The sequence below is a fragment of the Danio rerio genome, chromosome 21, assembly GCF_049306965.1.
Source record: "Danio rerio strain Tuebingen ecotype United States chromosome 21, GRCz12tu, whole genome shotgun sequence".
NCBI classification, from domain to species: Eukaryota; Metazoa; Chordata; class Actinopteri; order Cypriniformes; family Danionidae; genus Danio; species Danio rerio.
Window position 1 is genome coordinate 14,217,947 of NC_133196.1, and position 144,179 is coordinate 14,362,125.

A 144,179-nucleotide genomic window follows, 5' to 3' on the forward strand; every position below is an offset into this window, starting at 1 on the left:
ACAGTGGCCAGACGGACAGACAGACAAACAGACAGACAGACCAATAGAATGTTTAAACAATGGACGGACAGACAGTCAGACAAATGGATAGAATGTTTAAACAATGGATGGACAGACGGTCGGACAGACAGACAGATGGATAGAATGTTTAAACCACAGACGGATGGACAGACGGATAGAACATTTAAACAGTGATTGATGGACAGACGGATGGACAGATGGATGGATGGATGGATGTAATGTTTAAACAATGGACGCGCAGACAGACATATAGACACACAGACAGACAGAATGTTTAATCAATGGACAGATAGACAGACTAACAGACATACAGACAGATAAAAGGATGGAATGTTTAAACGATTAGACATACAGACAGTGGACAGAATGTTTAAACCACAGATAGATGGACAGACAGACAGACAGACGAACAGAATGCTTAAACAATGGAGGAACAGACACAGATGGATAGAATGTTTAAACAACTGAAGGACAGATGGACTGACTGACAGATGGATGGAATGTTGCAACAACCGATAGATGGACAGACAGAGTAACAGACAGACAGATGGGATAGAATATTTAAACCACATACGGACAGACAGACAGACAGACAGACAGACAGAAAAACAAACAGATGGATAGAATGTTGCAACAACAGATAGATGGACAGACAGACAGACAGATAGACAGATCGATAGAATGTTTAATCAAATGGACAGACTAACAGACAAGCAGACAGACAGATGGATAAAATGTTTAAATAACCGACTAACAGACAGGCAGATGGATAGAATGCTTAAACAATGAACAGACAGAGTAACAGACAGACAGGCACACAGACAGATGGATAGAATGTTTTAACCACAGATGGATGGACGGACAGACATGTACACACACAGACAGTAAGAATGTTTAAACAATAGACAGAGACTAACAGAAAGACAGATGGCAATGTTTAAACCACAGACAAATGGACAGACAGACAGACCGACTGATGGATAGAATGTTTAAATAACTGATGGACAGACAGGCAGAAGGATAGAATGCTTAAACAATGGACAGACAGAGTAACATAGAAAGGCACACAGACAGATGAATAGAATGTTTAAACCACAGACAGATGGACAGACACACACACAGACAGATAAATGGATAGAATGGTTAAATAATGGACAGATAGACAGACTAACAGACATATGGGCAGATAAAGGGAAAGAATGTTTAAATAATGGACAAACAGACAGAGACAGACAGACGGGGATGGATAGAGTGTTTAAACAATGGACGGATGGACTTACAGACAGAAAGACAGACAAGCAGCAAGTTAAGAATTTTAAAACAACAGACTGATGTACGGACGTACAGATAGATGGAAGGAAAGAATGTCAAAACAAAGGACAGACAGAGAGAGACAGACTGGTAAATATAACATTAAAACAACAGAAGCGCCGACAGACAGTTCTGCATCTATATTTCTAAAGCTTTTTATTATTATTTGCCATACTTTAGGTGTCTTCTGCTGTCCTTGAAAGGCCTTTATGAACACAACAATACACAATCAAACTCATCCCTGCTGCAGACACAAATGCCGCTGTGGAATTTAAACAGCTCAGCTGGTAGTCGTCTGAGTTATTTCATTTTATTTTAGACAAAATACAGTCTCTCCGTCCACGCAGTCAATCTAAATTCTGCACTGGCTGCACAGGAGGCATGTTGATTAGATTAATATATATCTGAGCAAATAAACAACTTCTACCTTCAGGGCTTATGGTCGGTATTCCTTCAGAACTCCCCCGAAATCAAAGCACTAGATATCCACAGCTGCCAAAATGGCATAAAAATCAGCCTCGGTATAAACACATCAGCCGTTTCAGGCAACGGCAGCACAGATGTACAGTAAAAGGAAATCTCAGGTGATAAAAAAATAATTTGGAAATAGACAGTAAATTTCTCTCTAAACTGGAATTGGACTCAAAGGGCTCGGTGTCCGCGGCCTGTCATGTTGTATAGCGATGTCTTTGAAGTTGCCCATCAGTGGCGCGAGCAGAACCCACTTCTGAGGCCGGCTTCCCTTTCAAGTGTTCATCAAGTGTCTGGGTGTTGGTACATCTGCTGTGAAGCAGATAACCGGTGTGCTGTCACAGAATTCTATTAAATCCAACAATATTTTCTATGCTAAGACCATATTCATTAAAAGAGTTGGAGATTACCTGCACAATCGAGGTACGTTCAGAATATTACTGGTAACCAGAGCTATATTGAATATTCATGATAAATATTTGCAATGATTCTACTATAAGATTAAGAAGCATAATGAACACGGCACAATTTCAATGTGACCTTTATTCGGCCATTAAGTTTCCTATAGACCATGTAATTGTTTTGGGATTTGTCATTGTCTTGCTACTTGAGAGCTTTAGAGGGTGTTTTTCGGACTGTTTATAACTGTTATAACAAATGTATACATGCATTTTCAAGAATCAGTCAGAAAGAAAGCTGCTTTATATGACTTTGAACATGGACTGATGTAAAAATTTCCAAAACTGCTGATTTACTAGGTTTTTCCAGGTAAATTCATAACTTCATTCATTCATTCAATTTCTTTTTGACTTAGTACCTTTATTAATTTGGGGTTGCCACAGCGGAATGAACCACCAACTTATCCAGCATATGTTTTACACAGCCAATGCCTTCCAGCTGCAACCCATCACTGGGAAACATCCATACACACTCATTCACACACATACACTATAATTTAGCCTACCCAATTCACCTATAACACATGTCACATGAACATGGGGTAGAACATCTCCACACAGAAATGCCAACTGATGCAGCTGAGGCTTGAACCAGTGACCTTCTTGCTGTGCATTACCTACTGCACCACCTTTGACACCCCTAAATTCATAACTTTTTGATTCAATAGTTAATTCATATGGATTTGTATGATATCATTCATACATTTTAGAATCATTTGCTCATCCCCCAAAGAGGTTGGGTAAGGGGTAGTGTTTGGGGGCACATCTCCTTTTAAAAAATTTATTTTTTAATATGAATGTGAAGCTTTGAACATACCTTAATCATATGAACAGTGGTGGAAAGAGAGCTGAAATAATGAATTTAATAATATTTAAATAACAGTACTATTACAAATGTACAAAAGCAGGGCAGAAACTACACAAACCCTGATAACCTGTTCTGAAATGCCTTTCATGTCTGGGATGGTAAATGTATGGCTTTTGATCAAATATTATACAGGTAAATTCATTTTTACTAAACAATGAAATGTACAGAGACACCATTTATAACAAGCAGTACACTATACTGCACATAAAAGTTTTGATTTCATGATGACTTTGAAGCTTATGTATTGCACTTTGAGGTCTGACTATCAAAGTATGAGTGTCACAGTATGGCTGATAATATTTTGTTGTTCTGGAGAAAGTCTTATTTGTTTTATTTTGGCTAGAATAAAAGCGGTTTTAAATTTTTAAAAAACATTTTTAGGTAAAAATTATTAGACCCTTTAAGCGATTTTTTTCGATAGTCTAAAGAAAAATGTCACTTTTAGCTGTATAGAATTATCTTGAAAAATATCTTGTCAAATATTATTTACTGTCATCATGGCAAAATTAAAAGAAACTGATAATTAGAAATTAGTTATTAAAACTGTTAAGTTTAGAAATATGTTTCTCTCTGTTAAACAGAAATGAAAATAAACAGAAAATAAAAAGTGGCTAATAATTCAGGGGTCTAATAATTCTGACTTCAACTTTTTTTAAAAAATGAAGTATTCTATAGTGCATTTAGTTTTTGTTTTAGGCCATATGGTAATTGCATTCCTTACATTAAGTATCCTTCAGCTTTTCAACAGTGGCATGCAGTCTAAAAGGTTTCTATCTAACAATTTTGCATCTTCTTGGACACCTTTATTGCTTTCATATTACAATAGACATGTTTGTTGCGTTTATAAAGCCTTGAAGCTGGCCAGTCTGATGGGATTTTTCTATGCGCAATTTGATTGGACGTTAATCTAGAGACTGGTTATTCTACTTAGCCGATATAAAAATAGAATAGCCATAGAAAACAAAAAATAAACATAGTTGTGGCGGCAGGTTGAAAGAAACTAGCACAGAAAAAACGTACCAATCCAGACCTAAAATACATTCAAGTAAAAGTAAAAAAAATGTATAAACTACTTTAAAAAACTACTCAAATCAAAACTGCAATTTGAGTGTTTGTCGATTGTTAGTTTACACCACGTTGTACAAATTAGATACTTTTCAACCAATATGAAAAATAGTGATCTTTTCTTGTGTAGATAAGACTGGATTTTCACACCCAAACATCTCTACGACTCAGAAAATTTCCAGTGAGCAACAGTTTTAAAAGGTCTTCTTGTGCCAAATATCAGAAAAGAATGACAGAAAGACAACAGTAGCTAAACTAACAACTTTACAAATGAGGTTTGATAATGACACTATAATTTCTGAATGGACAACACATTAAACCTTGAAGCAGATGAGCCAACACAATCTCATGGCAATTCGTAACTTTTTGATTTAGTGGCTAATTCGTATGAATTCGTACAATCTAATTCGTACAATTTAGTACAATTTGCTCATCCCCCAATGACAGTTGGGTTTAGGAATGGGGTGAGGTGCCACACCTCCTTTTTAAAATTGTACAATTTCGTACGACTGAACTCGTACGAATTCGTACGAATTAGCCACTAAACTGGCAAAACGTAAAATACTTACGTTTTATCGTGAGATCAGGCTGGCTAAATAAAGGCTAAATAAGTGAGATAAACCACACTGGTGAACTGAAGTTACGGTTCACACATTCTCACTAATATTGGACTATATAAGATCGTAAAAGAGATTTTCTGGTCTTAGTTATAAAAATTTGGTGAATACAAGAAAGCATTGCACTTTCCTGCCTAATGCTAACGCTAATGGTATAATTGAAGATTTCCACATGGATGTGCAGCTGACAAATCTGCAACCGCTATTTCATGTCAACATGAGCCAAAATCTCTAATGAAAAAAATACAGAATTGCACTGCACAAATGACACAGTAGATGACACACACACAGACACAAACACACACACACACACACACACACACACACACACACACACACACACACACACACACACACACACACACACACACACACACACACACACACACACACACACACAGAGGTGTGCAACAGTGCTCAATCCAGGTCCTTCTGTTTGCCAAATATTTAGCTCTTGACAGGCTATTACTGCCTCCCACACAGTATAATCACACAAAGTGATTCCAAAGGGGAAAGAGTGAGGAGGTCCAGTATCTCACAAAAAATAAAGACAACAATATCTTTTAATTAAATTCACATCATTTCACAAAAACACGTTACTGTACCATTTTGTGAGTCCTACTGACATACTCTCTGGCGCAAAGCGAGCTGAACAATAAGCTCATTTGAACTTCAATGTATTTCTTTTAAATAATCAGATCAAACTACAGATAATCAGTTCCACACTACCTGGTAACTGAAAAACTGTTTAATCTGACACTTAGATTATTTCTTTGAAGCATCATTAAACCTGGTCTTTCAATTTAAAAGTGATGGAAGAATTTTAGTTGTAAAATTGCTCTTTTTTTATTCTTAAAGATATAGTTCACTTAAAACAAATGCAATTATTTTATTATTTAAAATTATTTCTGTAATTCCAAACCAAACAAAACATTTTCCCACCAAAGGTCAAGAGACAAAATTCTCAAGACCCCAGTGACCTTTTCCATTTTAAACCAACATACAGTACAAGCATCATAAAGGTGGTCCAAAACAATTTGTGCACTATAATACAAGCTTAAACGTTTCCTATTTCAGAAATATAAATATAAGACGTTGGTCACTCAAAACAGATTGAAAAACTTGTTTAATCGTTATTTTTAGATGCCATTCAGCAGGTTATTGACTGACTGACTGCTAGCGCAGTTCATCTGCCTTTCCAAACAAGATGACCACTAAAACCACTCAAAGTGTCAATCCACCTCCAATTGAACTCTGGGGTAGTTTGACTAAAGTAACTAGCTTGATCTAAACAAACTAAACAGAATTCAGATTTTTAAAACTTATTACAGGTTAAGAACAAAAATTGGAGTACATTTTTATGTGTGTGTTTGATCTTGCATGTTTATAAAGGACAAAAATGTGTATAAAGACAACAGAAATGTGGTTTATTACGACACCACTTTTGTTCTAATAAAACAAAAGGCTTAACATACATACATTCCAAGTTCTTGCCAACTGCAGAAGGGTGGGGGTGAAATCCCAGGTGGGGAATTTTTGGGGGTGGGGTTAGAAAATCTTGACGTAATAATGTCCTTACTCGGAGTTGCATATTATATAAAATCAATGTACAGTAAGCAAAAATGTTGTTTCAATGAAGAGTTATATTTAGATCCCATTAACGTTCACAATGGATGATTACTAGACTAATAAGTCCGCAAATTCAAGCAATATTTAATTTATTTATTTATTTATTTATTTATTTATTTTTTAAAGATAGAATGAAGTTTGTGTAAACAAAAATAATACTTGGGTATATGAAGAGTTCAGATGCAAAAACCTCTAAATCAATCAGACCTCTTTTCTTGTAAATAAGCATTTTCCATCAGGCTCCTCTGATAAGGTTCAGAAGTTTCGTTTTATATGTAATGATATGGCTATTAGCTGGTAAATAAAATACCTTTTTTCAAAAATGTCACTTTAAATAATTATTTGTCTTTTTAACAAGGTAATTTTTCTTTTGCGTCAAAACCAGCTAAGCGTCTGCTTTTTATGCAAAACCCTCTAAATCCACCTATTGGAACAAGACAGTGTAATAAGCTGGAAATGAAGATGCCATTATAAATTATTTTACCAAGCATAAAATACTCTACACAAACCACCTGAAATTAAAAATATAGAAATCTGCCAAGTAAGTGGCGGTTCAGTCCGCTGTGATAAACCAGAGACAAAGCAGAAGGAAAATGAATGAATGAAATCTGTATAAGTGCATTAATCAATAACAATAGAATTGACCTTAGTTAAATCTTAACAATCTGTTTGCATTTCTGATATTTAGGATTTAGATTCAATGCAAGTAGAACAATGTAAACATTGCAAACATTGTAAGCTAAGCTTGTTAGATTCAAATAATGTAGTGTAAAAACATTGTGAATCATCAATATCTGTGCATTGTCCATTAATATAACAAGCTTATCAGACGTATGGGTATTATAAAGTAATATAAATAATATATAAATTTATCCATTATATTCATTTTTAAAAATAGCTTAAATTAGCAAATAAAACACAAGGTAGATCTACTGGGCCAAAAGGGGATACCTCTCAAAAAATAATATAAAGACTCTCATGTATCAGTTTGTTTTAGATTAAACTACAATGATTTAACCAGCGTTGATTCGGTTGTACATAGAGAATAACGTTTATTCTGAAATTACCACTTTTGATGAATACACTGGCATCATATTTTATTGGTGCACAGCCAATTTTTTACTTGTGCATATGCCCCAGATTGGGATCTAGCGATGCTCCTGTGCCACTTCATGGTCACTGATATTGGAGCCTATAACAGGCTTTTTTAACGCCACAAAATGTTTAAGCATTGCACTTGGAAGCAAAGAATTTATGAATTGCGTGACTTAATATAACCCATGGCTGTAACAGACGGAAGTCAAGCAGCCTTGCCTCACGAGTGTAGAATGTGCTATTACTTACAGCCAATCAAACTGTTTGGTGTTTCGTTATGATTGGTCGGAGCTTTCAAGGCCCCTTTTTCAACAGAGAACCCACCTTACTGTTTTTATCAAATCACAAATCGTACAAAAGAAAATAAAAACTTATTTGTATTCTGATGTCTTTTTGATTGGGTGGCCAAGACAGACATTTAGGTGGGCTAAAGCCAGCCCAGCTTACAAATTAAACACTGTTGAAATTCTAAATTTGCCAGACATTTTTCTGTTTTTAACAGTAGGGCTTAGGGGGGAAAAATACAGTTTTGACAATATGAAAATCATTACATCTCTGGAGAGTCGCTGTAAACCGCATTTGCCAGTTGGTGAGATCTACACAACAGTTTTTTTTTTTTTGTTTATTTGTTTGTTTGTTTGTTTTACTGTATTCTTTCTTTAAATACACACTGTGTATCCATTAATTATCAGTTTTCTGTGTTTTGTGATAATGTTTTCAGTTTTTGATTTATGTTTTTGAATTGCATGGGACCTTGATTTCTTTTTCCTTTTAACTTTTAACCTTGAAAACTGTGAATAAGCAACTTTTATTCTTATTTTATCATACTTATTTAATAGTTAAAAGTGATATATTGTCTAGATGGGTGCTGTATATTACAATACGAAAACCTTATAATAAACCGTCAGTACATTTTCTGTAAATTTTACAAACATATTCCTCTCTACATTATTTCTTATACATTATATTATTTCAAACTACTAAAATGTCAATAAAAGTCACTTTGTTAAACTGCAGAGTTGAGTTTTCAACATCAAAAGTCGACAGAGCAGAGATCAATGTCCCATAATGTAATTCACAACCGTAAATAAACAGAAAAACACTGTTAATAACCAGATATGTTTTTGCAGGGCAGTTCAAGCACAGTCCGGGTCAGATGAGGCAGTCTTACAGTAATGATGATGTAGATTTTACCACTATGATGAAGATCAGAGGCAGGCCGTGTAAAGCCGACCCCCGCTCTCGTGATTGATGGACCAGGTGGCGAGTCAAGGGGCTAAACACCACTAAAAATGCATAGGCACTACACCCCACGCCCACCTCTCAGCAGTCATTCAGCGAGGCATACATCACCTTAATGAAAATGAGATGCTAATGCACTAATTAAAGAGCGGAGTGTGAGCCGACCCACTCTCAGGAGTTTCACTGGCTTTGGCTTGCCATTGTGCCTCAGTTCTAGTCTGAAAAAACCCAGATGACTTCTGCAGGAGAACAGCCATGAGAAGAGGAGAGGCATTCAACCTCTGATTCAACTAAAGTGACTTTTAATGGAGTGAGGGGTCGTTATGGGTCTCAAAGTGATGAAGTTAGAAAAAAGATAATACATATAACTACAGGGTGATGCAAATGTTTGAAACTAACTTTCTAGTAAAAAAAATAATAATAACTGCAAAGTTTTTTTAGAGAATGTATTATTAGAAACAAAACAATACAGTTAAAAATGAGGAGAGGGGTCTGGATGCAGACCTGGTGCAGCGCAATCTGAGCTGCATCCAATGCTTTTTAATGTGCTCAACTAGCCCCACCCCTAACCCTACACGTCACAGTGACAACACTAACCCTATCAAGTGCATTGTCTGACATTGCATCACTGAGTGATGCAATCTCAGCGTGCATCATAAAGGCTGCATCCAGATACTATTGAAAATGAGTGGGAATAATATGCTTATATTTAGAAAACAATTGATAAAACTTAATTTATATTTTATTGATTTTTTCGCTATTTTAGTTTACAAAAACCAAATCAAATAAAACAAAAAACACATTAAAATTTGAAAACACTTAAATTACTTCTATTTCTAAAAATTATTTCCATTAATTAAATATGGAGAAATAATTGAATATATATATATATATATATATATATATATATATATATATATATATATATATATATATATATATAAATAAATACAGTTAGATCCATAAATATTTATATTTATATATTTATATAAATATTTTTAATAAAGATATTGACACAATTCTAACATTTTTTGCTCTATAGACCAACACAATCGATGAAATGAAAAAGATGTACTTTAACTGCAGACTGTCAGCTTTAATTTGAGGGTATTTACATCCAAATCAGGTTAACAGTGTAGGAATTACAACAGATTGCATATGTGCCTCCAACTTGTTAAGGGACCAAAAGTAATTGAACAATTGCATAATCACTTACCACCGAATCTGAACACATTTTTGCAAGTATAATATTGCCGTCTATGCACTTTAGGCTAACAGATGACTTTACATGTCCACGTTCTTGCACAGTAAGCCTGACTGGAAAATCCTTCCACAAAGCTTTATTTTTATTTTGGAGGCAATTAAATTATTGGTGGGGACATTTTAATAATCTGTGGATATTGGGGTGGGGGATTGGGGGGGGTGGGGGGGGGGGGTGGGGGGGCTCGTCCCCTCCGCCCTGGCTAATTCTACACCCTTAGAACATTTTTGAAAAGAGGGTTCACCACAAGATGTAAACCATTTGGAGAGCCTCAAAAACAAGAAGGCCAAGTTAGAGTTCTAAAAAGCCTTTACAGTGCTGTGAAGCCAATCAGATTCAAGAACCAGTCAGAACTGATGTATAAATATACAGTACAACATTATATTTATATATCTATAAACTATAACTTTGATACTTTTAAACATTTTTTAAATCTAGCTGCATTTTTTTTTCAGTTCTTGTAATATAGTTCAGATATATTCTCTCTGCCCCACACATAGTCCAAGGGGACAGTTATGTATCACAGGTATCACATTTTTCTTGTCTCAAAGGTTTGCCTGAAAATTGGAATGCAAATCATCTCTCATCTGCTCCTTAAGTGTCCGAATGAAAAGAACCACTCCAAGTTCTTCTCCAAGTCATAATCAGGTTCTGTTATAGGTTTACTCTCCGCTAAACATTATTGCTTTCTCTCATCTCCACCTGACCACAGAAGGTCAATGGTGTGCGAATAAGTGCGATTAATATGAAGCTTGCAAATGAGTCTGCTTTTAGACTAGAGAACAAAACCGAAGAGAGCTTCAGCTGATGCATACTGATGTTACATGAATATGATGACTGACGTTAGCAATATGAGAACATTTGTTATAATATATCTTGACCTATGCAAATGGACTCCTGCAGGGACAGGGCACTGTGGGGGTCAAGGCATAATGGAGAACCTCTGATGTGGAATCATGATTGGAAGATTTAGTGCGACTAAAGTTCTTGGCAGAAGTTTCTGAAGTTCCCAAGGCATGTATGACATTTAATACCACATCTATATTTAAATTTATTTGCATTTATTCATTTGGCGGATGCTTTTATCCATAGCGACTTACAAGTGAAACCAATGAGACGTGCCCTGCTGATGCTGCAATGGTTCACTTTCTCAACTTATGCTCTCTATATGAATGCTGTAGGATATTTATTTGAATCTTTAAAGGTGATGTGTGTAATTATTCATTAAAATACCTTCTTGTGTCCCAGTTAAACTTGCAGAGAGCACTGCATTGGCTGTGCTATAAACTGATTTTTTTTTTTTTATCAAAAAGTGTAAACACACCGGTCAGATCAAAATATTCCAGAATCTTCGAGCATCCCAACCAACCAATACTGAATATTTTGAAGTGGGGTAGGAATATGTTTCTCCAACCAACAGAAACTAGAAAAACATCTTGAGAACAGTTGTAAACAAAACTATAAATTGACTAAATGAAAACTGACAAAATAATACACAATTAAGAGGTTTAGTTTAGTTTTTGACTCATATTTGGGGGCTTTTCCACTTCATCCAGTAACTAGTACCTGGAGGTTTGCATTACCACGGTACCGCAGGACCCAACCAGATAAGTTTCCAAATAAACTGCGGTAGCAGTCGGTAACTCTGGTGAAAACTGAAGGGGAGCATGCCGTCTAACAATAAAGCACTCACGAGTCCCACGTTATGGGCCAGTGCTTTCTACACAAGCTTTCTATTCACACAGTCTGAGCTCGCATCATCTACATAACGGTTCCCAGAGCAGGCTTTACCATGGCAGAGCAAAGTGAAGACGCATGGTCGTTAAAGGATGTTCAGCTTGCATATAAAATGGTCAGTTTACTGTAAGAAAACCGGCATCAGGCAAGTCTGATGTATGGGAGTCTTTTTCATGCGTCATAGACACAAATCGACAAAAAAAATATGCTTTGCGTAATGTCATAACATCTCAAAGTTTTACCCTTTAGCAGTCAAAGGGGTCGCACGCCAGATGTGTCACTCGGCATCATGCATGTCACGCATTGCCATACATTTTAGATTTCTAAACATAGATTTCTATCAGGGTACACACATCAATGCTGCAAGTCGGCAGTTGTCTGTGGCCCCCATCTATGACTCCTGACACTCTTCATATTTCTGCCATGCCACAGAGCGCCATCTGAAAAGTTTCCTTTTAAATAACATGCGAATGTGCGCGTCTGGCGAATGTTACTTCCAACGGTCATAGCGCCGCATACAGTGTGCGACCAGCTTCAGAAGATGGAACCTCAGGTTTAAGGCGGCATTGATGTCTCATCACAAAGGGGCACAAAGAGGCATGTAGCCTACAGTTCTTGCACAACCTACAGGTGTATTTGTTATATCTCTCTTTTGGTTGTACCCAATTTAAATGTGAGGTTTTAGAAACCAGATCTAAATTTAGCCAGGGACAGTTGGGTCAGGTAGAAAAGTATTCTAAGCAGGCAGCGGGTGAACAAAGACTAAATATACAGCGGGATTTTTCAGGTGCAGAATAAAACCTGGTGAGAGCAGGACAAAAAATCTGTCCTGCACAGACCTCTACCTGTTACAATTTTTAGTGCAACCTCAGGTGGGTTCCAAACTTCCAATCAATTCATAACATTACCAAAATGGCATGTATACCCACTGCTGATCACCAATTGGTCCATGTTGTCACTACTAGTGTCAATGAATTTCCAATGTTTGAACAAATTGCTTTAGTTTTGTGGTCAATAGAATTCAGACCAATATTTTTTTTCCATGTGTGCTGTATGCCTCCACCTCAGGGTTAAAAAAAATCTTTTTTTTCTTTTCTGTTTGTTAGATTAGTATATCTGACGATTCCAAAATAACTGAATGCACTGTAACACATGACTAGCACATACTGAAAACCAGGAGGACTTACTAAAGAAAGTTGGTAAAACTGGTTCAATAAGCACTAAGCAGCCTAATAAACAGTTCTAGTCCAGCGCTAAGTAACAGAGGTGTTGAACAGAGGTAATGATGGAACAGGGTAACTAGGATCTTTATTTGGGGGAGGATAATACGATGTCAATTGAGGGGAACCCAAAGCAATGACCTGTAAAAAAGGGCTGCCAAGTCCCAAGCAATGCCCTTGCTAACAACAATAAACTAACCTGATCCACTCTACCATGGTTGATCAAACCTGGTCATTTTGGCAGGCTAGAATTGGACAGATTTTTAGAAATGTTGTATCGGATTCTCTTTGTTGGAGAACTAAAATGAAGACCTTGTTTTGACCAATCGCCTTTGTCTTCTCCCTCAAGTGTTCCCCTACATGAGAGCCTGGGGAATAACAGCGTTGGCTTTTCCTCTTGGACCAGAATGTGCTCCTGCAAGGACCCCCTACATATTCATGATATCTGTGTGCACGCGAGAGAGACAGTTTTCATCCTGTAGAGAGCCTCCACTTCAGTGATCAAGAGCGGGGAAGAAAGAAACAAAAGGAGGGAGGGAGACAGATAGGAATGGTGAGAAACAAGGAGAAAGGGAGAGAGAAAAAAGCGAAACTCAGGGAGAGAGAGCAGCCATCCAATTCATCACCGAACCCTCAACATGACTGCCGGGCCGTGAGATTGGGAATAAAGACGCTCGCCAGTCTGCATCCAACACAGACGGCAGCGCTTCAAAAGCATTCAGCTTCACACTCCTACATACACACGACTGCAAACATTCCCCACCAGGAAAAAAAAAAGACTTTCAAACAAACACTGAAACTGGAAAGACAGAGATTTCAACAAACACAGAAAGCTCAGTGAAGTGTGTAGCCCCACCCTTTTCCCACTACCATCTGCAAACCACTGCTTTGCGACTTGACATTGCTTTGTCTCTTACAATAAAACAGGCAAAAGCCCCTTTTGCTAATTAGATTTCTTGAAATAATTATAGTGGGTAATGAAAATGACCCAGAGGACCTTGGTCATATGAGACAGAGGTGATGCTTTGATTGCATTCATCCACACCATTAATTGCAGTCAGATTTGCCGATGCTTCCGAGCGTGATTTCATTCGGAGCAAGATTTTCACCTCAATTCTGTATGATCGGAAAGGGCGATTGCCAAAATTCTCTCTCTCTCTCTCTTTCTCTCCATCTCTCGGTGTCTGATTCTGTCTGATTTGCATGCTAGTTGGAGAGTGTGCACACGGATCAATCCCATGTCTGCTTATTTAGCCGAATCAATAGGTGCACGTGGACCAGGTGTGGGGTTAGAATGCCGCCGGACGTGCCAGACTGATGCACTTTTCATGCCAAAACAAGGCGATTAGATATTTAGCCGCACATGTGCCAAAGCTATTGAGAATGTGTTCTGGCTTTTCACTCCAGCAGTAGCCCCACCATTGAACTTTCATCGAATCCAAGGTCAGAGACATGCAAAATGAGGGTTAACCATAGGAATTCTGCTTTTTGAAGACATCTATACCCAGGTAGCAAAGAATTCTGGCCCAGGTTTGGCATAATGCTGGCACAGTAGGCATTCTTCCAGCACTGGCATAAAGCATGTGGGCCAAACATGGCCCAGGTTTGGCAGAGGTGGCACCGTGTTTAAGGCTGCGCAAAAGATTTAGGCCAGATTTGAAATGTAGAATTTGGCACAGATGTTAAAAACTAATATGTGGGCCATGTAAATTTGGCCTGTCTTAAACCACATTTTAAATACATAAAAATTATTGTTGAGTAAAGAAAAAAAAAAAAGACTAATCAAGACTGTTTAGGAAAAAGCATGCCCATAATGTGCCTAATGAGCATTGCTTCGGGGGTTTATCAATTTCATTGCAATCGTGACAGACCAACATATCTTGCCCAGTTTAGGCCCAGTTATGAGTTATTATCTTGGCTAAGACTTGACCCAGATATGGTCCATGTTTGGCCCTTGTCTGGAAGCCAGACTTGGTCCAGTCATATACCGTAATTCACTGCGGCATGTGTCAAGCAAAATCTGTTTGGGCCAGAGCTGAGCCAGTGAAATTTTGCTATGTGGGTAGTTCTTAAAATGCTTGGCTGATGTTGTACAGATGCTACATTTTAGGGCATTACAAACCAGTTGCTAGGATCAAGGTCTAGCACTATTGACACTAATGAAGTCCCTCTGTAATTAGCTTAATTAATGTTGTCTTATCAACTAGCCACCAGGAACAGTTACCTGAGAAATAATACCCTGTGATTCTCTGATTGTCACGGTCGGTGAGTGGAAAAAGCAGCGAGGTGCCAATTGCAGATGATAAAGGATTTATTGTAGAATACAAATAAAACAAAAAGGCAAAACAAACAACCCCGAGGGGGAAAACTCTATTAAAACAAACGAACAAACAAACTTGACTGGACTGGCAGGACAAAGCAGGGCTGGACACAACAGGACAGGGAACTATCGATGACGAACTGGCACAAAACAGAAAACATGAGGGGATTATAAAGCAAAAGTAAATTGACACAAACAGGTGAACTTGACAAACTAATGAGTTAACAAGGAGGTTGGGACTAGACAATAGACGGGAGAGCGCATGACACAGAGACAAGACAAGCCATGCACTTACATAAAACAGGACAAGAACATGCAGCCAATGAGAGAACTCATTAACCGCATGTTCATGACAACACAAGCACAACACTGAAGCACACGACAAAAGCACGTGACCACAATGTAAACACATAGCCACGTGCTTTGACAACAGACGCAAGACACGAGCAAGCGATGAATGAAAACAGTCACCGTGCGCTCACACACGCAGTGTGCATGATTCATCCCAGCGCTGACCAAAACCGAAACCAACTAGACTGAGATGCTGGGAATGAAACACCACGCTGCAGACAGACAAAAACACAAACACGAGTACAAAAGCGTGCGCGTCCGAGGCACGCAAAGCGCACACACAGAAACAGAAACAAGTGCTCGACCCAAGAAAACTCGAGCCGAGCACAACAGGACTAGACATGACTAGTGTCCGGATTCTGCCACCAAAACAAGAATTTACAAGACCAGAGTGGCAGAACCCTGACACTGATAACCAGTCTCCCATATTGTCCGTTTGGCTGGATTTAAAGAGGTTTTGAGCACAATTCAGCTTGTTCAGGCTGCAAGGACGATCTAGGTACAGTAAATGCCAGTTTGGATAGGAGACCATCTGATCAAGCTGGTAAACCAGCTAAAGGCCTATATAATGTATTGTTACCTCTGTATACAAAAACTGTGCAAATTGGTTTACTTATTTTTAAAGGGATAGTTCACCCCAACATATAAATGTACTCACTATTTATACAGTTTCAAGTGGTTCCAAACCCTTATGAGTATCTTTCTTCTGATGAACAAAAAATAAGATATTTTGAAGCAAGCTGAAACCATGAAACCTTTAACCATGTTTCTTCTATAATAGGAAAAACAAAAACAGGTTTCCAGATATCTTAAAAAAAAAAAACTTATAAAGGCTCGAATAAAGTAAAAACAGGTGTCAAACTCAGTTCCAGGAGGGCCGCAGCTTTCCACAGTTTAGCTTTAACCTTAATTAAACATGCCTGATTAAACTTATAGTGTCCTATAGGCTTGTTTGAAACCTACAGTTAAGTGTGTTGAAGCAGGGTTGGAGCTAAACTCTGCAGGGTTGAAGCCCTCCGGGAACTGAGTTTGACACCCCTGAAGTAAAGGGTGAGAAAATTATGAAATAACTTTTGGGTAAACCATCCCTTTGCATGTCTCTTCCTTAAATGTACAGCAGGTTCTAATGATGTGGAGTCTGACAAACAAAAACCTGAAACTTACCGTTAAAATGCAATATAAAAGTCTGTAACCTTCAAAAGAAACTTCATGTGAAGATCAACAATTTGTGTTATGTTATTTTTTATTTGATTTTGGTGTATTGTTTTTGAAAGTCAACTGTTTTGACCTGATGTCCATTAACATAGACAAAGAATAAGATTAACAATACTATGGAAGTCAATGGTGGCAGATTTACAGATTTCTTCAAAATATCTTCTTTTGTGTTCAACAGAAGAAAGAAAGTCAAACACTTTTGGTACAAAAGGATGAGTAAACAATGACAGAATTTCAGTTTTGAATGAACAATCCTCTCAATCCTCTTCATTTAATTAATAGGGTGTTCTTTAGTGCATTGGAGGCCAGCTAGGGTGCAGGTAAACCTCACTCCTCTGACCTCTAAAGGTAGTGACAGACACTAGAGCCCATAATCTTTAGCCTCCTTGGTAGAGCAACTGACTCCTATGTGGTAAGTCGTTGGTTTGATCCCAGCTCGGAGCGGATTGGGTGGTGTAGAACTAGCGTGGTTACAGTGGTGCCGTGACCCGGATGGGAGTGCGGTTTAAGGGAGTGAGTTTAACGGAGACCAGCTAATGAAGTGCTGTGCAAGAAAACCTTTCTCCTCCGATCACTAAAGGTGCTCTTTAACCTCCTTGTTAGAGCCACTGACTCCCATGCGGAATGTCAACTGTTTGATTCCAGCTCAGAGTGGGTTGGGTGCAACCTTCCGCATAGGAGTTGGTTGCTTTAACTATCTAGCATTTGTAACTAGAGCACCTTTAGACGTCAAAGAAGTTAGGTTTACCTGCGCAGTAATCACTAACTGGCTTTGTTACATTAGCAAAGGTAGCACTAACAGCGATTAGTAACCGGATTTTGTTCTGTTTTATATGTATCCTCACATTTAAATCAACATTTTGTAAACAAACTAGACTCAATATGTGAATCCTGGTGCACTGAAGTGACAGTAATAAAGTTCTTATGATTGTTTTTAAGGAATGAGTTAAGGCACAGACCACACTTCTTACTGCCGTTCAGAACTTTCCTGTCTTTTTCTCTTTCACACACAAACATGCACAAGAACTCACTTACAGATCTGCGATGCCCTTGCAGAGGTCAGCGCTGAGAGAGCTACTCCTCAGGAAAGGGCCAGCAGGTTGGGTTTTAGCGGTCTGATCTGTGCTTATTTAGAGGCTGTGAATAATGCATGAGACGTCGGTGTGCATGGCTCTGCAGGGATAAAGTGGCTCTCAGCCCGATATCCCAGCATTCCCAGGCCCTCCCAGTCTGCACCGCAGGTGAGCTTCAGCCGGCGCTCCGGAGGTAACTTTCATGCTCTGCTGGGCAAACATTTTCCAGGTCACATTTTCAATTACTCTGAGAGCCGTGCCGACTCGCATCCCTCAGGCTCCCTATCACACACGCACACACACACGCAGCCGACGCCCACTCTAAACAAGCTTTGCTTCAAGAGGAAATGAGGAGCGCGAGAGGACAGGGATGCGGGGCTCCCGTTGTGTGACACCTCTGACAAACAACGGGTTTGTTCCGAGTGTCTGCCAGCGTTCTGCCAGCTTTCAGTCAGTGCCAAACATGCGGAGGGGAAAAAAAAAAACAATCGTGTCAGTGAAATCTGTCAAAAACATCAGGCTTCACAGAGCAAATGAACAGACTGCGATCAAGAGTTTACCAAAACAATCTGCAACCTTTTCAACGACCTCAAAGACATATCCACAAGTCTTGAATTTCAAGGCATAGTTTGGATGAAAATGAACATTTGTCATAATTTGCTCAACATCATACTGTATGTCATTCCAAATGTAAAAATAAAACCAATCTTATATTGTGTGGATATATTTGTAGGAGCAGCCAAAATACATTGTATGAGTCAAAACGGTCAATTTTTTTTTATGCCATAAGGTATTTGAATATGAAGTAGAGATCATCTTTCATGAAGACATTTTTTAATGTATTTAAATTTAAAATGCACCTATGACAAAAATCAACTCTTGTAAGCTGTTCTGTGTTCTGTGGACAGAACTGTGTGTATGCATATTGTGTCCACTGTCATACTGGAGTGATATAAACACAAGCCTCTTTTTTTTATTTCCTGACGTTAAAAATAGGATCCAAATCCCAAGTGATTTTAAGGCAAGTGACGTAGGAACGCAGTTTTCCCTGCACATCAAATTGATTGACAGGCTCCATGTTTCTATAATAAAATGTATACACGTCCACAGAGCATTTTCTTGCAAATAAACTGGGATTAAAATATCTGTTCCTCTCTGTGAAATTTGAAAAGGCCGTTGGATGGGGGGGGGATTGTCGCAGTGAAAATAAAGAGGGTTGGTGAGTCATGAAAGAAAGTGAAAGTGAACAGCAGATGGGGGAGAAGGGCAGTTGAGAAGGGGGATTGGTAAACTGAGGTGCCAGATCAGATTTCAGAGGTGCCAGATCCAGCATGTTCCAGCACAAATTAAGCACAGGTGTAAACGCTCTGTCACCTTAGAGTTATGAGGTTCTATCTGACATTTTTGTCAAAATTGAGTTATCGACATACTTATTATGGGATGTTTTTTTATAAGTTGTTTACATTTTAAGACTTTATATTTGAAAAAAAAAAAACATTACACACATACTGTTTGCTATAGAGTGCAAAAACTTTGAAGCTCGATATCTCAAAATCCTTTAGAAAGCAGATAGAAACTTATAATTCCAAGGTGACGATATATGTGTGCGTGTGTGTGTGTGTGCGTGTACTGCAAAGGACATCTGTGTGTGACTCATTGTTTCAGAAAGGCTTGAATAAACTCCACCACAAATACATGAAATAAACTTACTTGGTAATTTTGACTAATGAGCTGTATTTCAGCTTCATCTGAGTTTGTCTCTATCACAGACTGCTATTTATCTGATATAATGCATGAGAAGCAGACATGCATGTGAGAGCAGGGGGTGGGGAAAAGCAGCTCATTTGCATTTAAAGGCACAGGTTGCAAAAACAGCTACACTACTCAGTCACCAAAATGGGCAAATTCCGGAGGCTATAATACATTTTTTGATGGGTATTTTGAGCTGCAACTTTACACATTCTGGAGACACCAACAGTTTCTTACATCTTGTAAAAGAGGTAAAATAGATGCCCTTTAAGTTAAAACTCAAAAAGCAACTTTAAAGGCAATTTTCTTTGTATGTAAATTTTTAACCTTTAAATTCCAATTTTTTTATTTAAATATTTGTTTCTTGGCCAAATATTGTCATATCCTAAAAAACTATAACTCAAAGGAAATTGTATTTATTCAGCTCAAAAACACAGTATAAAGGGTAATAAGAAAGCTTATAGGATGACTGGCTAAATCATCAGGAAACCATATTTATGCATTGTGCATGTCAGAAGATAAATTTGACATAATATATGACATAAAACTGTGTTCAGAATCATTTCATTCAGACCAAAACAAAACTGTTCATGTAAACAAAAAAGTGTCACATAATCTTTCGAAAAGCATTCTAAAAAGCTGACTAAAGAAAGTAAGTCATAGAGGTTTGATAAGGCAAAAAGGTGAGTAAATGAGGACAGAATTTATTTTAGGAGCAAACTATTTCTTTAAATGTAAGACTGTCTGTTCTCCAGATCTGCCTTTGTCTCTCTTTTCTGAACATGGCGTGTGCTCCTGCTCTATCCTCCTTCACTCTGTTCTTTCTGACAGGATGTTGTCACAGAGGAGGATGTCGAATGTCAGCGTACGGACAGACTTCGACTGCTCAACCTGAACACAGTCTTTCATTAAAGCTAGCATCTCAGCTTCACCATCACGTCATCTTCACACCCACTCCATCAGCGGTTCTCACACTCATTCCTAGTAATCCCTTCCTCTTTTTTCTCACTAATTAGTTGCCTCGTGTACTGTATTTGTATGCTGTGCTTCAGGAAAAAAAAATTTCAGTAATTCTTCATAATCAAAATATAAAGTTGCTACTTTTGTCATTTGTTAGTAAAGTTTTGTAATTTGGTTATTCTTTTGTTCATTTTTATTTAGCAAAATGAGTAGACAGACAGACAGACAGATAAATAAACATAGATATATGAGCAGACAGACAGACAGACAGAAAAAAAAACTAATTTAGACTAATTTATGATGCATGCATCAGAAATAAATAAGCCTTTTATTGATATATGTTTTTAAGGATAGAAAATTTATCTAAAAAAAATGTTTTTGTTATTTTAAATTGATTAAAAAATTTTAAATGTGGCATAACTTAACATTTTTTAGTCAGTTAGATTGAAGTAAGTTGAGACATATACAAATGTTGATTTGGTTCAATAAAAAAATTCGGTAACACTTTATAATAACTACACAGTATAAATCATTTATTAAGCATTAGCATCTAGTGAATTCATCATCTGTTAAGCATCAACTCTTCATTAATAAGCATTAGTAAGCAGTTTATAACTGCAGCTAATGCTCTATTCTTGACTTACAAACATATAAAATGTGTTTAATAATCGTATTTTCATACTTTGTTAACGATTTATTATTCATTACTAAATGAAGTATTACATTATTTACAAACCATTTGTATTTAAGAGTAGTTGAGGTTTTTAGGATCATTAGGAATGAGTTAGTAAATGATTAATAAACTATTGAAATCAACATTTATATATCTTATTATATTAATGGTTACAAAGTATGTTAATAAATGCTTTATTAACTCAACTCCATCTAGTTTTGTGACCTAATCTAAAGTGAGGACTATTTATGCTTTATAAATCCCTTATAAATGACAAATAAAGGCTCAGTTAAATTATAAACAAAAAGAATGACATTATTAATTTCTATTCATTTATTCGTCCTTCATAATGTCCAATTCATTTATTTCAAATAAAAAATAAATCTTTGCAACCTAATCTAAAATAAAATCACTGTAGAGTTTAAACATTGCATCTTATTATTTTGTAAATTACTATGTTGTTGTTGTTGTTTTATTCAGTTGGATGTTGTATTTTGACACTCCAGCTATTCAGCAATGTTTAAACTTTATCAAAATTGTACTTTTTAGAAAACATTGCAAAGATGTTTTGTTCTTTTAATTCTGAGCCTTTAATTGTCATTTATAAGGGATTTATAAAGCATGAATAGTCCTCACTTTAGATTAGGTCACAAAACTGTATGAAGTTGAGTTAATAAAGCATTTATTAACACATTAGTTAACTATTAATATATGCATGATTAATAAGATAGATAAATGTTGATTTCAATAGTTTATTAATCATTTACTAACACATTCTGAATCTTCCTAAAACCCTCAACTACAAATGGTTTGTAAATAATGCAATACTTAATTTAGTAATGAAAAATAAATCATTAACTAAGTATGAAAATACAAATATTTAACATTACACAGATGCTTATAAGTCAAGAATAGAGCATTTGTAGCTGCAGTTATAAACTGCTTATTTACGCTTATTAATGTAGAGTTAATGCTTAACTGATAATGAATTCACTATTTGCTAATGCTTAATAAATGATTTATAGTGTGTAGTTATTATAAAGTGTTACCAAAAAAATCCTTAAAGTAGGACATCATTTGGCCAAGATTCAACAAATATTATTGAAAAACCACCTTTAATCTTCTAAGGCTTATATAGTGACCATATACATGTACAGCACGTTTTAGCTCTTAAGTGGCTATATAAAATACTTTGAATGTTTTATATTTTGTTACAAACATACAGTGTCATCCTGCAACTGTTTTGCAGCATATGAAATGTCCCAAACACTATTTTTAACTGTCCAAAATGGGGGGAAATGTTGTTTTTACTCTCTGACAGTCAAAACATGTTCAAAAATATATTTGTTATATATGCATTAAAAACAGTCAGGAAAAAGTGTTTTATGTAAATTCCGACCACGAGTCCACATATATGGACACAATTTTTCTCTAAAAGTACATCATATCAAAAGATTATACTTGGGTTTTTATTCTAATTAGGTTTCAAAAAGCCCAAATAGCATAGATAAATAAAAAATACATGGAAAAAAAATATCTCAGTCCTTAAGAGGTTAAAGTTGTTCAAATTAAGTTTTAGAAATGTAAACTACTGATTAAAAATTATGTTTTGGTATTTTTAACCGTAGGAATATTGCTAAATGTCATGATTTTTATTTAATATTCTCCAGATTTTTGGGAGCATTGTTGTTCTCGGCCTTGTCTGTATCACATGTAACTCGATCATGTCGAGCAATAGGAGAGAGAAATAACACCATGTTTCAGCTATGAGCTTAATGCTGCTTATGTAGCTAATAGTCCACAAAAGGCAGCATGGCATGCCCGGGCTGGCACTTTAAATTATTCATTCTGTGCTGTGGCACGAGTGCAGGCGAAAGCGGCAGCGCTCAGCTGATGCACTGCCGCTCATAATCTCTTGTTGTCCACGGGAGCAGTGACGAGAACTGGATTTGAGCAGCGACGTTGACTTCCCAGCAGGATGACGGACTGAAGGCTCGAACGCAGAAGGAGGAAGACTGAACTCGCTAACTCAATTTGTGAGAGGAGGATGGGAAGGCCGTTTCAGAACAGAGGGCGAAAATGAAGACTTTGTGCCTTCAGGGCGTAGCATACTTGAGTGAAATGGATTTTGGGTAGGCAGGTGAGTGGGAAGTAAAAGTACAGTGGATGAAGAGAAAGTGAGGTTATGAAGGGGGCTAAATCTAAGGGTCAAGTGCTCTGCTGGTTGAAATGACCATTTTAGCCCCCTGCTGGTAAAACTACACTATGCATCTTGAAGTGGAGAAAAAGCTCTATATAATAGTGATTTATAGTAAATACTGCAGTGTTTTTGAGCCTTACTATAGAAACGAACTGTTGTGGTTATTCTGTAATTGCTATAGTATCACAACAACTATCGTAACATAAACTAATTACCAAATACTGATGTTTTCTATAACTATAGGGTGTACTATACTACAATACACCACTGTATACTGTAGTAGAAACTATAGTTACAGTATTTATCACAGTTTATCAGTATGTTATAGTTAAATATTCTAATATAAAGAGTGAGACACTTTACTATATTATGGTTCAAAAACACTAGTATTTAGTATAGATTGCTGTATTATATACTACAGTACACCAAAGTTTACTGTAGTAGAAACTATAGTTACAGTATTTATCACAGTTTATCAGTACGTTATAGTTAAATATTCTAATATAAAGAGTAAGACACTTTACTACAGTATGGTTCAAAAACACTAGTATTTAGTATAGATTGCTGTATTATATAATACAGTACACCACAGTTTACTGTAGTAGAAACTATAGTTACAGTATTTATCACAGTACATCAGTATGTTGTAGTTAAATATTCTAATATAAAGAGTAAGACACTTTACTATAGTATGGTTCAAAAACACTATAGTATTTAGTATAGATTGCTGTATTATATACTACAGTACACCACAGTTTACTGTGGTAAAAACTATATTACATTACAGTATATCAGTAAGCTATATTAATTACTACAGTTTGCTGCAGCATTCATTGACAAAGTGTTGAATATATTCAAATATATACAGTAAATTACACTTTAGTATGGCTCGAAAACAGTAGTTTTCACTATAAATTACTATAGTATATACTACTATAGACCACGATTTGCTATAGTAAAAACACAGTATTTATTACAGTATTTCAGCATGTTATATTTAATACTAGTTTGCTGCAGCATTCATTAACAAAGAGTTGTAAATATTCAAATATATACAGTAAAATGCACTTTATTATAATATTTACAATGAATTATAGTTTACACTAAAATACACCCCAGTTTACTGTAGTAAAATAGTAAAAACTATAGTCCTGTGTTTACTATAGTATATCTGTGTGTTATATTTAATACTACAGTTTGCTGCAACTTTCATTAACAAAGTGTTGTAAATATTCAAATATATACAGTATAATACACTTTACTATAGTATGGTTCAAAAACACTATAGTAGTTACTATAAATTACTGTAGAATATATTACAATAGACCACAGTTTACTGTAGTAAAAACTATAGTCCAGTATTTACTATAGTATATCAGTGTGTTATATTTAATACTACAGTTTGTTGCAACATTCATTAACAAAGTGTTGTAAATATTCAAATATATACAGTATAATACTCTTTACTATAGTATGGTTAAAAGCACTATGGTATTTACTATAAATTACTGTAGTATATATATTACAATACACTACAGTTTACTGTAGTAAAAAACAATAGTACATTACAGTATATTACTATGTTATATTTATTACTACAGTTTGCTGCAGTATTCATTAACTAAGAGTTGTAAATATTTAAATATATACAGCAAAATACACTTTACTATAGTATGGTTTAAAAACAATATAGTATTTATTATAAATGACTATAGTATACACTACAATACACCACAGTATGCTGTAGTAAAAACTATAGTCCAGTATTTACTATAGTATATCAGTGTGTTATATTTAATACTACAATTGGTTTCAGCATTTTTAACAAAGTGTTGTAAATATTCAGATATACACAGTAAAATACACTTTACTATAGTATACAGTAGTTAATAACAATATAGTATTTATTATAAATGATTATAGTATATATCACAATACACACCAGTTTACTGTACTTAAAACTATAGTCCAGTATTTACTATAGTATATCAGTGTGTTATATTTAATACTACAGTTTGCTGCAGCATTCAATAACAAAGAGTTGTAAATATTCAACTGTATACAGTAAAATACACTTTAATATAGTATGGTTAAAAACAGTATGGTATTTATTATAAATTACTGTAGTATTTTTTTCATCTGCGTCTCCATTGACAAATTTAAACTGTCATTCAGAGTAACAGTAGCTTTTATACCAAAAACTCTTGTCATCCATATTTATATATTTAGAGAGTCATTTAAATATATTAATATTTTACTATATTACATTATTTTTATTTAATTTTTATTATATAATAATATACTTCCTAAACTACCAGGTTAAAACATTGGTTTTAATCATTTAAAATGTCACACAATGTATCATACAGGCCAGATGTCTTTTTATATATAAACATATATCTGTTTTGTTGAATGATGAACTGATGGCACATTTTTCTTACATGCTTCCAGGGCACCCTGCCATTGGGATAAATGGAAAAGCTAATGGCTCCTGCTATTATAGAGCTCCTTGGGATAAACAACCTTTATAAATGAGCTTCAACAAATCCAAAAAGATCCATGATAGAAATATGTTGTCCGATGCAAGGCATGACACATCTTTTCGCAGTCTTTGATAGATCACATTGGTGGGGCAGTGGACTAAAAATGAGGGTCAAGAATGGCCAAAAATACAAGATAAACAAAATCTCGCAAATAAATAAGAAAAAGAAAAAAATGTGTTCCCAAATCCACCAACACCCCAAACCTTTCGTTCAGAATTGGAGGAAACGGCAGAAGTGTGATGTATGCTTCTCCTGTTTTTCCTCACCTCCTGCGCTCAGTATTTCTGTTTATCACTCCTGCTCAGACACAGTAAACAACACCATAAAGCAAATAACGAGAAAAAACAAAGAGCTTTCATGCGGTCCAGCTACCACCTCCGCTCCCTGGTATACGCTTATGGTTAACTTTCTTCTCAGACTTTCAAAACTTAACAAGAATGGTATGGATTTAAGCGTGATGACCATCTACGGCTCACCCACTCAGACGCTTCTGTATATACACACACACACAGACACAGTTACAGGCTGACAGCAGCTCTAGGAACAGTGGGGACAGGTGTCTGGGCCTTCGGGAGCCAGACACACACAGGTGTTAATTAGACAGACAAAAGTGTGTGCGGAGGGCACCAGGTCTGACGGAGCAACCTCAGGTCTACTGTTGCCAAGATATAAAAGAGTTTCAATGTCTGCCAGAATTTTCCATCTCTCGATCCGTCGCAGGCCTGCAGACAAGACAAGAAGTTGATTGAGCGAATGCTAATAAGCTATCAGGTGCTGTTCTACTCCATTTTAAGCAAGTCAATCTATTTGATGGCCGTCTTGGTGTTGCCCCAGGGCAGCTCCTTTCTACTTGATTGGGGAAAGACCTAAATCTCTGACGCTGCCAAGCGTATATTTAAATAACATAATAAATGCAGCTACTTTAGCTCTGAACGTCCTTGCAGTTTCTCAGAATAAGAAACTGATGCTGATGCTTTTTCCAATAAAAGTCTGGTTTAGAGTTCAGTGTATTAAACTATATGTATAGAAGTGCCTGCTGCACAGTTATGTGTCAGTTAAGCATTGAAACATGATGCTGGATTTTAAGGACTTTCTAAACTCTCTGTTTAGCATCTAGGCTTTTTGATGCTGACTTTTTACCGTATAACTAACAATTTATTAGTCAATACATTCAGAAAATTGTTTTTGCTGCTGTTCAAACAACTTATTTTGAAATTACAAAATGGGAAGGACAACCTAAATGTTTTTACGAATTTAAGTGGATTCAACATAATACAATTAAGTTAACTTAAGTATTGGGATGACATTGTCACAAATCATCTGCGATCTAATCCTGGCAGATCGCTGGTAAACATGCAGATCACAATAAGCACTACAAATTACATGGACTACAAGCTTCAGTCATGCACCGCTCACACTCACCTGTTCCAGAGTCCACTGAGTGCACACACTCACAGCCAGAGGATCATTATAGACTGATTACAAGCACCATAAAGAAAAAAAATAATTTTTTTATATACTCTAGTAGCCTATAACCTATAAAAAAGGTCAATATTGCTTTGTTGTCGCTCACCTCGTGCATTGAACAGCAAGTAACAAAGAGAGAAGAAATGAATTAAAATAATATAGACTAGAATTAAAATAATATAGCCCATTTTGCAACTTTCTTTTATATTATTCTAGGCCTAAATAAAAATAGTGCCTGATCGTTTCTCAGAGTTTCTTCACTGGTAATGTCTTTAAATAAGTAATTATTTAGGTCTATTTAATTATTCATTTTTTTATTTATGTACATTAATTGAGACATAGAAAGAGATAGTAAAAATATAATCAACAACGAAAATGTAAATAAAAAAGCTTACTTATTGACTGTCTTAGTCCTATCACAATAAAATAACAAACACTGTACATCTCTCTGTATTTAGGCTAAAACAATGCTTTATTTATTTATTTATTTATTTATTTATTTATTTATTTATTTATTTATTTATGTATTTATGCCGACTTATTTTCTATGTATGTATGTATTTTTATTTTACTTTTCAAAATGAATCCTCTTTTCACTTAAGTTTACAATGATAAAGATTGTGAACAAGTTTTTAATAATTAAAGGAGGAATTGTATTGCTTTGTTTCATTTTTATATGGGCCTGTTTCCCTGTACACACCACACACGCACACTTTGCTGCTGAGTCTTGTTTATCTGTACTATTAACATTACGGCACGTTTCCTTGCATTGCTTTATGTGTTTGAACTTTGTTTTGTTTTGTTTGTTTTACGTTGTCTGCTGCCTGCCTGTTCTGATCATTCACCTGTTATTTGACTACAACTTTGGAGTCTTTGTATGTACATGATTGCACTTGTGTTGATCTTTCTTTGCCCGATCATGCTTGTTAATAAACCCTTAACGTTTATGAGGACATGTCTTGTCTATTAAATTAAATCTCTTAATAATCATACTTTACAGGGTTTTCTGACAATCAAATTTTGACATAGGTTTCCAGTAAGCATTGGGTTAGGGAATATAGGTTAAGGCTATACAATAAGCATTTTTACAGTATACAATACATTATGCCTATGGAAAGACTTCGTAAACCACATATACTAACAAGAGTGTGTGCTTGTGTATGAATGTGATTTAGTATAAGTGCATGTATAAAAAAAATGCTAAGCTAACTTTTACTTTGAGTTGTTATGGCATTTAAGAAATGCTTATAGGTTGAGTTCTTTCATTGTTTTTTAGTTGTTCTTTCCTGATTTGCTAGTCTTGGCTTAACCTGGGGCTGGTCTGACTTGGTTTATAGGCCACCAAGTTAGCTTTGATTGGATAAAGTTGTAAAGGTTAATCTTTTCAGGAAGCCCAGAATTTAGCTACCCAGCCATTGTTATTATAGTCTAAACCAATTTAACCAAACTGCTGCCAGCAGTCTGCCCTTTACTATCTTCTAAAAAATGGTCAAAATCAATCTAAAACATGCCAACTGACTGCAAGACAATGTATGACAACTCCTTTTCGCACTTGACTTTAGTTCACTAATGATGTCTTTTTACAAAGTAACAAGAAAACAAGCAGCAAAGGTCGTCAAACATGAAAATGCGTGAAACATCTGTCGTCATGGTGTCCCTGCTATTATATACAAAACTAATTTACATCTACCAAACTCATGCTGAGACAGTAAAGTTTAGTACACCCACGTCCAACAAATCATTTTTTTTTCTTTCTCTGATGTTTCCAAGTCACTGCTCAGACTTTATGCTCTAAGCTTAAATATATCCTGCTTTATTCTTTATCTAGCAACAATGAAAAAAATACCCTTCCAACACAAGTACTAAAAAAATCATACTTAAATAAAAGTACCATTACTTGCCTAAAAATGTACTGCAAGTAGAGTAAAAGAATCTGTTGTAAATATTACTTAAAGTATGAGTAAAAGGTAGACCTTTCAAAAGTACTCAAGAGTAGTGAGTATTACGCTGTAAAAAGCTGATGGGTTCACATGTAATTTGTGAATGTGTGTAAACGTAACATTCTGTAGTGCATTTAGTGATTGCCCAGCAGGAACACAACGTCATAAGACGTTAATAGTAAGTTACTTTTAGGTCATGACGTCAGGTGACCAAAATTTCAAGCCAGCGTTTAAGGACAATGTTATTTTGATGTTCAATAACGACGTTGATAGTTGGTAAACATTTTAAGTTTCTAAAGCTTTCTTTTTCCATTATGTAGTTAATAACAAAAGATATATTACGTGACCTCACAATGTTTCCTTGTCACTTCTTGTGTTTGTTTGGTTGTGAGACGAAGTTTGGACAAAGTTGTCTGTGATTCTTCCTATTTTAAAGTCATGCAGTGTGAACTTTCCTGACGCCGATCCATCCTACAGTGTAAACACAACACCGACAGAGCACTAACCCAGATTGTCATGCAGTGTGAAAAGATCCGTGACACATCTACTTTGAAAATCATGCAGTCTGAACTCGGCATAAGGCAAGCTAAAGTGGCCATAGTGTATGTGTGTAAATGCAAGAGTGTACGGGTGTTTCCGAGTGTTGGGTTGCAGCTGGAAGGGCATCCGCTGAGTAAGACAAGTGTTGGATAAGTTGGAGGTTCATTCTACTGTAGCAACCCCTGATTAATAAAGGACTACGTTGAAAAAAATGAATGAATGAATGAATGAATGAATGAATGAATGAATGAATGAATGAATGAATGAGTGAATGAATGAATGAATGATCCTTAAGGTAAACTTAATTTCCTTGACTCTCATGTTGAGGCTTTTATTTTTCAACTAGTTTATTAATTGCGAAACTGAAATGCTGTCTTTAACCTTAAAAGCCTTACCAATTGAGTTCAACCTGAAGAAACATGTCAAGATCTCCCCACGTGAATTCATTCCCAAGCAGGTAATACAGACTCCCTAAATGCCGATAATGGTAAATAAGTGTGCTGAAAGTTACGGCAGCAGCTGTGGCGATCGGTTCCTCCTGTAGAGCGGCTCGAGAGAGAGGAAATTCACCAGAGAGTAATTGGAGCATGAATTCGCTCATTTACTTTGACTTAACGAAGCAGGGCCGTGTACAGCAGCACAGCGCCGGTCCTCTGATAATAAATAATGACCTGTCAATTATTCACAAGACTTTCAGAGGGATCTGCGGTGCATTACCAAGACTCTGTGTCCTGCAGAGATACACACAAACACACACACACACTTTGTTCTGCCTCTCACTTACATGTAGACATGAATGCACACACCCTCACATCGGCTCTCGTTCTTCATCTTTTCTGCTATCCCAGGCACGGATACACAAACTAAAAATAGTTCCCCTTTCTCTGACAATGCCACATCCGAAAAATCCACATCCTCGCTCACATCAGTGTGTACAGATGGAGCTGTGCTTCCTAATTGAAGGTGTTAAGTGGACAGCTTCTTGCCGGAGGACACGTTTAATTAGACAGTGGATGCCAGGGGAGACATGGAGGCAGACAGAGACAGTAAAACGAGGATGCAGAGGGACACTTAAACGTCGCTCGCGTCTCACTCCGTGACCAGACACAGGCTGTTCACTCTCATGTACACAATTATGTCTGCACTCTGTTGACGGGACTCTCATTCAACACTCTGCCCCTTCATGATTGAGGACCACGTCTGCTTGTTCGTGCTCTTGTGCTCCGGCAAGGCCTAAAATACCTGTCTATTGCATTTCCATTCCTTTCAGGGTCGGTTGCTGGTCTAGTTCATGACCTCTCAGAATATCCCTTCAGTGAAGGATAACCAGGGTCGGATGTCAGGATAAACACAACAAAACCACACTTAAAAGTCTACAGTAAGATGAATCAAATGCAAATGCTGTTACAATGATTGCTGTGCACATGCTGTATAGAGATCCATTACAGTCATTGTACAAAATAAACCTGATTTAACACCCGCAAGTGGGACTTGTGTGATTGAAGTATCCTTGTTTATAGTTGTGTACATTATGCTTATTTCATTGGTCATGAATTTTGTAGGGCGTCATGGTGGTACAATGGGTAGCACAATTACCTCACAGTAAGAAGGTTGCTGGTTCGAGCTCCAGCTGGTTCATTTGGCATTTCTGTGCGGAGACTGTGTTCTCCCCATGTTTGAGTGGGTTTCCTCCGGGTGCTCTGGTTTCCCCCTGCAAGTCCAAAGACATGCACTATAGGTGAATTGGGTAAGGTAAATTGTCCATAGTGTATGTGTGTGAATGGGAGTGTGTGGGTGTTTCCCAGTGATGGGTTGCAGCTGGAAGCTCATCCACTGCGTTAAACATATGCTGGATAAGTTGGTAGTTCATTCCGCTGTGGTGATCCCAGATTAATAAAGAAACTAAGCCAAAAAGAAAACAACGAATACAAAGTGTACCACTTTCTGCTTCTTGAGTTTGATCACAGAGAGTTGTAACAGATCTTTTAATCTCAGGTTCTTTGTAAATCCTGTCTGGTGGACATGTTTATTTGCACTAAAACTGACACATGGTAATACGCACCAGTTAATCAATATTGGTGGTGAGGAACACCGCACTGCTGCGTATTTGTGCAGTGGGCCTCAAAATCACACTGGGATTTGGATCCTATTTTAACGTCAAGAAATTAAAAAAAAAAAGATTTGTCTTTATATCTCTCCAATAGGACTACACACAGTTCTGTCCAAACAGCTTCCAAAAGTTGATTTTGCATGATAGGTGCCCTTTAATATGCTGATGGATTGCAAGCACTGACAGAAAAACCACATGAGCTTGACATTAATGTGCAAACACATGTGGAGTATGTGGAAGATGTGAAACATGAACATTTTCATGTTAATGAAATGTGGACAGGAGTGGAAACGTGAAGGGTTTTGCATGAAAATGTTCCAAAACAACATATATTTTATACTTATCTTGTGTTCCACATAATTCACAGCTGTGAACTGCATGCAAAGCTTAAATTAGCATGTTAATCGGTAATCAAAAATATTAAAAAAAAAAAAACGTATACAGTTGAAGACAAAATTACCATCCCTCCTGTGAAATTTTCATTCTTTTCAAATATTTCCCACGTGCCGTTTAATGGAGAGATTCTTTTTACAACACAATTTTAAACAATAGTTTTAATAGCTAATTTCTAATAACTATTTTCTTTTGTCTTTGCCATGATGACAGTACACAATATTTTTCTGTTTGTTTAGCAAGATACTAGTATCCAGTTTAAAGTACAATAAAAGCCTAAACTCAGTTAATAGGAATACCTATGCAAGTAAGGCTAATTAAGCCAGTCATTGGACAACAGTGCTTTGTTCTGTAACCAAAAAAAGAAAAAAAATCTATATTATTGGGGTTAATTATAGGGGGCAATTTTTTTTAATTATCTATTTACTTTAACTCCAGCCAACTTATATATATATATATATATATATATATATATATATATATATATATATATATATATATATATATATATATATATATATATATATATATATATATAAAATTTTTTTTTTTTTTTTTTTTTTAAGAAAATGACAACTTTCTCCTGAAGCAAGACATCACACAAAATATCATGAAAATGCACTGTTAAATATCATTGGAAATAATAAATAAAAAAAATAGCAGAATAAAACTGCCCACAAAAAAAGTCTGACAATTGTATAATTATGTAAACAGTGAGTATAGAAAATATTTTGTAAATATGTAAAGATGTAAATATAGTGGAGAAAATAAGTATTGAACATGTCACCGTTTTTCTCAGAAAACATATTTAATTTTCACCACATGTTGGTAACAGCCAAATAAATCCATATATGCAAAGAAAACAATATAAATTAGTTTACAAATTAATTTATCTATAATAAAATGAAATGACACAGGGAAGAGGCATGGAACACATGAAGAAAGGCAGCTGTGGAATGGCAGTGAATGTCCAGACAGCAGCTGAAATCTCTCAGTACTCTAGTTATTCAGCAACTCTGCCCTTCATCATTGTAAATTAATATTAGCTGCTTCAGTTCAACACTGACATTACCAAGATGATTATGAAACCAGAGCAGACAATTTAGCATGTCAATGATCCAAAACACAGCCAAGGAAACTCTCAAATGGTTTTAGAGAAAGAAAATAATCAAGATTTTTACACTGTTGAAGTCAGTGAAAAACCTCAAACCTAAGCAATTGATGTGACTTCATTCTCACATGAGAGGCATCTTTAAGCTGCCATCACCAAAAAAAGCCTTTTTTATAAAGTATTAAATACGTTTCAGTAGTTCAGTACTTTCTCCTTGTGCTGTTCCATTGTTAATACACATAACAATATATATATATATATATATATATATATATATATATATATATATATATATATATATATATATATATATATATATATATATATACATACATACATACATATATAGGTTTGCATTGTTTGGGTTTTTACCAAAATCTAGTTCAATTCCAGAATACTTTTTCCCCCACAATACATGTTATTAATGTTACGGCTAGATATACAAAAATACAGCTATGTTAAAATAGCTCAAGTTAGATGCTTTTACGTACGATTGATGCTGTTATATTATTGACAGACAGGCACAAACAGGATCATGCTGATGCTCAGATTGATGCCCCCTGCATGACTGACTTTATTAGAAGATGGCAGAGCAGACGGTGAGATATTTAGCCAGGCCCATGTCTCCAGAGTCTGTGTTTTAATCAGGATAGGTCACGTTTGTCATCGTCTGCTCATCAAAGCAGCATGGCAGGGTGCCCTGACGGAATATAAAAGTTTTCTGTTTATCTTACTGTCTGACAGATTAAAACAAAGACAAAAGAGAAAGCAAGTTCTCCTTTGACAAGTGGTTCGAATTCTTTGACTTGTGCTCCTGATGATAATCCTCCATCGCGGAGCTAATGTGTGAAATTCGCTGCCGTGAAAGCTATTATTTTCCACAAACGTTATCTACCTTTGAGCGCAACGGTGGTCTCAGCAAGTCAGTATTTTTTCCTTCTTTTTTTTTCATGGACGATTGGAATCAGAGATGGGGAGACAGCTGTTTGCTCCGATCTGTCGGCCACTGGGATAAATTTTCACATTCCTCTTAACCATAAAATTGAAGCTATCAAGGCTTCATTGGCCTCCCATTACACTTCAACCTGCAGGAGTTTTATCGTATGTCAGCATCGCTCCTTCCCATCACTGTCTTCACCTCTCCTCCTCTCCTCTCTCTTCACATCTGCATATGTCTTGGTTTTAACTGGATGGGATCTTATCTTTTGACAGGATCCCAACTAGTTTGACTCAAATCAAGAATTCAAATATTTGAACTCAAAATAAATCTGTCAACTGTGAATCTCTCTAAGCCCTGATAAGCCCCAAATGATAGGGGAAAACTCGATAAGTCTTAATAAATATGACTCAATTATGTCATTCACATAAACTTCAGATTGAGGACTTATCCGGAGCAGACTTCTGGCCTGTGGTGAAATTTAAAAGATCTTTGGACTATTATTTCAAAAGCTAAATCTGAGGATATTCTCTAAGAAGTGCATAAACCTCATGATTCTCCATTAGACGTCAATCAACTTTTTTATTTACAAAGATAACCTGCTTAGTTTAGTTTTTGCCACTGAGCTTTACACAGACAGACAGACTTACAGAAAGAGATACCGACAGACAGAGAGAATAATGAATAACAAAAGACAGACATACAGATAGGAAAGATGGAATGACAGACAGAATGACAAATGACAGAAAGACGGACGGACGGACAGACAGACAGACAGACAGACGAATGGACGGACGGAGAGATAGACAGACAGACGGATGGACGGATTGATAGATAGACAGACATATAGAAAGACAGACAGACAGGCAGACAGACAGAGAGACGGAAAGACGGACGGATGATAGATAGACAGATGGATGGACAGATGGACTGATTGACAGACAGACAGACATATAGATGTATGTATGGATGGATGGAAGGACGAACAGAGAGACAGACGGATGGACGGACGGATAGATAGACAGACATATAGAAAGACAGACAGACAGGCAGGCAGACAGACAGACAGACAGACAGAGAGACGGACAGACGGACGGATGATAGATAGACGGATGGATGGACAGATGGACTGATTGACAGACAGACAGACAGACATATAGATGTATGTATAGATGGATGGATGGATGGATGGATGGATGGATGGATGGATGGATGGATGGATGGATGGATGGATGGATGGATGGACGGACGGACGGACGGACAGACAGACAGACAGACATAGGACTTACGGATGGATCAATAGACATAGGACGGACAGACAGACAGACAGACAGACAGACAGACAGACAGACAGACAGACAGACAGACAGACAGACAGACAGATAGATAGATAGATAGATAGATAGATAGATAGATAGATAGATAGATAGATAGATAGATAGATAGATAGATAGATAGATAGATAGATAGATAGATAGATAGATAGATAGACAGATAGATAAAAAATGGAAAAAGAATGAAGATTTTACGTATTGTCAGATGACTGAGAGCACAGTGACAAGTTTGTCCTCTCTGGCATCACTGTGGCACAGAGGACACACTGACTGACGGCTCACTTTAACCCTCAAACATACCAGGATCAAGGAGAGCCACCCTTGATGTTTCATCCGCTCACTCCCCCCTCTCCTCATAAAACATAATCATGCATCCATTCCTGAGGACCGGGAATTTTTAATGACATCTGCTTCTGGAGCAAAATGCCAGGGGTAAAGACGAATCCAACAAAGGCTGCAAATAAATCTAATTAGAGAAAAATATGCTTGTGTGCCTGTAGGTCGAGGATTAGCCAGATGTTGTTATGTAATCTATACTCATCAGAAACTACATTTTGACTTCTGTTGCTAAGAATCGCGGATCCTACGGTAAACCTGGGGGTTTATCTTGTGACGGATGGCAATCTGTTTCTCCCTCTCTTTATCCCCCCCCACCCTGCTCTTCTCTCCCGTTCTTCCTGTTTTGCATATTTTTGGTTAAAGGCGCTCGTTTGAGAAGGTCAATGGGAGAGTGATGCTGGTTAGAACACTGTCACTCAAAAAAAAATAACTTTCATCTCCTAGAGGAAATGTGTCACTACCGCAGTCCTTCACAGATTCATATAGCCCTCAGTTCTAGATGTCATTTACAAGGAGTGCATTTAATCACAGTCATGAAAGCTTAATTTTTACATTTTCTGAAGTAAATACGAAGGGTGCTTTCTGAAAGTCACAACCACTGGGTTGGTGGTGGTTACCAAGGCCATAGCTAGTCCTAGAAATTTTTTTACTTAACTTTTAACAAGTCACCTAGAGGTTTGAATCCATTCAGCTAATCTTCACACTTTTTACTTAGCTTAGCAAAAATCATTGAATCAGATTAGACCAGTGGTAGGGAACCTATGGCTCGCAAGCCACAAGTGGCTCTTTGACCTAAAATAGCAGTTTTCTTTGCAGTTTTAAAAAATTTAACCAAAAGTTTACTATTGAAACTACAATTACAGTTCCTTTTTAGTGTAATTTTTTTTTACACCTAATGAATACGAAGTCAGTTTATAAAAAAAAAAGGACATTTCAACTAATCTGAGTGTACTGCACTATGAATAAATTTGAATTCCCCAATAAAAGGGGAAACAACTTACATTTCTATAGTAACCTCGTGCATGTAAATTCAAAAAACATTCAAAAATGGTGATGGCGTAAAAAAAATTGTTTTTATTAATTGTCCTTTTTTAATTTATAGACTAATATTTCTTTATTTTTGAGTTATGCATCTATATGAAGATTTTTTTTTATCTGTATTATTTACAGCAGTATCAGTGGCTCTTAAAAAAAATGCCTTTGCAAAATAATTCAGGAATGCTTTGCTGAAAAAGGTTCCCGAACCCTGGATTAGACCATCATTATATCAGTCAAAAAAAAAAAAAAAAAAAAAAAAAAGGTTGACACTTAAGCAAAGTTTCTTGATTGTTAAACCAAAAACAAAAATATAGTTCCTAATCATATTGTCCTAGAAAATAACAATTACTCTCAGTGCTAGTTATTGAAAAATAGTAAGTAGTTACAGTTACTTCATTCGAAAAGTAACTTACTTTACCAATTACTTACACCAAAAAGTAATGCATTACTATTAAAAGCAATTTTTGAGTTACTTTTCCAAAGAACATTTTTAATGCTCTTATTAAAGCCCTAGATAATGTCACTTCAGTACTGCATGGACTACAATGTTGATCAACTTCAGTTTAAATTAAATTGCATGCTCACAACTAAAACACAAGACAGACTTAAATGAAAAACAATTTTTTAACACTAATTTATTTAAGTCCGACCAGCAGCACAAAAATGAAAACATCACAAGGTGATAAACCAGATGCATAATATATTCAGAAAAACTAAAGTTACAGCAGCATCATAAAAGTTTGTATTTAACCCTTAAACATGTTCCTTCACAGCTTGAGATTGAAAACTAGCAACAATATACAAACCTCACTCCCATCTCGGACGAGCCCCCACATGTAGCCCACCAGTCCTACTGCACCCATCTCGTTCTGATCTGGGATCGAACCAGCGATTCTTTGTATGGCAGTCGGTTGCTCTAATAAGGTGCTTAAAACCATGGCTTTAACATCTGACCACCTTTTGAGGTCAGAGGAGTGAGGTTTAACTGTATAGCACATAGTTAGCTAGTCTCTGTTACACTCAGCCCCTTAAACCTCACTCCCATCCCGGACGAACCCCCGTATGTAACCCCACTACCCAGTGGGGCTGGTGGGTAAGGGAGGTTTATCTGCACTTCACTAGCTGCCCTCTGTTGCATTAACATAGTAGTTGGGTTAAGTACTTGAGTAGGATTTGGGGACGTAGAATATGATGTGGTAGAATTATACATTATAAATACAAATAAACAACCTACTGCATATCTTACTAATAAGTAATAAGGCACTAGTTAATAGTGAGAAGTACTTAAACTAAAGTGTTACCGATATATATATATATATATATATATATATATATATATATATATATATATATATATATATATATATATATATATATATTTTTTTTTTTTTTTTTTTTTTTTTTTTTTTTTTTTTTTTTTGTGTACCAATATAAACATATTCAAAGGAAAGTTGTTGATTACATCAATGGCCACTAAATATTTTACGTTTATAGCAAAAAAAATTCTTTATACATTTTGAAAGTGCAGCAAGACAAGTTTGATTATGTAATTAATGGTTCGCTACAAAAGAGAAAGAGCAAAAAAGCTCTTTTGCAACTCTTTAAATCATTAAATTCTCTGTATAGCATCATGGTTGAGTAGTTTTTCTCTAAGAATTTACTGTTAAAGGGACAGTTCACCATAAGTTTTTAAAGAACTTACTTTAAAAAAACCTATGGCATTCATGGCAACTTTTCAATTTTTCCACTTTAGAAAGCATCAGTGATTGTAATCAGTCATGTTTACTTTATCAGTTTAATGTCAGTGAAATAAACCTAATGCTGGGTCCAATAAACTCCAGCTATAAAAATACTGGAAATGATTTCATCCTTTGTATTAGCAGCAGAAAATCATATCTTAAGGTGGGAATAATAATAATAATAAATTCTCAGGCTTTTTCGCTCTCATTTATGTTCCGTTTTATGTTGAACTGCTGCTAATGAGCGATAGAGAGACTTTGAAGAGATCCATTACCATTTAAAAGTCATGAAAACAGAAACCCCTAAATAGAGCTCGAGTTTAAATGAAAATAGGAAAGCTTTTAAATTACTGGGACAACATGTGTGAAGATGTCCACCTGACACGTTTGATCGTGTGCCCGTCGTTGTCCGCGCTGCATCTTTGAAGACTTGGCGCGGTTTTGGATTTAGAAGTTTGAAATATCCCTTTGAGTTTTGGTTCTTAAATTTTGCATGCTTTAATCTTCCATTATTTAAACATTAATGAAATATTCGCCCTGCTTAAAAGATTAACATCATCTGCAATTGCTATGTACATTTAATGAGATGTCACTTAAATCGCCTTTCTCTTTTGAGTAATTGTCTTTTAATCATTCAACAAAATGATTGGAAATACCTCTTTCAAAGGATTAGTCCACAGGGAAAATGGGAAATCATTTACTCGCCGTCATGTTGTTCCAAGTGTAACAGGATTGTTTCGGGTATGTTGATTTCACTGTATTTTCCTCCTGTATACTTACTGTTCATATAAAATTGTTTTGTGTTCACAATATAAATGTAAAAAGAGTCTGTAAAGTGACAGTGGTTTCACCTCTTCCCCTTAACGTCAAGGTGGTATAGTCCAAGCAGCCATACCTGTTGCACTATTGCTTGAGCGGTCTTTTCCACCTTTACCTTGAACTAAGGAGGTATGCTCTACCTGTTCCAGATAGAATTTGGTGCTGGCCATAATTAACACACACACACAAGTGCTGATTTAAGTTGCATTTTAATCATTTGTTATTTTTATTGATGTAAAAACAGTTTGTTATATTGTAGAATGTTATTATTGTTGACAGTGTACATTTAATGTAATGAGCTGAAGCTGCCGATCTCATAATAACATTCTCTGTGCTGACTCAAAATGGTGTCCTCTCGTCATTCACTACACAATGCAGAGCAAAAGAGAGTACGGTTACACAAGCCTGTATGGATTTCTATTTCTGTGCAATACAAAAGAATACGTTTTTCAATACACTAAGAAATTACAAAATCTGTTACTGTTTTGGTACCTTTAAGGTGCACGTTTGAACTTTTATTGTACCATAAGGAACACATTTGAGTTTTTTAGGTATTAATATGTACCTGGAATGACTTGTTAAAAACAAAATGTACCTTTTGAAAACGTACCACCCCAGTGACAGATTTTGCAACATTATTTCTGAGAGTGTACTGAAATTAATAATAATGAAAATTATTTACTTTAGTCAACCCAGGCTCATTCTGAAAATGTATCTCTATATACATTTATGGAGATCATCAAATATGTCCCAGGACATAAGTTTTGACTGACTGAATGAATGACCGGACTCGAACCCCGTCGTCATGGTCATTTCCCTTCTGCGTCTCAAGTCCACAAACGTACATGGCAAGTTAATGGGACAAACTGGTAACAGCCGGAAAACCGTCCGTATGGAGGTAAGCAGTCAGCTGGTAAGTGTGAAAAGGAACGGTGTCATACCACCCTGTAGCGTTCATTTAAAAAATGAAATGCAGCTATATATACTTCTGGCTACATAATTCATGATCTACCAGCCTGATCTCACAAGGAAACATAAGTATTTTACGTTTTATCAGTTTAGTGGCTTATTCAGATGAATTTGTATGAGTTCAGTCATAAGAAAATTTACCATTTTTAAAAAGGAGGCGTGGCACCCAACCCCACCCCTAACCCCAATCGTCATTGGATGATGAGCAAATTGTACTAAATTATACGAATTAGATTGTACGGATTCATACGAATTAGCCACTAAATCAAAAAGTCATGAATTGCCGTAAGATCGCATTGGATCTGCACAAATGTTTATAGAGCTAAGTTTTCAGAATTAGCCTATGATGACTTTAGTGACATTGTTAACCTCTTGAAAGTGAATTACAAACCAAACCTGTTTCATAAATTATTATTAAAAAATAATAGGGCCAAAGAAAACTTAAAATTTAGCATACAATTGCCATTGTAGATCTTAAAGTGTCTCTTTCATGTATCTTCTGGTGTAATTTTTCATACAGTGCACAATCTATCTGTTTGTGAATGTTAAATGCCTGCAAAGTTTCGTGTGAGATAAATGACAATCATCATCATCCCAAAGGAAACAATTAATTGTGAACTGCCTGAAACAGGTTTTCAGTAATTTGCATATGCTTCCAAAGGATGAGGTCTAGAATATGGTAAAGCAGATGGCATAGTTGTATTTTTATCCTTGCTTATAAACTGTAAATGTTTGTGTAAATTAACTTTTTGAAAAATTGTGGAAACTGACAATTAAATTTTACTTTCCAAAAATTTGCCCCAAACAAAACAAATTCACTGTGTTAATTTTAGCTGATGGTCTGAAGTTAAAAATAAAAATATATATTCACCAAACATATTAAGTTATGTCAGAAGTAAAATATTTGTGTTTGGAGAACAAACCTTAAAGCAAAAAAACACATGTGCAGGAGAAAGCCATTGGCCAGATTTAGAACATATTCAAATTCCTATGGACCAATACCAGAAATCGAATAGCATTTGCCTGCAAAACCAAAGGCGGCATTTTCAGGACTGCATTTCTATGATGACATTTCTAGGACCCTACTTTTATAGTGACAATGCCACGTAATGAAATTAAGATATTGTAATGTGTTTGGATTTCCTTTATGTATGATAACCTACCAATCAGATAAGGTTGCGATGTACTTTTTTTGTTGAATAGATTAACTTTTCTCGTCATAGCAACTTATATCATTTAAACTAACTAAAAATATTGATTAACATTAAAATATGTAGCATAAAAACATTTGTCGTCAGGACTTTTTGGCATATAATTTTTTATAATGTGGGCTATCTGACCAATCACAGCATAGTAGGCTCTCAAAAAGGCGGGGCTTAGAGAGAACAGATCCTTGAACCAACTGTTTCAGACACTGTGAAAAAAGAGCTGATGCTGCTGTGTATATTATAAGAAAACTTGAAGTGTTTTTGGCCCTGAAGGAAAATAAACGTACTGTAGAAAACCTCCAAAACAAAAAAACAAAACAAAACAAAAAGATTTGCATGGGAAAGTTTTCTGGTTTTGCCTTTTAGTTTAGTCTCTATATGATTCTTTTTTTAAATCATTCCATAATTTGGAAAACATGACAAACCACCAAACTATTTTTAATATTTATTATATAATACAATGTTGTATTAATGAGCAAATGTTATATGAACACATCCATTTCTTCTGAATATATAGTTAATTATAATTATTCACCCTTCAGTGAATTTATATATATAGTAACGTTTAACAGAGCAAGGAATTTTCATAGTATTTCCTATATTTATTTCTTTAATTTAAACTAGAATAAATAAAATCAAAAGGTCAATATGCTAAGCATTATTTTTATTTGATTGTCTACAGAACAAACCACTGTTATAGAATGATTTGCCAAACTACTCTAATTTGACTCCTAACAATTTAGATGTGTTGAGAGAAAATAAATGAAAGGCGCACAATTGTTCTTATTAGTGTTAATAAGGTGCGCTCAATTGTAATATATGGGGGGGAAAAAACAGCCAATAAAGTGCAGCTATACTCATTGTGTCATCTCTGGTGACATTTAAAGCATAAACCATAAATCTTTTTAGATTAAGTGCTTTTCCAACCTTTTTAAATGCAGCTGGTCTCAAAAGAGAAAGGTCTTGACCTAACTGAATGAATAAATGAATGAATGACTGAATGAATTTTTTTATTTATTTAACAGAGACAGTACACAAAACTTGTATTAACCTCAAAAAAGGAAAGATGCATTGTGCCAGGTTGTAGCAGGATTGCTTATTTCCACCAGCAGTCCCTGGACAGGTAAAATATAAATAATAATATCCAATTAATTAAAAAGTTAGTTTAAAGCATACAGGCATAATCACAAATAAACTAAAACACTGACAAATTAAAAACATCTCACTCAGTGTGTACAAATTTGATTTGACAAAACCACTTCCTAGTCAGGCGTGAAAACATCTTATAATTTGTACATGTGATTATTTCTGTTGGGAGAGAATTCCATAGATTTGTGGCTTTAAAAAATAAAAGAAGACTGACCAAAAGAGGTATTTTGTCAAGGTACAATACATTCCCCTCCTACCATACACTCTCAGAAATAAAGGTACACGATCTGTCTCTGGGGTGGTACCTAAAAAGTCCATATATTAATACCTCCAGGGTACATATTAGTACCAAAAAAGTACAAAAGTGTTCCTCTTAATATTTTTAGATACCATATACTTTTGAGGTACCAATATGGACCCTTCAGGTACAAATGTGTAGCTTTTGAAAAGGTAACACCCCAGTGACAGCTTGCGTACCTTTATTTTTTTAAAGAGTAGAATGTGTCGTTCGCGATGTTTTCTCCAATTTGGAATTTTTACAAAATTTTAATGATGGAGCAGAAAGGTTGAGAGTAATTTTAAAAACAAAACAAATATTGGAATATATTTTAATATTATCAAAACTTAAGTGGCTATTTTTTAAGATATTGCTGTGATGGTACAACCAAGGCTTTTATCATGAATTTTTAGTAATCTCTTGTATAATGATTCCAACGGTGTTAAAGATGATTTACATGCCTGAGACCAGCTAATTATACAGTACAACAAGTGTGGAACAATCATAGTATTTAAATACATACCAGAGACCTCATAAGTCAGAGAATCTCTGATATGTTTAAAATTCTCTAATGTTAATTGTTAATGTTAAACTCTAATGTTAATTTATGCAGGAGTAAACTAGAATTATATAATTAAACAATAAAACAATGCTAATAAAGCAAACATTTTGCCTTGTCATTTAAAGAGTTCAGTCTGACCTTTTTATGGCCTTGTCTAAAAAATTGAGACCATAGGGAACTCAATATAGCATTGAGATCAAGAATCTTCAGGACAAGCCATACCCACATATTATAAATTTTAAGTAAATTTTACTTTAAAGAATGAGGAAAAGGCACAAATCTAAAAAGTCTTGTTAAAATTGTGCAAGATAATACATTCAGCACTTAAATGTAAAATAGTAATAGTAATTTTTCTCAGTGTATTTAACCTAGTTAATCCTTTAAAAGGATTAACACTTTGAGCTAAATTCTAGTATCTTGAAAAATATCTAGTAAAATAATATGTATTGTCATCATGACAAAAACAAACAAAAATTATTAGTAATTAGTTATTAAAACTTTTATGTTTAGAAATGTGTTGAAAAAACATGGGGGCTAATAATTCAGGAGAGCTAGTAATTCTGACTTCAACTCTAGATGTGAATAAAACTGTTGAGTTGTATGCAAGTACTGCTGAAAAGAGGTTTATAGCTCAGCGCTGGAGAGAAAACTCATTTTGAGAAAAGAGCCTTTAAAAATATGTACTGTAATTGAAAATTTTAAAGACACAAATGGATTAAGTGCAACAAAAGAAACACTTAAAACTGTAGTTCTTGACATCGGCCTGAAAAACATACTGAAAAAGCCCAAAATTGGTGCATGAAAACAGTGTTTTTGCCTGCAGTGTCTTATCCTAAAATAGCATAACAGGAGCACTTTAACACTCCAATATACTTTATAACAACCTGAAGGTAGGTTAACAATGACAAACTTTTCATTTTGTGTGATCTTTCTCTCTCTTTCTTTAAGCTCTTTTCACAGCTGATCCATATACACTTATAAATTATAGCCATCGCTGACCATAAGCAAAAGCAGTGTTTTTTCATTTGATGGTTTTTAATACAGATCCGACTCTATAAACCAAAGTCACCAGGATTACAGACCCCAGAGATTCCCAGAATAAGAAGAGAACAAAAGCTATACATTTTAAACAGACGGGTGTAAACAGGAGGCGTATGAATTATCTCTAATTGTAGAGAGAGGAACATCATATAGATGAATGCATTTCCTGGCTGAAGTGTCAGACGGCGCCAGTGGTCATCAGCTGTGCCGTGCCGACACCACTCAATAAAAGCAGCCCGTCTTATATTTACATTCAAATATGCTTAGATCAAAATGGACCCGAGGGAGACACGCGCCGTCAGATTGAAGAAGTTTCAATTCTCACTTTGCCTCGGTCGCTCTCCTCGGGCTGTCTTCCTCCATCACTCCGTTTCTCCCTTCCCACTTCCAATCTTTTTGTCTTTTCATCTCTGTCTCCACATTCCCTCATTCATTTACACTTACACTCTTTCAAAATATCTTTGTGTGATTCATTCTTCACTGTTTAATAAAAGATGAGAAAGTTGGCTGGTTGACAGGTAATGTAAGTAAACCAAATCTTTTAAAATTAGGTTTGAGTTTTGTTATAATTCAAGATATACAGTTGAATACAAAATTATCCCTTTTATAATTTTCCAAAGCGCTGTTTAATAGAAAGATAACTAATTTCAAATAACTAATTTATTTTGGCCCTCAGCTAGTTCTCTGCAACTCTCAAATGCTAAGCAGGGCTGCGCCCGGTCAGTACCTGGATGGGAGACCACATGGGAAAGCTAGGATGCTGCCGGAAGTGGTGCTAGTGACGCCAGTAGGGGGTGCTCAACCTGCAGTCTGTGTGGGTCCTAATGCCCCAGTATAGTGAAGGCGACTCCATAGTGCTCAGTTAGCGCCGTCCATCGGATGAGACGTTAAACTGAGGTCCCGACTCTCTGTGGTCGTGAAAAAAGGGTAGTTTCTTTGAAAAAAAAAAAAAAAAAAAAAAAAAAAAAAAAAAAGAGTAGGGGTTAAACCCTGGCATCCTGATCATCTTTGCCCACTGGCCTCTGTCCATCATGGCCTTCTAACCATCCCCATATCATAACTGGTGCAATATTGCTGCTGTCGCATCATCCAAGTGGATGCTGCACACTGGTGGGGGATGAGGATATATCCCAACATGTTAAAGCACTTTGAGTGTCTAGAATAGCGCTATATAAATGTAAGAAACTATTATTACTATTATTATTAAGATACTATTCCAGCCTACGTTTTATCAGTTTAGTAGTTAATCTGTACGAATGTGTAGTTCAGTCGTACAAAATGTACAATTTTAAAAAAAGGGGGCATGGCACCCAGCTCAACCCCCTAAAACCTAACTGCCATTGGTGGATGAGCAAATCATAGTAAATTGTACGAATGAGATCGTACAAATTCATACGAATTAGCCACTAATTAAAAAAAATATATGAACTGCCGTAATATTGTGTTGCATATTCAGCTTAATTAGAGGCTATTTAGAGGCTAAACAATGTTAATTGACTAGGCAAGTTGGGTTAATAAGTCAAGTCATTGAACATTAGTGGTTTGCCAAAAGAATAAATAGCCAAAATATTAATCATTCCTAGGGGGGCTATTAACATTGACTTTATGAATTAAAAACAATACAGTAACAATGCCTTTATTCCAGCTAAAAGAAATAGGACTTTCTCTAGAGAAAAAATATAATTTTGGGAAATACTGTAAAAATGTCATCGCTCTGGTAAACATTACTTGGGAAATATTTGAAACGGAACAAAAAATTCACATAAGGGCTAATAAAGTTGCACTTAACTATATGATTTAGTATACAGATAAAACCAAAATATATATATACACCAGTATATCTGAATATATAATATGAATAAATATACTCTACAATGGCTTAGTGCTTATTTAAATAAGTGCACTAAAACAATTAAAACTAAATTTAAAATGAATTTAAAATAAAATTAAAATGTTTTAACATTAAAAAACAAATCCATATCAAAATATTATAAAAACAATACATTTTCTTATTACATATATGCATATATACACAGGCTCATTGGGAAAATGTGTCCAGGGATACATTTTCTGAAAACAGAGAAATATGTGGTCAGGGGTGCATAATGGCTGAAATTTGCATGTAATACAAATGCTAACCTTTTCACTCATCATAGCACACTTGCTGCTGATGATGTGACAATAAAAGAGATTTGATTTGAATGCTATGGGCGAAACCACTAACCGTTTACCTCCATATGTATGGCTTTTCCAGCATGACTGGTGTGCTCGGCTCACCATGTACAATGTTGGATTTGGGAGGTGTAGCGGAGTGGAACAGCGGTTTGAGTCCAGTGAATGATGGAACCAGATCAATTAAAACCTAAAAACAGCGTTAAATCATGGTAAAAGTACACGGCTGTGATGGCTATTCTCTTTTATTTTGCTTTTAAAAACACTAACGGTTGGGTTTTGGGAAGGGGTTGGGTCGGTCAGTGAATATCAAGCTGAAATATTATGCACAGCCACAAGATGACCAGCTTCTCTTTCATGGATGCATAAGAGAAAGACATTGAGATTGACAGAAACATTCACAGCAGCCTCTGGTGGATTTAGGATATATAGCACAAATGAGGAAAAGTGCCCAAGTAATGTGTTTAAGATTGTCTAAAATGTACAGTACGCAGCGACCTCTGAACACAACTGCAAGATGGCGTAGCCCAAGGTTCCTTGCTACAAAAAAATATGCTTATATGTCCAATCAGTCTGGCTTCAAATATAAACCCTGCTGATGGTAAAATAACATTGGCACAGACACTGAAGACTTTTTTTCCCTAAAACAAGCTTATAAATAGTTTGGTTGTATAAATTAACATACAGATCACTCAAAAAAATGAAACATTTACTCACCATTTACTTAGTGGCTCCAAACCTTTACAAGTTTCTATTTTTGTTGACCACAAAAGAAAAGTCATGTTGAAAACTGGTAACTGCTGAATTTAAGAAGAAAAAAAAACTCATAAAAAAACTCATAAAGGTTTGTGACAAGCGAAGGATGAGTAAACGATAAAGAATTTTCAGTTTTGGGTGATTTATCTGTGTTAATATTGATTATGTAATGTTTAGTAATTTTTTTTTTAAATCTTTCTAATTTATTTTCATACTACCATGTTGTCCATATAGGTCACAAACAGGGCTTGGCATGAACTTTTTTGATCACCAGCCACTGTGACTAGTAGTTTTCCATTACTAGCCACTCACCATTTTCACTAGCCACAATTTTGTTGTTGGAAAAATATATTTTATATGCATAAATTCAACTTTGACATGCTAAAAGTACTTGATTTAGATTTTGTGTTATGTCCACATGTCTAATCGTTATTAAAGTTTTTTTTGTGTTGTGTATGAGCTTGCTCAATGTGCATGAGCAAATGGGTCAGGGTTTCATAGTGTCGCATTGCAATTCATTTTATTTCACATGACTTTTTAGGGCTAAACACTAAGTATTTATCTTTTTTTTTTCTTTGGACACACCAAACTATTTAATTGCCACAAAAATACGTCAAAACAAGCAAAATATAACATTTTGTTTAACAAAAATGTTTGTTAATTAAAAAAAATATATCCTCATGCATCTAAAACTATACACGGCAGTCTAACCAGGCTAAAGGTCCCAGGACACCAGTTAACTAAAGATAAATGGAGAGTTAATCTATTAAAGCAATGTTGTGGTAAGGGGTGATAATCAAAACATATTAACAAAATTAACTGTAAGCGACAAAAGAAAGCGGGTAAAAACCCTTCTGTGCGCGTTAATGAAATGATAATCGCGCACCTACGATTAAAATTAGGCACATTAATCTGTTTAAAGAATGCTTAAAGTGAAAGTGGCAACTCCTGCTGCTTACAAACAAAATCTCAAGCTCCTGAAAGTAACAGGACTATGCATGAATGAGCACCACTTTTTTCCAGTCTAAAAGAAACGATTGCATCAGCTGCATTTCCAGACATGGCTGCTATGCACGAGAAAAAGGGACACGGATCGAGATTTCAAGCACTCCTGCGCATCACATCAGCAATACGCGCAATGTTGTCGTCAGTAAGCAAGTATCGCCTGTGTCTCACCGTGTGCATGATCATACTCTCAAGCGGTATTCACCTGCTTTTTTCTGCTCGCGCAAACACTCATCAGTCATGCTGCTTCTCAATACTAAGATCACATTTGCGCGCATATTGACAAAAGGTACTAAACTAAAGTTCTAATCTTTAGTGACAAGGCAGCTCTGGCAGTTTAAAAATTATTTTCAACCAGCCACAGGTGAAATCTACCCACATTTGCTTGGTTCGCAGGTGTTAATGTCAAGCCCTGAACAAGTCAACTTGAAATCAAAGACATTTTCTTTTGTCTGTTAATCTGTTAATCTCTCTTAAAACTAACTAAAACACCTGAACATGACTTTTCCAATACAATTTGTAACTTTTTTAATTTAGTGACATATTTCTGTTTATTTATATGATCACAATCGTACACTGCACAATTAGCTCATCCCCAAATGAGGGGATGACCACATCTCCTTTTAAAAATTGTAAATTTTCATCTGAATTAAATTTATATATGAATTAGCCACTTTTTAGACAATATCTAAAATAGTTTTAATTCCTCATGAGATCAGGTTGGATTGTTTCAAACTCCAGACAGGATCATTACATCTTAGCCTCTCTCTCACTCCCTATTTCATTCTTTCATTTTCTCCAACTACTCGTCCAAACATCCTCCAAGAAAAGGCATTTTCCAGTCACAGGTCAGCAATAGCAAAATATTTGGCGCCTTCCTTCAGCCCTGCATTCAAACACCGTCTCCAGCAGCTGTCATGTAAAAATCAATAATTTACACCATAGAGGATCTAGTGAGAATGGTGTTCCTGTCAGAAGTGTGCGCTTTGACAGATGGACACGCGGGTTTATCGGGAGAACCGGCCTCACCGTTATCAATTCCTTTAGCAATTAACGGCTGAAGCGAGAGCTTGGCATGCTGGATCTGCACTGATAAGGACTGATCCCAGGCCTGTCTCATTAAACAGGAGATTGTCAAAACACCGGCCCTGTCTTGGCTCGCTCTTATTTGCATGCTTGATTGAAAACGACAGGTAAAGTTTGCTCGGGAATGACTTGGACAGTACTCACATTATTATTATTGCTTCTAATATTGATGTTATGGTGGATTTGAAATATGCAATATTTTTGTCTAGTCATTGAGTCAGAGTAAACAGTTTATACTTCAACATTTGAGTCACTGACAAAAAAAAATATAATGAAGAAACATGTTTGCTAACCAATCAATGTGTGGATTTTTAACGACATCCATGTTGTCATCAAAAAGGGGAACAAACAAATGAAATAAAGAAAGAGGAATGTAAACAAACAATGGCTACTTGAGTTTTGTCGCCATATCTTATGTAATGTGAGGCAAGCAACAGTCAACATAGGAACAGATGTATATGGGCAATCCAGAGTCGTGGTCAATAAACAGGCAGATGGTCAAAAGAAAGAAAGCAGGCAATGTAAACAAACAAAGCAGGGTTCAAAAACACGAAAGGCAAGGCAAACGCATTGTAATATTCACAAATAATCAAGACTCAGTAACTTCTGTGTGTTTGTGTGCTGACTTTATAGTCCATGTGTTCAGTTCATGACTGGCTTCAGCTGTGAGTGTTTGCAATCAGACAGGATATAGGGCAGGTGTGTAAGTGGTGCATGACTGGATCTTGTAGTTCTTTTGCTGGCAAATTTGACATTCTCCAGCGATCTGCATGGGCTAGATAGCTGGTGACTGTGACATCTTAAAACCTTTCAAACTTTTCCTCAATTCCTTTATCACTTATGATCTAAAATATCGTTGTCTCTTATTTTGTAATACACCCAATATCCAATCGAATCCACTGTACATCCATTGTTACTTACAAATTACCACAAAACCATACTTCAAACGAAAATATTATTCAAGAAATCATGTTAATCTTAGAAGTAATACTGAATTTTATGTCTTAGATTAAGGCACAAGTAATAGCCTATTGCTAATAGTCATGCTAATATTAGCTGCGCGATTAGAGTAAAATAGCATACTCATATGAAGACTGATACTGACTTACACTGAGATATATTTGTTTTAAAAAAATGTAAAAATTTACATTACGATTAGATTGTGTTTGTTGACATTGGTTAACTACATTAGCTGCATAAACAATTAAAATGTGTCTAAAGCAATATTGTTAAATGTTGAATCGATGTGTGTGTCTAAATATTAGTTAATGTTTTTATATGACATGAAAAGACATTAATAAATACTGTTACAAATGTGCTGCTCATTGGTGCTAGTTAACAAATGAATCAACATGAACTAATGGACTCTGCTGAAAAGTTTGAATGTTTTTGAATTGTTTTTGAAAGTATTATATTCTATCCAAAACTTTTCAAATAATTTAAAATATAAAATATAAATAACAGATTTAGAAAAAAAAATACATTGCAAAATCTGGTGCATAGCTATGCAGTAATAAAAATTAATTAGCCCTTGTGTGAAATTGTAATTATTTTTCAAATATTTTCTATGTAATGTTTAACAAATGAACACAATCTGTCATGTGCTCTAGCATATGCACATGTCTAAGCTCCAGGCAGTCAGTGGGTGCTTTGAGCACAAAACCCCAGAGAGCAGTGCACGTCGGACAGTTTATCAAGGATGTGCTGCTGGATTTCATCTCACTATAGAAGTTTAAAGTGATATTTAATTAATCTTGTCTCTATTAAACGACTCTTCTGTTTTTTGAATCTATCAGATAACATGTCGCAGCATCAGTACACTTCTTCAGGTTTTCGCTTTCACGCTTGTACTTAGTAATTTTAGCGAAAATTTCAGATACTGTTGGTTGGTTGCTGTTGGTTGTGCACCTTTTTTACCGACCAAGTTTGTCAACACCATTATAACGACACAGATCACTCTGCCTATTCATGCCGCGGAAAAAGTGATTGACAGGTGATAATTTGTGTGTAACTTATCGTTATTTATTTATGATTTGATTTTGGGTAAAACAAGGACAATGCTGGTCAGGTAGTTGAAACGGTAGGCTACAAATAATCAATTATGAATTAATTAATTATTCATAAATAATTAATTTACTGCCACCTACGACGACGATGCCATCGTCCATCTCGATGTTTCACATTAGATATCGTATGATGCCAAATTGGTCAACAACGCCCAACCCTGGTATGTCCTATTAAATATTTATGCTTTTATTTTATCTTATTTAACTTACTTTGGCTTGTTAGATCACACTCTTCTTACCAGATAAATAAGATTTAACCCCAGATGCCAGATCTTGTCAGAAAATGGCTGTTTCTCTGGGTATCCAGCGGAGCTGCCCAATACCCAAACCTGTTAACTAGTATTCAACTGTGTTAACAGTCTCCTTTTAATATAGGAGTTGACTGGGAAAGGGAGCAGAAGCAGGAAACGAAGTAATGATGATAAAGAAAGAGCAGAGTTTATTGAATAATCTTAGTTGCATATGATTCAATGCAGGATAAATCCAACAAGTGTTATTATACCACAAGCAACAGCAATGGAAAATTACTGCTTCACAACATTGTCCAGAGACAATACAGACCTTAAAATGGAGGCATTCTCATATTTCTTACTCATGAAAGCAAGTGTAGCTTGAATCCAAACAGTCATAAGATTATAACAATAATAAAGCAATAATTATAGGAAAATAATAATAATAAAATTCTAATTAAATAATAAAATATTAACTAATGATCCATAAAATTATGTAATGATAATTATATAAATGACTATTGATCATACGATTAAATCAAATAGTTAAATGAAGAATAAATGAGTATTAACAAATGAAAATAAAACAACATGAAAGGTAATAAATAATAAATAATAAAAAATCTGTTAAGTTAGACTATTACATTAGATCTTTAAACTTTAAGCTGAATATCTTGCAAAATTATTATTGAAATATTTTGTACTGTCATTAGGGCTAGACTGATAAACGATAATATATTGAATTGCAAAACATTTATGTCAATAACAAGGATAAGCACTGGACTTTTTTACTCTATATTGATCTAAGAGCCAATCACAGATGGTAACAGAAATGTGCAATAATGGGAATCTAAAAGTGTGTTGATATTAGATGTACCAAATTCTCGGCCATCGAAAATGTATTGGCCGAAAATATGATATTTGTTATTATGCCATTTAATGGACCCTTTCCTTTCTGTGGCTTCAGTCATTGCTTATGAACTCTTTTAAATCTGGAAGCATTAACAACTTATATTGAAATGTATATTGTCATTGCTCAACGTGGGAAATAATTATCGAGATTGAATTTTTGCCATATAGCTCAGCCCTAACTGTCATTATGCCAATGGCAAATGAAATTAGTCCTTAAAACTATTATGTTGGAAAATGTGTTGAAAAGAACTCTGTTAAATAAAATAATGACATGGTTAATATGTTTGTTTTCAACTGCATATCATTTATAAATCAATGTATTTTTTTCATCAAACCTTTCATGTGCATTAAAACCCCCTGAACATTGTTTCTTAGCTTTAATAATGTGAATACTATTCCAAGTATTTCTTGCCAATTCGCTTAGTATTTTTGTTGTTCTTTCATCTGAATTGCAAATTCAATTAAACCATCTCTGGATTACTGCAAGTTTCATTTTTGCATGCAGTCCAAGGTCTGTTTAGCAGGATAAGAGCAGAGTCAGAGGCTGCATGAAATCCACAGAGCAATGGCCTTGTGCGCTCTTTACACACCAATTCCTTCCAGAACTTTTATATTCTGTCCTGAACAATCCACACCAACTCAGTCACCCAGTGTCGCTCTTTACACTGAACATAATGAACTGCACACCGTATCTTGTATGTATTTTGCTGGACAACTCCCTTAGAATCCCAATGTGACAATGCACAGTATAATTGGACAGTTGTGAAGCGGATTAATATTCCAGCCACAAAGCGGATCGTGTTTCCAACATTACCATTAGTGGGGGGAAAAAACAAAACATAGATATATAAATAAATAAAAAAAAACAGAACACATCCACCCATTTCCAAAATGGCCCATGCACACAGCTCTGGATGATCATATAATTTGGCGACTTAATTGGAAATATAAATCCCAATGCACACAACATTAGAGAGAGCTTTAATCCACACCTCTGCGCTTGATGCATGATGACACTTCGCAAATGTGCAGGGTCAGCCATGTCACTTTTAAATATCACAACGTCCTGAGGGGCCCAATTGGAACCGGGAGACAGCAAACATATTAAAATCCTGCTACAGCCTCCTGTCTCCAAACAATTACTCTCCCTCTCTCTCTAGCACTCTCTCTCTCTCTCTCTCTCTCTAGCTCACTTGCTGTCTTTATATCATTCCCACACCCTATCTTTTTTCCCTATCTCTCTCTTCACCTCTGGTGTTTTGGTGTATTTACTGTATCTCAAAGTCACTAGCTGCCTTTCATTTTAGTTTTAATAAATTTGCAACAATTTCAAAAAATCTTTTTTCACATTGTCATTATGGGGTATTGGGTGTAGAAGGTTGAAGAAATAAATTAATTTAATCCATTTTGGAATAAGGCTGTAACATAAAAAAATGTGAAAAAAGTGAAGTGCTATGAATACTTTCTGGATACACTGTATATACGTATACGTTCAGGAAAATACAATTGAACCTTTAAGGGTACAAGTGGCCCGTCATTGGGGCCCAAAACTTTAAATTCTCCATTTGTACCATTCAAGGGGCAATTTTGTACCTCTCAAGAAACAAAATTGTAGACGATGAAAGTACAAAAATGTATTATATAGCATTTTCAGGGTACTGACCCAGCCTTTTTGATCCTTTGGTCACTGCATGCATAAATAAAATAAATAGTTTGGCATACAGATGCCTATTTTTATTTAGAAATGAGAAATATTTCATTACATCTCACAACTGAATGCGTCAAGAAATAAAATAAAAGTCATTTAATACTGTAAAGTGAACAATTTAGATAACGAGTAAAAATTGTTCACTCACTGTACAGTAAATAATCTACACTAATAGAAAGACCACAAGAATACTGTTTAAGATGGCTACATCAAGTACTGCACATTATAAAGCCCAACTTATTTGTATTCAGCCAGAATACTTAGTCAAAATAAATAATTTGCCATCAATGTTTTCTCTGTATTTCAGAACGAAGACAAAAAGTTTCTCTATAAATTGCTGCTAAAAATTGGGCTATGAAGGTACAAAAAAATGTACCTTTCAAATCTAAATCTGAATGTTTGTACCTTTTTAGCCCATTTGGGTACAAAATTTTGCCCTAAAGAACTATTTTGGGACATTTAAAGGTACGATTATATATTTTGTTCCCCTATAGCAGAGGTGTTGAAACTCAGTCCTGGAGGGCCGATGTCCTGCTGAGTTAAGCTCCAACTTGCTTCAACACACCTGCCAGGAAGTTTCTAGTTTATCTAGTAAGAGCTTGATTAGCTGGTTTGGGTTGGGTTGGAGCTAAACTCTCCAGGACTGAGTTTGGACACCCCTGCAATATAGGAACAAATTCACACCCTTACTGTACCTTTTTGTCTGACAGTGTATAACTGAATTAAAACTCTTTTGAAGCATGCAAGGCAAATACTTACAAAATGTTAAAACGGACTATATAAAAATGAAAAGCCAAATACAAAAAATAGAAAAGTGCAAAAATAGTAAAACAAATATTAGGTTAAGTAGTTAAATGACTAAAACATAAAATATAAGCCAAATAAAATGAAAAAATAGGTTAAAGTTATACTATTTAATAAAGCCTAAACAAAAAAAAATATGAATTTTAATATGTGGATGAATTTTTAAAAAAATTATTAAATAAAAAGGTGAAAAAACAAATTAGCCAGAATGCTTTATTGGATATTAGAAGTCAAAAAGACACAAATGCATAACTGATTAAAAAAAAAAATTTAAATGTTGAAAATGCATTCATTTAATCAACATGTACAAATGTTTTCTTGGAATCTAATTAATATAAAATAAGTTAACTTTATTAAAATACATAAAAAAATATTAAATCAAAATGTAACAAAGATGTGCAGAATTATTCAAACTAAATATACTAATAACAAATATAATTAATATGAAAGTTCATGCATAACAGAAGTTCAGGTAAAAAAAAATAAATTAGCCAGAATGCTTTACTGGAAATATCCTATAACATTTATTTTCTTTCAGCTTAGTCCCTTTATTCATCAGGTGTCACTACAGCAGAATGAACCCTCAACTTATCAACATGTTTTACACAGCAGATTCCCTTCCAGTTGCAACCTGGTGCTGGGAAACACCCAATACACTCTCATTTACACACATATACTTCAGCTAATTTAGTTTATTCAATTTATGCAACAGTGCTAACTACTGAGCCACCGTGCCACCCTTCCTAAGACATTTATATCTTATTTAATATCTTATTTATATTTTTCTTTGGCTGCAACAAAAAAAGGTTTTATTATTAGTTTATGTTAGTAGTATATGCATAACTGCTAAGGTTATTTTTTAAGTATAGAATTAGGTCTTTGAGGTTAACAAACATACATTATCACTTTTTAAAAAATTGTTGCCATTTTCCTTTTAATTGAAGAAAATACAACTAATGGCAAAAAATTAATTGTGTAATAATAATAAAAAACTAATAATAAATGGCCAAATGGTGCACAGAAGCATTTTTAAACTGACATTTGACTGCAGTCACAAGCTGCTGCACTCTCTGCTGAACAGCTGTTCCATTGTCCCGTTTTACATTAATATGTTTTTGCTTCCTTGTCATCTAAGCTGGCGAATTACAATGTTGGACCATAATGGCATTTAATCTGGATGAAGGCCTTTTTTTTTAAAGCGCAGGAGAATCTATCTGATGTGCCACCAGCCCTGTGTACATTTCCACACCTCCACACACGTAATGCCTTATCAATAAACCACCCAGGCGTTGGCTGTTTTTATAATGGACTTGCGATTGCACGCTTTGGGTCCTAATTATCAAGGCAAACAGAGCTTGGCAGTCTTTCAAATGGAGGGGAGAAAAAGAGAAGGTTACTGGGAGGGTGGGGGATAAAGAGAGAATAGAGGGAGTGAAACAGACTCGAATTAGAAAAAAAAAGGCTTTTTAATACCGGCCCTTCATTAATAACACAAGAGGATTCTTTGTTTGGCAAACACCCAAGGAGATTTTTTTTGTTTTTTAAGGAATTTGGAGGAAAAAAGACAAACAAAAATGCACATATACATACAATTTGCTGTGTTTATTTACTGAAATAAATACTAGAGGCAGGACAACACAATGTATTGCTCTTTAACTAGTCGTTTTTTAATGTTGCATAACATATCTATACATTTGCAGTATTGAGTAAAGTTACTTTTGAAAGAAATATTGAGTTACTCTCCTAAAAAAGTAACTAAGTTAGTAACGAATAGTACTTAGATACTTTTTCATGGAAAGTAATGAGTTACATTACTTGAGTTACTTTTGCATTACTTTTCCTCACCTGGTTGAGAAGATTTGCTTTAAACAGTCATCTATATAACCTAAACCTTTTACAAAATGTAGAATAAAATACTTTCTGAGCCCAGAGCTATACATGCTGTATATACAGAATAATGAAAGTATTTAACGTAATGTGTTTGCTACTTCTTGTGTTATTAGTTAAGTAAACTCACTGTTCATTGAGATGAAGGTTGCAATAAAGCCTAAGAGTATTATCGAGAACTGAGCTGTCGTGAAACAGTTTGCGTCTTCAGTATGTACTTAATTACTTACTTTTTAATATACTGGATACCCCCTCTGACTCAAAATAATCCACTTTCATGAGTTATTCAGTTACTAGTACAGTACAGCCACTCATCTGCTGTGAAAAACAAAACCTGATGATGATGAGTGTGAGCCGACTGTCTGTTCTCTCGCAGCACACACTCTCATTGGTGTGTGATTCAACCTAAGATAATTTTTATTCCACAATATATATAATTTTAAAAGCCAATTAAGCAGGGTAAAAAGTAACTCGTGTTACATTTTTTTAAAAGTAACTCAAATAATATTACTCAAGTTTAAAAGTAATACATTACTTTAATCGTTACTTTAATAAAGTAATATTATTAGGTAAAGTGCTTTACCTCCAACAATGCCTATATGTATGGATTTTCCACCTTGGTAAACTTACTCGATAGCTCACCTACAACCTGTTCTATAAAACAAGTTTAACAAACTCCATGTTGCAGAGTAGGTTTTGCATTAACAAATCCAAACAAATGCAACCTGGTTACAATAAGGACCTGCACATTATCACAAAAATGGATTAGCTGACTAGCCAGTTAAATTTCAGTTTAGTTTGCAGAAATCTTGGGTTTTATGTAACATGAAGGCTCCTTGACTTTAATCACACTTAATTACCATTAAGTGTTATGGAGAAGCTGATCTGAGTTACCTTCAGAGTACCTAAAATCCAGAATGGGTGCAAATTAAACTTTGTGCTTGTTATTTTATTTTTAAGATCTGAGAACTATCTGCTTCTGCATTCAGCAGTATGGCAATAAATGTCATGTAAAATGGTGTTCAAACTCGCATCTGTAGCATTTAACACTGATTAAAGCACATAATTGCTATCTGATATGATAATTGTCGTATTAGTTTATGCAGTTGTATTTCACAATGTTGCATAAATAGAAACCATTTCTAAAATAGAAACACCAGTCGCAGATGGTAAGGACAAAAACAAATTTTAACATGAAAAAGATGTGGCATCAAATGTAGTTAGGACACGGTGCAACACGTCACATAGACAATCACAGAAAACATAAAAGAGTCAATTTGAGTTATTTCTCCAGAGAGAGATGAAGAGATATCATTATAAGAAATGTGATGAATTCAAACACATTTACATGACAGAAATAAACAAGGCAACTTAAAGAATATATTATTTTATCGGTAAAAATTAATCAACTAATTTTGATAATGTAGGTTCTCAAATAGTTCAAAAGTTCAAAAAGTTTTAAACTGTTAATTTAAGCAAATGTATATGTAACTATTTAGATGTCAATTTTAATTTAAGGCTGTTACTTATATTGTGCATGTTTAATATTCAGATATAATATAAATTAAACTATAATTAATATACTATAAATAAATGATTGACAACAAGACAATTTTTGGTAACAATACAAATGTTACCATCATGACAAAATACCTTCTTTTGAGCCAAAAAGCTCAGAGTTTGCTCAAACTAAACGCAAAATTACCTGAGGAAAAACCCAAACTGGCTTTGTGCAAAAGGGCTCTGGAATAATGTTGAACTAGTAAAACTAGTGCTCAGGTACTCAGGTGAAACGCTTTGAAAAGAGAGCATAAAGTCTTGCATAAACAAGATAATTTGGCTTGTTTTTCTCTAGCAATTGCATTTTTATTATTCAGTTTGTTTTAGAAAAGATTTACTACATTATTTTGAATTATGACAAACCTTTTAGCACTGAACTTTTTCTTTGAAACTGCCAGAGTATGTGCAAGAAGCAATATAAACTTTTTTAAATGCCTAAATATGCTACATGGACATATTTTCATGAGCCTCTTAGGATACGCAAAGTGACATTATCATCACTTTTAATGTAGAAACAAGCTTCAGAAAATAATATGGAAACATTATACATATATTTATATGTATAATGTCATATATTTATATATTATATGTCATGATCCACAGAGATCTGATTGCATGTCTGATGTATGTGGATTAACATCAAAGATGCTGAAAATAGACACCATTTCCCATTTGTCTTATGATAATTTTTGCAGCAATAAAGTAAAGCTGGTAATAACCTACATTTTTTGTGCATCATGAAATTGTGGCAAAATACGGTTTTAACTTTAAAATTTAGCACAGAAGACACACAGCATTATGCTAGAAAAAAAGACTGGACCTTTTAATACCATAAATCAGAGCCTTAGTCCAGATCTGGATCCTCCTGACATGCTTGATCTTGTGTCTTTCAACTAATTCACTCTCAAAGGAAACGTTGGCATCGCTTCAGCTTAGTGCTGCAAGCTGCAAATGCCGTTAAAGACCATCGGAGCGTGTTTACCTTTGAAGATACGTTGACGCTTAAACCTGGGGGGGCCTGGTGTCAGAACATGTTACTTTGTGTTTAGCTCTCACCTGATGACTCGACCTTATTTACCCTTCATTCAGAGATGATGTACAAACATTTGTGAAGGTACATTACAGGCTCAGCGCAGAAAGGCACTGGATCCTGTTCACCAAAACAAAATGAAGATCAAGCCACCAGTTCAAGGAAACCTGAAATAGTTCATTTTGTTTGAAAGTAGGATAGAAAAAAAATATATAGCCTTATTGAAAAGCATATTAGTACTTGTTTCTCTTTAAAATCAGTTAAAGGGATAGTACACCAAAACTAAATCTCAAAATTTCATCATTCACTCATGGTTTTTTAATATTTATGAATTTCTTTATTTTGTTGCATACAAAGCAAGACAGATAAAAGTCCTGTTGCATCTTAAAGGGATAGTTTAAGTTATTTACTCATTCTTCACTTTTTCAAAACCTATTTGAGTTCCTTTTTTCAGTTGAACACAAAAGAAGAAAAAGAAATTTTGTAAAATGCTGGTTTCTGGCACCATTCATTTCCATAGTAGGCAAAAACTTGAAATCAATGGATGGCAGCTACAAGCATTTTTTCAAAAATATGTCGTGTTAAAGAAAGAAACTCGGATATGTTTTTAAAAAGTGAGAAATGAGTAAATGGTTACTCAAACTATTCCTTTAAGATATAACAGGACTTTTATTTTGACTATGACTCAATTTGAGATGATAAACATTCTTTGAAATAAAAAAAATGGGATGATTGGTGACTTTAGGTCATATCAGTTAGCTACAATGCTAATGGATTTGTAAATATAGATTTTTTTGGATTAAAAAATATTTAGATTTTATATATTAGAACTAAAAGGACTAAGTCGACAAGAAAATGAATGAATAAATGAATATTAGAACTAATTTATATGTGTAATTTATCAAAAACATAAAAAAGAAGAAAACAAGCAAGCAAGACAAAGTACAAAACAGAACAAAATTATGTAATGGCAAAACATCTAAGCAAAGCAATGCCCAATCACACTCAAAACCAAAATAAAATGCAAGAATGCACAGCAAAATTCAATAATCAAAGCAAGCCACAGAAAAACCAAAGAAAAACACAAAACAAAAACTAAAGAAAATCAAGCAAAGCAATTTCAAAGAAAGACCAGACCAGCTGAGTAAAACAAGCAAAGCAAAGCCAAATAACAATTTAAGCAAACACAAAATAAAACAAGCAAAGCCAAACAAAACTTAAAGTAAAATACAAAAAGCAAAACATGCAAACTAAGCAGAACAAAGCTAAAGAAGATTCGAACCACAACAAATATACCAACCAAAAAAGCCAAACAAATATCTATGCCTCACAACACAAAAACACAAAGCAAAAACTAACAAAATCAGAAGAAATCAAAGCTAAGCAAGGCAAAGTTAACAAAGCAACATTAACAGGCGACATTAAATAAAAGCTACAGAAAACTAAGCAGATAAGCCACCCAAACATCAAAGCAAGCAAGCCAGACTGAAATATAAGCAGCTTACAAAACACATGCACACATACACAAAATAAATAAATGAATTGATAATATCAAATCTCATACTCACGTTTTTCAGGCTAGATTACAGTCAAAAATGTCAATAGTCTCCACACTAGTGTTTGTTTGTTTCACAAGGCCTCTGCTTTTCAATAGAGCTCTCCGGCAGTCTCTAGTGGTGAATTGTGGGATTCTTCAAAATATAGCAAATAATAATTTGTCTTTTAAAAGCCCCAAAATAAAAATACTACAGCTAATGGCTCCATTTTCCACTAGTCTTCTCCTCCAGATAGTTTCACACACAAAAAAAAAACAACAGCATCCAAGTCTGAGAGAAAAATGAGTGATTCACACAAACAGAGAGGGAGTGAAAGAGCCCAGAGGAGAAACCCCGAGGACAAACTACTATATTCTAGAGTCTGGCAGAGGAAGGGAAAAAGATGGATTTGAAAGTAGGCTTCCCTACAAAGCCAGCAGCTAAGAGAGGAATGAAAGACACAGCCTCTTCTAATAAAGTTTGCCTGCCAGGACAGGTAACAGGAGCGAACTCATTTTCAAGAGGAACATCAGAGCTGAAGAATGAGACTGTATTTTGAAATGCATGTACATGGTTACACAGTATTGCAATTCCTGGGATCACAGAACTACTCTAAAGATGCTAATGAAAAAGAAACTGATAGGACACGACCATCGCCAAGATCAATTTTGAATGTGCGCATTTACTTACAAAGAATTTATGTCTGCAATAATAGCATTTTTTTTTTTTTTTTTTTTTTGCAGTTTAAATATAATTATGTGACTTAAAGTTAATATGAAGTCGATCCTATTTACAATTTCACTGAGGATGGATGGATGGATGGACGAAGTCAAACTGATCTTATTTACAATTTTACTGTTGATGGTTGGTTAGTTGATTTTGTCGGTTGATTGGTTGGTTGGTTGGTCGGTTTTGTTGGTTGGTTGGTTGGTTGGTTTTGTCGGTCGGTTGGTTGGTTGGTTGGTTGGTTGGTTGGTTTTGTCAGTCGGTTGGTTGGTTGGTTGGTTGGTTGGTTTTGTCGGTCGGTTGGTTGGTTTGTTGGTTGGTTTTGTCGGTTGATTGGTTGGTTGGTTGGTCGGTTTTGTTGGTTGGTTGGTTGGTTGGTTGGTTTTGTCAGTCGGTTGGTTGGTTGGTTGGTTTTGTCGGTCAGTTGGTTTGTCGCTTGGTTGGCTGGCTGGTTGGTTGGCTGGCTGGCCGGCCAGTCGGTCGCTTAGTTGATTGATTGATTGGATGGTTTTGTTGGTTGGTTGGTTTTGTCGGTCGATTTGTTGGTCAATTGGTTGGCTGGCTCGTTGGCTGGCTGGCTGGCTGGCTGGCTGACTGGCCGGTCAGTCGGTGGCTCGGTTGGTTGGTTGGTTGATTGGTTAAATGGTTTTGTTGGTTTGTTGGTTTGTTGGTTGGTTGGTTGGTTGGTTGGTTGGTTGGCTGTTTGGTTGGTTGGTTGGTTGGTTGGTTGGTTGGTTGGTTGGTTGGTTGGTTGGTTGGTTGATTGGTTGGTTGGTGAGTGAGTGAGCGAGCAAGCGAGCGAGCGGGCGGGTTGGTTGGTTGGTTGGTGAGTGAGTGAGTGAGTGAGTGAGTGAGTGAGTGAGTGAGTGAGTGAGTGAGTGAGTGAGTGAGTGGGTGAGTGGGTGGGTGGTTGGGTTGGTAGGTTGGTTGGTTGGTTGGTTGGTTGGTTGGTTGGTTGGTTGGTTGGTTTTGTTGGTTTTGTTGGTTTTGTTGATTCGTTGGTTGAATGGATGGATGGATGGATGGATGGATGGATGGATGGATGGATGGATGGATGGATGGATGGATGGATGTTTTTTTGGTTGGTTGGTTTTTATCGGTTGGTTGGTTGGTTGGTTGGTTGGTTGGTTGGTTGGTTGGTTGGTTGGTCGGTCGGTCGGTCAGCTGGTTGGTTGGTTGATTGGTTGGTTGGTTGATTAGCTGGTTGGTTGGTTAGTGGGTGGGTGGGTAGGTTGGTTTTGATGATTGGTTGGTTAGATGGATGGGTGGATGGATGGATAGATGGATGGATGGATGGATGGATGGATGGATAGATGGTTTTGTTAGTTGATTGGTTGGTTGGTTGGTTGGTTTTCAAACCCTACATGCAATAAAAATTTAAAAATAAGTTTTACTCTGTTTTTTACTATTGACATCAAATCGTCACCTTGAAATTTTAAGGTTCTATCTGCGCTCTGAATGATTTTGAGATATTGAACCTTAAAGTTTTTGCATTCCATAGCAAACAGTATGTGTGTAACATTTGTTTTTTTAAATAAAAAGTCTTAAAATGGAAAAATGAAATGTAAACTTATAAAAAAAACATCCCGTAATGGAAATAAGTAGTCACTTAATAAGAATATGTCAATAACTCAGTTTTGACAAATATGTCAGATAGAACCTTATAATTCTAAGGTGATGAAATACATTAATGTTGTTTCATTTAAAATGTAATCTCCTTTGTATACAGGCATTATATAAACATATTTTACTGCCACTGACAAGTTTTTCAGCATTTTTGATCCAATATTTTACCACTATTGGGACAATTTCCCATTGTTTATGACACACTGATTTCTTTCAGATCCAAAAAAACAAATGAAGATGAAACAGATGATTAAAGCATTGCTTTGCATGTTAGCTAAAATTAATATCAAATATTCAACATATATATATAACATATAAACTAAAGATGATTTTATATACATGATTGTTTTGGTATTTTACTGATTCCTACAGAAGTCATTCAAAATATGGTTCTATTTTGTTGTTTTATGAATGTCAGATACAGCTGTGCTAACTGATTTTGTGGTTGAACAAAAAGTTCATAAATAAGTAAAATACAATTCACGACGCTTGTTGTAACATTTTGTCAATTTAAGCTTTCTTCCAAAATAAAGCAAGCAAAAAAAATTTCTAACCGCATTTTAAACTTTTAATTTGAGTCCAATGGTGCACTATAGGTTTGAAAATGCACTTCATGCCGACACAACCTACTCATTTGCGTATAAACCTGCGGGATGTGTTTTCGGGCGTAGCTGGTAGATGGGGGGACGTGGGTGGACAGGTCCCGTTAATGGAAACTTAATGTGAGCCGTGTAAAGGTACGGCCTGGGTGGCGTCCTCAGCTCCAGCCATGTGACAGAAGGCGCAGAGAAGTGACACATAGCAGCAGGGAAGGATGGGGCGACAGGGAGTGAGGCGCTAAAAAAAAAAAAAAAAAGAATGAAAAAAAGTCAACATGACACCTTTGACAGTGACCATGGAGCCCGGCCCAATCGTGACGCACTTTGTTTGTTTTGTGCAAGCCGTGGCAGGAGGAGCAGACTGTTCCTCACCACAGCCAAGATCTGAGGGTGTGTGTGATGTGTGTTTGTATATACTAACTATAAACTATTTCTCTATATTTTCTAGTATGTTAATGCTATAAATGACAATAATCCATATGTATATACACTGAGAGCCAAAAAAAAAAAAAGAATTATTATCAGACCCTTTATTATTTTTTATTTTTAGAATTAACCATAAAATCAGGTATTGAGATTACACATGTAGTGTAATATCCGTTTCATTCATACTGGGCACTAGAGGCCACCATCGTTAATAAACTCCACATGCGCAACACAGAAAAACATTACCTATCACTGAAAAACTGAGTAAAAAAGAGATAAGATAAAAATGTACGATGAAACCAGCCTGATCTTAAGAAGAAATGTATCTATTTTGAGTATTGCGTATTTTCTTACAACATCGTTCAATTTTGTTCGAATGAAAACATACAATTTTTAAAGGAAGCCATGCCCCAATCTGCACCTCTAAATTTAATCTTCATTGGGGGTGAGAAAACTATATTAAAAAGTGCTATATGTAAGTTTTTGTCTCTTCTAAAGCATAAGAATACTATAATATGTTTGCAGATATTTAAGAAACATGCTAAGTGAACATTCTTGTTTATCTGAAAAACAATGCTAAAGTCAGTTATTCTGCTTTAAAAATGTGTTTTCCGTGCCGGAATGCTGTCTTTGTTTTGGTTCTTTTAATCCACCTAATGCCAGTTTAGCCAATTATATTTTAGCACCCCTGGTTGCCTTAATGAAAAAACGCGTATTTCATTCATTCATTCATTCATTCATTCAGAAAGGCTCTCAAAGCATCCGCTCATGACCGGATGCGACCTATAGGGTGAACAGTAGCAGACTCTGAAATGAGAAGCAGATTTAGGGTTCCACAGGAGGTTTTTAATTAACAAATAATATAAATAGTATGCATGTAAACATTAGGTGAGCAGGTGTGGGGGAAAAGGAATTTATTTTTATCACAATTGTGTCTTTATTTTTTTATTAGAAAAAATGTTTAGACTAACAACAGATTAATCCATCTTTTTCTTTTGTATGATATATCATCCATATATTAACCAAGCATGCTTTGTCTTTCTTTCTGTGTTGCATAATTCTTAGAAGGAGCTGCTGACAAGAAGGAAATAGCAGAATAAGACACTATCTGTATTTTGTACTGTCTGGAACCAGCACCTAAGCTTTTTCAACACAATCTCACGGCAATTCGTAACTTTTTCATTGAGTGGCTAATTCGTATGAATTCGTACAATCTAATTCGTACAATTTAGTACAATTTGCTTATCCCCCAATGACGGTTGGGGTTAGGGGTGGGGTCAGGTGCCACGCCTCCTTTTTAAAATCGTACCATTTCGTACGACTGAACTTGTACGAATTCGTACGAATTAGCCACTAAACTGGCAAAACGTAAAATACTTACGTTTTCTCGTGAGATCAGGCTGGCTTTTCACTCATCATAACACACGTGCTGCTGATGATGTGACAATGAAAGTGATTTGATATGATTTGAAGACTAAATATAGTGCGGGGGCCTTGCTCCAGACTTCTGTCTAATAAGAAGTTTAGACATGTCACAAGCAGCTGGATCCTTGTAGAAGCTGTGAAATATATTATACTTAACTGTTCTGTTTGCAGAGGGTTGCAGAAGGAGGAAGTATGTTTGGGTACAACAGCCAAAGGACTGCAGAATGACTGATAAGTGACGTTACACCAAAACTCTACTTATTAATATCAGTTGTGTATATATGCTGGAGTCAGGGAAATGCAAGTTGGTTGCGAACCTCCTAAATGTAATTCTTGTATTGCATTGGAGTAATGTAATCCAGAGCTCTTTCCTCGAATTATTCATTTGTATCTAATAAATTACTAATATTTTTGTCATTGAAGAAAACTCTCTCCTGACCTTTTTTTTTTGAACATGCATGGAATTGGCTAGATATTCCAACACAGGTTACATAGTTACCACAGCATAGTTACCATGCTGTGTATCTCAAATGATAAGATATTGCCCATCCCTAGTGTGTGTGTCTGTTTATGTGTTTGTGTGTGTGTGTGTGTGTGTGTGTGTGTGTGTGTGTGTGTGCGTGTGTGTGTGTGTGTGTGTGTGTGTGTTTCTCCATCGCTTTCAAATGAGGTGGAGGTAGATAAAAGCAGAGGAAAGGGAGCATAAACACAAGGAACTCTGGGAAGGGAGAAAAAAACAGGCTCACACCTCTGTTAATTAAGAAACAGAGAGACTCAACCGATGAGAAGATCCAAGACAACAACATTGTGCCAGCCATTGGGTGACAAACATCTGAGGAGCTATTTTCAGGATGGATCAGAGTGGTGTTCCCTGCGAGCCGAGCCGAACGAGGGCCCACGACACTTGCAATTAAAGTTTCCTCAGAAGACGGAGAAACTTTTGTCTGCTTTGTGAGAGGCTCTCTCTTAAGTTTGTAGAAAGGGGTCCTTTTTATTTTACTTGCCTTTCATCTGTGTATCTCGCAATGGCTAATGGGCGACCAAAAGAGCACCAAAATGTTTCAAAATGCATCTTGATAAGGCTCAATTATAATGATAGAAGGTTGTGTGGTGCACATGTAGCTGGGCCTAATTATTGATTTTTTTTCCTTCTATCTCTCTCTCGCTCTTTCTCTCTCAACATGTTCCTTTTAATTCATTTTGACTGCAAATATATAACTTGTACATTTCCTGAAGAATATACTCCTTGTAGACACATATTTCTCTGAATCAGTGTTGGGAGTTGGGATTTTAGTTTTTTAGCACATTGCTTTGTGGTTGGTACAGTATAGTGTGGCTGGGTGGTTGTTTATTTTAGATAGTACAGCTGGGTACTTAGTCCTAATATAACCTTTCTAAAACTTAAGCTTAAACTGGATTGGGCTTGTTGAGTAGACTTCCAACCTGACCAAGCTGGATTTTACAAGTAGGTATTGCTGCTTGCTACAGTTTTCAAAAAGTTGGACGTACTTATTTCAAAAGTAGGCTGTTTTAGGGTTTAGGGTTATGGTAGGTGTAGACAATAAAACACAACAGGTTACTGTGAGGTTGGGTTTAGCGTTGGGGTAGGTGTAGACGTTATTAAACCCAACAGGTTACTCTGAGGTTGGGTTTAGCATTGGGGTAGGTGTAGACGTTAATAAAACACAACAGGTTACTCTGAGGTTGGGTTTAGCATTGGGGTAGGTGTAGATGTTAATAAAACACAACAGGTTACTGTGAAGTTGGGTTTAGCGTTGGGGTGGGTGTAGACGTTAATAAAACACAACAGGTTACTCTGAGGTTGGGTTTAGCATTGGGGTAGGTGCAGATGTTACTAAAACACAACAGGATACTGTGAGGTTGTTTAGGGTTGGGGTAGGTATAGACCTTAATAAAACCCAACATGTTACTGTGATGTTGGGTTTAGGGTTGGGGTAAGTGCAGAAGTTAATAAAACACAACATGATACTTTGAGGTTGGGTTTAGTGTTGGGGTAGGTGTAGACTTTAATAAAACACAATAGGTCACTGTGAGTTTGGATTTAGTGTTGGGGTAGGTGTACACATTCATAGGTTGAACTCTGTGTCATGTAAAAGACATTAAATATATGAAAACTCCGGGTGTACAGCCCACTTGGAGCTAGCTCCATCCTCCCTTTATACCCTTCTCGGATTTTAAGCTCGTTAAAAACAAACTCGACTGACCAATCTGGGAGCAGTATTGTTTGTATTGTTGACTAAAACAAGAGTGGGTTACACTGATAAGGATTCACTCAAGCAAATTTTACAGCCAATCAAGTTTATCATTATTATTACTATTATCACTATTATTATTATTAAAAGAAAACAAATTCAATTAAATTCTGAACCAAATAAGTCTGCTTATAATCAATTATGATGCAAGTATATTTTTAAATGGGGCGACACGGGTGCTCTGTTTTCCCCCACAAGTCCAAAGACATGCAAATTGGGTAAGCTAAATTGTCTGTAGTGTATGTGTGTGATTGGAAGCATATGCGTGTTTCCCAGTGATGGGTTGCAGCTGGAAAGGCATCCGCTGCAAAAAACATATGCTGGATAAGTTGGCGGTTCGTTCCACTGTGGCTTCCCCAGATTAATAAAGGGATCAAGCCAAAAAGAAAATGTATAAATGAATAAATAAAAACTAAGGTGGCACAATGTGTGGGTTTCCTCCGGGTGCTCCAGGTTTCCCCCACAGTACAAAGGCATGTAATATGGGTTAATTGGATAAACTAAATTGTCCAAAGTGTGTGAATGGGAGAGTATGTGGGTGTTTTCCAGCACTAAGAGTTTGACTTCACTGCTGGGTTGTGGCTTGACGTAGAAGGGCATCCATTGAGTGAAACACATGCCAGAGTAATTGAATTGAATTTGAAATCATTCATTCATTTATTCATTTTCTTGTCAGCTTAGTACCTTTATTAATCCGGGGTTGCCACAGCGGAATGAACTGACAACTTATCCAGCAAGTTTTTATGCAGCGGATGCCCTTCCAGCCGCAACCCATCTCTGGGAAACATCCACACACACATTCACCTGTACCACATGTCTTTGGACTGTGGGGGAAACCGGAGCACTCGGAGGAAACCCAAGTGAACACAGGGAGAACATGCCATCTCCACACAGAAATGCTAACTGAGCTGAGGCTCGACCCAGCGACCCAGTGATCTTCTTGCTGTGAGGCGACAGCACTACCTACTGCACCACTGCTTCTCCCTGAATTTGAATTAAAAATATGAAATTAAAATCTCCAAAGTGAACTAAATAAATAAAACTAAATTAAAAATAAATTAATTATATAAAATAATTATAATATTAATAATAATAAGATAACCAAAAGCTTTTCCCAGAACTGGGTTGCAGCTGGAAGGGTATCTTCATTGTAAAACATATGCTGGATACGTTGGCGGTTCATTCTGCTGTGGCAACCCCTGATTAGGGGGAATAAGCCGAAAAGAAGATGAATGAATGAATGAATGAATGAATGAATGAATGAATGAATGAATGAATAACCAAAGCTCAGAGCAAAAAATAACATGGGACACCAACAAACCAGCTTAAGTTGTAATTAATACATCAAAATAAAAGTTTAATTCAAAAGATTCAACTACATACTGTATAAAGAATAAAAAAAATTTTTAAAAAGCCTGGGCCAATTGGCTAAATGTTGCCACAAAACCTCTCTAAAACCATCAAATCACATCAGCCTCACTAGGTTGGGAAACCAGCTTAGGCTGGTTTTAGCTGTTTTTTTTTTTTTTTTTTGTTACGCAGGGAAGCACATCAACTCTACAGTGGATGAAACAAAACTGGGGCAGTGAATCTTGTGGGTAATGATGATAAGTCCGATGAGTTATAATGATGTGTTTGCTGAAAGATAAACCTCCTTCAAGTTATCAACAAAGCATTTAGCCTGTGTGTGCGTATGCATGCGCGCCTGTTTGCTACAGAAGAGAAACAGCGCGGATGGGGTACGAGTAAAGATAGAAGACTAAAAATGATATCAGTGAACGTCTCCAGGGGACACACAATGCCACCCTGATGGAGGGTGACAGCTTCCTGTTTTTAATTGCCATGGATGCTGTTGCTTAGCACCTGCGGGGACAGGAATGAGGCTGATACAGATAGTCTCTAATGAGTATTAATCTAATCATGCACAGACACAAATACAGCCAACACTCGTAATCACGTAACCCCTCCGAACTTCTCATACCCTGACATTTAGGTAGGGGGTTATTAACGGATCTAAAAATAATAATAATAATTATCACATATAATCACACCAACCAAAAAATATAAATAAATAAATAAATAAATAAATGAATAAATAAATAAATAAAAGTGTCACTTTGAAACAAAAAATGAGACAATATTTACCTAACACTGTTCAAAAAACACTGCCGTTTCATCTAAGCAAGACGACTAAATGTTTCACTGTTGCTGAGCAACACGGTCAGCGAGTGAAAACGTTGTTGAGTTTGCAAGTCATCGTCGAATCATAATCCAAAACATAAGTCACCCAAATGCCACCGTCAAATCCAGCAGTGGGATATCTAATCAAAGGTGGAGACGTATAGCCTCCCATATTAAAAAATAAACAGCAATCGATATGAGGTATTTGGTGTCTGCGACGGCCTTGCAGGTCTTTTCACATTCGCCGTTACTCTAGCAGGAGTCTGGCAGACTGTAAATATCCTTTCACAGCCACAATGATCTAACAGAGCAGCTATCTCCAGCTTTGAGCGCACTAGTGCATGCTGGGGTTTTTATTTCTTTATAAGTCTCATTTACTAGCGTTGGTTTATTCATAACTTTCACTCTCTTGATTTTTATGAGAGGACAAAAAGCCAAACAACCAGGAGGAATAGCACCCTGAATACCCGCCGTGTGTTATTGAATTGTAAATAAAGCAGGAAAAGGCAGATCTTTCTGAAGCATGAGGGTGAGGAGAGCACCGGCGAATGGGAGCTCCATTATCGACCTGTCAGGATTGTTTGGTGTATGTGTGTGTGTGTTTTTTTTTTTTTTTTTTAACTTCACACTGTTAATTCATTTACAATGCAGATTGAGAGTCTGGTCATTAAGGTGCTGGCGATACATGAGTAATGCACCGCATCTGTACCTGTTCCCGTGTCACAGGACTTTGGAAACAAGCCGTCTAATTATGGCGATTAGTATTTTGGAAGCATTACCGAGCCCACGGTCCGGCCTTCACAAATGAAGACTGGGATTATCCAAACAAATAGGATGTCTGCCATGTTGTTTTACATGCCGATGCTGTTGGAATTACAATAAATGGCTCTGCTATGTGGTTACAATTGGTTTTAGAAACATTTAAGCATTGAAAAGATCTCTGATTTTAGGTCAAATCATAATTAGTGCATCACTGGATATTAAATTAATAGGGGCGTGTGGCAAAGAAATGGCATCAAAATAAATAAAAATGCCTTGTGGATACAAAAAAAAATATGGAAATAATATATGGCCCTCAACTAATGATCTTTATCTCAGTGGTTTACCATATAAAAATGATTACAAAATAGGTTTTTTAGAATTAATCAATTCAATTCATTTTTATTTCTATAGTGCTTTTACAGACTGTCAAAGCAGCTTAACGTAGAAGTTCTAGTAAACTGAAACTGTCAGTCCAGTTTTCAGAGTTGAAGTTCAGTTTAGTTCAATTCAGTGTGGTTTAATTTTCCCGTCTGGAAGTCCAAACACTGAAGAGCAAATCCATCCATGTGCAGCTCCACAAATCCCAAACCAAGCAAGCCAGTGGCGAAAGTGCCAAAGAATAAAACTTCACCAAGTGACGAAAGTGAAGGAAAAAAAAACCTTGAGAGATATATTCAATATTTAATAAATCAGAAATGTTAGTAAAAACCTATTCAAAACCTTTGAGCTTAGCAAAGTCTTTCAAATGAGCAAGCTTGCTAAAAACTCTTCCATTGGTTAAAAAATTAAATCCTGCCCCAAACATTGGCTGCAATGTTTTGTACAAATTGTATATGGATGTATGTACATAATGTATGTATGTATGTATGTATGTATGTATGTATGTATGTATGTATGTATGCATGTACAGTATGTATGTATGCATGTACAGTATGTACAGTATGTACAGTATGTTTGTATGTATGTATGTATGTACAGTATGTATGTATGTATTTGTTTGTTTGTAAATCTAAAGACATTCATGATGGGTAAAAATCTAAATAATTTGAATTATGAAATAAATCCTGAAATGAGTATGGTTTCTGCTTAATTTATTAGGCGGGCTCAACAATGAGCATTAAATCAGCATATCAGTATGATTTCTGAATTGACTGGAATAAATTACATTTTAAAATATATCAAAAGAATAAATATTTCTAAATAGCTTTGGTGCACATAAGATTTAAATTAAAGCTGCAAGCAGCGATGAAAGGGATTTCGCACCCGGGCTCACTGCCGCCCAGTGGCCTTGGGATGACAGAGAACAATGGACAACAATAATTTTAGCTCATGAATACAAAAAAACTGAAAAAAATCACTGATTTATGCCAAACTTCCTTCTGTCAACAGGTGGCGCTATGACTGTAAATCAATATTGAAATCTTCTGTCAACAGGTGGCGCTATGACTGTAAATCAATATTGAAATCTTCTGTCAACAGGTGGCGCTATGACTGTAAATCAATATTGAAATCTTCTGTCAGCAGGTGGCGCTATAACTAACTCAATATTGAAATCGTTCTTCTGTCAGTAGGTGGCGCTATGACTGTAACTCAATATTGAAATGTAGATGTGTTCAGGAGAGGAATTTCATCAAACGTCAATTTTCAGGCATATCAGACATTGTGTGGCTGAGTTATGAGTACTTCCTCTTCCTTGACGAAACACTGTCAGTTCACCACAGAGACATCCTTCGACAAAAACTCTAGATCTTCACAATATAACATCAATAGAGCCTTCAGTTAACAACAGCCAAATTTGGTGCCGATATGATGAAATCTGTAGGAGTTTGTTACAGTGTAAAACATGAAATTTATTGTTGCCAGCAGGTGGCGCTATGACTAAATCTAAATATTGGCATGCAAACGTGTTTAGGTCAGGACTGTTCTCAAACATGTGGATTTTCAGGCAATGTAATAAATGTTAGTGTACAGTAACTTGTAGCTGTTTATTACCCTAGAAAAACTGATTTTAACACAGACAAAACTCACATGGAAAAAATACTATAGTAATTTATAGTAAATACTATAGTGTTTTGAACCATAGTAAACTGTATTATGTTGTATATATTATAGTAAGTACAACACTTTGTTAATGAATGCTACAAGTGAATTGATAAACTGTAATAAATACTTTGGTGTAATTTTGTACTATAGTAAACTGTGGTATTGTAGTGAAAGTCTATAGTTTTAAAATCATTTTAATTTATTTATATTGCTATAGTTGTATTACTGCAGCAACTATAGAATTAGCATAACAGATTAATGCAAGTACTCGGTTTAAAAACACTATAGTATTTACAATAACTTACTATAGTATTTTCTTTCATGAAGAAAAGCACTTACATGAAGTATGTTTGCATTGTTTTAATCATGCAATGGGATTCTAACCAGCACCAGCCCTGATTTCCATGCAGCCAGCAATCTTGATCCACGGACGCTCCTATTAGCGCTAACAACTTGGCAGTTAGCAACTGCATCGTCACTTGTTTATTGCCTCTCATTTTACTTCATTTCCAAATGTGCCATTTGCCTCATATTAACCAGAAGCCCACCTCCATTCCCGTGGCATGAAAGCTGACTTTTTCATCCTTAAGCCCCACTCTCACAAGGGAGTGGCTAATTGGTAAAAAGCACCACTACAGAAGCTAATCTTAGCAGTGTTTAGTGCAAAACAAAAGCGCCCATTAGAGCATGATTGGTTAAAATAATAGTCGCCCAAAGTGCCCGGCTTGCTTAACAGGTGAATTTATATTGATTGTCCAACCTCAATATCCTGCAGTGAAAAGAAAGAAGTAAACAATAATTGCTAGCGCTTCTTTAGCGTTCGTCACGCAGGCAATTATTAAATAGCACTTTAGCCATTCGCTTAGAAGGAAAATAGCACTTAGGACATCTGCTTGGTCACCGCAATGGCCTCTATACGGTTGGGATTATCTCTCCGATGAGCCTTGTCTATGCGTGTAGTTTCATTCCGTGGTCATTTCGGTGATGTGGACCATCCATTTGCCTCTTTTCATTTCCATAATTGTTTTCAGAGTGCGAGCCTCTATGCGGAGGACTAGGTGTGGACTAATGGACGCTAGATTGGATTCTGCCTTTATACATGGTGAAATGATTTCTTCTTCATTCTCTGTGCTGGATCACGTCTCTCTTTTGGACTCATGAATAATGGATGGGTTTAAAGCGTTGCCCTACCCAGGCTCTCTCTTATTGAAATCTGTGCTCAGAGAGGTGCTTATTTACTGAGACTGATCCCACATCATTTGAGTCAGTTTCTATGCTCCTCTGCTCTGGCTTTTTCTCACGCTCGGTTCTCTCGCTCTCCTCCATCTCTTTCTGTGACTCTCTTTCAGTTTATGACCCCATTCATAGCCATACAGTCTCCTCGTAGGCCTCTCTTGCTTAACCCTCTCTTAATAAATAGCTGCAAGTCTTTCAAACTTGTCCCTACCTTGGTAGCACTACTGCATCCATTCAAAAGAGATTTGTGGCTTTTAGTACATTTCAGTTAGATACATTCAAATAGTTACATGCCTGTTCTTTTGTGAAAAATTATTATTCTTATTATTTTTTGTAAATATAAGATATATATAAAGCACAATAGGAAATATTATCACATTAATAGATGCAAACAGAAGTGTTTGCTGTTAGCAAAGTTTGCAAAAATTAATTTTAAACAGTATAACATTTTAAATATATTAATAAATGTATAAAATGTAAACTGTTTTTGACTGTATATGTAACGAAGGCTAGTTAGCACAATGCGAGTGACAGACACTAGAGTGACAGACACTAGAGGCTGTTGTCTTTAGCCTCCTTGTTAGACCAACAGACTTTATTGCAAAGTAACGGTGCATTATGACCGGTGGGTTACACACGGGGGCTCATCCAGGATGGGAGTGAAGTTTAGGGAGTGAGTGTAACGGAGGCCAGCTAGCGAAGAGTTCTGCAAGTAAACTTCACTCCTCTGACCTCAAAAGGTGCTTTAGCGACAGACGCTAGAGGTCATGGTCTTTAGCCTCCTTGTTAGATCAACTGACTCCTATGCAAAGAATCGCCATTTCAATCCCAGCTCAGACCGGGTTGGGTGCAGTATGACCGGGGAGTTACAAACGGGGGCTTGTTCGGAATGGAAGTGAGGTTTAGGGAGTGAATGTATTGGGAGGCCAGATAATGAAGGGTTCTGCAGGTAAACCTCACTCCTCTGATCTTTAACTGTGCGTTCACATCGTAGCGGGAAGATCGTCAAAGTTCGCTCTGGCCGCCCTGGTGACAATGTTGTCTCCCTTCAGCTTTGGTGGCGAGAGTGTCAAAATTCGCTACATTGATCTCATATTTAAAGGGGCCATGGCAGCATATCAGTTACATTCCCGCATGAAACATGCTTACTAGTGTGAAAATGTTGCACACTTTTTATCAAATTCATTTAATAATGGAAGATCAAGTTGAATGTGATGTGGCTTTGCTCCGCTTAATTATCCAGTGTGTCCTTATGTCTGAAATATCCTAAAGCAGCAATACTGTTTTGTAAAGTTGCATGAGATTTCCGCTTTTTTTAAGAAAAAAAATAAGAAAACCTTGCAAATCATTGGAAATCCGGCGACCGCAATAATCAAACCCTTGGGAACAACTGTGGTCGAAACCAAAGTTCACAGTGACTGTGATCTCTGGACTCCTCTCAAGTGGTGGACTTCTACATTCTGATTGCTTGCCGCCGAACCGCATCATAGCTCATTACCATAAAACAAACTCTTCTCAACGCCTCACTGCTGAAGACGTGCCGTGCTTCTCCTCGACGCCTGAAAATAAATGACTACCGGCTACTTTGACGCTCCCACCGCTTTCGGTGTGAATGTACCGTAAAGGTGCTCTAGCGACAGACGCTAGAGGTCATGGTCTTTAGCCTCCTTGTTAGAGCAACTAACTCCCTTGCAAAAAAAAAAAAAAATACGCTGGTTTACTCCCAGCTCAGACAGGCTGATGCAGTAGGGCCGGTGAGTTGCATATAGGCTTAAATTTAATAATAGTAATGTTATAAAAATAGTATTTAAATGCATAGGGTATGGATGTTTACTGTTACTATGCTTATTTAAGCATTTTTAATTATATGACCTTCCAAATAAATATTTAATGTCTTGAATATCAAGTGAAATTACGACTTCTCTATATGATGATAAACAGTAAGACAAACTGTATGAAAATGGAAGAAACTTGATAAAGAATAAGTTGCCTATAATATATTTTTGCCATGATATGGTGAATAAATTTAAATATTTATTGTTTTTTGCGAAACATATATAAATATTTAACATGTGTAATTTCTAATATTATTAATAAATAATTTTATTTATTTAAAACTGTATATCAGATTAACATTTCATGTAAAACAGTTTATATAATTAAATAAAATTATGCATCCATTATATACACTGTTAACAATATCCTAAAAAATCTACAGTAACAAACTGTTAATCAATTACAGCAAAATACTGTAATTACATCTACAGCACCATTTATACTGCTGTATATATATTTACAAAATTGTATATCTTGTATATGTTTACTGTAAAATATACAGTAATTTTCACAGTGCAACTTTAAAATACAGTAGTGCATACTGCATAACTGTCCTAGGGTAAAATGCATATTATAATACATATAAAATATTCATATTACAGTTAATTACTGTGTAATTTACAAAAATCATTAACAATGTACATTTCTTATACTGTATATTATAAAAAACTCTTTCAATGCATCTTCATAAGCCTTCCGATGCCATTGTCATATGAATGAACATCCAAATCGCATAAGAAGTGTTCAGCCTTCAAACTCCGTTATGTAAACAACCCCTTCTTAATCTGCTTTAAATAATAAGCTTCTTCACAATGATGCAAGCCTTGCACTGAATTTCATCTAAGCCACATAAGCAAATAGAAGTTGTCACTTTCTACAATTGCGTGATGCACAAATGAACGCCGGTTACCCTTTCCTCATTGTTTCTTTTTGCATAAACACATCCAACACTTTATGCGACAGTCCCTACAGAAGAGCCTCCGCATGCACTCAAGTCTCGCATGTCCTTTCTAATCATGCGACTGTGTATTTCATGCTCTACAAACATTTACCACACTGCCTGAGCCATAAAAGCAGAGACCATATCAATGAATGGAACTAGACTCGTTCCCCAGAGAAGCCATTGTTATCAAGTCACCTTCCCTGGGCATCTTCCCCTTGAACTTTTAGCGTAAATGCATCGCGCTAACCTGGGAATTATCTTCAGAAGAAATGCACCACAATACTACGAGTCCTATCTCTTCGCGGCTGAAGCTTTTACTGCTTTTTATTATATCTATTTTTTTCTCTTCCTTTCTTTCATCTTGTCCCCTTCATTTTTTCCTGGAAATAACAGCTTCCATTTAGTCTGCCCTGCTCTTATGCAGAGTCGATCAGACCCAGCCTTAATGAAATGCTGCTATACCCAGAATCCCTCTCACTGGTGGAATTGGGACCCAGGGCCATTACTTGGCTGTCTTCAGGAAAAAGGCACATCTACATAAGTTATTTCATTATCTCCCTGGGCTGTGAAAGAGGCAGCGGCGTATATCTCTCGGTGTGGATTGCACCATGGGGAGGTCATTGGAAAGCCGCTGGAATTATCAGCAAAATAAGGGCAGGCATTCTTTAATGGCGTCCCAGTCCAAATATTTAAAATGATCACCTAAACTTCCATTCGGCTCCTCCATTTCGGCTGATAGAGCTCAAGTGAGTTTGTCTTCATCGTGCCAGGAGCTAAGAAATTGGTGTGTGTGTGTGTTTGTGTGTGTGTTTGTTTTGCACATCATACTGCCAGCAAGAAAATAAGGCAATCTCTTCATTGCCTTTCTCACGAGACTCGGCCATAACAATAGACTGGAAATCAACAGCCTGAGTCGCCTGTTGTGTAATAAAATAAATTAATAATGTACAAAATGGGACACATGGCAAATATAATAATAGGCTGTTTTTTGTACTGTCATTTCATAGGGAATAAAGAAGAAAAACTGAAGTAAAGGAAATGCAAGAGTGAGAAATGAAAAGTTGTTTAAGTTTCGCTTAAACTAATGAAAGTCACTTTTTTCTGTATAATAAGTTGGCATAATAGATTTTCTAAGGTTTATACTTGCAATGAAGGCTGGCTAGTGAAGTGCAGTGCAGGTAAACCTCACTCCTGTGACCTCTAATGTGACAGACACTAGAGACCATGCCTTTAGCCTCCTTGTTGGAGCAACCAACTCCTATACAAAAATATCGCCAGTTTGTTTCCAGCTCAGACTGGGTTGGGTGCAGTATAACTGGTGGGTTACACATGGGGGCTCATCCGGGATGGGAGTGAGGTTTAGGGCAGTGAGTGTAACGCAGGCCAGCTAGCAAAAAGCTATGCGGGTAAACATCACTCCTCTGATCTCCAAATGTGCTCTAGCAACAGACACTAGAGGCCATGGCCTTAAGCCTCCCAGTTAGAGCAACCAACACCTATACAAAAATATCACTGGTTTGTTTCCAGCTTAGACTGGGTTGGGTGCAGAAGGGTTGCTGAGTTACACGTGGGGGCTCGTCCGAGATGGGAGTGAGGTTTAGGGCAGTGAGTGTAACGGAGGCCAGCTAGCAAAGTGCTATGCAGGTAAACCTCACTCCTCTGATCTCAAAAGCTTCTCTAGAAACAGCCACTAGAGGCCATGGCCTTAAGCCTCCTTGTTAGAGCAGCCAAGTCCTATACAAAAATATCAGTGTTTTGTTTCCAGCTCCGACTGGGATGGGTGCAGTAGGATTGCTGGGTTACACATAGGGGCTCGTCCTGAATAGGAGTGAGGTTTAGGGCAGTGAGTGTAACGAAGGCTAGCTAGCAAAGTGCTATGCAGGTAAACCTCACTCCACTGATCTCTAAAGGTGCTCTAGAGACAGACACTTGAGATCATAGCCTTGTTAGAGCAACCAACTCCCATGCAAAGAATCACAGATTCGATCCCAGCTCAGACCAGATTGGGTACAGTAGAACCGGTGAGTTAAGTACTGTTTATTTGAGATTCAATCACAGACATCAACAGATTCACCTGTGTGATAAAATGTATTAATAATGCACAAAATGGGACACGTTATAAATGTGATAATAGTCTTTTTTGTCTTGTTTTAAAAATGGTTACAATAGAAAGAGAAAATAAAAAAACCTAAAAACTATAAAGAAGAGATTGTGATACTTTGGATTTGGATTTACTTTGGATTATTTGAGGAATAAGAAGTTTGAAAGAGCAGCACAAATTTAAACATTTTCCAACACTAGGAAAGTATTTACTGTTCATTTTAATATGTTTATTTTTTAAATAAACAAATCAATAAATAAATGTTTTGAACTAATAAATTAATAGCTTTAAAGTGGAGAAGAGACAACTCTGAAAAGTTTACCAAGTAGTCTAACAGCACGCTGTCGACACTGCACTGCAAAAACACCAATTAATCAAAAGTTAAAAGAAAAAAATATTCATCTAACTATTATCTTTGATTGGGATGATTAAGAAGACTGCAAAATTTTACCTTAACAATGTTAAATAACAGGTTATTTTGAGCCTATAGGCTCATTATTGATACATACCCTTGTATAGATTTCTGGAGAGCACAAAATACGTCCCAGGAGGTACTTTTCTTTGCCGTTTTTGTTTTTGCAAATCCGCCAGCTGGAGGCTGATGTGTACGCTTTTTCAGATCTCAAATTACTCTCGCGAGTGGCATTTGCCAGACTGACTTACTAACCAACTGAATAATACTCATACCCCCGTGGCATTCATTTTAAAGAGTAAATGTAGCCATACATATCTCTTGCTACAGAATTTGCACTCTTCAGAAATGTATACGGGGGTATGTTTTCACAATGAGTCTGTGTTGGTTAATTTCAGTTGAAATCAAGTTTTGACTACTTAAAAACTAGTTACACTCAAAAAAAGATTCAAACTACTTAATTAAAATGAGCTGAATCAACAGAATTCTTTCTTTTTGGGGGGGCAACTTAATTAATTAATGTTCAATTTACTTTAAATTGTCAATTTGTGTTGGGACAACATGAAGGGATTGTGTGGAACTCTTAAAAATCACCACATGCCAAATAAATCGAAGCTAAGACCAAAATACCAAAAGCTATTATTTTCAAGTCATATATGCAGCCATTTAAATTTATCACTAGCAATAATTTGCTAACAGTACTGCAACATGCAACATCAAAATACCAAATCTGAAGCGTTTAGTCAAAGCTAAATCTCTCCAGAAGGAATGAGCCAAACGTGGAGCTAAAAGACAATCCTCCTGGTAGAAGAGAAAACAGCATGTTTTGCACTATGGAGCGTGGAGGCTGGCTCCTCGCTGCAGTTGGCTTTACAGATAAGTGAGAACAGACCCATCAGATACCGACTGCCAAGAGCAAGTTCTGCCGTGAAGCTGGCACTTTCTACATGTACGCCCCGAGGAAAGACATAGAAGGCACAACCTATGCAAATGAGGATTCATTAGTCAGTGCATGAGGAAGTGTTTGTGTGTAGAACAAGCGAAAGGTTTGTACCGCGGTAAACGCACATGCACGAGTGGGTGATCTTTCCCTGCCTGCATGAGCGAGTCTGTGCATCCTCGCATGTGTATGTCTTCCTTTTCCTCTGATCTGTGACCATTCCCTTTGATTCGGGCACGGTGATCCGGCTTAAACGTGAAGCAAACACAGGATTAGGCCTCAGCCGCGCAGATAACGCGCTGATCAAAGTGCCCTACAGAGGGAGCGAAAATATGTTAAAGAAAGCAGCGTGCTAGCCTCAATCCGCATTTTATCTGCACTCAGACAGGTGGAGATCAACACCCCCCCTCCACTCCTTCCTTCCAGAACTTTCCATGGCTGGCGGAGGATACTTCCGCAATCAATCTTTCCGAGCCAACTCTCTGGCAGCACGAGATGAAACGAAACCGATGCGATTTTTCTGATGAGCTTCTATTTTAGCCTTGTTGTCTTTGCTTTCCTTGCTCTCTTCAAATCGTGGAATCACACGTTCGGCTGTGTTACACGGCCCTGTACCGTACAGACTGCATTTCCTGCTGGGTGGTTTATTTCAAGACGTGCCGCTAACAGCTTTTGTTGTCTTTTTCTATCTACGCTCATGTGGTTCTGGAGGAGGCCCAGAGTTGTACACTTCTGCGGTGCTGTTGGCACATTTGTCAACTCATTTTGACGTTATGACTTAAAAGGGTTTGTGTGCTTGCACTAGAGTGGACTGCCATCTGTTTTGCTAATCAATTAATTTGCCCATTGTATTAACAAACCACATCCTGCCCCATTGCTTTCATCCTGTGCAGTCCATCAAGCAGAAATGCAACAATTATTACATCAAAGTTAATTGCCGTTCAGTCAGAATATTTGTGGCTTTCTATTCTACTGGTTGGTTAGTGAGATTTCACCAAGTAGGACATGTTCCTGAATCAACATCTATGTTTATCCTGAAACAACATTACAATCAGCCAATCAGAATTAAGGTTTTTAGTTTATGTTAAGTTTAGGCTTACAGTTAGGGGTATGTGCTTCTACATCATTGTTATCCAGCTATTAATCCCCTCTGATTTTGGGTATAATTTACAACTACACTGTAAAAAAAAAAAAAATCCGTAATTTTACGGGTGGGTTTTCCGGCAGCTGGGGTGCCGGGGGAAAAAAAACGTCAAACAACGGGCGTTAAATTACAGAAATGTACAGTGAAATAACAGACTTTAAATTACAGAAATTAACCAGAATTTTTTTAAGAAAATTTCTGCAATTTAACATCTGTAATTTTAAAGTGAGTTGCTGTCGTGTGGGGGGGGGGCCCTTAAAATTACTGTTTTTTTTATTTTATTTTATTTATTTATTTATTTTTTTTTTTTTACACAGTGTAGGGTTAAGTTTAGGGGTAAGGATTGTGTTACATTTTCGAACAGGAAAAAAGTTCTGGAATCAAAACAGATAGTATTCTACTTGGCAAAATCACACCCACTTATGCAGATTTTACATTGTAAAAAAATAAATAAAAAAAGGAAAGTTGACTTAACGTAAAAATTTAAGGCAACCAGCTTCAGGACATTTAAGTTTACTCAACTTAAGTTAAGTGCAGTACTCAGCCCTGCCATGACCCAGACCTAAATTCTATTATACATCTCTGGAGAGATCTGAAAATGGCTGTACACTGTTGCTTCCCATCCAACCTGAAAGAGCTTGAGAGGTACTGCAAAAAAGGAATGGGCAAAAATTCCCAATAACAGGTGTGTCAAGCTTGTGGCATCATATTCAAAAAGACTTGAGGCTGTAATTGCTGCCAAAGGTGCATCAACCAAGTATTGAGCAATAGCTGTGAATACTGATGTACATGTGATTTTTCAGGTTTTTATTTTTAATAAATTTGCAACAATTTCAAAAAAAAATTTTTACATTGTGATTATGGGGTAATGTGTGTAGAATTTTAAGGAAATAAAGGAATTTAATCCATTTTGGAATAAGGCTGTAAAATAAAAAATAAAAAACGTGGAAAAAGTGAAGCGCTATCAATACCCTCCGGATACACTTTATTTCTGTTGAGATATTGTGAAGTACCTCAGATTCAGTGTTGGTTGTTGTCCACTGAACACACAATACACACTAGATAAAATGATTCATTTCTGTGTCCATTGTTGTTTATGAAATCACATCATGGAGTTTAATGAACCTTGCCAAAAACCAAAAATATTCATTGCGTCATCAAGTAGATTTGGAAGTAGACCACACGGACTTTATGCCCTTCAGGGCCCTTGATGAGTCACTTCAGGAGGTCAATGATTGAATGAATGAATCTTTTAACTGATTTATACAAAACCATTATTGTGGATTCTCTGGCAAATGCTCAAATCAAGCACTGATGCAATCAAATAAGTCACACTGTGTTACAAGTGTTTTAAAATGATCATTCACCCAAAAAAATGTACCTTTTGTCATTATTTTTTTCTTTCCTTTTTAATTTTGACTTTGATTTTTGAGCTCAACAACCCCAGTCACCTCTTTTTTCCATCATGCGGAAAACCGCCGAGATTAAAAAATAACCTTTTGTGTTTGACAAAAGAAAAAAGACAGGTTCAGAAGGACGTTAAGGAGAGTAATTGATGATAGGATGTTCAATTTTTTACGTGAACTGTTCGTTTTAAAATGGGTTTCAATCAACCATACGCTCACAGTAGCAGAGCAGGGCATGGGCAAGTCCTTTCTCCACCTCACTGATTGATGCGTCCACCATTGACGTAGACCAGTTCTCATTTATGCTGGCCGACTTGTGCCTAATTAAAATATTTCCTTTGCACGGCTCCAACGCGTTTGTCGATGTGGAGAAGGAGAAGTGGAGCGTGACGACATGCTCTGCAAGTGCTTGTGACATCTTGACAGGGAGCCTTGAATCCATCCATGCAGTGCTAACTTTAGCTGAGTTCATTGCCCACCAACTTTGATTTCAATACTTCTCGGTGCAGTGGCAGGAGGCTTGCCCAAATATACGCTTCTTCATAAGAGGACAGAGATGGAAATCATAATATAGTGATAATCTTTCTTATTTGTTTGCATTATATAATATAGACAACTGCAGGTATGACTATTTAAAGTAAGTCAGTGAGTTTTCATTTGCATTTACTGTCTATTCTTTGTCCCAATGGTGTTGGACTTGCTTGTATCACTGTGGATCAAGGTTATAATAGCTTTGGATATTGCATTAGTTTTAGTATTTATTTTGTTTTGACTTTTGCTGTCAAATTCAGTTAGTTTTAATTAGTTCTGAGAGGCAGATTTAATAGTTTTTATTAGTTTCTATATTTTGAAATTGCTTAGTTTTAGTTTAGTTTTATTAGTTTCAGTATTAGTTTTTTTATAAATTCAAATATTTGTTAGGTGCAAGATACAAAATCATCCGAATATTGTATAACAACTCAACCAAAGATATATTTTTGAATCCTGTATTCAGAGGACACATAAACACTACCATCTATCCATTCTTTAAAWWAACCAGCCTACAAGATAGCAGGCCTAATTAGCCTACCGTTTAATACGTGTGCAAGGCTGCTTCTGGGGTTAGATACACAGTAGTGAGGGAAAGTTCAGATCTTTTTCATGAACCGGATGTTTCGTGACAATCCTCTCATGTTTGGACTTAACATATCAAAAATATGTAGTCAGCAATCATAATTTCAGTCAGTTAAAACATCACCATGATCTGACAAACTTCTTAAAATTAAGTTTTGCAACCCAACTGACGCATGATTCACTTATTTAAGTTCCATTACCATTTTCTGTTGTAAATAAACTCATGTTTTGCCAGATCCTCTTATTTAATGGTGGTGGATGAGGAGATCCCCCCTATGTGTAAAGCGATTTGAGAGCCCAGAAAAGTGCAATATAAATGTACGGAATTTCTATTAATATTATTATTAATCCCTCAAATTTGGTTGTTCAAGTTCAGTCACAGCATGCGGCCATTCACTGTTTGTGTTCAGTTCACTGAATCACGCATGCCCAGTATTATGAGTTCAGCCATTCTCAAATTTAATATATGTGTACTAATCTAATAACTGAATAACTCAAAAAATTGAGTCATGGAGTGTGTGTGTGGGGGGGGGGGGGGGGGGGGGTATTAGGCATGATAAAAAAGTAAGTCTTTGAGAGGCAAATCATTTCAAGTGATTCAGTTCAATTTGGTGAATAAGTTCGAATGGTTCACTTAGAAGATCCGGTTAAAAATAAATATTTGTACGTGATCAGGATCACTAATGCAGAGATAACACTCATTATTGGACACAAATGTTTTCAATTAATGCTTTTAGGTGTCTACTCGAGTCATATTTAATGTCACTGCTGCTGTCATGTCCAGTCGTTGTTTTTGTTGTGGGAGCAACAGCGAGGACTGACTGACCGGCTTGATCTGGCCAATGGCAGCAGGAATACAGACTCCTGCTGTACGGGTCAAACACCTGGGGCCTGTTTCAAAAAGGAGGTTAAGTGAAAACTCAGAGTATTTTAACCCTGAAATGAGAAAAACTCTGGGTTTTCCGTTTCAAAATGGCAGGTTTGTTAAACTCCAGAAATCAGGGTAAGTCAAGCCTGTTTCTGAAAAAAAGGTAACTTTAACTCAGAGTCAGTTACTGTGGTAACTTACTCTGTGAACCTAACCTGGTCCGGAGCAGGTTTTATTCTCTAAACTCTGAGTTTCTGTCGGTCTTCTCCCCTTTTTTTAAAGATGAAGCGGTATTTCTCGCCTTAGCCTTACGTCTCCACACACCTATTTTAGAGCTCATTTTGGAGATGCCCATAAAAACGACTGATGGAAACGTCATGATTCACATAACTTTTGAAAATATGCATAATAAAAGGTGCATAACTGAGTAGGTTAAACTTTTATTTGATAAAAAAGATGCGCATAAACTACGAAGTGCACTTAACAAATTACAGTATGTACATTAAAAAAAAGGTTTGTTAGAGATGATGATGAAAATGTGTGTGAATGGACAAACCAGCAGACTGAGCAAATTGTAGAACATCTTAAAAGTTGTTTTAGTCATTCTAAAATGCCTTTACTGTTTCAGTATTAGTGTATATTATTAATTACCTCCGAGTGTCTGGAGCGCGTCAAGAGTCTCCGCGTCTGGCTTCAAACGCCCCCATGTGTTCATTGTGTGTCTATTGTCTTCTGAGGCGCAAGTATTAAATAAAAAAATCATTGATGCAGCTTTTTCTACCGCAGTAAATTCTGTTTTTACTGTTGATATTTGGTGCAAGTTAATCAGGAAGTGACGATTGTGTTCTCTTTGACTCTTTGAATAAAAACGCTGCTTTATTTTTAGGTGTTATTCCAGTTTTGCACAAATTTATGTAATAGCCTATATTTTGATGGAAACACAGCTATTGCCTACATTTTTGTCACACACAGAACAAAGTCAAGTACGAGGCTTGTCCTGTTTTCCATAAATAATTTGCTTAATCTTCGACATGCACTGTTACTAGATTAATGGGATTATTATTCTGTCTAAAAATTATTTTATTACTGCTTACGTTCTTAATGTTATATCAACCTCTATCACTTGATCAATAAAAAGGCAGACACACAAGTGCACTGTTAAATCTATTAAAACTGATAAACGTGTATAAAAGTTTAGAAAAAAAGTATAAACGTCACACATTACATTACTTATTTTATTATAGTTAAATGTTTAAATACTTTAAATGTAAAATTATGAAAACTGAGTTTTTAATCTCTCGGTAAATCAACTCAGAGTTCAAGTTTAAACTCCGAGTTGTTTGAACCTCCTTACTGAAACAGGCCCCTGGTGTAAAACTGGCATTGCAAAGTAAATAGATTTATAGAAATAAAAGGTATATAAAAGGTATAAAATACAATTACAAAGACTAAAACGAAGGATGTTTTTGCTATAATTTTAGTCGTTTTTTATTTTTATTTCAGTTAATGAAAACGTTTTTTCAATTCTAGTTTTTCGGTTTTTCGTTCGTTTTCGTTAACTATAATAACCTTGCTGTGGATATTATTTAGTAAATTCTGCCACTTCATTTTATTTATTTTTTTATTTTTTTGTTGATTTCTTTTGACATATTTCAAGTACTGCTTATGGGTGTACAAAATATGAAAAAATATGAGTGGACCTTTAAACAAATTTTTAAAAAATCTGAATTTGACAAACTCAGGGTATTCGTGAAGGGTTGTTGGGTCAAGAGATTAAAAAAAGAAAAAAACTGAATCTTTTATAGAAAACAAAAACATAACATTTCAGCTAATCTAAACATCAAACAACATCTCAATCCATGACCTGACTGTCCAATGTGTTTGTGTACAACACTGGAAAACAATTCAAATAACAAGCTTATCTGATTTGATAGGTTTTTTCAGTCTGTTCGCTAACCAAATTGTGTCTGTAGGTAACCATTTGCCAGATTAGTTACATTTAATAAAGCTTACCAGTGTAACGGATGCCAGTTATTACATGCATTGTAAGCAAACCTTGATCCCCTGATCACAACTAGCACCCGAAACTGCTAGTTGTGCAGGTAAACATCAGTCACTAGCAGCACCCAATGCAACAGTCTTTAGCATCTTTGCTAGCAAGCCCCTCTCCCCCTCCCATGTTGGAAATGCTGATTCAAATCCCGCTAGGAGCATTATGAGTAGAACCAGAGGGGATACATTGATGTTGTGACATGAATGAGAGTGAGTTCTGAGGGTCTCTGTGTTACGGATAGCAGTTAGCTGTGCAGGTAAAAAGTCCCAATAGGCCTCAAGAGGTGCACTAACAACTGATGCCTAAAGCCACATTCACACCGCCAGCAATATGCAGCGTCAAAGTGGCACAATCTTATTAACTTCAATGGAGAGCTGCCGACATCCAGCGGCAAAAATGACAGGAAGTGGGTGTGGTAAAACAGGACAAAAGTTCAGAAATTCTATATTTTAGGCAAATGAGAAGAGATTGATTACCAATGGGAGGGAAGTAGGGAAGTGCACAAGACTCATCTGCTGCAATAGGGTGATGGTGACTTTATTCAGCCGCTACTCCTGGATCAGCCGGTAGTACTCACTTTAGTCATGTGACCTGGCTATTTCGAATCACTTCAGTCATGTTATCTGGGTATTTCGAATCACTTCATTCCTGTCACCTGGGTATTTCGAATTACTTTAGTAATGCGATTTGGCTATTTCGAATCACTTTAGTCACGTGACCTAAGTATTTCGGATCACTTTTGTCATGTGATCTGGGTTTTTTCAAATCACTAGGTGCGTTCGACATGAAGCTCAGCTGCAGCCGGTGATCAACGAGATTAGCCGAGCGCAGGCGGGGCGGAGTTGAAAACGGAGCCGTCAAGACGGACAGCTGGACACTTCGGGACTCAAAGTTGCTGCAGTCATGATGACCGATCACATGGCGTCATCATATTTTTTTGTTATTTTTATTTATAACAACAAAACATTTACAAATAAAACAGAATACAGTCTCTACAAACTATAGTTCCTTTTTAAACAATAAGAGAGAATTATAAATAAAATATATAACAAATGCATGAGAGAAATAAGAGGAAATGAGAGGTTAATATAAACATAAAAACGAACAGGTCTATTAAATACAAAGCAATAAGCATAAATTCTAGGAGTTAAACATCAATCTTTAGGCTAATACTTCTTGTTTGAATCTGCTAAAAAGGGTTTTCATATATGTACATTTATAGATATAAAAATTTCCCATGTAAAAAGCAAAACAAGGTGTTTTGATTAGGTCTTAATAAATGACATTATTTTGGATGATGAATGAATTTTCAAAAAAGCATTTTAATCCAAAAAGATTGTGTTGAAAAGAACAAAAGGTAAAATAAGTGAGCTATGTAGAAGTTTCCCAGAAAGAGCAGGTCGCCTTTAAACTGCTAGACAGAAAATAAAATATATATTTATATTATAATAATAAAGCCATTTTATAATTATTTAATAAAATAGTTCTTTACTTTAATTTGTTAAGAGAGCTTTAGGGGGGCAGGATCAATGATGATGATTTTCTTATTTCAAGTCTGTAAGACTTATTTGAGTTCATATTTAGCTAAAATATACACTAAAATATATCATTTAAATCGTTCATGGAGATGAATGCAGTAAATAGTCTGTATAAAAAAGTTAAAAAAATAAACCTGTGCAAACAAGCTAACCAACCAGATTATTTAACAAAAGATGATACTGCAGTAAAATATATGTAGTTTTTTAATAAGCAAGATGTGTACAGGATAGAGAGGGTGTGAAAAGTGATTTGTTTGTTTTGAAACTTTTGAATTGGAATTTGTCCAATTATAAACCTGAAATACACGTGTTTGTTGTCATGTGGTGAACTCGGCCAATAGTGTAATATCGGTGTCGTCATCAAAGCTCCTGCAGTCGCTCTTCAGAAGCTGCATGGTCTGAGTTTGCCGTCTGATCTCGGAGCGCTGTCGCGGTACTTTGATGCCACATGTGACAGTCACGTGGCGTCGGCGCAGCATCAATCCGGACAAGATTTCTAACCAGAATGCACCGCTTTAAGACAGATTTCGATCGATCTGCGCAGCGCTGCATGAAGTCGAACGCACCTACTGTAGTCATGTAGTCTGGGTATTTCTAATCACTTTAGTCACGTGACCTGGGTATTTCGAATCACTTTAGTCATGTGATCTGGCTATTTTGAATCACTTTAGTCATGTGATCTGGGTATTTCAAATCACTTTAGTCATGTGATCTGGGTATTTCGAATCACTTCAGTCATGTGAACTGGCTATTTCGAATCACTTTAGTCATGTGATCTGGGTATTTTGAATCACTTTATTCACGTGACTTTGGTATTTCAAATCACTTTAGTCATGTGATCTGGGTAATTCGAATCACTTTAGTCATGTGAAACACTTGCACTTTACTATCTCGACACTGTCGAAGCTTCAGTTTTGTGTCAGCCATCCCTACCAGTACAAGAAACGCCCTCTAGTGACCAAGCTCTCAGTCAATGGCAACATAATAAAGTCACTGGAGGTGTGAGTAGGGCTTAAGACTGCATACTGTAAAAAAAATGCCACACAATACATTAATGTTGTCACAACACAAATCAATTAATTTAACTTAAACAATTTAAGTGGATTGAACATAAAACAAATAAGTTGTTCCCCCAAATCACATAAATTTGTGTTCCTTCAGCTCATTTTAAATAGGTGGTTTGAACAAGCAGCATAAATGCATTTTTTTTTTAATGTAACATCCTTGAAAATGCATCCCCCTCGCATTTGGGAAAGGCTGGTTCAAATCCCACTAGATGCGATTTGAGTAGAACCGGGGGGTTGCATGGATGCCGTGACCTGGATGGAAGTGAGGTTTACGGAGGGTGAGTGCAGCAGAGGATTGGTAAACCTCACAAACCTGCCCTTAAGGGACTCACAAATGATGCTCAAGGCTGCGGTCTCTAGCATCTATGTTGGTATGCCCAACTCCCATGCCAGAAAAGTCAAAATCCTGCCTGAATCAAGGGAAAAATGGAGGGGTTACACCAGGTTGGTGCCATTAATATCCATTCACATTAAGAATGACAACTACAATGGTTATAACACGTGATTAAAATACTGTAACTATTTGTAAATATACTAGAATGGTGCAGTCCAAACCAAAACAACAACAATAAATGTACAGAGAAACAATATAATCTTAATCAATTTCAAAAGAAATTGAAATTGTTTTATTATTTCCAACCTTATGTTAAATCTCACACAACTAAAAATCGAATAGCTTGATTTACATATCAGTGGACACTTCATAGTCAACATACAAGCTACAGTGTGAAACAGGCTTTATGCGAAGACTAAATGATGCCCGAAAGAGACTGCATTTCCACGACACTTTGGTAAGAGCGTGAATAATTTGAAAGCTGAATGGAATCAAAGCCCACAAACATTGTTTATCACCATTATCACCTCAGGAGCTCAATATTTATGACTGTATTTGATGCTGGTCACATCCTTACCATTCTGAACAATTCAATTCCCATTATAAGCAATAAGAGACACAAGCAGAAGACACAGGAAGAAATGGAGAAAGATAACAAGAGAGAGAGTGAGAGCGGTGTGTGATATCTGAGGCTGCAGAGCCACTTAGCAGACAGAAAGGGAATAGCAGATGCTGAATTAGAGGAGGGATGAAGGTGATCATCATTTTGAGACCTCAGCCTTTCTCGTAGAGGTGATTTCATTGTGTATACAATGTATATCAATGACTTAGTTGCTCTTTTTTAAAAGTAGATTTCTCTCTCCATCTGTCAGGAAGCACATTTCATGGTTACAAAAATGGGATGCTTGTTTGATTCTCAACATACCATAACAGACACAACAAACCATCTGTTAGATCCAAATAAAGTACATGAAGAAAAACTAGCAATCATTACAAACATCCCTCCCAAGTTTATATATACATCTCCAAAGATTGCAACAGTAGTATTGTTCTTAATGAGTATTATCACTTCAGACTAATCCCAGCAGGCACACAACACCAGAAGATGTTAATTTTAGGTTAGATTTAGGTCATGATGTCGGGTGACCAAAATTAAATGTCTAGCTAGCATCCAAGCACAACGTTATTTTTATGTCAAATAATGACAACAAATGACGTTGATATTTAGTTGATTTCGGTTGTGTTGGAAAGTGACCAAAATCCAACGTTGAGCCAACATCTTATACCAACATCATATTGATGTCAAATACCAACACAATCTCACAGCAATTCGTAACTTTTTGATTAAGTGGCTGATTTGTATGAAGTTGTATGATCTAATTTGTACAATGTAGTACAATTTGCTCATCACCCAATGAAGGTTGGGTTTACTCCAATTGGCCACTAAACTGACGAAACATAAAATACTTACATTTCCTGTGAGATCAGGCTGAAAATACTGACATTTATTTGTCAGGTGTGGCAACCAAAATCCAACATCTAATAGACATCATGGTGGTAACATCCACTCAATGCCAAGCTATAACATCATTAGACGTTGATATTTAGTTGTTTTAGATAACGTTGGAAAGTGAACAATATGAAATTCGTCATAGGACACTGATTTTGTTGGGTTCTGACGACAACCTGATTTTTATTTCCATCCAAGATGCAACATCCCTACGACGTAAGGGTACAACGTCAACTTGACATCATGTTTATGTCTTGTGCCTGCTGGGATGGTTCTCAAAAACAGACATAAAACAATTGCAAACTTATAATTAATACAATGTTGGGCTGGTGATAAATGTTAAACAATCATACTAATAGACATAATATTATTGCAATCTTAATTTCCACCGAAGCATGTTAAAAAGTACAGTTCAATGAATCAGTACAAATTCATTCATTTTCTTGTCGGCTTAGTCACTTTATTAATCCGGGATCGCCACAGCGGAATGAAACGCCAATCTGTATAAATAATGATTATTTAAATTAATTATTAATGAAAGATTCATTAAATTTGAAAATGCAGTATTAAGTGTGTAAACACACTGTAAGGCCCATTCCTAATTCTACTCCTTAGCCCTTCCCCTTACCCTTCGTTTTGCATGTTCAAGTGAAGGGATAGGGGTGTCCCAATTCTCTTTAGCTTGAAGGCGTAGGGTTGAAGGAGAAGGGCTAGATAGCCCTCGAAATGGAGATTTTTCAAGACCACACTCAAAACCAAGAGGTAAGAAAATTTCCCAGAATACACCATCTACAATGGCAGCACAAGGAATTGTATTTTGTCATGATTATGAATTTTTACAACAAACAAGCACATGTTTTAATACAATCATAACGGTGTTTGTGTTTTATCATCATTCGTAAAAAATAAAAATTAAAAAATGCTAAATTTTGCTATCTATAATCCCTAATAATAACTCCTGTACGGCAGTCCCACAACACTCTGTCACTCTATGACACTGGAATACCCTGTCAGAAAAGTCTAGTGGCTGGGAATGACCTTTTCACAATGTCTGCTATGATGTTAATGTTGTTTTTGTGTGTTTACATGAATAAGGCCACTTTGTAAATGCACAACACAGTTACGATTTTATTGCCACATTATATGGTTACAGTATGATAACATGATATCCTTGCTTTCAGTAATTTCCTGAAGATTAATACCAAAACATAATGCAAGTGGAAAAACTACAGCAGCCGCCATCGTCGATCACATATGAAGCAAGAGATCGCGATGATATATCATGACATGTACAGGTGTTGTAATGGTGTCCCATATCTTAGGGGTCAATTTTTAAGCCCTTCCCCTTCACACTCTGTTTCAAGGTCCAAGGGGAAGGGGTACAAAAATAGAATTAGGATTGGGCCTAAGTGTGTAAATACTGTTCAAAATCTTGGTGTCAGTAAGTTTTAGTTAAAGATAATGTTCTTTATGTAAAGAAATATGTTTATTGGGTGGATTAAATCGATCAAAAGTGAAAGTAAAGACAAATGAATTTCCATGTGGAGTTTGTATGTTCTCCCCGCGTTGGTGTGGGTTTTCTCTGGGTGCTCTGGTTTCCCCCACAGTCCAAAGACATGCACTATAGGTGAATTGATTATACTAAATTGGCCTCACTGTATAAGTGAGTGTGTGAATGCGAGATTGTATGGGTGTTTCCAGCTGGAAGGGCATCTGCTGCGTAAAAAATAAGGGATTAAGCCGAATGAATGATGAAATAATGAATGACTAATTTAAATTCAGCTCTGCTCTGACAGGAATAATTGATCTTTATAAAATAATTGTAAATAATTGCTGTATTTCTCAATAGTAATAATAATTTCAGATTTTTGTTGTTGTTGCATTTTCCACCATGTTTGATCAAACAATTGTCGCATTGATGAGCATAACAGACTTAAAAATGAAAAAGACTGACCTCAAACTGTTGCAGAGTTGAACTTCCGCAGTATAGACGACCCTACATGGCAATCAATTTAGCAATCAAGAACCAACCGCCATTCTGCATGTACACTGATCTCAGTTGTGACCCCCCCCAGGCCTTTAACTACGTTTGTGACCTGGTTTGCTTGCAAATCAAGCGCTGACTCAACCAGATGAGTCAGACTGAGCAACAGCAGAGCGTATTTATTTGCGACTGCCGCTGCTGCGCTGCAGGGGTAATGCAGAGAGCTGGAGAGCGGGGGTGTTGTTTGTGCGTATTTGTTTATTATTTGTAATCACTCTGTCCCAGCGAGTGGTTTGCAGGTCCCGTCCTCCCTGAGGGCCCGTACTGTTGGTCAGGAGAGGACGTGACCCTGACAGCACTCTCGAAATTAGGAATCAATAAGATCACATTAATGACCTACCGGACAACAGAAAATGAAGTGGAGATTCGCTTTACTGCCCACATGAGTAATCACAAGCAAATATGGATTACAGTTAAAGGAATAGATGTGTCATAGATTACAGTTTAGTCATTTATTCAGCCTTATGTCAAATCAATCTTTTAATGTGAAAGACAAGAAAAGTGGGAGCACTTTGGCCTGCAGAAATACATTCAAATATTGTGTTTTTTTGTTGGGTCATTTTGCACTGAGGATGTACTATGGAGCACCTTTAGGTATCAAAATATTTTTAACTAAAATCTTTAGGCACCTCAGTATTAGAATTGTTTAACTATTGTTTAACTAATTGTTTAAAATATTTAACCTTTTATCCTTTTCGAACACTTTTAGGACAGTTTCTTTTCCTGATAAACATTTATAAGTACACTTATTCCATTTCAATAAATTCCGCCAACTTATCCAGCATCTATTTTACACGGCGGATGCCCTTCCAATTGCAACCCAGTACTGGGAAACACCCATACACTCACATTCACACACATGCACTAAAAACAATTTAGCTTACCCGATTGACCTATAGCGCATGACTTTGGAATTGTGTGCACATGCTTCATTTGTAGAAAATCAGGTTACTTTTCATTTAACTTGACATGAAAACGACTCCTATTTCTCTGAAAGAGCCACCCTCAAGAGGCTCTGATTGGTCAGCTAACATAATGTGCTGTGATTTGCAGATCTGCTCACGTCACCAGGAAAAGCGTCATGCGCCTTTGCGCTGTGTAAACCCTGTCAGTCAGAGTAGATGTTAGGTGTATAAGTTTGTGCCTGAATCAGACAGAAAATGGCACAGAGGACACAGCTGAACCTCAAACCTGCTTTCTAAAATAAAATCTGACAAGTGTCTCTTACACATATTTGGTTTTTAGTCGAATACAGCACTGAACTTGAAGAGATTCTGTAAGCTGTCCTTTGTAAAGTGCTAGCTATATATATTTTTCTAATTCTCTGGAAAATAATTAAAATTAAATTGTAAGCACTGGTGAATGTGTATAACCTGAAGCTCTTGTGATCTCACTAGCTATGTATTTTTTGTAAATACTATGTATTTTTCGTGTAGTCCCCAAACTTTGTTCATTGTAGGTTAACACTGTAAAAGCCAATGTCTCCCTTTGCATTGAAATTTGAGCGTCTTATAATTAGAGATGCTGTTTATGTTCACACAGCTACATTACACATCAACTAAAGTTTAAAATGTGACATCGTAGTGGACCATCCCTTTAAATGTTTTTTTTAAGCCTTAAAGGAATAGTTCACACACAAAAAAAATCAGACAGATTTCTTTAAACCTTCAAAATAAAATGACTAGCAAACATACGGGTTTAACATGGGCGTAGGTGCTGAGAATCAGTGCAAACCAACAATATTAGTCACTCAGCATGCACTTAATAACATTTAATATGAGCTTTAATATGACAATTATGACCTCAGGTGCATATTATTCTGTGTTTTAATGCTACCAATGTGAGTTTGAAAACCATTTTACGTTATATGTATTGCCATACTTCTGAAAGCAGCAGCAGATACAGTTGAAGTCAAAATGATTAGCCCTTCTTTCAAATTTTTGTCTTTTCTTTTTCAAATATTTCCCAAATTATGTTTAACAGAGCAAGGATTTTTTTCACAGTAATTTCTAATTTTTTTTTCTTAAGTCTTAAACAAAAATCTTATTTGTTTTAAAGTTTTTATCAATATATATTTTAATATATTTATATTTTTTCAATTGTCTTTAGAACAAACCACTGTTACAAAATGACTTGCCTAGTTACTCTAACTTGCCTAATTAACTTTGTTAAGCCGTATATAGTATCTTGAAAAATATCTAGTAAAATATTATGTACTATCATCCTGGCAAACTCAGTTAATAGAAATTAGTTATTAAAATTATTACATTTAGAAATGTGTTGAGAAAAATCTTTCTGTTAAACAGAAATTGGGGGAAAATACAGGGGGTTGAATAATTCAGGAGGGCTAATAATTCTGACTTTAACTGTAGTTCACAACCAATCTTGAAAACAAATAACTAGCAAACAGTTTGAAAATGAAGTCAGAACTGTGACTGAGTGCAAACAATAAACATCTATCACTGCATCCTACAAACTATAATTTATTAAACTTTTATTTATTAAACTTTCATTTAATAATGTTAAACAGGTTAAATATGTATTAATTAGAAAATAACACTTACATCATATGTTGAGTCACAGATCAGCCAAGAAGTTGTGTGATTTAGGTTATGTTACGACCCCCTCGTTTGAGTCACAACTGCAACTTATGCAACTTAATTATTATACATTAAACTAATAGAACAACAAATCAAGGAACAAACAAATGTCTAGGGATAAATAAAGAAGATAACTAACTTTACCTACATGATATAAATAATGCCAAATGAGACAATAAAGTTACAGAATTAAAGAGATGTTCTTGACACGTGGACGGCCAAGTGGCCACATCGTCCTCCAGAAGCTGGCACAACACTCGTCTTTATATGCTTTAAACCAATTGATGAGCAACCAGGCACCCAATCAGGATCTGCCACATTTAAACTGGAATCCTGGGGTTGTCACAGAAATTAAGTTATTAAAATCGTGAAATATTTTGCAACAGAGCTACATCAATCCACTTCATAAAACATGCATTAACCGCCTGATGGTGTACGAGTTAGTTTTACAACAGATTTTCCTTTTTTTTCTTTTTTTTTATATGCACTACCCACTCCTATTATTCAGCAGGAGAAAGATCCAATTTAAAATTTACCCAACTGTGGGTTATAGGGTAATTTTCATTTTTTGGGAGAAATATTCCCTTAATTAGGAAGTGTCCATGTCAAAAACATCAGAAGTAACTTTTTGTTGTAGTTCGTTCCCCTGACATTCACTAAAGATGTCAGCTTTCCATTGATTCGGCTAAAATATAAGTCAGTATCTGAGTAACAGTCATCATTTTAAATTGCGATCACTTTAAACCACTATCAACACAAAACTTGAAGACGGATCTGCGGTAAGCGCAAAAGCCAGGAGAACAATCTCTACTGATCGCTTTGAAAGCCATTACCTGCTGCCTTTCCATCTAGAGAGCAAGTTAAGACGGTGCTTTAAATAAAATATACATCCCCATTCCTCAACAACTAGTTAAGTAAATTTATACGGAGGGCCCAAAGGCGGCTGCGATTTGTAATGCGGAGTCTATTTAAGGCTGAAATGCATGGTCTCGTTGCAGTCGCCATTAACGGATTTGAACAGCAGCTGATGTGTATGTATAGATGGGGCTCGAGTAGATAACTCACATTTACTGGCCAGCCCACACTATTACAGGGGACCAGAACGAATGTCCAATCAATATATAGGAGAATAATATGTCTAAGGGAGGAGATGAGTACAGAATGGCATTTCATTACGGATCGATGCGAGAGTGCTTTTCATTGCCTTGATGCTACAGAACGTCCCACTGGATCTACAGAACCAGACTGGCTCCCTTATGCCATAATGAATGCAGAATACAGGGATGCTGTGTGTGTGTGTGTGTGTGTGTTGAATAGACAACAAAAAAAACTATATACTGTATGTGGATGTTACTTGTTACTACAGTATACACACAAACGTTACTATTAAAATTACAATTAAGCTGTTTTCACTTTCAGTTGAAAGGAATCAAACTAAATGACCTGTATGTTCTGATAATTGTAATTAACTGCAATGAATATGGAATATTTTAACATTTCTTTATTACAATTGCAACATATTTGCATGTCAATAATAGTATTTATAAACGAAGCAAGACACAAATATTATTTAACAGCTGATACTGCATATGTAGATTCGCACGAACTATGCAGTGCTTGTAATTTTGGACAATTCTGAGTGAGTTATGCTATTAAAATTAGACATAAACTTGCAACTCCAAATCAAAAAAGGTTGTGACAGTATGAAAAACACAAATAAAAAAGAAAGTACTGATTTCTGAATTGAATTTGACTTGTATTTCATTGTAGACAATACAACAAGCATTATTTAATGTGTTCCTTGTGATTTTTATTGGTTTGTTTAGTTTTCTTTTTTCAAAATAATAAGTATTACAATTATTTTGGTTCTGGCAACACATTTCAAAATAAGTTGGAATATACACGTTCAAAATACACACACAGACACACACACACACACACACACACACACACACACACACACATACACAAGACAGGGTCTTCATTGACGCATTTTGCGCTTCAAAATGAACCACAGATTCTCTATTGGAGACAGGTCAGGACTGCGAGCAGGCCAGTCAGGTATAAAATATTACTAAATTATTATTTTCAAATATAAAAACCACTGCCTCCATGCCTTCTTTATCTCGGAGGGCTTTTTTCAGTTTATTCATGACAACTTGCTTTTGTTTAATGTTATTATTATTAAAAGTATTTATTATTTTTTTTATTAAAAACAAGCTTAGTTTTTGGACCATATGAGGGATAGGACATGTGTTTGGATATGATGTTTTTGACCACACTTTGTTACTATTGTCCATTTATCTGTTTACTGAAAATTAAAACTTAATTTTTATTGAAACAAATCTTTGCGCTTAAAAAACAAACTAAATTATGTAAGCTAATGGATGTCTTCAGTGGAGTGTACAACACAGATTTTTTTTCCAGGGAAGAGAAAAAGAGAAGGTGAAAGTAATGACCGATTGGAGGAGGCTCATTCTTTATCCTCGCGCTGCAGATGGTCTGTTTAACTGTTTTCTCACTATTGAAGCGTTCAGTTTTTTCACTTACAAAGTCCACCATGTAAATAGCAAATGCACCATGGCCCGACGCAACACTCTTAAAGGGAATGTGAGATGAGACTCTGATTGGTTTATTTATATTATTGGTTTATTAATATACTTATGATTAACCCACCCCATTTCCATCCAAGAAGTTTATTTATTTCTTCAGTAAATTAATTTTTTTGGGGGGTGTTATGGAATTTTTAAGGAAAACATGCAGTATATTTCTATATAAATTGGATTTCTATGGTGCAGTGGTGTGGTCTTTCGAACTGTAGTGTCAAATGGTACAATATGTTTTGGCCAAAAGTATGCAATATGAGACTAGTTATGAATTCAGGGTTACATATAAAGAAAAGTCCTGGATGTTTTCGTCAAAAACCTTATTGTTGACTGAAAGAAAATAGAAATTAACATCTTGGATGACAAGTAAAATTACTCAGAAGTATTTTTTTTATTATTATTATTTTAGAAGTAAAGTAATCCTTTCAGATTGTTTGTTGACACAATATGTGTTCTCCTGGGCTCTTCCCTTCCATTCCAGAGGTGCTTTCCTTCCTATATCACTTCATTACATGCTCAGACCCTCCTGCACCCCACCTCAAGTCTTTCCACCCCCCGCCGTCCCCGAGGCGACGGAACGGTCCACAGTTATGAAGCTTCCTCCTCTACCAGTCTCTCTCATCGCCTCAGCCTGTACAATGAGAACGACAGATAAGAGTTTTCATTATCTGGACACTCTCTCGGGACTCTCCATCTCTCCCTCTCTCTCTCTATCAGACTCAAAGGCCTTTTTTAAATAGGGACACAGTCCAGTTGACAGCCGTGGCATCTTTTTGTCTTTTGTTTTGATTTCCCACTCCCTTCGTTTCATTTTCTCTTTCACTTTCCACAGAAAAAAGGGGCATGGGAGGCCTCTACACTCCATTGCTTGTTCTCCCTCGTTCTCTTTCTAATTTTCATCCCGTTTTTCCCTTCCGTTTTCAACAAAGTGGTGAACGTGCAAAGGCGATAACCATGCGAAAAATGGACAACTCCCCTGTTTCTGCTCCTTTGAAATTCACTCTATTGTCTGAGGCGCGGAGTGATAAAGCCAAAGCAAAGGCAGCGTCTCTTATCTGGCTCTCTCAGTGAAAGGGACTTTCCTCCATCGCCACGCTTGTTGCGTGTGTTTGTTGTACGTGCGACAGTACGTGAGGATAATAGCTTTAGACAACGTTTCTCTATTCAAAAAAAGCGTTAGGACTGGGCTTTGAAACGGCCTGTCCTCGAATAGACAATCGATGTCGGCCAACCTCATTGCGTGCGTTTGGTGTCTAATCAAGGTATTAGAATAATAATGGGAGGCTTGTTTCGGAGAAGTTTATTGAATTGGATAACGACAGCAGGCGAGTTGGCTCAGGACGGTGAAGGCAGCATCTGCTGTCAGTTTAGTTGGCCTTTTTGTCACCGATGTGACAAAAATAGAGCCTTCTGCCATGAAATGCCTGCTCGAAAATTTGCATTATGGAAAAAAATATGGCAAGAAGATTGTGCAATACAGTGCAAGTCAGTGACCACACACTTTTGGCAGAGTTTTTTTGCATTCATTTTTTGCAGGATATCAAAAAAAAAATAATAATTATAATAAATAAATAAATTATATATATATATATATATATATATATATATATATATATATATATATATATATATATATATATATATATATACATATATATATATACATATATATATATACATGTATATCGGCTTAGTCCCTTTATTAATCCGGGGTCGCCACAGCGGAATGAACCGCCAATTTATCCAGCAAGTTTTTACGCAGCGGATGCCCGTCCAGCCGCAACCCATCTCTGGGAAACATCCACACACACATTCACACACACACTCATACACTACGGACAATTTAGCCTACCCAATTTACCTGTACCGCATGTCTTTGGACTGTGGGGGAAACCGGAGCACCCGGAGGAAACTCACGCGAAGGCAGGGAGAACATGCAAACTCCACACAGAAACGCCAACTGAGCCGAGGGTTAAACCAGCGACCTTCTTGCTGTGAGGCGACAGAACTTTTAAACATTTTACATTTTATCATTTAATTATTAAACATAATTAACAGCTTAATGGCATTCAACAATCTAATTCTACTGATTTCACTTTTGACAAGCTTTTTTACTGTTTGAACAAATGTAGGACTTAACTTTCACAGTTCTCTAGAATAAAGAAAAATATATCACAATGCAGATAGAAACCATACACAAACGATTAAAACATCTAATAAATAACACGGCTGATGGTACATGTATGTATTGGTGTGCCTATGTCATGGCGACATGCCAAAAGTAATGGTACTATAATACAACTGATTAAAATTGATGAAATTGGAAACATAATTTATATGAATGTTTCAATCTTTCAAATGGCAACTGTTTATTTTCTGACCTATAAAATATATTTGAAATTAGTTTGAAAATAATATTTTTATAAATTTATATTTTGCTAAAGGGAAAGAAATTAAGTAATAAAAGCAATAATGACTGGAGTAATATTTTCATTTGAAACTACATACAATAAGTATTAAATAAATACTTTTTTTTTTTTTTACATTTAATAAATGCCGCCTTGATTGACAGTTATTTTATTTAATAATAAAAAACTAAAAATAAATAAAAAAAACTGACCCCAAACTTTTGAAAAGTAGTGTACTTTAGTGTATTTATGTTTTACATTTTTACTGAAAATGTCACATTCTTAGGGCTGGAATATTTGATTGGATTGAGAATTAAACTTGTAAATTAACAAGTTTTTCATAATTTTGTAACAATTGTTTATTTTAATATATATCTATTTGATTGGATTTAGTCATTTTTAAATATACATTTTTTAGAATACAAACGGTTGTTTTGTTAAATCTATATCTAAGTCTTTGGATAAAACATATTTAAACTAGTTTTTTTATAAATGACAATTTGTGTCTAGATTAAATCTGCTTTTTGGTTATTGTTTTTTTTTGTTTTTGTTTTTTTTTTAGATCAAAAATTCAATTTAAATTAATTAATGTTTTTCAACAATTAAAATAAAGTGGATAAAATTGTTTTCTTAGACATAAAATATATTGTTTAGAACAAATTATTTATTTTTCATTGGCTCATGTAATAAAATATAAATGTGAACCATTAATCTAATATTTTTTTAATTGTTTGAATGAAAACAATGATCATCCAAATGACAACTAAAAACCCATCTCTTCCAGAATCACCAGAAACCCTTCTGGACAAAACCAGGACCACATTTGCACCAGACACTTTCTTATAATCACTCAACATCTCTTAAAATACGCTGCATATTTATAAAGTTTGCTACACACAGGTGAGTGGGTTTGATAAACCACCTGTCGAAACATTAGCCCCTTTCACACAGTGATACCGGTAAATTTCTGGAAAATTTCCGGAACGACTTTACCGGTATATTGAAAAAAGCGCTGTTCACACAGGCGAGGACGTTACGGAAATTTTCTGGAAAAGAGCATTCACACATCCATTCCAAAATACCGGTAAATTCTGACATCATTCACCACAAATGAGCTTTAAACGGCTGCGCTTGTATTTGTAAACATTTGACTAAATTACAAACTCTGTGGATGATCAATATTGTGAACAACTTTCGCAGGATCACTTTCGCATGTCGAGATGTTCATAATATGTGCGTGTGCAGGCGCTCATAGGCGCACGCAAAGCTTGAAGGTAAACAAACAACGGCTTATCATAAGCATCTCATCGATGATTATTTACACAGTTGGCATTAAGAAGAACATATAAACGTGATCTGACTAACTTCTAGCAGCTAAATGTGTCTGGAAACATATTCAAAGGCTTTTATCCTCACAAACCGCGCGGACGTAAATGCATCTGACTGTTGTGATTGGCTAAAGCAGACGTCTCACGTCAGCACGTTCTAGACGTGCACGCGCTTATTACGGGAATCTTCCTTCTGCATTCACACAGCGCAGCATTCCGGCAAATTGCCGGTAATGTTACAACTTCTCTTTCCGGAAAATAGCCAGAACGAATTTACCGGTATTTTCAAAAAGGGCTATAATCTACAAAATAAATCAATTAAAAAAAAATCACTCCCTTTCTAACTTCCAGCACTTATTGCTCTGTTAACAAACAGTTCGTTCTAGTGTGTACTGCCTCTTCTTGTTGAATCGCTGAATGCCTCCTCAATAGTAAGTTGCTTTGGACATGTTTTTTGGACAATTCTTTAATGCATTTTGCCAGTAGACAATTTAGAGGCCTGCTAACTAAAATGTCTATAAATTAATCAAATATTTTTCTGTTTATTGGTAGCCTTTTAAACTGTATTTCAAGTTAACAGAGATTATTTGCTTTATCGTAGTGAGCATCTGCTACTGAACTTGTGTTATGAATCTTTCTTCCAAACTTTCACAGAATGTCTGCCTCGAAAGGTTACGTTATCATCAAAATTGCTCCAACTATATAGAGAATCAATGAGCTCAACGTTGCCGTAAAGCTCTGTATAGTACTCTCTAAGATATTTATTTCAGCCATCAGTTTGTCACAGATATAAAAAGGTTTGATTATGACTAGAATATCGAAAGTTCCAAGAAATCCCATTTTAGTATCTTCACTCCTCTGTTTATTCTGGTACACTGGCTTTAATGGAATAACCAGTGATCCCTAAAAGAATTTTCCAGAATTCATCTGGAGCACAACAGCAAACAGAGAGAGAGAGAAAGAGAGTGAGATAACAACATATGTGAACTTCAAATGAGCCAAACTCAACCTTCTGTCATTAATTTCATGTTTGAAAAGGAAAGGCGTCTTCAGCTCCATCATTACATCCGGAGATACAGATGAGAGTCAGGCTTCCTCATTTATTATCGTCTGAACTGATTCCATAAGACAAATGTTATATTATGGGATCCGCTCAAACTTATTAGGCCTTCTTTTGTTTTCCAGAAAAGCTGAGTGCATGAAGTGATTAAAAACAATGACCAAATTATGGCAATTTCTGTGAAATAATGTAAACAATAATTTATTTTGTGAATTTAGTTTAGTTTAGTTTAAACTTTAATGTCCGTTCTGCTTGACACAGAAAGGAAATTTGTCTTCAACACTGGATTTAAGACAACAATTACAAACATACAACAACCAAACAATAACAACACTCATCAAGACAACAACATAGATTAAAAGTTTAAAAACCAAATTAGCCCCATACAAAATACTGCAGATCATTCTTGGCAACCACCTCATTTACTTCAAACAGTGATCCGATTTAAAACAACAACTGCCATTGGGATAAATGACTTTTAAAAAGCATTTCTTTGAGTTATTGAAATGTATTTTGTGTTTTATACATCAGATTTGACATATTGTGGTTTTCTGATAAATGTAATCAATCTCTTGATATTAAAAATCTCTCAATAATTTTATTTTGATACTATGTTTAAGTGTTATGTTTTTTAAGTATACTCATACCTGTCAACATTGGGATGTGAAAATATACCCCCACCCCACCCCCAAAAAAATAAAAACTAATTTCTAAATATGTTCATCAGGGGTCTATTCTTCGTACCTCGCTTAAAAGATCTAAAATGATTTGACAGATCCTGGATCTTTTTACTTGATAACTGATCTCTGGCTAATTTGGTTCTTCAAACAAGTTCGCAAATCAGATTAAATGTCTGGATGAACTGATCTGAGATCGCTGCGTGTGTTGTGAGGGGCAGATCTATCAATCCTCAAAATCAGGATCAGCAATGCAACGATTGGCTGACGGCACATCAGCGTAATGACATCATCTGATTAATATTCAATTCTCCATGTGAGCAAAATTACATCAAATGTTTTAGGTTGGTATCCTTGTGTAGCTATTTTAGTTTTTATTAATAACCAAAGTAAATTATTATTTTATTTTCTCATATTATTTGAAATTGAGTTTCGATTGATTCATTGGATGGTTTTTATACATTTATTTTAAGTTTAGTTCAGGTTTAATTTTTGTTCAGGTTAGGTGTTTATTTTTTATTTATTGATTAATTTATTGATTTATTTTTTATATATTTAATCATTTTACCTTAGTTTCAGCTTAAACCAAATGTAAATGAGAAATGCATCCTTGGCAACTGATGTTTTTAATTATTTTAGTTTCATTAAGAGAGAAATGGAGAAGTGTCAGGATTTGTCATTTATTAGCATCTGGGCTGATTTCCATCAGAGAAATGTCATATTATAGTGTCAGCTCAAACATATTAGGCCTTCAACTGTTTTTTTCCAGAAAGCTGAGAGCATGAGGCGATTAAGAACAATTACCAAATACAGCACCGATCATGCAAACAAGAAGGTATGAGCCTGAGGAGGACTGTAGTGTGTGTGTGTGTGTATGTTTGTGTGTGTGTGTGTGTGTGTGTGTGTGTGTGTGTGTGTGTGTGTGTGTGTGTGTGTGTGTGTGTGTGTGTGTGTGTGTGTGTGTGTGTGTGTGTGTGTGTGTGTGTGTGTGTGTTGATGTGGCACACAGTCTGTTGCACTAATGAATCTCTGTGCTGATCGGTCTGGAGATGCAAGGTGACAGATCATAAATAATCATTTATGCCGTTGTGTCTCTGTACTGCATACCAGGCCACCAAGCGCTGACAGAAACCGAGCACAGCTGCTCTGCTAATGCCAGCACACTGGAGACAGAGAGAGAGAGACTCGTTTCACCAGCGTTTTTTTTAACCAGTAAAAATTATTCAGTCACTTATGGAAGATTTTCAGCTATGGTCTACTTTTAAGAATATAGACATTTTATAGGTTGTGATGGTGCATTGGCAATTAATAACATGGCAAAATTTAGCACAAATTACAATTCATTCATTCATTTTCCTTCAGCTTATATTTTAGAGGTTGCCACAGTGGAATGAACTGCCAACTATATACATAATATACTGCAAAACCTATATATTTATATGTATAACCAGCATATGTTTTACAAAGCAGATGCCCTTCCAGCCGTAACCCAGTATTGGGAAACACCCATACACACTCATTCATACACTACGGACAACTTAGTTTATTCAATTCACCTATAGAGTATAAGTCTTTGGACTGTGGAGGAAACCGGAGCACCCAGACGAAAACCCACACAAACCAAATTACAATTACCTTATTGAAATAATGTAATTTTGATGCTGCTTGATCAGCATTTCTGATACGTTGAAAAATCTGACATTTTCTCCAAATGTTTTTTCCCTCTTGCAAAGTCATAGAAACACTAATATAAACTTTTTTATTTTGCTTTTGGAGAAAACATGACAAAATATTTCCAGTAAGGACGGTTATCTTAGTTTATCTAACTATCATAATGTAGGTTTCTGGGAAATAAAATGTGAGTTATGAACTCCATACTTTGTGTTATATACAGCAAATCTTCCTTTATTTTTTGTTGCTTTAATATTTGATGTTTTCATTTGTTTATGTATAGCTTGACATTGTTGAAATTTAGTCATTTATTGGTTTATTTACAGAGTTTTTTTTTTTTTTTTTGCTTATATTTATCAATTTTTATTTAAGTTGTTTTAAAAAATGTAAATAAGAAATAATTCCCTGGCAACTGACTTTTAGTTAATTCACGATTATAGTTGTACAGTTTCATTTTAGCTAACTATAACAACACTGACAATATAGTGAATAATTATTACTATTTGTGTTATCCTGGTTAGTTATCCTTGCTTTAAATTAAACTAAAATGTTACTAAAATCTAAAATAAACACCTAAGAAGTTAAGAATAGTGCCTATTTTAAATATTTATAATTTCTGTGATTCAGCGTGTTGTGGCCAGCCTGTCATACTGAGCAGAGCAAAGACGGTTGACGTTCCGCCACAAGATAGCGAGAGAGACCGCATAATAAATCCTTAGGGGGAGAAAAACAGCATTATCTCAGTGTAAGTTTCAAACCACAGATGAATAAATAATTACAGAACAGGTAAGTGACTTTCTTTTTTATATTGTAGTGCTGCATTTATACCATGGTAATCTGGTATTTTTTGTTTGCTTTAGCTTTTTCAAGGTTAATTATTGTGATATCCTGATTGCAACAGAGAAATACTGGGAAATCTCTGTAGACTGATGACATTTCATGCTGTTCAGCCTTATAATCCTAAAATGTCAGCAAAATCACCCATTTTGACATCACTTTAGAAATTATGCTAGAGAGAGGGGACTTTGGCACATTTATTTTGGTTTTGTCCTGTTCTTTATGAGTTTTGGTCCAGCATCTTTGAGTTGTTTTCCAATGCTTATGGAACCACTATCCAACCTGACTATAATTTGGCTATTTTTGAATACTCAAACATAATGGACACTTTTCCTTCAACCCAACAGCAAGCCCTGATGGTTGGCATGATCACAGTTAAAAAGATGATCTTACTTAATTGGAAGTCTCCAAAGGCTCCCTGTTTTAAGAGATGGTTGAATGAGCTGCTTTATGTCATTCAAATGGAACGACTACGTCTTGAAACTTCACAGAAAAAAGCTGAAACCACATGGGGACCTATTTTAAGACTCTATTTTAAAACTATTTTAAGAAATTTTCATCTCTAACTCAAATATTTATGACACTGACTTTGTAGAAATTTGAATACTGTCATCTTTAAAAAAAAAATTGTTTATGCTACATATGTCATGTGTATACTTATGTATATTTGATAACTGAGACGATTCCTCCCTTTGTGTTTTTTTTCAGGGGGTGGGATGGGGCTAATGTCAATTATTTTGTATTGTATTTATTATTATTTTTGTATTATTATTTGTATTGTACTGTGTTTGTTAAAAATCTTATAAAAATGGTAAATAAAACAAACAAAAAAAAAAGAAATTATGCTAGAGACTCATTCAAATAGCTGTAAAGTGATGTTTGTGAACTGGCAACAGTTTCTGCTGTTCTGACCAGCTGCAAGATGTGAATGAATAGCGACAGAAAGTAGTTCCTCATACAAAAAAGTTTTTGAGTCTCTCAGTGTTTGATTTTATTTTTTATGTACATGATTATGCCGTCAAACTGTTGTATAAACGCAATATCACACTCGTAACATTGCGATATGGCTGTAGATTGTCACTGGTGTAACACTAAGCCACTCAGCCTGCGACTTTACAACTTGTCATTGTAAAAACTTTATTATTAAATGCATGAAAACCTATCCTGATAGAATAAAAATATCTGCTAATTTACCTATAATAACTTCAATTTTTACTTGGTTGACATATGGAATATTAGTACAACTTATTCTATGACACCAATCTTAAAATAACACTATATGTATCAGTTTAATGTTACGATCAAGATAATTGTGATTTTACATCTCTCATCTAGGGTCTTTTACTTCTCAAAGAGGGACTTTCATTTTAAAAGTACCTTAAAATGACCCTTTTTAATTTAAACTCTGTGCATAAAGGGGCCTCCATATGAAACCCTGTGATAACTGCATATTTTACATTTATTCTCTCGCACGCTGAGCTTCCACTATAAAGTGTACTCACTGTAACGCATCTGAAGCTCATACTCACTGAGTCCAAATGAGTGTCTGTTGTAATTGACAGCAGGATTTGGACGGCGTCCAGAGACACCAAGTTTAAAAGAGCCTAAAATACTCCTTTAATCTGAGGTGAGAGGACAAAAACTGAGAGAGACTGTCAATACACTGCACAGCATGAGAGAGAAATCTTCAAAGAAAGCTTCGGCAAAACGCAAAATATATTTCTACGGGTGGAAAAAAAAAGGATGTCAGGCCAAACAGAGGAAAAAGTAGTACAAAAAACAAAGCAGATGTGGATGAAAAAGGAAAATGGCACCATTAAAGGCAGCTAGAAAAGAGGCGTAATGAGAGGTAAAAGAAAATCAAAGGCCTCGGTATTGTAATGTGGGTTATTTACACTATAATCAATAGTTGACATCCCATTAACGTTTAATGCGGACCTCCAGTAGATGGCAGAAATTGGAGATAGCAGAGAGGATTCCCCAGTGCTCGCTCATTATAGCGGAGATGGGCTTCTCGCTACCACCATTATTAATTAAAAAAGGGAAATAGATTTAAATGCTCGTTTCTAACCAGCAGCTTATAAAAGTGTGGAGCAGATTTCTCAGAGGAGGGATGGGAGGTTGTAAAAAAGTTTGGATTAGAAATTAATCAACAGCAAACACCTCAGACTAAGTAAATCTTATCAGATATGACATTAAACGGTGTGCAAAGTGTGCGTCGCTAAACAACAGTGAAATAAAGTTAATATTAAAGGGTAAGTTCACCAAAAAATGAATATTTACTTACTCACAAGAGGTTCCAAAACATAATGAGTTTCTTTATTTTGTAAAACATAAAAGAAGATATTTTGAAGAATGTTTAAAACATGTAAAAAATGTACTTCCGTATTACTCTGTAAAAGACTCTGCCTAAACATTTTAGTTTAATCAAATAAACTTTTCTAGTCATCTCAACTTGCATTATTCAAACTGACAGAAAATATTAAGTTAAACTGTGTATGGACAGTTTTGAGGGATGTAAACAATGAAAATGTTCCCAATCTATAACCTGTTTTTAATTTTTAATTTACATAGCTTCTAAGAATCCAAAAAGAAACCATATTGATAAAAATATTATGACAGCTGCGTTAATACTCATTATGACTGAGTCACCTCTTGTTACAGTTCTGAAATAGTTTGACAGCAAGAACAAACTGTTCAAAGACCAGTAATATCATTTTGAAATAGTCTATAACTGAATAAAAATTATTTAAAACTTCAAAAATTGGAGAGAAGCAACAAACCTGACATGGATATTGTAGGTCATGTGATAATGAGAAATGGAGGATGTACTGTAGTACAGGGGTTCCCAAACTTTTTAGCCCGCTACCCCAAAAATGACAATGCCAATAACTTGCGACCCCCAATATCCTCTGAGGTGGTTATAAATACAGCAACCTTGCTTGCAATGGCGCACACACACACACACTGTAAAAAATAAATCCGTAAAATTTACGGTAAAAAAACGGAAGCTGTGGTTGCCAGCACTTTACCGTTAAAAACACGGTACAAACCGTAAAAGTAATTTTTAATTTTTACGGTAAATTACCGTATTTTATTAATTTATAGAGGTAATATGTCTGTATTTTGAATGACCAACATCTACATATCTTTTGTTACACAGTTACACACATTAGCACACCCACATGCAGGTGGAGTTGAGGAAGTTACATAATGAGCCAATGCTCATCACAATCAACTTTTCCCACAAGCAGAAAAGAGTATCAGCCATAGACTGTAAAATATATGGACGTAGTGTCCGTGACATGACCCATAGGTTTCTAATGAGCGCAAAAGAAGCCACAAGTAACCGTGGTTTTACTTGTGGTTTTACTTTCCAACCGTGGCCATTTTGTTCGCGCATCATCACACCCACGGCGGGATACCAAACAAGGGCAAAGAGGCGGAGAGTGGGCGGAGCTACAGACACCTGCTGACAGCTTGCTTGGACCTGGTTCAGACACACTTTACTTTGGGAGAACGCTTAATACTTTATCACCTGTGACTCGTTTGTAGTCTGACCACTTGTGCTTGGTTGTACACTATATCAATAAAGTGTTTAGACTTTTAAAAACACTGCTGTAATACATTGAGCCACTAAACATTGTTCTTATGACGTTTTTCAACAGGAGGAAAACGCGAATTACTTCCAAACACTTCAGATATAGTCTGTGTTAGTTAATGTAAGACTATTGATGAAATCCAGCATAACACTGTATAACAACGCTTCATATGACTGTTCTAGAGCCTACAGCTAATCAATCTGTCAGATTCTGAAGTGCATTACAGCTCTAAATATAAATATAAACGATAAATGATCTTAAATAAAACAAATACATGTATAGAGATGGTATATAAGTATGTAACTTTACTCACATGGGAAACGGAGGCCACGTGAATGGTTTGTGAGCACAATTAAGTTCACTCAGCATGCCATGCCATCTAATAATTGTAGGAAACAAGTCCAAAAGGCAGTTGACTGTGTAAAGCCACATAAAACAATACAGAAATACAATAAATATGCCGAGTTCAGTGGCTAATCTGCAGGATTCAGCTGAGGTGACGTGACAGCGACCAGCGAGACCTAGCTGTCACTCAAGTGGCCACTCCCTTAATTATGCAAATTTAATATAACTTAATATAAAGAAAACGGATGAGTTATAAAAAAATTCACCCCCCTCACAGTTGTCACGAAGGGTAATATTAGCTGTATTAACCAAAATCTTTTTTTGTACCAGGCTGTAAACACATTTTTTTCTGCTGTAAAGTTGGCCATTCTAACAGTGGGCTCAATTAAAATTTGCTCTGTTTTGGAGCCAGGAGCGGCCAGGACTAGCAGAATTTCAGATGAATTGCAGTTTTAGTTACTTCCGTATTGGCTTCATGAGGGAGAGCGGGAGGTTGCCGCTTGGTATCAGCACATAGATAGAAGGTGCTCAGAGTCATTCACACAGCTACTAAACACCAGTATGGTAACACGCATAAAATTAAAGTCATGAAATAAACGTTTTTTTTTCAACATTAGATGTAATATAAATCTCTAATTTACATAACTGATGGGGAAACAACTAAAAAGATCCATATTAATGTTAACCAAATGCATAAAAAGTTATGTGCCATGCAAGGAATTCTGGCAAAGTCAATTTACGGTTATTTGCCGTATATATTAGGGAAACATACCGTTAACGAGGTTACGGATTTATTCTGTAGCATTTTTACAGTTTGAAATCACAGCCATTTTTTACAGTGCAGCAATAGAACCACGTCTATTCTTTATTTAATTTTTTTTATGTATGTGAGTGCTGTAAATGGTCTATAAAGTTTAACCTGGTGTTATAAAATCAATCTCCTGCATCTCACGCTATTGCTGTGTCTTTAATATAATGTAATGTAACAACCCAGGGGTTACAATCCAATAGAACTAGTAACTATAAGCTACTATAGTAACTATATAGTATATAGTAACTATAAACAACTTTTTTTTCTCTCTTCAGTAGGTTATGGATAAAATATTGTAATTCTTACGGTTAAATTAAAAATAAATAGATTTTTGGAAATCACCAGGTGACCCCCCTTCATTGTCCCGCGACCCCCACTTTGTAAACCACTACTGTAGTACATTCAAATTCCATTCATTTTACTCACATTCATACTATATAGAACAGGGGTGTCCAAACCCAGTCCTGGAGGGTCAGTGTTTTTAAACCCAAATAAGGACTAAATGTATGCATTGTGTAGTTTTACTGTAATTGATAACATATTGGAGACTGTAAGGGGCTGTATGTGTTCATATATGTTGCATTTATTTGTTTATTTTATATAACTGCAGACATTAAAGTTGGCTATTTCACCCTATCATTGATCTGCAGTTATAATCGAATCCTGTTCATAGAAAAATTAGAAATGAACATTTATACACAAGTATTTATGTGTGTAAAGCATCTGTTTAGTGAGAAGTGCTTCTCATATCATATGTGAATGCCCCGTAAAGCTTTTCTTTGACATTTCCTCAAGCGACAATGACATCAACTGAAACTTTCTGTCCATTGGTACCCTTTTGGCAGTGAAAAGCCTGATGAAGAGGACCCATATCGCACTGTACCACTCAGTGGAAATGGTCATAAGTAATTGACAGCAAGTCTTTTTATCCAAATAATCAGCATGGTTTTGTGCTGCACCGATTAAAATACAAAATGATTTATATTTTTAGACCTGGAAAATTTGCTTTGGCATTAAATTAATTTTTCCTGGCATGTAAAAAATTGGCTTTGACATGCAAAGGATTCCTAACCGCTTATCCCTTTACTCAATCACAGGCAGCTGTAAATGATAGGAATATATGGTGACATGCAAAAATAAAAAAATATGCACAATTTGCTAGATTTAGGGAAGGCGACACATCTTACCCCTTACGTTTTTTATTTTCCCTTCTGTCTCAGGAGTATATCGCAAGCTAGTTCTGCCGCAGTATGTGGGTATGATTCATTCGGAAACTAGATCACTCTACAAAGAGACTTTAAATGAGAGGAGTCACACTATATGAAAGAGAATCGTAAAATTAAATGCAGTCAGGATTCATGAATATATTATGACCGAGAGTCACAGAGCCGGTATTTGGAAAGCCAAGTTTTTTGCACCAGATCTCCTACATCCCTCACGGTCTTCATTTATTTTGAAAACTAAGCACCATCATTCTCCCGCATTAATAAGTTTCCATTGTTCTCTCTCACTTTTGCACTCCAACTGAATAAGTGAATAAGAGGGAGGGGGGGTCTTCAGAGCAGAGAAAATGCTCTTCTTTAATTTATAGCTTCCGCCACAGCGGTGGAACACGCCTGACTACTGCGCTCACCGGCGTTTATGATGTATAAAATTAAATTACACAGGAACACCAGCACGCACAAAGCCCAACACACTTTCCTTCTGTCTTCACTTCGCTACCTTTTAAAAGGTGTCTTATTATTACAGTGGATTATCAAAGTCTTCACTTCGCTACTTCTCTTTCTCGCACACACATACACTTAACTGACTGTGCATTTTCACATAGCAAACACAACTCATTTACAAGACTTACTTCTTTCAATAAAGTTTATACGCCATGCATGCCGATCTAAAGCCCTTTTTACACTTTTTATGTCTTTTCGGTGATTCAATCACAAGTGGTCAACTAAGATACATGAGCGTTTCCACCTGGCTTTAATTTTTTTTTTTTCAAATTAAAGCTGTCAATTTATTTCAGAGTAGTTATTGGGGGAAAGGGGAAAGGAGAAGAACTCGCTATACAAGATTGAGGCTATAAAATGCAGTTATATGCTCCTAAAATCCAAGGTACTGCCACAGCCATATCACCCTGCAGCTCACGACCGGTTACTAACTGAAGCTAAGCAGGGCTGAACCTGGTCAGTACCTCGATGAGAGACCATGTGGGAAAACTAAGTTGCTGTTGAAAGTGGTGAGGCCAGCAGGGGGCACTCAACCTGCGATCTGTGTAGTCCTAATGCCCCAGTATATTGAAGGGAACACTACGCTTTCAGTGTGCACCATCTTTCGGATGAGACGTTAAACCGAGTTCTGCGGTCATAAAAAATCTCATTGCACTACTCGTAAAGAGCAGGGATAAAACCCTGGTAACCTGGCCAAATTCTCTCCATTGACCCTCATGGCCTCCCAATCATCCCCATCCACCAAACTGGCTCAATCATTTTCTCTCCACTTCACCAATAGCTGGTGTGTGGTGAGTGCACTGGCGCCGTTGTCCTATGGCTACCGTCGCATCATTCAAGAGGATGACATGGCCATACACAATAAATACGCTATATAAATACACATTAATTACTTACTTACCCTACTTACTTACCCTACCTACCCTACTTACTTACTTACTTATCTACCCTACCTACCCTACTTACTTACTTACTTACTAACTTACTTACCCTACCTACCTACCAACTTACTTACTTAACCTACTTACTAACCTACTAACTTACTTACTATCTTACTTACTCTACCTACCTACCAACCTACCAACTTGCTTACTTAACCTACCTACCTACCTACTTACTTACTTATTTACTTACATCTTATTGATGTTTTAGTGTATCTCCAATCAACACACTTCAATAAATTACTATTTCAGTAACTCATTAGGACATTTACTCACACAATTTAAATACACGAGCGTTTATGCCTGGTATTAATTTGCTTATTTATTTTTTTAGAGCTGACCATTTTAATTTAGATTAGTTATTATGGGGGGAAGGTAAAGGAAAACAACCCACTACAAGATTGAGCCAACAAAACGCAGTTATATGCTCCTAAAATTGATGGTAAAAATACATCTGAACGATGTTTTCATAGTGTCGAGTGAACCAATGATTCAACTGTTCATTCATAAAAACAACTTACTAAATGAATCAACCATTTGAGCCAATCAATTGACTAACTGACTCAGTTTTTTTAATGAGTTATTAAAACATTTACTCTCACACAAATTAGATGAGCATTTCCAGCTGGCATTAATTATTAATTTTGTAAATTATAGCTGTCAATTTATTTCAGATTAATTATTGGGGAAAAGTAAAGGAGAACTCACTAGAAAATTGAGCCAATAAAATGCAGTTATATGCTCGTAAAATTTAAAGTACTGTGATAAAAATACATCTGAATGTTTTCATATTGTATCTCCAATCAACACACTTTCATTTCTGATTCAAAGCACATTTTTAACAATCAAGTGAACAAATGATTCAATTGTCCGTTCATTAAAAACTATTTATTTCATTTGTAAATGAATCAACCATTTGAGCGAATCAAATAAATCAATTATTTCAAAGACATTTAAAGACGCATAAAGACATTTACTCTCATACAATTCAGTTCGGAGTCTTAGTCTTATTTGAACTAATGTTTCATTTGAAAAAATATATGCATTACATTCATTCAAATAAATGGATACTTTATGGAAAAATAATATAAGAAAACAAGAAAACTGTGGACAAAAAGTGGACAAAACAGATGGATTAAAAGACCAAATGTGAAGCGTGACTCAATTTGGCAGCCATATAGTCCCCGTTTTCATTCATTTTAATAATGGGGGAAAAAATCATGAAAAATACATGCATGTGGCAACATTTTTTAAAGAAAATTATAATACATATTATAATAATTTTGAAGTGAGTGGTGCTAAAACCGTAAAATACATTTTAAGAATAGAAAAAAATACATAAATAAATGAAAATATTTCTCAAAAACCAACAAAGTGACCATTTTATTGTTTTATTCTGTCTCGCCATGCATGTATTACAGCATTCAGATGGCTGATAAACGATGCTAAAATTATTATTTTCTATTAAAATTATTTATTACTTTTGAAAGTAGCAGTGCCTCTTTATATTGTTTCTACCCTTCTTTTTTCCACAAAGCTTAAAACACTGTACCAGGAGAGTTACTAAGCAAGTTTACTATGCTAGAAAATGCATTCATTAAATGACGTGAGCATTCAAATGTGTAAGTTTACAAATCATGCAGTATCATACCTGTCAACATTGGGATGTAAAATTAGGGATAAAGGATTGAATAGGAGAGACAACTGTGCCTGTAATGGAAAGGAAGGAAATCCCGCCGTTTTTATATTTATTTCAAAGTGTTTTCATGCCTAAATAAAATGAAAGCACTAAACAGATTCGCATTTAAGAGTAAAGGGCGTCCTCTGTTAGTTTAGCGGTATGGGTTGCATATAGGGAGGATAAAAAGACAGAATAGAAAGATTAAAAATATGTGAGAAATATGCTAACTTGCCTTTACGGGATGATATCGCGATAGAAATGTAAGTCCCGGGAAAAATGGGAGGATTCACAGGTATGTTCAGTACATGATAAACAACTTTTAAGGTGATAGCACAGAACTATTATTTAGAAATGAGTTTTAATTAATTGTTAATCTACACTATAATGTGAAAAGTTGTTGGTCTGTAGTGTTCATTTCACCAGAAAACTGCAGACATTTGTGTTGGTGCACTTCTAGAGTTTTGCAACAATGTTGGTAGAGGCCCATATTTCCAGTGAGCCAGGTTAGCATAATAAGAGTACTTTTGCCGAGAGTGACAAATGGAAATTGAAGGCACATAAACATGTTTAAAAGACCAAACAACAGATGACCTACAACTACACAACACCAAAATGACTCTCCGCACAGTGGCGGCCACATTTTTTTTCCAATAGCTTTCAGGTTTTTTACTCGCTACTATATCAACGAGACCTTCTGGCAGGGTGAAATCTCAAACCACAATCTAATAAAAAGAACTATGATGGATAGTAAATATTTTTGATTGGGTGACTACAGGACAGGGAAGCCCCACAGGTCTCTGAGACTCAGCATCAAGTAATATAGCAAAACATCAGTTCTCACTCAATTGACAGCTCGTATTGATGGCCGTGCCAACGTTTGCACACATCAAGCCTGAGCTGTGATTACAACAAGACTGAAAAGCAAGATCCAAACTTCTGGATTGTGTTGTTTTATGAGGGATGACAGCAAATGCAGTTAGCTTATTAGTACGGATCTTCTAGAAATCTACAGTCAAACATTGAATAACTAATTTTAAAGGGGTTATAGTATAAAGGAGTTACACTTTTTACACAATCTTTGTGTAATCTTTGTGCTTTTACCAGTACCAGGAGCCTGTGTGTTTTTGTTTTAAAACAGTGCTTAGAACACACTCGAAATGTTAATGTTTGTTGTTTGTTTAATCAAACTACTTATTTAAAATTAGTTGCAACAACAGAATTCTTAAGTTTTTTTAGGGGACAACTTAATAATTTTTACAACTTAAAGTGGATTAAACATAAAACAATTAAGTTAACCTAATCGATTTGTGTCGGGACAACATGCAGGAATTGTGGAACCCAAAAATTTTTTTACATGGTAAAAATGCTCCTCATCCAGAATGCTGTTTTTATTGTGTTTAAGAAAAATAATTTCCGGTGTTTCCCAACCCTATTCCTGAAGGCACACCAACAGTGCGCATTTTTAACCCTTTTCTTCAAACACACCTGAATCAACTCATGAGAACATTAGAAGAAACTCCAAAACCTAAAATGAATGGGTCAGAAAAGGGAGACGTCCAAAATATGTACTGGTGTCCAGGAACAGGGTTTGGAAACACTGGTCTACACTATACAGCCTAAAGTGCATGATACATGACCATTCACGCTCACTGGGCACATGCATACAGTATACAGAGTTCAGATGGAAAAACCTCTAAGTGCCAACTGAAATTTCCATTGAAAAGGAGTATTTTTGTCAGACTCCTATGTTTATGTTCAGTTATTTCATTTAAAGGTCTTTAAAGGAGTGTATTATTTGCCATCAACTTGAAATTACTGAACCTACAGACAGGAGCCTGATAAAAATGCTCATTTTTGAAGCAATTTTTAAATGGCTTTGAGAGGTTTTTGCATCTGAACTCTTCATATTTTGCCAGCATCCATAATTGCAATGCGCTGGTTGTGTAATCATAAATAAAGTCCAGAAAACTAATCAGAGAGTGATCATGTATAGCCACACCAATGTGTTTTAGCTAATCTATACTGAAACAGAACACCAGCATTTCCAAACTAAAATGAGGTCTTTAGCATTTTCAAAAATTTTATGGATCGAAAATGCTGAAGTATTGTGGACACCGGGTATAACTGTATCAAAATGTATGTGTTTTAAAATAAAAACCACAGTGTAAACACCCCCAGATTGTCAGAAAGATGTACAATAGCTATGTTTCCATCCAAAAATGCGATTTAACTTTATGCGCAAAACTGGATTATCGCAAAAAAGATGTGCAAATAAAGCAGTGTTTCCGTCCAACAAGTCAAAGCGAACAAAATTGTCACTTCCTGATTAACTGGCACCAAATATCAACAGTAAAAACTAAATTTGATGCAGTAGTAGAATCTGCATCAATCTTTTCTTCAACTAATAAATGACTAATGTATAAAGTTGGTTTTTAAAAAGGTGTTCCAGTACATGTACCTGTGTGTAAAGTGAAGTACACTCACTTGAGATGAAGACTTCTGTTTCACTTTTCGTAAAGACGATTCTCTTCTCATGCCAAGATCACATGACTGTGTGAATGTTTTTCTCACTTCATCTTGGTAATCCCCCTTTCAACTACAGTGAAACATGAAAAAAAATGTCTTAGTGCACCTTTAAAAAAAATAGTCATTTGCATTCGTTGCATGGTGGAATTTAATTATTATTATTGGGGCTCAGCGGCTATGAACAAATCAAAGGTTTGTTTAAATCCGGGTGATATCAATGAAACGATCTTTGTTGCATATAATTTTGTTGTCCATAATTCAAAAGGAATTAAATGTGTTTGCTCAGTGGTTGTCAAACGCTTTGTGCCAAGAACCACCTCTGATCAAATGAAAACTTTCAGCAGCATGTCATAACTATATTCCTTCTTTAATCAGCGTGCATTGTCATCCAGTGCATGGACAAAAACCCAATAGAAGTCAGATCCAGTCTTTAAAAGATTTAATTTATACAGATATAGATTTTATAGATTTTAGATTACAATTTTTATTATTATTATTCATTCACTTTCTTTTCAGCTTAGTTCCTTTATTCATCAGGGTCACCACAGTGGAATGAACTGCCAAATCCACCATATGTTTTACGCAGCAGATGCCCTTCCAGCTGCAACCCAGCACTGGGAAACATCCATACACTCTCATTCACACTCATACTCTACGGACATTTTAGCTTACCCAATTCAGCTATAGCGCATGTCTTCGGACTTGTGAGGGAAACCAGAGCAGCCAGAGGAAACCCACGCCAATACGGGGAGAACATGCAAACTCCACACAGAAATGGCAAAATACGGCTTTATTCCAAAATGGATTAAATTAATTTATTCCCACAAAATTCAAAGAGTCATTGTGAAACCACTGCATTGATATTTTGGCAATGTGCTTTGGGTTATTGTCCTCCTGGAAGATAAACCATCACCCCAGTCTGAGGTCAAGAGCGCTCTGAAGCAGGTTTTCATTCAGGATGTCTCTGTACATTGATGCATTCATTTTCCCCCTATCCTGACTAGTCTTCCAGTTCCTGTTGCTGAAAAACTTTGCTTCACTGTAGGGATGGTATTAGCCTGATGATGAGCGGTGCCTGGTTTTCTCCAAATGTAACGATTGGCATTCTCTCCAAAGAGTTTAATTTTAGTCTCATCAGACCAGAGAATTTTGTTTCTTATGGTCTGAGAGTCCTTCAGATGCCTTTTGGCAAATTCCAGGCGGGGAGTGGCTTCCATCTGGCCAATCTACCAAACAGGCCTGATTGGTGGATTGCTGCACAGATGGTTGTCCTTCTGTAAGGTTGTCCTCTCTCTACAGAATAACGCTGGGGCACACAATTAAAATCAAACACAACTATAAAATAAAATGTCGGTTTTACATTAAAATATCTATAAAATCAACAGTACAGTTGTTTTTGACTAAGGGCGCTTTCACATCTGTAGTTCGCTTCATTTGGTCCGCACCAAGCGCAATAAATGATGCATTGTTGCATCTTCTGCCGTCTTTGGGTCGTTTTCACACCACACTGCTGGCTTTGGTCCGAACCAGTTTAAACGAACCAAAATGCAGTCATCTGACAAAATCCACATCTCTCATTTTGTGGTTGGACCTGTTTTAGTACAGATCATATTCTCACCATAAACGAACCGCTCCAGGGTTCGTTTGAAAGCGTACAGAGACCACCTATTAAAGCAGGTCTCGGTACGCTTCTTTTGTCCGCTTTTGGTGTGCACTCAAGTACGATTGCTGCATTCTCACTTGCTCAAACGAACCGTACCAAAAGGGGAAATGAACTCTAGTGCGATTCAATCGAATTAAATAAGGCAGGTGTGAAAGCACCCTTTGACAATGTGTTACAATTAACAAATTTGCACCTTTTATATGCAAGCAGAAAGTACATAAACTGATCTGGTCATGTGACATTGACACATATTAGTAAAAACTTTTCTCTCTTTTTTCCTTTTAAAGTTCAACTTCTTAACAGCACTTTCAGAGTTTAGAGGGAAAAAAAAGACACAACCACAATTGTGACCGTTGGGATCAAACAGGTTAATTTCAGATTTAATAAGCATCGACTGACCCCTTCGGAGATTTTTCCCAGACATGTGGCGCTCATGACACTTATCGTGGGTGGATGGTAAAGGTGGCTCCGGGCCATATTGACGAAGGTGTGAAGTAGACAGCCCATGTCATGCACCGCTGCTGAAAAAGGCGAGGGATACGCTCTCATCTGGCCAAACCCTGTCTGATTAACACCCTGTCTTATCCCGTCACCCTCCCCTTCATTTCTCCTCGTCCTGCAGGCCACTTCCCTGCCACTCTTTCAAAAAATCTGCTGAGTAATTCTCCCTCCCTTCAGCGCCCGCCTGGAGAGCGAAACTGAGAGAATGTGAGAGTTGCTGTGTCCCAATTCACCTACTTATACTACATTCTAAAACTATGTTCTCTTTTTTAGTAAAGAAGTGGTACATATTTTAGAGTGTGTAAAAGATGAGCAGGCAAGTTTTGTACATTTACATTTACATTTAGTCATTTAGCAGACGCTTTTATCCAAAGCGACTTACAAATGAGGACAAGGAAGCAATTTACACAACTAAGAGCAACAATGAATAAGTACTAAAGGCAAGTTTCAGGTCTGTAAAGTCTAAGAAGGGAAGTGTTAGTAGTTTTTTTTTTTTTTTTTTTTTTTTTTTTTTTGTACAATTAGTGTGATATTCAAAGAGGCAATTGCAGATTAGGAAGTGAAGTGGAGACTAAATAGTTGAGTTTTTAGTCGTTTCTTGAAAATAGCGAGTGACTCTGCTGTTCTGATGCAGTTAGGGAGTTCATTCCACCAACTGGGCAGATTGAGCGTGAGCGTTCGCGAAAGTGATTTTTTCCCTCTTTGGGATGGAACCACGAGGCGACGTTCATTCACAGAACGCAAGTTTCTGGAGGGCACATAGATCTGCAGAAGTGAGTGCAGATAAGAAGGTGCTAGGCCAGAAGTCACTTTGTAGGCAAACATCAGAGTTTTGAATTTGATGCGAGCAGCAACTGGCAGCCAGTGCAAACGGACTAGCAGCGGAGTGACATGTGCTCGATTAGGTTCATTGAAGACAACTCGTGCTGCTGCATTCTGGAGCAGTTGAAGAGGCTTGATAGAGTTAGCTGGAAGCCCAGCTAGTAGAGAGTTGCAGTAATCCAGTTTGGAGAGAACAAGAGCTTGAACAAGCAGTTGAGCTGCATGTTCAGATAAGAAGGGTCGGATCTTTCTGATGTTATAGAGTGCAAATCTGCACGATCGAGCAGTTCTAGAAATGTGGTCAGAGAAGTTTAGTTGGTCATCAATCGTTACTCCAAGGCTTTTCACCATTTTGGATGCAGTAATGGTTGCCCCATCCATCTGGATTGAAAAGTTATGGTGTAGAGTCGGGTTGGCAGAAACTACAAGCATTTCCGTTTTTGCGAGGTTCAGCTGAAGATGATGATCTTTCATCCAGTGTGAAATATCCAACAGGCAGGCTGAGATACGAGCTGGAACCGAGGGATCATCAGGATGAAAAGAGAGGTATAGCTGGGTGTCATCAGCATAGCAGTGGTAGGAGAATCCATGTCTCTGGATGACTGGTCCTAGAGATGATGTGTAGATGGAGAAGAGAAGTGGCCCAAGAACAGAGCCTTGAGGTACCCCAGTGTTTAGATGCTGTAGGTTGGACACCTCTCCCCTCCAAGACACCCTGAATGACCTGTCAGAGAGGTAAGATCTGAACCATTGTATAACAGTGCCCGCAACGCCCAGTGACTCAAGCGTAGATAGCAGGATCTGGTGGTTGACAGTGTCAAAAGCAGCTGACAAGTCCAGCAAAATGAGGACTGATGATTTAGAGTCTGCTTTAGCCAGTCTGAGATCCTCCACGACCGAGAGCAGGGCAGTCTCAGTTGAGTGGCCTTTCTTATAGCCGGATTGCTTGTTGTCCATGAGATTGTTTTGAGTAAGAAAGTCCAGGACTTGATTGAACACTACTTTCTCCAGAATCTTGGCCATGAATGGAAGCAGGGATACTGGTCTGTAGTTTTCAAGTAGCGTATGGTCCAGGTTGGGTTTCTTTAGCAGTGGGGTTACCCTAGCCTGCTTAAATGTAGTGGGGAATAAACCAGAGTCAAGAGATGTGTTAATTATGTGAGTCAGTGTTGGTATGACTGCAGGAGAGATGGCTTGCAAGAGATGAGAGGGAATGGGATCGAGTGGACAGGTGGTTGCATGGCTAGATAGCACAAGTTTGGACACCTCAGACTCAGAGAGCTGAGAAAAAGAGGTGAGTGTGTGTGGTGTTGGTGTTGTATCTTGCGTGTTTGTTGTAGGTGCAGTAAATTGAGCACTGATTTTTGCAGTTTTGGTGCAGAAGAATGTAGCAAAGTCATCAGTAGTAAGTGTGGAGGATGCGGGTGGAGGAGGAGGATAGAGGAGGGAGGAAAATGTTTTAAAAAGTAGGCGAGGATTAGTGGCATTGTTGATTTTCAGACGGTAATATGTCTGCTTTGCAGAAGTAACCTCAGCTGAGAAAGAGGACAGAAGAGTTTGGTATGTTAAGAGATGTGCAGGATTTTTAGTTTTCCGCCAAATTCTCTCTGCAGCCCGAAGTTTTGAGCGATGCTCACGGAGAGCATCCGAGAGCCAGGGTGCAGGAGGACTGGCACGGGCTGGCCTGGATGCAAGAGGACATAATCGGTCTAGACATGATGCTAGTGTGGAGCAGAGTGTATTAGTGGCACTGTTCGAATCAAGTGCAGTGAGTTTGCGAGATGGAGGAAGAGAGTCTGAAACAATGGTGGATAGTCTATTGGGTGAGAGAGATCGTAGGTTTCTGCGAAAGGTAACCAGTGTTGGAGTGTGTGGCGGCTCAGGAGTAATGTGGATGTTGAGAGACAGAAGGAAATGATCAGATATTTGTAGTGGAGTTACTATTGTTTGATCAGTGAAGCAGTGTCTTGTGTAAATAAGGTCTAGCTGATTACCTGATTTGTGGGTATCAGAAGTAGGTGCTCTTTTTAGGTCAAAAGAGGCAAGCAAAGTCTGAAAGTCTGCAGCTTGCGGTTTGTCAACGTAAATGTTGAAGTCACCTAGCACCAATAAGGGAGTGGCAAAATTAGAAAAAGATGAGAGAAGAACATCCAGTTCATCTAGGAAGTGACCTAATTTACCTGGTGGGCGGTAGATGACAACCACATTTATGTAGAAGGGGTGGATAATGGTGACTGCATGGAATTCAAAGGAGCTGATTGTTGGCAGGGACGGTATCAGAGTAAATTTCCATTCTTTGGAGATTAGTAGTCCAGTCCCACCCCCTCTCCCTGTCTGACGAGGAGTGTGGGAAAAAGAGAAATTAGCAGAAAGAGTAGCATGTGTAGCAGTGTCCTCCGGCCTCAACCAGGTCTCAGTTAGAGCCATGAGATTATAGTCAGAATATGTATACAGAAATTGTAGGCTTAGTTACAACTCCTGTCAATCATCTTCCACATTTCTTATATTATTTTGTATTCATTTATTTCTTAGGCCACACTTTATTTTGATGGTCCATTTGTTGAATTTAAGTTACATTGCCTCTATTAACTAATTCTCATTATATTATATGTAGACTGTTAGGTTGGGGTTATTGTTGGGGTTAGGGTTAGTGTAAGTTGACATGTACTTGTAAAGTTTCTTATAGTCAGTTAAATGTCTGTTGGCGGAGCTACAATTTTTTACATGGTCGACAACTAGTCAACAAGTTGTCAGGTAGTGCACATATAGGAGTTGATAGTACTCCCACAGAAATACATGATTCAGAGTTTATCACTATAATATTAAGACAACATGAACAATTTAAACCTCTTCACTTAACAGTTGGTCTTATGTATCCACCATGTTTGTAGGCCTTTACATTGTATGCTATTTGCCATAAACAAACATAGAATGGCACTGCCGGTGTGCTCAAACTCACAGACAAGATGTGATGTGGGTTCTCATGTGGTGCTTGATCCCCTCCGAACGATCATACAGGTGCGGATACATCTGCACCAGCTTTGATACTCAACTCTCCAGTGTATTTGTGTGGGTAGTGTTGTCGTTTTGGATGTTGTTCTCCTGTCTGCTCCCTGTGGAATGAGAAATGAAGAGGAAAGAAAATGCACATCAAAGAAGGCGGAGCTCTAATCCTAACCCTAATCATAAAAGACCAATAGTTTAAAGGTGTTTTAAAGTTTGCTTTGGTGATCTGTTTCAAAACAAACTCAGAATTAATCCAAAATCAAACAAATAATGCTCATGGGTAGCTTTATTAATGTTTCGGTGCTCTTTGGGTAAGGATCCATCAGTCAGAAACAACATACTCATTCATTCATATTCTATATCATACACTCCAAGCTTACAGGACAAGTTGCATGTGTCTGAGCAAGATTGGAGGTTTTAGCATTATTTTTAATTTATTTTTAAAAAAAGACAAACAAATATTTTCCTCTAGCATTCATTAAATGAAAAAAATACTTGCATAATCTAAAGAAGCTGTTTTGTTAGTTTAGTTTTATGCTAAGCACTTAAGCTAACTTCAACTAACACTTAGCACTTAAGCTAACTTTAAATCCCAAATTCTAAAAGGGTAACTATGTTATAGTTGGTGTAGTTTGGTACATTTCTCTTTTTTGTAGTGTGCTCAGGCAGTAAAAGCAAAGGACAGACAGTGGTGTCCCTGCAGAAATCTGTCAGATGTTGTTGGTTTTGGATGCACAGACTTTTTATCCGAGGGCAGCCATCTACATTCCACAGAAATTGACACAAATTCTAAACCAACTGAACACTCAAGAAATAATCGACACTATCCATATAAACTCACACAATTTAGCAATTTCTTATGCAAGTTTAAAGTCACAAAATAAATACTGTATACCACAAATGCACACACACACAGAGACAAACACACACACACACACTTGTATGCATGGTTTACATGGACTCTCCATATGCGTAATGCATTTTATTCACTAAAAACCACTTCTAATATGGCCCTACTCCAAGAAACTTGTGGCAGATTTTGAATGGTAAATGAAGTCCATCATTTTGACAGATTTGCCCACACAATTGTTTTTTTAACCTTCGTATAGTGATGAAAAAGCACAATAATTTTAAATAGAAAGTGCCTGTGTTGCATGGTAAATGATAGCACAGAACCGATTTTTGCTTTCAATGTAAATTTCACATGAAGCGCACCTTAAACGAAGACATAACAGCTTAAAATGGTTATTTAAAATAACGCATATATTTGACTAGAATCGTGGCAACTCTGATCAACACATGACATGTTTAGTCCACTCGCATATATCAGTTTTGGTCATTTTTAAAACTTTTTTTTTTAAACATTCCGTTTTAAAATTGAACCACCCCAAGCAACACTGTAACAGTTTTAAGCCCTGTTTTAAAACAAGCCAGTCGATCTACAGCACGGGTCACCAAACTTGTTCCTGGAGGGCCGGTGACCTGAAGATTTTAGCTCCAACCCTAATCAAACACACCTGAACAAGCTAATCAAGGTCTTACTAGGCATACTTGAAACACCCAGGCAGGCATGGTGAGGCAAGTTTAAGCTAAAGCCTCAGATCTACAGGGATGAAAGCACTTGTCATACAAGAAAAATAGCTGAAGTAACAGGTATCACCAGTGTTCGACATGAATTAAAGCGCATCTTTATGTCCGAGCTTTGATATACAGACCCCCTTGATATTAGCCCCCTTGAATTATTAGACCCCTTGTTTATTTTTTTTCCCCAATTTTTTTTTTACGGGGAATTTTTTTTCAACACATTTAAAGGCTTAACTAGGTTAATTAGGTTAATAAGGAAAGTTAGGGTAATTAGGCAAGTTATTGTATAACGATGGTTTGTTCTATAGACAGTCGAAAAAAAAATTGCTTAAAAAGGCTAATAAGTTTATCCTTAAAATAGATTTAAAAAAATGAAAAACTGCTTTTATTCTAGCCGAAATAAAACAAATAAGACTTTCTCCAGAAGAGAAAATATTATCAGACATATTGTGAAAATTTCCTTGCGCTGTTAAACATCATTTGGGAAATGTTAAAAAAAAAATTTCAAAGGGGAGCTAATAATTCTGACTTCAACTGTAAATCAGCAATCACTTAGAGAAGAGGGGCACAACAGGGGCCAAACCGATTTAAACGGGGGCCAGTGCCCCTGTGGCCCCACCCCTAGATCCACCCCTGCTTTTCTGGACATCTCAGGACTGTTGTAGACTATAGAGGATGAGAGAGCTCTCGGATTGGTTGAACTAACCCTTTTAAGATTTTATTATTTAGGACAAAGCAATATTTTTTTCTGAATACTATTTAGAGTGGTGAGTATGTGCATTTAATGCAGCAGTGAGTGAGAAAGAAAAAAAGACATAGAAAGAGAGAAATGGAGAGGACGGCGGTGGCGGCGACGTTACCCTTCTCGCAGGACTTGGCCGTAAATGAACTCATTTTTCATCCTGCCTCCACCGTTAATGACTGGCACTTTCCTCACGCAGAGCGCAGGCCTCTGAAGAGCGGCCCGAGTGACAGAGCTCCATTCATCTTCACATGACGGGAGCGCAGGGCCACAGGACACAACGCCACGCGTCTGGACAGCGAACCGGAGATGGACAGTTGGACGGGATGGACTGGCAGGGACGATATCGCTGAGAGCAGCTGCATCTAAACAAGACAGAGTCTGGCCAGGATGTTGACACTTCCGGTTCTCAGCTGGAAGAACCAGACATTTGTAATATTATACAGCAGAAATGCTAGAAAATTTGGAAGCTTTGTTTTTGACTAGTTAACTAGTAATTTTGATATACAACAACTTGTATAAACTGAGACGAAACCTAAAAAACTACTAAACTGAGAAGAAAACTGCCTGCAGAGCTCAATGAAAAATGATGCGCAAGTGCACTTAGGACAAAAAGAGTTTCAGCAAAAAGTGTGGTTATAAGTGCGCTTATCTCTGTGTGGACGGCTTTTTCACTTTTACCAGTTTGCCCAGTAGCTCACCCTGTATGTCGGTGGACTTGAGATGCAGAGAGAAGTTGACTACGGCAACGAGGTTTCAGCCCAGTGTAGGTTTCGGAAAGCAAGTACGACAAAAAATAAAATAAACAATTAAATAACAGTGTGAGAAAGTGGTAAGATTTGAAAGCATAGTAAAAATCAGGTGGCTACAAGGGCTTTTCTTTTTCTGGATTACTTTTGAAAACACTATCGGTTGGGTTTGGGGAAGGGGTGATCGGATCAATCGGTCCTTTTAGATCAATCGGTCCTTTTAGATAGTGGTGATCGGGTCAATCGGTGCCTTTAAAAAATACTATTGGTTGGGTTTAGGAAATGGGGTGATCAGTGCTTTTGAAAACACTATTGATTGGGTTTAGAGAAGGGGTGATCCTGATTGGGTTTAGGTAAGGAGGTGATCGGGTCAATATGTGCTTTTGAAAACCAATATCGGTTGGGTTTAGGTAAGGGGGTGATTGGGTCAATCAGTGCTTTTGAAATCCAATATCGGTTGGGTTTAGGGAAGGAGGTGATCGGGTCAATCTGTGCTTTTGAAAACCAATATCGGTTGGGTTTAGGTAAGGGGGTGATTGGGTCAATCAGTGCTTTTGAAAACCAATATCGGTTGGGTTTAGGGAAGGGGTGATCCCGGTAGGGTTTAGGTAAGAAAGTGATCAGGTCAATCTGTGCTTTTGAAAACACTATCGGTTGGGATTAGGAAAGGGGGGTCATCAGGACAATAGGTGCTTTTGAAAACACTATTGGTTGGGTTTAGGGAAGGGGTGGATGGGATGATCGGTCGTTCAGTCAGTCAGTCGACAGTGGCATCTGGGGGATTTACACAAGAACAGCTGGCACGAATAGCACTCGCAAGAAGAATTTGAGATCTGAAAATGTGTACACAGCACTCACGGAAACACAACATTCGTGAAAACAAAACATTCGTGAAAACAAAAATTTGTCAATAATGAACCTGGGTTGGCAATAACAGCTCAACTAAAGCTGATGACAAACTATAACATCATGTATATTAACTACATAGCCTTATACTCACTCAGAATACATGTTTCATCCGTCTAACATTTCCAATTAAGCATCATTTGAATATCTCATAAATGCTAATGACAAGGTCAAGCTCAGATCTTTTTTTAGACCATCCTTGACTGAAAAGTGCCGTCTGAGAGTTTCAAAGACGTCAGAGGCTGTAGGAGGGCAGCTTGTATTAAGTATGCAAGTGTGCGAGGGAGACAAACATCTCCCACTGTCAAACACAAACTTAATTGTGCCGCCTGTAGGTCCTCAGTATTGTATTACCTTTTGGCTGAGTGATGAATCACTGCCATAAAAACAATGTTATTACGGGATGACAATAGCAGAGGTCAGGGTTGAGGAACGACAAAGAAAAACAGCATGCAATTCTTTAATTTAAGAGCTGCACTCATTATATCCAAAATCACTTCTTGTTGTTTTTTTTTTCTTTGCATCAAGATCAGAAGTCTTTTGACGCAAGAGTATCTCATGGTCTTACATCTTTTTCTGTACTTCTGCAAATGTAAATAACCGAGGTCAAAAGCAATGCTGTAGTGTGAACTCGAGTCATCATAATGAAATGATGCCGTAGTGATGCTCTTTTATCAGTTTTATTGCTGCTTATGTGTGTTTGCTTAGGAACCTACAAGACTGTACACAAGTAAACCTACAAGTATGCACACAAATTGCTTGTTCATTGCACTACATATTAGATATGTTTCACTAAAATAATAATATTAATAATAATAATTATTATTATTATTATTAATTCATTCGTTTTCTTTTCGGCTAAGTCCCTTTATTAATCTGGAATCACCAAAGCGGAGTGAACCGCCAACTTATCCAGCATGTTTTTCCAGCCGCAACCAATGACTGGGAAACACCCACACACTCCCATCCACACACACCACAGACAATTTTAGCTTTCCCAATTCACCTGTACCACATGTCATTGGACCTGTAGGGGAACCCAGAGCACCTGGATAAAACCCAAGTGAACACGGGGAGAACATGCAAACTCCACACAGAAATGCCAACTGACCCAGCAAAGATTTGAACCAGTGACCTTCTTGCTGTGAGGCAACAACACTACCTACTGAACCACCATGTTGACCATTAATATCATTATTATGATTATTATTATTATTATTATTGTTATTGTAATACAACACAACACAAAATACAAACATAAACAAATACAAACTAATTAATAATTTTAAAAAATGATTAAATATTGTGTGTTTTTGATGTACATTACAGATATTGTTATTGTTTTTATTATTATTATTATTATTATTATTATTATTATTATTATTATGTGGTGGTTGTTGTTGTTGTTGTTGTAAACAAAATACAAATAAATACAAATTAATTATTGAATGAAAAGAAATGTATTAAATGTTATTTGCTTTTATGTACATTACAGATGTAGTTGTTATAACTGCTATTATTATTATTATTATTATTATTATTATTATTATTATTATTGACATACAGATTGAATGAAATCATGAATTGATTGATTAATTGACTGATTGATTGATTGATAATATTCCTTAATTTATCCATAACAAAGAATGAATACTTATGAACAAATGAAAAAGAAATCATTACTTATTTTATTCCTATAATTAATATTACTATAGTTTCTAAATTAATTAATTACAACAACAACAACAATAATAATAATAATAATAATAATAATAATAATAATAATAATAATAATAATAATAATAATAATAATGCATGAAATAATAACAAATTTAATTAATAATAAGTATAAAGTATTATTAAAAAATATTTAATGAAAATCTTTATTATATATATATTATTAGTAGTAGTAGTATAAACACAATTTGAAACACAAATAAGAAATAAAAACAAACAAATTAATAAAACAAAATAACAAAAACAAATTAATCAATTATTGTTTGTTAAACTGCGGGACAAGTTAAGGTTATTTTACAGAAATAAAAACCTCACTTAATCTGAACTTATTATTTCAGATAACAAAACAGTATTTTTTACTTGTCCAGAAAATGCTTCTTGATTTGGATATTTTTAAATATAGATATTTCGACTAGAAACAAGTTTGCTTTCTTTTCTCTCACGGATCATTTAACAAACTATTTAGTGCCGACTTTCTTCAGTAATTGACAATAACCAAGACAAGAGGAAAACATTTTTTGCAGCGTTTACCGTGTAATTATAAAATATTATCCTTCAATATTAATATTAGCCCCCTTAAGCAATATTTGTTTTTTGTTACAATTTTTGTTTTTTAACTCTCTACAAAACACACCACTACTGTAAAAATTCCATTATTTGATGTTTTTTTTTTTTTTAAATAACAGGTTAATTTACAGAAATTTATCATAAAATAACAAATGTTAAATTACAGTTTCCAGTAAATTTCTCTATTTATGTTTTTTTACGATAAATTTATTTTGCAGTAAGTTTCTGTAATTTAAAGTTTGTTCTTTTATGGTAAATTTCTGTAATTTAACATCTGTTATTCTTCCATAAATTTCTGAAACGTAACATTTGTTATTTAACAGTGAATTTGTTATTTTACGATAAATTTCTGTAATTTATCGGCTGTTCTTTTATGGTAAGTTTCTGGAAATTTTACGTTTCTTATTTTACGGGAAATTTCTGTAATTTAACGTCTGCTATTTTACTGTAAATTTGTTACTTTACTGTAAACTTCTGTAATTTAACCTGTTATTTTATGGTAAATTTGTCATTTTACTGTACATTTCTGTAATTTAATGTAGGTTATTTTACTGTAAATTTCTGTAATTTAATTGCCGTTATTTTACTTTTTTTTTCCTAGCACCCCCCAAAAAAAACATAAAATAATGGATTTTTTTACAGTGTACAATAACTTTCTTAAATACCTAAATTTGCCTAATAAACGTAGTCAATTCTTTAAATTGCAAGTTCAGCTGAATACTAGTATCTTGAAAAATATCTAGTAAAGAATGATGTACTATCATCATGGGAAAGAAAACAGTTATTAGAAATGAGTTATTAAAACTATTATGTTTAGAAATGTGTTGAAAAAAATCTTTTATCCGTTAAGCAGAAATTAGGCCAACAAAAAACACAGGGGGGGCTCATAATTCTGACTTTAACTGTATGTGCTAGACCTGCTGTATAAATGGACATTTTCATCATACCATGCAGCATGAGCGTGACAACTTGCAGAGATGAAAGCTGGAGAGCAGGATCTTGGACATGTGAGGTTGAGATCTACAGGACCGTCCGCAGCAGATGGAGGCGTCTCTGAATGACACTCAGTAGTGAAGTTACACCTGGAGGAGAGCGACTGGCCACAACTGCACCTGTGCCCATCATCATGCCAGCCGCTCTGGCATCCAGACTCCACAGGGCCATGCCAACCTGGAGCGGGCACGAGCCAGAGCACATGGCAAACAAATCAACACTCAAATGATGTTTGAAATACATTAACAGCTGTGATAGGGGAAATAACACACACACACACATGCATATACACACTGCATTCAGACAGGGTACACATTCCTGATATTTGCTTTTTGAACACATGTGCGCAATTATGATTAAAGTGGATAACGTGTATTACAATGGATTATGGGTGCTGGTCACCGTGACTCGCAGCTGTTCTGTGATCAGTCACTTCATGCCAGAGAGGATAAAGTGGTGATGCCTATTAACTGAATACAAAACATAGACACTATTAGCTGAGATTATACCTCTGGTTATACCTTTTTTTTTAGCTGAAGTGGTTTTGAAAAAGATCAAAGAGACAACATTCCTCTTTTTCAATTTCTGTTAGATGTTTGCTGCAGTTCATTCACTTTAAAGTACTTTCACTGGTTTAAGGTAAACACGATATAATAACTGAAGGTAAACTCTGTTTACTGCGTGTTCCGTATTCTTAACTCTTTATATTTTTATTTTATCATTTTTGCATGCAATACAATAAAATACAATTAATCAATTTGGTCACACTTTCCAATAAGGTTTCATTAGCTGATGTATTTACTAACATTAACTAATTTTAAACTATACTTGTACAGCATTTAATAATCATAACCTGATATTTACTAATGCATTAACATCCAAATGAAAGCTTGTTAACATTAGTTAATACACTGAGAATTAACATGAACCAACAATAAACTGTATTTTCATTAATTAGGCTGGCTTGTGTAGCAAGCCAGACTACTGTTATCCTATTAAACTTATTATTATTTTTATTAATATTATTATTCTTCTTCTGAGACTAAAAATTAAACTCTATCTCGTCCTAGACCTTTCAAGCTATGACCATCAAACTCGGGTCAGACCTCCGAACTATTCTGACTCGAGTTGCTATATCCTTTCCGACTGATCCGACTTTCGGTTTCCCGAAAAACGTCCCGGGACCGTCGGAAAAATCCCATAGACGTAACATTGGATCAAACTTTGTGACCTCATAACTCCGCATCAGAATGTCACACAGACTTCTAACTGGGCTCATTTAACTCAGACTATCAAACTGCCAATGACTGACCACCTTTAAACTTTCTGGCCACGCCCTAGCAACCACTTTTGGACCCTAGAAACCGTCCCATAGACTTCCATTGCAAAAGACTCTCATTGACTTTACATGGGATCAAACTTTGTGAGCTCATAACTCTGCATCAAACTGTCCTACAGACTAATGGCTGAGCTCATTTAACTCAGTCTAGCCAGCAGCCAATCACCGATGGCCTTTTAACTTTCTAGCCACACCCTAACAACCAGATACTGCACCCTAGCAACTGTCCCATAGACTACCATTAAAGAGGTTCAGACTGATATTGTCATGCTGCAGTGTGATAGAGACATGGGGGTTGTTTTTAACTGTTCATACTGGCAAGAAGCTTTGATACATCATCTGTCTAAGCTGTCAATCAACTCCATAGCAACAAAACAGACTAACCTAGCAACGATATAATAGCAGCTATATCTCAGCATCAGAACATCGTAGAGAGGCGGGGGTTGGCTTGTTTGAATAAGGCTCGCACACCATCTATCTATCTATCTATCTATCTATCTATCTATCTATCTATCTATCTATCTATCTATCTATCTATCTATCTATCTATCTATCTATCTACCTCTATCTATCTATCTATCTATCTATCTACCTCTATCTATCTATCTATCTATCTATCTATCTATCTATCTATCTATCTATCTACCTCTATCTATCTATCTATCTATCTATCTATCTATCTATCTCTCTATCTCTATCTATCTATCTATCTATCTATCTATCTATCTCTATCTATCTATCTATCTATCTATCTATCTATCTATCTATCTATCTATCTATCTATCTATCTACCTCTATCTATCTATCTATCTATCTATCTATCTATCTATCTATCTATCTCTATCTATCTATCTATCTATCTATCTATCTATCTATCTACCTCTACCTATCTATCTATCTATCTATCTATCTATCTATCTATCTATCTATCATGCTAACAACATGCTAATTCATGCTAGAATCATGCTAGTTACATGCTAATTCATGCTAGAATCATGCTAGTCACATGCTAATTCATGCTAGAATCATGCTAGTCACATGCTAATTCATGCTAGAATCATGCTAACAACATGCTAATTCATGCTAGAATCATGCTAATTTATGCTAAAATCATGCTAGTAACATGCTAATCCATGCTAGAATCATGCTAACAACATGATAATTCATGCTAGATTCATGCTAGTAACGTGCTAATTCATACTAGAATCATGCTAGTATCATGCTAATTCATGCTAGCGTCGTGCTAACAACATGCTAATTCATGCTAGAATCATGCTAGTAACATGCTAATTCATGCTATAATCATGCTAACAACATGCTAATTCATGCTAACAACATGCTAATTCATGCTAGAATCATGCTAACAACATGCTAATTCATGCTAGAATCATGCTAGTGAAATGCTAATTCATGCTAGAATCATGCTAACAACATGCTAATTCATGCTAGAATCATGCTAGTAACATGCTAATTCATGCTAGAAGCATGCTAACAACATGCTAATTTATACTAGAATCATGCTAGTAGCATGCTAATTCATGCTAGAATTGTGCTAATTCATGCTAAAATCATGCTAGTAACATGCTAATTCATGCTAGAATCATGCTAGTAACATGCTAATTAATGCTAGAATCGTGCTAATTCATCCTAATTTCATGCTAGTAACATGCTAATTCATGCTAGAATCATGCTAGTAACATGCTAATTCATGCTAGAATCGTGCTAACAACATGCTAATTCATGTTAAAATCATGCTAACAACATGCTAATTATTGCTAAAATCATGCTAGTAACATGCTAATTCATGCTAAAATCATGCTAACAACATGCTAATTCATGCTAAAATCATGCTAGTAGCATGCTAATTCATGCTAGAATCATGCTAACAACATGCTATTTCACGTTAAAATCATGGTAATAACATGCTAATCTATCTATCTATCTATCTATCTATCTATCTATCTATCTATCTATCTATCTATCTATCTATCTATCTATCTATCTATCTATCTATCTATCTATCTTTTCATACTTTTTAAAACTGTTTAAACTAAATAAACTATTACCGTCAGGCTTTCACAAGCCAGCCTCAAAGTTTGTTCTCAAACTTTAAGAATCTAGTTAATATTAACATGAACAGATACTGTAATAAATATTGTTCACGGTTTATTCCTGTTGATAAATGCAATAACTTTAACATTAATGCAACTTTATTGTAGTGTCACCATACATTTGATACAATACACATTAATAAACTACTGTACATAAGCACATATATTATTTACTTATTTATTGTTGTTATTATTATTGTTATCATCTATTTGATATTTTTCCAAATATATTTGCTGTGTCAGATAAAACACAATCATTAAATAAATGTTGTACTTAAAGACTACAGCATCATAAAGAATCATAATCAGAAAATAAATAAATATAATTGTTCATATATTTATTGAAATGCTAAAATTATACTATTTAAACCTGTTAAAAAGGTAAATAACAGAATCGAATTACTAAAACTCTTACAAACCTTAAATTCATCCAAAAATATTAAACTCTAACACTATTTGCAATAATAATACTCTAAATTGAAGCCTATAGAAAGGAAATAAACATAACAAAGGAAATAAATAGACCAATCTATAATTCAATATTCACAATATTCCATTTATATATATATATATATATATATATATATATATATATATATATATATATATATATATATATATATATATATATATATATATATATATATATATATATATATATTGAATTTTTTTTTCTTGTTTAAACATTTCCCTTTAGGCTTATCTTTGTTTCGATAGTAGAACAAACCATTGTTATACAATAACTTGCCTAATTACCCTAACTTGCCTATTTAACCTAATTAACCTATAGTTAAGCTTTTAATGTCACTTTAAGCTGTATAAAAGTGTCTTGAAAAATATCTAGTCAATATTATTTACTGTCATCATGGCAAAGACAAAATAAATCAGTTATTAGAAATGAGTTATTAAAACTATTATGTTTAGAAATGTGCTGAAAAAAATCTTCTCTCTGTTAAACAGAAAACGGCGGAAAAAATAAACGGGTTGGCTAATAATTCAGGGTGGCTAATAATTCTGACTTCAACTGTATGTGTGTGTATATATATGTAAACTAGCAATAAACTAAAGTGTTATTACTATTATTAACTAATACGAGTTATTAAAATGACTACAATGGATTATGGGAACCATGGCTCAATGTAACTCACAGCTGTTTGATGATCTGTCAAGTGTTTACAGATTTACACAGATATTAAGCAGACAGAACTAGCAGAATATGTTTTGACTTTTAAGCAGGGGCAGATTGGTCATAGAGAGCACCGGTGGCCTAAAGGTCTATCTGGCCTGCCATTGTGATTCACTGTAGTGGTAATTTCATGGATCACATTACCTTGATGAAGGTACAATATTGTATCTGCAGGTTTTAAAAACCAAAGGTACATTTTGGTTTCCCATGGTACAAATCATGTCCTTATACAAACTGCAATGGTACGAATTTGTTTCTTTGTCTTAAGGTATAATTCTGTTCCTTAAAAAGTGCTGCCCCACTGACAAGGGTTTGCACCTTTTTTGGTACAACATTGTACCATTTTTTTCTGAAAGTACACAATACAAACCCAGACAATTTATTACTTTAAACTACTAAAAATGGTAAGAAAAGTCCCTTTTTCAAACTTTTCAATGTTAAAAGTTGTTGGAAGAAAGATCAAGGTCCCAAAATCATAAATAATTAAGAGAAAAATAAAAACAGCAATCACAAAATATGGAAAACTGCTTATTTACGGAATTTTTTTACAGCACGTCTTCAGGAGACTATCAAAATAAACAAACGTTCATGTTTTTGCATTCACAACTCCTCATTCATCCCTAAAAAGCAAATAAATCTGTTTATCCCGCATGCGGTTTACATAAAATGCCATTATCTTTCCATTTCTACCGTGGCTTTCCTGAACTCTGCCCTTCGTTGCTTATCTCAGAATGAGTTCTCCATTGTGTGTGATTTAGAGAGGCTGATCAGTGTTTAGATGACTGTATCTACACAGAGGACACGCTGCTGACAATCAGGTTTATCCGAACGAACAAAGTGTACCAAACACTCACAAAAGGTGTCCCTCCCAGAACAAAGACCCACATTAATGTCGACATGGAATTGCCATTTGATTTCTCTCAGCTCTCTTTTCTGGGTCAGATAGGTCCCAGAATAAAAAATAGAAGAAAAAAAATAGACAAAGCCGGCGTTTCCTCTATTTTGAAAAGGAGAGAAAGGTTACAGGCAACGATAACATGTTTAATAAGACAAGGCCACATTGGCGAGCTCTGTTATCTCACGGAAGACAGCGGAGAGAGAGAAAAAGAGAGAGAGCAGCCGTATGGTGTGCGTTAACCCTCCCCGCCCCTGCTCCGGTGGCCCAGCCCGCGGTCCACTCCAGAGCCCGGTCAGTCAGAAGCCATTACACCCGCTATTAACTCCTGCTCAGCATCATTAAGCATGCAAATTGAAGGGGGACGACGGCTCGGAAAACTTTTTACTGCCCGCTTCCCCCCTCCTCATCTCGCCGTCAGACCTCCTCACGTCGCCTGAAACCGAGGATCTATAACGAGCGCCGCTCCGATCACTGTCAGTCCAATGTTATCCTTAATTTAACTCCGTTCCCCCCTTTCTCTCCTTCTCCTGCTCCGACCGTCTGACCTTCCGCGATAAACACAAATCAAAAGCGTCGAGTGCTGCTGAAGAAAAAACATAGAGGAGCGTCGGAACATTACAGCCTTTTGAGAACAAATTTATTGATTGCGCGCACGCTTGGGTCTCTTTTTTCGGGGTTGGCATTTACTTGAAAGGATCTAAGCTTATCTGGTGCAAAAGGGACTCGTAAATTTAGCAGATAGAGAAGTTACCTGTTTGAAAGGATTATTGTTGTGTGTGCACAGGTCTAGACGTGAGAACTAGGAGATCGCATTAAAACATGGGTAGATGAAGAGTTCAAATATTTGAACATATAACATTTTCATACTATTTTTCGAACTCTTTAGAATTTTTATTTGATTGATTTTGCATAGGGCCGGCGCAGTAGCGAAATGGGTAGGGCTGTCGCCTCACAGCAAGAAAGAAGGTCACTGGTTCAAGCCTCGGCTGAATCAGTTGGCATTTCTGTGTGGAGTTTGCATGTTCTCCCCGTGTTCACGTAAGTTTCCTTCAGGTGCTCCGGTTTCCCCCACAAGTCCAAAGACATGCGCTACTGGTGAATTGGGAAAGCTAAATTGTCCAAAGTGTGATGACCCCTGATGAATACAGGGACTGAGCCGCAGAAACTAAATGAATGAAAGAATGTTTAGGCATATGTGACCACTTAAGTCACTTAACTCAAACACTTAAGTGTCCATTTATTATCTTTAAGTTTTATAAATTGAGCTTTCCATTGATGTACATACCTGTCGACATTGGCATGTGAAAATAAGGCATATGTCCCTACCGCCCAAATTTCCCAAATTAATATTATATTAAATATTATAATAAAATAACTAAATATATTAATCTGGAGCTGTGTCATTGTTTTATTATTATTATTATATTTTTTATTATTATTGTTGTTATTGTTATTATTAGTGGTATTATTATATACAAAGAATAGAATAAATATACATTAGAAATAGTTGCAAATAAATTATCAAACAGTTTTAACGATTAAAATAATAGCTACTATTAAGTATAGAATCAAGTTACCAAATCTCATTAAGCTTTTCTTTACTGTATAACTTAAGTATTCAGATTAAAGAGCAACTAATGAATCTCTCATTTAGATTTTTCATTTGATTACATTAAATAAGAGGTGTCACTTTAAAATTGCACAGATCTAACATTATAATAAAAGTATTTGATGGCTTTCCTAACTGTTAATGATCATTTAAGACAAAATTAGTTGTGTTTGAAAGAAAACCCACCAAAATCGACATCTTTAGATATTATTATTATTGTTATTATTATTATTAATTATGTGTCTGTTCAAACACGCACCCAAAACCCAGAGTGTTTGCTCCGCTTTAAATCGTGTTTACAGAGTTCGTTTGGAAAACAGAGTCTGTTTATCACTATGGAGCATATCAGCTGACAGTCACGCGCCGCTACATGACTTTTTAGAGGATTGCATAGAAGGAGCAACGGTTCCTGTAATGGAAAGGAAGGGAATCCCACCATTTTTATATTTATTTCAAAGTGTTTTTATGCCTAAAATAAAAGCACAGAACAGATTCACATTTAAGAGCAAGGGGCGCTCCCTAGTGGTTTGGCAATTTAGGTTGCATATAGGGAGGATTGGCACTTTTTTACCACCCTTCATAGAAAGATTGAAAAGACGTGAGAATACCTTTACGGAATGATCGCGGGATAAAACTGTAAAATACGGCAGGGTTGACCATATTTGGCAGAGACTTTAAAATAAACAGAGACTTTAAAAGAGATCTAAATATTGAGACAATAGCCTTTAAAGTTGTCCAAAGAAGTTCTCGGCAATGCATGTTACTAATCACAGTTTTTTTTTTTTTTTTTTTTTTTTTTTTACAGTAGTTACTAAATATGGTCATAGAAAATTACCTTTACTTAAAGTTCTAATCATTTTTGCCATAAAAGTTAATAATATAATTCACAGTCACATAATTGAACTTACATTAATAAATACAAGCGAATTATACATTGACGATCAGCGGGGTCAAGTTTTTTGGTTATGTTCGGTAATTGTGAACCAAATTGATACAGTTATTTCAATTACATCAAATTTATTGATCAAACTTGTTATTATGTTTTCGGAGTTTTGAAGCATATTAAGTGGTTCTCAATGACATTTGTGATAATAACGGTGACCAGTTTGCTTTCCTTCATCTTTTAATGGATAACTACGAAAGACTGCACGTTTTTTTTGTGTTTATTTCACTGTTTAACTTCTATGTGCGAGCTAGTGTATAATAAAATACAAACTATGCATCTAGTTTAACATACAACCTATTTAAAGAAATATGTTTTATGTTTACCTACACTGTCTGTTGGTGCTCTAGATTTGCTGGTTTCAAACCGATGATTTGGCACAATCATGCATTCACAATGGTATGAACCCTTATAGGGGTGGTCAAATATATATTGAAGTTATCTATTATTTTAATTATTGATATTACTGAAGATACATATCCGAGCAAACTATTCAGTCTGATCTCACGAGAAAACGTAAGTATTTTAAGTTTTGGCAGTTTAGTGGCTAATTCGTACGAATTCGTACGAGTTCAGTCGTAAGAAAATGTACGATTTTAAAAAGGAGGCGTGGCACCTAACCCCACCCCTAAACCCAACCGTCATTGGGGGATTTGCAAATCGTACTAAAATGTACGAATTAGATCGTACGAATTTGTATGAATTAGCCACTAAATGAAAAAGTTACGAATTGCCGTGAGATTGTGTTGAACTATTTCTTAACTATTAAAGGGCAAATCCCTATACATCTTGTTTTGATGTCCTTCAAGGTGGAATCAAACATTAGTTAGGGGGGTCAGACCCACCCCAAACCTGCCTGTGATTTGCACCCTGCCTCTGTGTGTGTAGAACTATAAAAGCATTTTTTTTCCATTTTGTCCAGAATATTTTTATATTGTCAGTTAAAAATAAATAAATAAATAAATAAATAAATAAATAAATAAATAAATAAATACATATACATCTATATAAAAACCAGGTCACGCTTTAAAACAAGGTGCCATTAGTTAATGTATTTGAACATTATTTGAACATTATGCACTTGTAGATTACATTAGTTGTGCTTGGTAACATTAGCTAATGAGTTTACATGAACTACTAATTCATTCATTCCTTTTCTTCTCAGCTTAATCCCTTTATTAATCATGGGTTGCCACAGCGGAATGAACCGCCAACTTATCCAGCATATGTTTTATGCATATTTGAGATGACAGTGCTACCCACTAAGCCACCGTGCCACCTAAACTAATAATGAATGACTATTTTCTTTGACTAACATTAAAAAAATGCAAACAAATACTGTAATAAATATATTGTTCATTGTTTGTTCATGTTAGTAAATACATTAACTAATGGAATATTTGCCTATTTCTAAGTTTCTATGTGATTTCCTATTTGTCTTATAGGAAACCCTTGAAAAAATAGGAAATCTCTATCTGTCAGCTTTTAATATACTCATCTCTCTATCCGTTGGGATTCTGAGTTATGTTACCATGACATTTTTCTATCCCAGAAGGCCACGGACAGCTCTTTTTGAGTGGTAAAGGCATACCGCTTAAGTTTTTTCTTGTGGTTCACTTGCACTTGATTAAGGATATCATAGCATTTTATCATTTCATGCTTGTTATTAAGCATCAAACAATGGCTTTAAAACACGGGTCAAAAGAAAATGCCACCATGGGAGCAGCCTATGTATGCTTCACACCTTTAAACACAGAACATACATCATCAAGACAAGAGTCGAGAGATACTGAAGTCATCATTGATTTCGGCACATATTATGAACGTTCGGTAATCTGGAAGCAGGAGAAACAACATTTTCTTTCCCTTTCTTTTCCCTCATATAGAGAGGATGGAAGCATTTCATGGGACACATCGCCCTCCATTGGTGGCTGGTGGAAATATTACATGTACTGTATGCCTAAAAACTGAAATGAATAAGGTTAAATCCCAATGAAGGTTATTTAAAAAATACATTTTCCTCATTAATTTTTGTAATAATAGAGAATAATATACAGAGGTGAGTTTTAATGGTGGCACAGGGTTGGGATTTCATCTTTGACGCATTTGTATCTTTATTCTTATCTCATGTTAAAATCATTTCCAATCTTCTCCACGCCATTACAAGTGAGCTTAATTATTTACAGCTTCATTAAGGCAAATGACCTTTTAATATTTCTGTGCATGTTTAATTTTGACGATAAGCAAAGACAAACAGAGTTGATTGGACTTGCAGACGAAAGATAAACAGCTTTTAAGGCAACAACACAGATAAGTAGCTTTTAATTTACTTCGCTGACAGGTAGAACTTTCTTTGAGAGGAACTCTGTGAATAGATAGAAGACAATTGATGTTTGTAGCCCCGCCTTTTACCGATTCCTAAAAAACACTTTAATTAAAGGGTTTAAATAGCATCTAATTCATCTTAAAGTAATTTTCACCAACTAATTAGTTAATTATCTGCTAAAAACTCTCCCGACCCCTTTTTTAGCCTTTATTTTGGATAAATCCAATATGTGCCTGTATGTAAAGACTTACATGAAATATGTTTCTATTATTTGGAATATTTAAAATTTAATCTTGAAACCACCCCAAATTTTCTCACCGTTTCTCTAACTAATCTTTTTAATAGCTATTTTTACAGACAAACTCACATTATGCTGTGAATAAGTCTGGTTTAAACTATAAGATTCCACTGCTGAGAGGATAAACATCGGCATGTGTGAGAAGAAACATCATATCTTGCATTTACAAATAAATGAGAGAGCTGTTTCCCAGTCTCTGTTTTTATTTGAGCTCAATCAGATGAGGTAACACACCTTAGAACATTATATTCCCACTTTTTTTTGTCACTGAACAATTTTTTCTTGTGGAAGGATAGCATTTATTGATTTAACTTTAAGGGTTAGTTAACACAAATATGAAAATGTACTCACCATCAAGTGCTTTTTACACTTTTAAGAGTTTCTTTCTTCTGTTGAACACAGAAGAAGATATTCTGAAGAAAGCTGAAAACCTGTAACAATCAATTAGGGAAAACAAATACTATGGAATTCAATGGTTAAAAAATAAGTCTTGTACCACCAAAAGACATTGAGCGTCCATTACACTTCGACTTTGTCTTCTGAAGTGCAAGTCATTTATTATATAACAAAAAAGGTCTACAGTGGCTTCTACACTCAAAAAAAAAAATTTGTTGCTGTTTTTTCAAACTACTTGTTTAAAATGAGCTGAAACAATTCTTGAGAGTTTTGGGGGGACAACTTAATTGTTTTATGTTCAGTCCACTTAAACCCCAAGTCCAGCAAACCCAATCCCAATCCTATTTTATTTACCCCTAACACTTCCTCTTGACCCTTGAAACAGAGTGTGAAAGGGAAAGGGAATTTTACCCCTAAGAAATGGGACACCACTACAACACCAGCACATGTCATTGATAGCTCTTACTTCATATGAGATCAATGATGGTGACTGCTGTAGTTATACCAGTTGCGTTACGTTTTGGTATTTATCTCTTTAGGAAATTACAGAAAGCAATGATATTATGTTATGGCAACG